The following is a 112,086-nucleotide window of genomic DNA, read 5'->3' as shown; positions in this document are numbered from 1 at the left end:
ATTCTGAGGTATTCAGAGCCATACTGTGTGCTCAGATCCAGCCAAATGCAGCCAAACTGATTGGTCGTCACTTCATACTGCAGATGGACAATGACCCTAAACATAAAGCCAAAGCAACCCAGGAGTTTATTAAAGCAAAGGAGCAGAATATTCTTGAATGGCCAAGTCAGTCACCTGATCTCAACCCAATTGAGCATGCATTTCACTTGTTAAAGACTAAACTTCAGACAGAAAAGCCCACAAACAAACAGCAACTGAAAACCGCCGCAGTAAAGGCCTGGCAGAGCATTAAAAAGGAGGAAACACAGCGTCTGGTGATGTCCATGAGTTCAAGACTTGAGGCAGTCATTGCCAACAAAGGGTTTTCAACCAAGTACTAGAAATGAACATTTTATTTACAATTATTTAATCTGTCCAATTACGTTTGAGCCTCTGAAATGAAAGGATTGTGTTTAAAAGATGCTTTAGTTCCTCACATTTTTATGCAATCATTTTGTTTAAAATCCATTGTGGTAATGTCTAGAATCAAAATTAGAAAAAATTTGTCTCTGTCCAAATATATACAGACCTAACTGTATCTACACTGATGGGCGTGGTGTTCTGGAAATGAGGTGTGTTCAGGTACATTTCTGGAGTTTTGCTTGTTTATCTTGGTAACAGAAAACACAGGAGCTCCACTGACTGAATACAACCTAGACAGACGCCAACAGTCAGATGTTCATCGCTATCTTCGCATCAACAATGAACAGAATAGTAAATAAAATAACATTGCTGTTCCCGTAAATGAGCTGCTGGAGCTCTTTCACAGCGTCAACCAGCAGCTCAGTTTCCTCTGCTGAGAAGCGTTTTTTGGACACGTCCAGGTAGCTGCACCGTTACAATAGCAATCCACCAAAGTCAGAGCTCATCTGATCTACTCTTAAAGAGAATGTTGAGCAAGAGACACTCTGATTGGTTTATTACACGTCACGCCCAAAATTAACCAAACCCATGATTAATTAAGAGAATTAGTAACTTTTATTAATTTTTGCATTGCGTTTCAGGGCTGCACAAGGTGTACTTTTCCTGTCGTTATGATAGCAAAGACACACTGAGGCCCTAAATCAAGCTGCATGGTGCACGATTGACGGCTCGCCTATAGATAAATAAAATAGAGCCCTTAGTCTTCATTACAGGAACTTTAAGAACCCAACCGTGATGTTGCAGCTCTATAAGGTCTCTAATAAAGACATGCTAGAACCTGGCCACCCACAGGCTAGTATATTGCTAACAGTTACAGCACTGCTATTCTTCTCTTCTATTGTTATTATCTGATCGACTTCAGAGAGGAAATAGTCCCTCCATCCTCTACGTGTTTTCTGGGTGATGTTGAAGGTAATCAGACTGACGCTTGATCACATGGAATTGCATCAGTCTGAGGTTCAAAAAGACGTGTTTTAGAAAGCTCTGCATAATTAATCATGTCTGAAAACCTTGAGAAGACCTAAAAAAAAGCCCAAATACAGCCAGAACATCTAAATTCTGATTTTCTGCTAATATATAGTACCAGCGACAATGCAGAATAGCCCATATACAGCTATAAAAAAAAAAAATAATAATAATAATAATAATAATAAGAGACTAGTTAAAAATGGATGATAACAAGCCATCAAACCAAGCTGAAGTAAAGCAGCATAAAGTTATCCAAAAGCAGTGTGTAAGACTGGTGGAGGAGAACATGATGCCAAGATGCATAAAAACAAAACTGTGATTAAAAAACAGGGTTATTCCACCAAATATTGATTTCTGAACTCTTAAAACTTTATGAATATGAACTTGTTTTCTTTACATTATTTGAGGTCTGAAAGCTCTGCATCTTTTTTGTTATTTCAGTCATTTCTCATTTTCTGTAAATAAATGCTCTAAATGAGAATATTTTTTTGGAATTTGGGAGAAATGTTGTTTGTAGTTTATAGAATAAAACAACAATGTTCATTTTACTCAGACATAAACCTATAAACAGGTCATGAGGGGAAATTGCGCCATCTACTGTACACACCCAGAGAGAGCAAGACTAATTGTGCTCTCTCGGGGCTCCGGCAGCTGATGGCAAGCTGCATAACCGTGATTCGATCCAGCGAATTAGAACCTCTTGCTTAGATGAAAGTTTTACACATCTCTGCTGAATTTTCTCAGTCAGCTTTATGAGGTAGAGTCACGTGGAATTCAGGCTTTCAGTTAACAGCTGTGCTGAACTCATCAAGAGTTAATTACTTGAATTTCTTGTCTCTTAATAAAGTGTTTGAGAGCATCAGTTAAAGTAAAGTAGTGAAGAGGTAGAGTTACAGGTATACAGTGAATAGTGAATATTTGAGTAATGTTCTAATCCATATCATCCCACAGATCCCACTGATCGGCTGAGAGTTGTTCTATGAGTGAGTGCTGTTATCAGCAGGTAATGCACTGTAACCGAAGCTCTCCATGTACTACTCAGCCCACATACAGGCTACCTAGCAACGATGCAGCGCTTACAAGCCAAACAGAGCAGCAATAGAACTATAACTTTTTTTTTTTGTAACGTATTAAACGTAAAAAAAAGTTATCCAAAAGCAGTGTGTAAGACTGGTGGAGGAGAACATGATGCCAAGATGCATACAAAAAAAACTGTGATTAAAAACCAACCAGGGTTATTCCACCAAATATTTTTTTATTTCTTTGCGTTATTTGAGGTCTGAAATTCTGCATCTTTTTCTTTTGTTATTTCAGCCATTTTTTCTTATTTCTGCAAATAAATGCAGCCGCAAAAATAATTAAACACTTAAAATGACAAAATAAAATCTCCTAGGGTTCTAAACATGATCAATGTAAATGTAATAAATAAATAAATATGATTCCTTATGTGTTTCTTCATAGTCTGGATGACTGTATGTGTGTGTACAGTCAGCGTTTTTAATACGTGGCCCGTTTGGCTGCAGTATAAAGGGAGATAATCTGATTATGGGGTGTGGTGATTCTGCACTGTGGGTTTTTGTTGTGTAAATAAGGCCTGAGGCATCTGGGCAGCTAATTAATAACTATCAGAGGACACTTAATCCTTCACGCTCTTTCATCTGGTAAAAACAGGCCAGACTGTGAGGAGATAAGGGAGGATGGGGCGTCGTATCAGTGCAGCGTGGGCACAGAACCCACCGAACACCACAATAAAATCACTAGCGCTAAATTATACCCTGCAGTACAGCGTCCAGCTCAACGGGGAAAGCAACATTTAGCTGATTTAAATGCAGATTGTTCCTTTGTTAAAGCAGCGTTTGTGTAAATTACAGCCTTGTGTCTGTTTGGATGTAGTAGCGCTATACCAACTTACAGAGGCTGGACAATAAAACTGAAACAGCTGGTTTTAGAGCACAATAATGTATTGTGGTGACGGACAGTTCTGGTGGAAACAGGAGAGTTGAGGTGCACATTGAATTCTGCATGATTTGATCAGCCGTGGTTTTATGTTTTTTGGATACAATCCGGGTTAGCACCCGAACATCCCTTTCAGACAGCTTAATCTTACAGCGTCCACAGTTAATCCTGTTGGATGTGGTTGGTCCTTCTTGGTGGTATGCTGACATTACCCTGGATACAGTGGCTCTTGATGCATCACAAAGACTTGCTGTCTTGGTCACAGATGCTCCAGCAAGACGTGCACCAACAATTTGTCCTCTTTTGAACTCTGGTATGTCCCCCATAATGTTGTGTGCATTGTAATATTTAGAGCAGAACTGTGCTCTTACCCTGCTAACTGAGCCTTCACACTCTGCTCTTACTGGTGCAATGTGCAATTAATGAAGATTGAAGTAAAGTAACTTTCCAATGATATTAATTTTGTTTTGAGATGCACCAGCAGGTTGTAGGCCAATCCAACAAGCCACCCCTATCGACACACTAATCCGCAGTGTGTGTGTTTGTTTGTGGTTGGATTTGTCAGATGTTGGCATTTATTAAATGGTTTTTATTGGGACTGCAGTTTAAAAGACCCCTGCCATTTAGCGTTAATACCAATTTCCCTCAGTCGCCCCTCATTCAGAACCTCCCCTCCCTCTGTTCTGATTAACGGCCCATTGGCTCGGCGACACGTAAACACAAAGTGACTCCCGTAATTTCAGATTCAGATCAAATCAGCACTACATGAAGGGCATCGCCGTAATGAAAACAATCCCGCAGCCGGAGAAAAGCCTCAGTTGATTAGCTCCTCGCGGGAGGCAGGGAGGGAGGAGTGGCGGCGGAGGACGAGCGCAAATTCATCACATTAAGAGCAAAAAAAAAACCCTAATAAATGCAAAATAAATCAATAATGGCCAGGGCACCTTCAAAAATAAACACGAAATTAACCGAATTATCATCTCTCAACAATCGACTGGGGCTAGCTAACACTGCTAACACAAGACTCATGTCTCTGTCAGGCAGATACAGCTCTTAAAATGATGAGTTTCTTTGATTTTACCAAATTGAAAACCTCTGGAATATAATCAAGAGGAAGATGGATGATCACAAACCATCAAACCACCAAACTGAACTGCTTGAATTTTTGCACCAGGAGTAAAGCAGCATAAAGTTATCCAAAAGCAGTGTGTAAGACTGGTGGAGGAGGAGAACATGATGCCAAGATGCATGAAAAAAACTGTGATTAAAAACCACCAGGGTTATTCCACCAAATATTGATTTCTGAACTCTTAAAACTTTATGAATATGAACTTGTTGTTTTCTTTGCATTATTTGAGGTCTGAAAGCTCTGCATCTTTTTTTTGTTATTTCAGTCATTTCTCATTTTCTGTAAATAAATGCTCTAAATGAGAATATTTTTATTTGGAATTTAGGAGAAATGTTGTCTGTAGTTTATAGAATAAAACAACAATGTTCATTTTACTCAAACATAAACCTATAAATAGCAAAATCAGAGAAACTGATTCAGAAACTGATTTAGAAACTGAAGTGCTCTCTTCATTTTTTTTTTTTCCAGAGCTGTATGTGAATGATTACAGGTGTGGTCTGTCTCATATAATGGCTCTCAGAGGCAGCTCAGCTTCTGGGTACTGCACAGTGGCTTGCAAAAGTATTCATACCCCTTGAACTTTTTTTTTTTTTTTTTTTTTTTTACATTGTTTTATCCTACGACCACAAACTTAAATGTATTTTATTGAGATTTAATTTTTTTTTTCGAAATTTTAAGTATTCAGCTCCCCTATATCATTACTAAGTAGCATTTAAGGTGGAACAAACTAGCATGAATGCGAGAATATATCGGTACCATTTAAGGTGGAACTAACTAGCGTGGTTACGAGAATATATCGGTACCATTTAAGGTGGAACTAACTAGCATAATTACGAGAATATATCAGTAGCATTTAAGGTGGAACTAACTAGCGTGAATGCGAGAATATATCGGTAGCATTTAAGGTGGAACAAACTAGCGTGAATGCGAGAATATATCGGTAGCATTTAAGGTGGAACTAACTAGCGTGATTACGAGAATATATTGGTAGCATTTAAGGTGGAACTATCTAGCGTGATTACGAGAATATATTGGTAGCATTTAAGGTGGAACTAACTAGCTTGATAACGAGAATATAGCAGCAGCATTTAAGGTGGAACTAACTAGCGTGATTGCGAGAATATAGCAGCAGCATTTAAGGTGGAATTAGAGTAATTCAAGGTGGAACAGACACTTGAAAAAATTCAACTTGGTATAGGAAGTAACTAAATACTTCACTTTTTAAGGTGGAATTAAATATAAAGGAACTTTAAGGGTGGATAGGTGTATTTGGGATAGTTTGAAAGAGTGCAACCTTCGAGTGTAGAGCTACAGGATCTACAGGTTCAGCTGTAGCAACATCTGTGAACATGTGAACAGAACCTACTGTAGAACCTCCATATAAAGATTATTGTATGGTAATTTTTGATGCACGCCACTTGTATCGGGAGTGAGTGCAGTAAGTAAAGTGGGGCCACCCTAAAAAAACTAAATCATCTCTTTCCTGCACGGCAAATAAGATTACTGAAACAAAAAAAAAAAACAAATTTCACAGCCACCCTGTTTCACACACCATTTATTGACATTTTAAATCGACAATTTAAACCTAAACATTTGTTCAACCACCTTAATCCTGCAGTGAAATCAGGCCTTACAGTACAGCAATCTGACAGAGCAGCAGATTTAACCCCAACCAGATCCAGAAATCTACAGGAAAATATAATAAACATCAACAAAAAGGCAAAAAATAATCCTAATCTACACTAAACAACACAAACAAACACAAAATACACCCTTTAACCACTCCATTATTACAGTAACAGAAACCCTATCTGAGATAAAAACGGACAAATCGAGATTAACACGAGAATATATCAATATACTCATCTGATATATTAATCTGTATGTCTGTAGAATATCTGTTCTTCTATAATGTACTGAAATGCAATGTGAATACAGGTCATTCAAGTTCATTCACATTAATATAGAAATATATATTACACATACAATACCGGTCAAAAGTTTTAGAACACCCCCTATTGTTTAGAAACTGAGACTCAGTCTCATTAAATCATGTTAATCTGAGCTAAAGGCTAAAGCTGTTGTTTCCATGTGGGTCAGCCAGACGTCTTCCTGCAGCAGTTTTTTTATCCAGATTAGGAAACTCACCGCTCTCTGACTTCATCTGTAATTTCTCTAAAGAAAAGAAATACTTCTACTTTTAATAGTTACTTTTAATAGTTCTCTGTGTTTCTGTGTCTTTTTTCTAGTTATTATGATGATGAAAGTGTGAATTTACACAGTAATTCAGTTGAAAATGTGAAACTCATATATTATATAGATGTATTAAACACATAGTGATCTATTTTAAGTGTTTATATATTTTATTGTTGATGATTATGAAGCTTACAGCCAATGAAAACCCCCCAAACAAATCAATGTCTCAGATAATTAGAATATTATATAAGACCAATAGGTAATTTTGTCAGTGTGGGCAGTGTGCCAAGTCCTGCTGGAAAATGAAATCCGCATCTCCATAAAAGTAATCACACTGCAGTGTGAAGTTTTCACCAATCAGTGATGTGGATTTCATTTTCCAGCAGGACTTGGCACACTGCCCACACTGCAAGTACCAATTAGTCTTATTTAGTATTCTAATTTTCTGAGACACTGATTTTTTTTTTTTTTTTTTGGGGGGGGGGGGGGGGGGGGGGGGTTCATTGGCTGTGAGCTTCATAATCATCAACAATAAAAGAAATAAAACACTTTAAATAGATCACTCTGTGTTTAATACATCTATATAATATATGAGTTTCACACTTTTAACAGAATTACTGAAATAAATGAACTTTTCAATGAATATTAAAATTACTGCAGAATTTTGTACAATGGATTTTGAACTATTATTGGACTGAACTCTAAAGAGCTTAAATGGCCAAAATAAAGAGAAAATAGAAAAAATGGGGGTGTTTTAAAGCCTTTGACCAGTAGTATGTATCTATATATATATATATATATGTATATCATGGCTGTCCAATGAAAAACAACAATCTTCATTGTTTTTTTTGTTTTTTTTTTTCAAATTTTAGTTTACTACATAATTTAAACAAACAAACTGTTCCTAACACTGGTTGATATTTTTTTTTTGATGAACAAACCAATAGAAATGTTTTAAAATGACCAAAATTAAATAAACTCTTTTTTTAGATTGACTTCCATTGAAAGTTTTGAAGGTTGCTGTTTGAGATACTTGTTTTTCACTGGACAGAGACGATATACACACTAACTATAACTGTCTCAAAAAGCTCATAATATCTCCATTATTTTTTTTATTTTTCTTTGATTCTGGCTGTTTTTTTTTATCAGAATTTCACGATAAATGGACCAACAAAAATGCCAATCGCAAATCACTTAAAAATCCTGATAAAAAAAATCTATAATTCTTTTCTTTTGTAGATACAATGATTTTTTTGCACTTTTATTAGAGTTAATCTTCTTTTTTCTGTGATTTTTTTCAGGTGAACCAATTTTAAGGACTGAGTTTACACCACGTTCACTATACAGTTATAATACCGTGACGGATTGGGTAGTAGTGTGTTATTAAATCACTACAGCTGAGAAATAAGAGAGAAATATAAGAAATTATGAGATATTATGAAATATTACAGCACAGACTATGATGCTCAGATACTTTACTCTATAATTTAAAGGCACGAAAAGGGTGACCTCTAGTGGTGAAGATTTCAAGGAACAGATTTAAACCCTCAGCTGTGCTTTCTCTCTCTGATCCATAGAATAAAACAAACAAATAAAAATCACAAAAAGAAAAAAAAAGTGAATGGAATTACTATGAAAAACACAATGCATAGGAATTCTTCTATCTTCTTCTCACACGTGTGCAACTATAGTGTTCTTCATTCATTCATTTATGTATTCTTTCGTTCTTTCGTTTCAGTCACATTCACAGACTCTTCTTTCTTTGAACTGATCCCAATCCAACATAAAAATCCACTTTCCTTTATTCTCTTCTTATTATCTGCTGTTTGGACTCATCTTCTAATAAATAAATACATTATAAATGAATAATTAAGTGATCCAGACTATGAAGCCCCGCCCACATTAGATCCCACTGTTCTGATTGGACGAAAAACACTTATTTTTATTTTATATATTAAATATAAATGTTTTCCATACTATTTGTGTTTTCTATACTCATTATTGAAAATGTGACTTTTTATTATTATTTCTTTCATTATTTCAATTATATTTTGATAGTTTTGTATTATTTGTTTTGTTTCATTATTATTATTATTATTATTAATTTGCTTACTGTGATATGTAGGTTTAAATTTTACTGTATTTGTTTATTAATCTCTTATCTAATTTATTTTATTTTATTTTCTAACCAATTAAACCTTACATTTTATTTTAATCTATTAAAATCTTTTATTCACTATTATTTTTATAAATTAATAGTTAAGTGATCCAGACTAGGAACCCCCGTCCATGTTAGATCCCACTGTTCTGATTGGACAAAAAAAACACTCATTTTTATTTTATTCAGATTTGTATATGAATATGTTCTATATTATTTTCTGTTTTTATACTCATTATTATATGTGGCTCGAAAAGTTTAACATTTAGTTTAATTTTTCAGTTTTTATTTTTTATCCATTTTCTTTTTTTTTTTGTTTTTTTTTATCAATTGAACCTCATATTTTATTTTTATCTTTTACTCATCATTTTTAATTTTATAATTTTATATTAATTCAAAAAATGATTAAAGGTAAATCTATACAACTCTGGAAAAAAATAAAGAGAGCACTTCATATTCTGAATCAGTTTATCTGATGTTGCTATTTATAGGTTTATATTTGAGTAAAATGAACATTGTTGTTTTATTCTATAAACTACAGACAACATTTCTCCCAAATTACAAATAAAAATATTCTCATTTAGAGCATTTATTTACAGAAAATGAGAAATTGCTGAAATAACAAAGAATATGCGTCATAAAGTTTTAAAAGTTCAGAAATCAATATTTGGTGGAATAACCCTGGTTGGTTTTTAATCACAGTTTTTTTCATGCATCTTGGCATCATGTTCTCCTCCACCAGTCTTACACACTGCTTTTGGATAACTTTATGCTGCTTGTGATCATCTATCTTCCTCTTGATTATATTCCAGAGGTTTTCAATTTGGTAAAATCAAAGAAACTCATCATTTTTAAGTGCTCTCTTATTTTTATTTTTCCAGAGCTGTAGATCCCCTTTTATTGCAATATATTGGTACGTATCGTATCGACGAGCTGCAGATCTAATACAGTATTAACCGAATAGATAATGAATTGTTTTTACTACAGAAGAAGAAGAGAATACAGGTGGAGTTTATTATTTGGGACAGTACCGGGTCCGGGTCCGGGTCCATTCTCTCTCTCTCTCTTTCTCCGGGTTCAGAACCGGGGGGGAGGGGGGCGGGTCACTTCTCGTACAGGTCCAGGGGGTAGTGCTCCTTGTACTGCTGGACGTGTCTCCACATGGCCTCCTTCTGCTTCTCCAGGCCGGGGGTCATCTGGTCGTAGACGTCGGTGAACATCAGGTCCGGGTGGGGCTTGAGGCGGCGCTCCGCCCGCTCGAACGCCTCCATCACCAGCTTGCGGGACTGCTTCCTCCAGGCCCGCTCCTCGTCCTCGCCCCACCAGTCCCGCGCAGTCATGTAGTGCCTCAGGCGGGAGATGGGGTGGTCCTGCTTGTCCCAGTAGTTCACCTCGTCCACCGAGCGGTACGCCGAGCTGTCGTCACTGGTGCTGTGGTGACCGATCCTGTAAAATTGGTGTTATTTATTTATTAGCCTTTATTTAACCAAGGAAGTCACATTGACAGCAGCACAAAAACACAAACCAACTAATCTACCAGAGAAGTAATACACATACAGCCATATGAAAAAGTTTGGGCACTCCTATTAATCTTAATCATTTGTAGTTGTAAATATTTGGGTGTTTGCAACAGACATTTCAGTTTGATATATCTAATAACTGATGGACACAGTAATATTTCAGGATTGAAATGAGGTTTATTGTACTAACAGAAAATGTGCAATATGCATTAAACCAAAAGTATGGGCACCCTTATCATTTTATTGATGTGAATACTCCTAACTACTTTTTACTGACTTACTGAAGCACAAAATTGGTTTGTTATCCTCATTGAGCTTTGAACTTCATAGCCAGGTGTATCCAATCATGAGAAAAGGTATTTAAGGTGGCCAATTGCAAGTTGTTCTCCTATTTGAATCTCCTCTGAAGAGTGGCATCATGGGCTCATCAAAACAACTCTCAAATGATCTAAAAACAAAGATTGTTCAACATAGTTGTTCAGGGGAAGGATACAAAAAGTTGTCTCAGAGATTTAACCTGTCAGTTTCCACTGTGAGGAACATAGTAAGGAAATGGAAGAGCACAGGGACAGTTCTTGTTAAGCCCAGAAGTGGCAGGCCAAGAAAAATATCAGAAAGGCAGAGAAGAAGAATGGTGAGAACAGTCAAGGACAATCCACAGACCACCTCCAAAGAGCTGCAGCATCATCTTGCTGCAGATGGAGTCACTGTGCATCGCTCAACAATACAGCGCACTTTACACAAGGAGAAACTGTATGGGAGAGTGATGAGAAAGAAGCCATTTCTGCAAGCCCGCCACAAACAGAGTCGCCTGAGGTACGCAAAAGCGCAAATGCACACCTCAGGCGACTCTGTTTGTGGCGTGCTTGCACAATAGTTAGGAGTATTCAAATCAATAAAATGATAAGGATGGCCATACTTTTGCACCGGTCAAATTTTGGTTTAGTGTCCATCAGTTATTAGATATATAAAACTGAAATGGCTGTTGCAAACACCCACATATTTAGAACTAAAAATGATTAAGATTAATAGGAGTGCCCAAACTTTTTCATATGACTGTATATAACATTGTGCAAAAGTTTTAGGCACCTGTGGGAATTTTTAGTAAAGAAAAAGCTTCTTATCTGTGCAGTAAGTGTTTATTATCTCAGTAAAACACATCACAGCATTACAATAAATACAAACTCAAGCAATTTTACAAAAAGCAAAACTTTTCCTTAAAACAACATCTCCTTATCTCTCCTCCTCATCTAATAGAGTTTAATAGAGTTTATATTTCTAGTTCTCATCATATTAATCAACACCTGATTTGGTAAATTCAAGAGGTAAAGTACTGGTCAATCAGGTGAGCTGCTGACGGAACTGAACATAATAATATACACATGCTGGCTGAGGAGGAGCATCCAGGAGAAATCTGGAATCTCTACACTTTGTTCTTCAGCTCGGCTCACAGGATATATAAACATACTTATAGTTAAAAGTAGAATTCCTTCTTACATTTTTCTGTATTTATGTTTATTTGCATCTGTTTAAATATGTAATATATATGGTGCTTTTTTTCCAGGTAAAGACAAACACTAATATCGCTGGGATAATTAGATAAAAAAACATAAAAATGTATAAATATATGTGACAGGTGATTTAATTTCCTTCAGTGAAATATATATATATATTGTAATTATTCAACCAAACACACTATCAGACAATCGAATACTAGATAGACGGAACAGAAATACATCATGATTCACTGTGTTACTGTTACTGTTTATATATCAGCTTACAGAAAACAGAAAAACTGGTTTCATCATTATACAGACGTGCAGAACACAGAGCGAGGAACTGCGTGATCGCTTAAAGAACCACCTGAAGAAACTTTCTTTGGAAAAGTGTACCATATTTTTCGCACTATATAAGGCACAACAGATTAAAAACGCGCATTTTAATTACACTAGTAAGGAACATGGGTGCCGCCATGTTTTTTTTTTTCTTCTAATAAAGCTAAGCTAAGCTAAGCAAACAAAACTGTAATTCTTAAAAAAGTATTTTCTTTCAAAGTCAAACGAGAGCTGGATGTTAATCTACACAAATTTCTCTCCTGAAAGCTGTTTATTTGGGTGAATAAAGCTCTCCCGTTTAATTACAGTAAGCTTAGACTTCCAGATTTAAACTAAGGCTGGGTTCAGCAGCCGCCCAACAGCACTACACTGGGGAACCCTAAGGGTTAAGCTGTTAGCTAGCGGTTCGTCACATGTAGCTTATTTTAACACAGTAAACACACTAAAGACTACAGTCTTATATACTCACATCTGAACGGCGAAAGGGCTAGCTAGAACTAGGCAGCTAATGCTAATGCTGCTCTAGCAGTGCTAGCCGTGGTTAGCGGCAGGCTACAGGCCTATTGCACTTTGTATTACAGATTTTGGCCAATGTAGTGTTAGAAATTTTGCTCAAGAACTCCTATTGGTCAATCACAGTTTAGTCACCCAGGCCTGGAATTGAACCCAAATTCTATTATATTAATACCATTTAATTTGCAGACAGATTACTCATTTGTTAGCAGTGCTTAGCGCTAGTAAATGACGCCTGACAGCGCTACACTGAGTGTTCCGGTTACATGTAGCTTACTTTAACACGTTAAATGTGCAGTATACAGTCCAATATCCTATGAACGGTGAAAGAGCTAGTGCTTAGGGTGCTTAGCAGCTAATGCTAACACTGCTCCAGCCTTAGTGCTGGAGAAACTTCACTGAAACTCCTGTATAACGCTGTACTTCAGTCTGTATTCAGACTGATAGAATCCATACATAAGGATCACCAGATTATAAGGAGCTCTGATGATTTTTGGTGGAATTAAATGAAAGGATTTTAATAGGATTTTATAGTGCGAAAATTACAGTAATTAGGTTGTCATGTGTTATGAACATTCAGATAGTAAAATTACAACAGCATAAGTGACATAAGTACTGTTTCGTCGCTGCATAAATGTGTAAAATCTGTATTTCTTTGATCTCCCACTGATGCTGTATAATAAGTGATGTAAGGAGTATGATGTAATGGAGGTGTGTTACCTGTAGGTCATGGCCTCGATGAGGAAGGGCTGGTTCTCGGCGACGGCTCTGCGCCGGGCTTCCTTCGTAGCGTTATACACCGCAAACACGTCGTTACCGTCCACACGGATAGAGAGCATCCCGTAACCTGGACCTCTCGCAGCTAAATATAGGAGACGAGAGGCAAAAACAGGGTTAAATAACAAATACATTTCCATGAAGCATACATTTTCATGACCATATGATTTTTAAAACATCCGTGCAGACATGGGCAATAAAACCAAAAATCAACTAAAACTACAATCAAAATTTATTACATTAAGCCTAAAATGAATCTGACACACAATCCTCAATAATAAAATGTGTGTCAGAACCTGGGAGCTCCATTGTGTCGAGGCTAAATTACTGAATTAACTCTGAGCTGATGTTTTTATTAACTCAAAAATGTATTAACTCCGTCGACAAATAGAAACACAAAGATTTGGAGCCCAAATTTCCATGACTTTATCAAAACTTTCTGGGTATTTTTATTTTTCCAAAACTTATTCAGGCCTGAAAATATATATATTTTTAAATTCCATGATTTTTCCAGGTTTTTCATGACCGTATGAATCCTGAACAATATACAATACCTATACTATTAATAATAATAATAATAATAATAATAATAATAATAATAATAATAATAAATATCGCCACAAGCGGCAACAAGCGGGTTGCAAGCACGTGTCATCCTGAGATTCTCTCATGCATTTGGACTCCAATAGGCCTATTAATCACAATGCATGGTGTTTTCTTTATCTTTTTTTTAATCATTTTTAACGTTTAAATATTATAGATGTAGACATAAAATATTTGAATCTCATGATAATTCTTGAGGAGCATGCTCTGCCCTTTAAATAATAATATTTTGTATTTAGATATTAAAATATAATTTAATTATTTTGATTAATTATTGAAAAATGCTAGAACTACTTCACAAATTAGTAAAAAATTATGGGGGCTGATATACTGTCCTAATAATAATTGGAATAAACTATATTATAAGTACCTATAACATTCTTAGAAATTATAGTACACTAAATATATAATATTTCATTATTGTAATTAACAATACAAACAAAATTAATACTCATTTTAAACAAAGTCAACATTTCAGCTCATTGATATTAATGGGATCTTATAGGTAAGCAGGTAAAAATGCTAGAACTAATTCACAAATTAGTAAAAAATTAATTGGGTTGGGGCAGAGCATAATGGTCCAAATAGCAAAGTTGCTTATAGGAATTATAGTTACCCATTAAATCAGGCACAAAAATAATTTTGTCACTAGCTACTTTACTTTAGGAGTAATTTAATAACAGTAATTTGGAATTAGCTACATGCCCTTTATTCTTGAAGCATAATAATAATAATAATAATAATAGTAATAATAATAATAATAATAATATTTGAAAGCATGTAAAAGTAAAAATAAAAACGTAGACTAAAAGAAAGGTTACTGACCGATGCCGTCGCCCCTGTACTGCTCGTTGGTGGGGGTGGAGATGGCGTAGCCGTTATTGCGGCAGAAAAAGATAAGTGGGCACTCCAAAGTGGCGGAGAAGTTAAAACCGGCGTGAGCATCGCCTTCGCTCGCAGCTCCCTCTCCGAAATAACAGATTACAGCCCGGTTCGCATTCTCACGCTTCACTGCGTACGCTGCTCCCGCCGCTACAGGAAACACGGACAAGAACACGCTTAAATAAAGTAAAAACTAAAGCCTGAGTAGACTGATAAATCACTGTACTGATCAGTTATTTATCCTATAGTTACTGAACTCTACTAAAGCATGAGTAGACTGATAAATCACTGTACTGATCAGTTATTTATCCTATAGTTACTGAACTCTACTAAAGCCTGAGTAGACTGATAAATCACTGTACTGATCAGTTATTTATCCCATAGTTACTGAACTCTACTAAAGCATGAGTAGACTGATAAATCACTGTACTGATCAGTTATTTATCCTATAGTTACTAAACTCTACTAAAGCCTGAGTAGACTGATAAATCACTGTACTGATCAGTTATTTATCCTATAGTTACTAAACTCTACTAAAGCATGAGTAGACTGATAAATCACTGCACTGATCAGTTATTTATCCTATAGTTACTGAACTCTACTAAAGCATGAGTAGACTGATAAATCACTGTACTGATCAGTTATTTATCCTATAGTTACTGAACTCTACTAAAGCATGAGTAGACTGATAAATCACTGTACTGATCAGTTATTTATCCTATAGTTACTAAACTCTACTAAAGCATGAGTAGACTGATAAATCACTGCACTGAAATGATCATTTACCCTGGGGAATCTGAGTGGCCAGGGGTGAAGAGATGGTCACAAAATTGAGATCTTTGCAGCCGTAGTGGACGGGCATCTGCCGACCTTTGCCAAGATCATCAGCGTTAGCATAGCACTGAGCCATAAACAGATCCAGCGGGAAACCTCGATACATCAGCACTCCTGAAGCATAGAGAGAAAATACCAGAGCCACAATGCATTAAACATTTTTCTGGCTGATATACTGTTCTAATAATCACTGGAATAAACTATATGTACCAATAACATACTGAATATATAATGTTTCACTGTAATTAACAATACAAATACAAGTAATACTCATTTTAAACAAAATCACCATATCAGCTCATTGATATTAAAGGGCTCTTACATGTAGCCTGCTGCTAACCCTGGCTAGCACAGCTGGAGCAGCATTAGCATTACCCGAAAACCAGGCTAAGCGCTAGCTCTTTCGCAGTTCAGGTGAGTATATTGGACTGTAGCACTAGCAGTTAGCTGCTAATGCTGCTGCACCCAGCCTTAATGGAAATCTAAGCTTACTGTAAATAAGAAGGACTTTACTCATCCAAAAAAAAAAAAAAAACCTGTTTTCAGGAGAGAAATCTGTGTAGATTAACATATGCACACGTCTGACTGGAAATTGTTTAGTTAAATTGAGTTACAGTTTTGTTTACTTAGCTTAGCTTTACAGGTCTCGCCTGTAATTAGAAAGAAAACATGGCGACACCCCTGTTCCTTACTAGTGTTGCATAATGCCCCTCATAATCCGGTGCACTTTATACTGTAAAAAATACCGTACAGTAAAAACATTAAAAACTCAAGATTTTCACAGAAGAGAATTTTCCTTTTTTGACGAGTTTTCTTACAGTCATATTAAATAAGTACAATTTTATTTGCTATTTATAGCACATTATAAATGACTATAAAGCTATAAATATTCACAGCCAGGTGTGATAATGCAGGTATCAGTAGATGGAGTTCACCTGCTTCTCGGTACTGCCCGAACACCAGGTCAGTCGGGTCCAGAGCCGCCGCACTGCCCACGTGTGTTCCCTCCTCACCGTAATTCGTCATGTAGAACGAGATACGGCCCTTTAATCCACAAGCATAAATCAATGTATCATTAAATCAATACATCAATATATCAATCAACCTGTACCTTAATCAATACCAGAGCCCAGACTCTCACCTGTCTCTGAGACTCGTACAGAATCCGGTCCATCGTGTTCAGCAGCGTCATCTTCTGATAGAAGTTCAATACTGTCTCCTTCGAAAGCTGAGGAGCATCAGAAGACAATTACAATTACATCATACAATTACAAGAGTACCGGATATAGTACTGCAGAGAGTATCCTAGAGAGTACAGCAGAGAGTACCTGAGAGAGTACTGCAGAAGTACCCAAGAGAGTATTACAGACAGTCCTATTATAGAAATCTAAATAGTTTCTGAAGATAGTACTTCAGTGCTGCAGAGAGTACCGGACATAGTACTGCCAAGAGTATCCTAGAAAGTACTGCAGAAAGTACCCGAGAGAGTACTGCAGACAGTACCCATTACAGAAATCTAAATAGTTTCTGAAGATAGTACTTCAGTGCTGCAGAGAGTACCGGACATAGTACTGCACAGTGTATCCTAGAGAGTACAGCAGAGAGTACCTGAGAGAGTACTGCAGAAGTACCCAAGAGAGTATTGCAGACAGTCCTATTATAGAAATCTAAATAGTTTCTGAAGATAGTACTTCAGTGCTGCAGAGAGTACCGGACATAGTACTGCCAAGAGTATCCTAGAAAGTACTGCAGAGAGTACCTGAGAGAGTACTGCAGAAGTACCCAAGAGAGTATTGCAGACAGTCCTATTATAGAAATCTAAATAGTTTCTGAAGATAGTACTTCAGTGCTGCAGAGAGTACCGGACATAGTACTGCACAGTGTATCCTAGAGAGTACAGCAGAGAGTACCTGAGAGAGTACTGCAGAAGTACCCAAGAGAGTATTGCAGACAGTCCTATTATAGAAATCTAAATAGTTTCTGAAGATAGTACTTCAGTGCTGCAGAGAGTACCGGACACAGTACTGCCGAGAGTATCCTAGAGAGTACTGCAGAAAGTACTTGAGAGTACTGCAGACAGTACCTATTACAGAAATCTAAAAAGTTTCTAAAGATAGTAAGTACCTCAGTGCTGCAGAGAATACAGGACACAGTATTGCCGAGAGTACCCTAGAGAGTACTGCAGACAGTACCTATTATAATAATCGAAATAGTTTCTAAAGATAGTATCACAGCGCTGCAGACAGTACTCAAGAGAGTACTGCAGAGAGTACTGCAGAGAGTACCCAAGGAAGTACTGCAGACAGACAGTACCCAAGAGAGAACTGCAGACAGACAGTACCCAAAAGCGTACTGCAAACAGACAGTACTTAAGAGAGTACTGCAGAGAGTACCTAATGTAATAATCTAAATAGCTTCTAAAGATACCGCAGTGCTGCGCAGAGTACCTGAGACAGTACTGCAGGTTCTACCTAAGTGACCTGAGTACTGAGTTAATTATTAAAAAGCTGATATGATAAAAAGTATGATCAGGCTGGATCTCCTTACGTTTGGATCTTCTGAGGGGTTGATGATCTGTCCCTGTCGGTCCATCACTCTGTAGATGGGGATTCCTGAGATCACGTTGGGCTGAATAAACTCCAGATGATCCACGAACTCTGCAGAAGCTCCCGGAAACTGCGGCTTCTCCGCCGACGAATCAAACGGCTGCTGGAACAGAGCCCCCTGCAACCAGCCAATCAGAAAAACAGGAATAATGACAAAAAATTATATTTTAGTGATTGAGTTTTCTACTGCAAATTCATCCAATTAATCAAGTAATCGGAAAAAACATAATTTTGATTGTTTAAAAAGCACTTAAATATACTCAAAAGAAAATAAGACATTTCACTAAATAATAAACGACCAACTGGTTTCCTGCTTTAGGGCTTTTTCACACCAGAATTATAACGACTTGATCGTATCTCAAAATAACAAACTTACTCTCAAAATAATTATTTACTATATTAAAATAACAACTTACTATCTCATAATAATGACTTACTATCTCAAATAAATTACCTACTATCTTAAGACAAAGAGATAGTATCTCAAAATAACAAATTTACTATGTTAAAATATAAACCTACTGTTTAAAAATAACTTGCTATCTCAAAATAACGACGTACTTTCTTAAAATAATGAGAAAGTATCTAAAAATAACTCTCAAAATGACGTACTATCTCAAAATAATTACCTACTATCTCAAAATAACGAGACATTATCTCAAAATAACGACTTAATATCCTAAAATAATGACTTACTATATCTCAAAATAATTATTTACTATGCCTTACTTACTATCCCAAAATAATTATTTATTTCAAAATAATGATTTATCTCAAAATAATGACTTACTGTCTCAAAATGACTTACTATATTACTATATACAGGTGCTGGTCAACGAATTAGAATAATTTGAAATAGTGCAATCATGAAATTCTTTGAATGCATTTTTTGTGCAGAAAGCAAATCAGGTGTTCACTGCACCTGTCCTACTCGCTAGACTAATCACAGAACTCGTTACCTGGAAAAAAATTTGCTCAGCTGAGCTTTCCAAAAGGCCCATTTAGGCCATTTAACTGTGACACTGTTGTTTTATTGAATTAGAATAATGGAGAAACCGTTTCATTGAATTAGAATAATTTTTATTATAATTACAATCATCACTTTCTCAGTATTTTGTGGCTGCCCCCTTGGCTTGTATGACTGCCTGAAGTCTCCGCGGCATCGATTTGACCAGCTTGTCGCAAGTTTCCGCACTCACAGCTTCCCAGGCAGTGGCGATGTTCTGCTTCAGTTGGTCCAGCGTAGTAGGCTTTCTGTCGCGAATTTTCCGCTTGACGATGGCCCAAAGGTTTTCAATGACATTGAGGTCAGGCGAGTTGGCCGGCCATGCCAAAACTTCAAGCTGTTTTTTAGTGAACCAATCTTTGGTCGACTTTGCCGCATGAGCCGGTGCAAGATCCTGTTGAAATATGAAGTCTTCTTCGCCGAACTGTTCCTCAACAGTCGGAATCAGGAACGTTTCCAGAACATCTTGATATACGGCAGCATTGACAGTCTTCTTGAGGAAGCAGAGTTTCCCTACACCTCGAGCGGACATGCATCCCCAGACCATAACGCTCTGGGGAAACTTGACGGATCTTTTCACGCACTCGTGGTTGTAGGTTTTGCCACCACGACGCCAGACACGAGGACCTTGGTCACCGAAGGAGATGCAGAAGCGTGATTCGTCACTGAAGACCACTTTCTGCCAGTCTTCAGCAGTCCACTCGCCGTGTTCTTTGGCCCACTTCAGCTGTTTCTCCATTTGTTTCTTGTTCAGCATCGGTTTTACTGCTGGAACGCGAGATTTGAAGCCGAGTTCGCGCAGACGACGGTAAGTGGTTGATCTGGAGACGTCAGCGCCGGTCTGCTTGTTCCACAAGTCGGTGAGCTCGGAAGTGGACTTGAACCGGTTGCTGACTGCGATCTTTCTCAGCTGCTTGTTGTCGAGAGCAGAAGTTTTTCGGACGCCGGAACAGTTGGTGCGCTTGCTGCAGTTTTTCTTGAGAGCTTTGCAGACGGAAGACTGGCTGATGCCGAGCTGCTCAGCAATTTTAGTTTGGGTCAAGCCTTGTTGGCGAAGGGCTTGAATTTGAGCCACTATTCCGGTTGAGAGGTCGCGCTGCTTACCCATGATTGATTTTACAACTTAGAAATTCTACTCAACCCTGACTTTATACTGCACAGTGAACACTCTTCACAGAAAACAAAAATTCGAGCATTTATTCTAATTCAATGAAACGGTTTCTCCATTATTCTAATTCAATAAAACAACAGTGTCACAGTTAAATGGCCTAAATGGGCCTTTTGGAAAGCTCAGCTGAGCAATTTTTTTTCCAGGTAACGAGTTCTGTGATTAGTCTAACGAGTAGGACAGGTGCGGTGAACACCTGATTTGCTTTCTGCACAAAAAATGCATTCAAAGAATTTCATGATTGCACTATTTCAAATTATTCTAATTCGTTGACCAGCACCTGTATACCATATATATATAGTATACCAAAAAATACTTACTCTCAAAATAATAACTAACAATTTAAAAATAATAATATAGAAGTTAGACAGAAAAAAAAATCAAATAATATATATATATATATATATATATATATATATGTATATATATATACATATATATATATATATATATATATATATATACATATATATATATATATATATATATATATATGTATATATATATATACATATATATATACATATATATCCCGCCTTGAAGCGTGTTATATTCCACACCCCCGGAGCGGACCAATCAGAGCGAAGGAAACGGCGCAGCGCCGTGAAGGTTATGCGCATGCGCGGTGGCTAGGTTCTCGCAGCCAAAACAAATAGACCGGTTTCAGTAAAAAAATATATAATATAATATAATAACTTCATATTAACCTCAAAATCAGCAGCATAAACCAGTTATTAATAACTAAACTTATTAACAACAGCTGAATATGCGGTTTATTAACGCTTCACACAACCATACACACTATTAAATATATAAGTTACATTAAAACATATATATTAAATATTAAAATAAAGTTATATAGAACCACAGCGTTACAGAGTCTGTGGACAGCTGTATTTATCTATCTATACTGTAGCTTATATGCTTGTATTATATGTGTGTTTTAAACAATATAAGCCAGTGTTGTTTTTTTAGTCCAGGTGAGCAGCTGGTTTACCTGTATCAGATTCACCTGTATAATAATATTGCATCTGATAATAACCCCTCACGTGCTGCTATATATCTTTATTACAGTATAAAGCTCTAGCTGAGGGTTATATATTAAATATATATCTGCAGGTGGGCATTACATGCTACTGTTTAAGCTGCAGCTCAGATCAGACCCACAGGAACACCTGTACAGGTGAGCAGCGCGCGCTGTGCGGGTGAGCAGGTGAGGTTACCTGGGTGCGGAAGGCTCTCCGCTGCAGGGCTCTGACCGAGTTTAATGCTGAATTTTGGCGAAACGCGTGAAAACCGAGTCCGACCCATTTCTGCAGCCTCCGCACCGCCGCCATGTTTCAGCCTTACTGTCCTCCCGCACCGCGCTCACAGCGCCTCCTGCTGCAGCGGCGGAGACACCGCACTGTATATACACTATGAATATAACTGAGAAATTACTGATTATATATACACACAATTACAAAATCAGCATTTTAATACAACTAATATTTCACTTTCAATATTTCTTCACATCTCTTATAAATTCATTAATTCCCTAAGAAATAACACACTTAAAAAACAACAAAAAAGAATATATATATAGTAAATTATGTAGCTAAATTAAAAAAAGATAAAATTGCTAATTAATAATTAAAATGAGAAAACAATATTGTTTATGATAATAATGTAACTAATGTTTCATTTATTAATAATAATAATAATAATAATAATAATAATAATAATAATAATCATCATCATCATAATCATAATAATAATCATAATCATAATCATAATAATTGTTATTATTATTATTGTTATTATTATTATTATTAATTATTATAATTAAAAAACAACAACAAAATGCAAGAAAAATGTGTAATAGCGGAAGCATGTAAAAAGTTATATGTGACGGTGTATAAATAACTAAACAGTTTCTATTAAAACTTTTATTATTAAACTATTATTATTATTATTATTATTATTATTATTATTTATTTATTTATAATAAAGGTTAAAGCTGCAAATAAAAAAATGACATCAGCATATAATAAAATAAATTAGGAAACATGGGAAAACCAAATACAAGAAAAATGTATAACAGAGGAAGCATGTACATAAGATTGTAAAAAAAACGGTGTCCTTTAATTAAATTAAGAATTATTTTAAATTACTTTATTAATAAAATATAAATAGCATGGTTAAATAATGAATAAATGACCGCCTTCTGTTTTATTTAACTTACATTTATATATTTGTTCCTTGGAAAAATACTATATTAGAGTATTATAGTATTTTTAAGAAAATAATTCAATTACAAAACACTATTGCAAATCAAATCAATCCTCTTTCTTATTTAAACGAAAATTCGTTGTAAATAAAATGCCTAATAAAATACAGAATATTTTAGCTTAACTAGTGTAAACTGATTTACTGTTTTTACCGGTAGATTAAGGACTTTTATCTTATTAAAGCGTCATCAGAGTGCGCGGTAAACAGTGACGCTGTGAGCGGGCGACGGGCCGGCGTGCTGCAGTATCGCGGGGTGCAGGGTTCGGCAGTGATGGATCAGATAGAGACGGGTTCGGGTTCGGTTCTGAGGGAATACGGGAGCGAACAGAACCTGCTGTCCAAACCGGACGGATCAGCGACCTTCCTACAGGGTATTTATCTATATACTGTCTCTGTTCTATTGGGTTCTATGGGGTTCTAAATGGGTTCCTCTGGGTTGTGCACTTGTTTACAAGACTCTATATTGACTATATAGGGCTCCACAGAACTCTACCCTGTTCTGTAGGTATCTACAGAGTTTCTATATGGCTATATAGGGTTATATAGTGCTCCAAAGGACTCTAGTGTTCTATAGGCCTGCACATGACTCTACAGTGTTCTGCACGATTTCTATAGGGCACTGCCGAGCTCTACGAGTTCTATAGGGTCCACATGACAATATATCAATTAGTCATTTAGGCAATCAACCGTTATTTTCACTCAGAAGTACATTAAGGGCAACCCTCATTTTCAATGTAGCATTCACAAATACAGGGATTAACATGATGATAAATTAAATAATAACTACATTTAATAATCTTAAAATAACAGTTAATAAAAGAGAGGGTTTCTGTAGGGCACTACAGAGCTCTATAGGGTTTCTATAGGCCTCCACAGGACTCTACAGTGTTTTGAACGTCTCTACAGAACTTGGGTCTATATGGCACTGCAGAGTTCTATATTGGTTAAATACGGCTCTACAAAGCTCTATATGGTTTTTATAGACAACCACAGAGCTCTACAGGGGTTCCATATGAATCTACAGGGTTTCTATAGGGCACTACAAAGCTCTATTTGGTTTCTATAGGGCACTACAGAACTCTACAGGGCATCCATAGGGATTTAGAAGGTTTCTATTGGACATTACAGAACTCTATAAGGGGCTCTACTCTGCAGGTTTCTGGAGGATTTTTCTGGGTTCTGTATTGATCTTGTGTTTGTGTGTGTGTGTGTGTGTGTGTTTCTGTAATGGTATATGTGTTTACAGGGGACACCAGTGTGTTGGCAGGAGTTTATGGACCTGCTGAAGTGAAAGTGAATAAGGAGATCTATGACAGAGCGACTCTGGAGGTGGTTGTCCAGCCTAAAGTGGGCATGTCAAGTAAGTAGCTCTGTGTTCAGAGATACTAAATAAAAAAATAATTTATTAATTAATAATACACTATATTGCCAAAATGCACAACATAATTGTACTCACAACTAGTTATTTATTTGATGTAAAATGGACCTTCTAAAATGTTCTGTGCATTATATAATATTTAGTCAATGCGCAGAGCCGTCATCATTAAGCATTAAAAAATGGAATAGTTATAATATAATATATAATATAATAAACTTTGCTTGTATATCATCAAAAAAAAACGCAGCTCAAAATGCTTCAATAAAATTAAGTAAAACAGAAAACTGTAAAACGTAAAAAATTTAATAAACAGTTTTTGTCATTTTAGTTCACATTAATATATTGTGCACACTCCTGTTTTGGAATTTTATTGTATAACTAAGTGCAAAACATACCTGATGTCTGAAAAACTGAGCACAATAATGCAGCATGAGTCTACTAGTAGGTTAAAGTAATATTTATTGTTAGAGCCCTATTTAATTAATGTAATTCTCATTACAATACAGTGAACATATTAATTTATTTATAACACTAATCATGCTTTAATATTCCTCTAGATTAAAAGCCTGTTGTTGGTTGCGTTACCCCCTCTCACCACAGGGTGGTAGTCATGTAATAGTGAAAATCTGTGCGTGTGATGAACGTTCACTAATCCGGTTCTGTAACCCGGTTCTGTAGGTGTGCGGGAGCGTGCGAGGGAGCAGTGTGTGAGGGAAACGTGTGAGGCTGTCCTGCTGTCCACTCTTCATCCTCGGTCCTCCCTCGCACTCATCCTCCAGGTGGTGCACGACGACGGCTCTGTATCCTTTATAAATCCACACCTGTTTATAACTAGTAACGAGTCTTTCTCATCTCTGGAGGAATTTAGTTCCACTCTTCTTTACAGAATTACAGTTTTAATTCAGACACATTGGAGGATTTTCCAGCATAAACGTCTAAAACTGTTTAAGATCATCCACAGCATCTCAATCAGACTTTAACTAGACCCTCCTAAACCTTCATTTAGTTTTTATTTATTTTTAATCCATTCAGAGGTGAACTTTTTGTTTGTGTGCTTTGGGTCATTGTCCTGCTGCAGAACCCAAGTACTCCTGAGCTTGAGGTCAGTAAGGAACAGATGGACGGATTCTGATTCTCCTTCAGGATTTTCTGGTAAAAACAGCAGAACTCCTGCTTCCATCTATTACAGCAAGTTAAAGTCCGGCAGCTCCAGACCATCATAACGCACACACTACCACCACCATGTTTTACATTTTACGTTCAGTGAGAGCAATGTTCTTTTATTGCTGAAATTATGTGTTTATTATAGTTTTATGCCAGATGTAACGGGACACACACCTTCCAAAAAGTTCCACTTTTGTCTCTTCAGTCAAAATATAATATTTACCCATAATTTTAAAAAGGAAAAAACAATTTTTCCTAAAGAGCATCATGATGTTAATTGATAAATGTTGTTCTGGGTTCTTTTGGGATCTCATGGATGAGTTGTTCATGCCCTTTTGGAGTAATTTTGTTCGGTCGGCCGGTCACTCCTGGGAAGGTTCACCAGTTTTCCATGTTTTTTCTAGGGGTGTGACGAGATCTCGTCAAGCTTAAACCTGTCTCGCAGGGGGAAAAAAACAGTAGTTTAAAAGCTCCGCGGTACAGTTAAAAAGCTCAGTTAAAAAGCTCAGCTCAGTTTAAAAAAGCTCCGCGGTACAGTTAAAAAGCTCCGCAGTACAGTTAAAAAGCTCAGTTAAAAAGCTCAGCTCAGTTTAAAAAAGCTCCGCGGTACAGTTAAAAAGCTCCGCAGTACAGTTAAAAAGCTCCGCGGTACAGTTTAAAAAGCTCAGTGGTACAGTTTAAAAAGCTCAGTGGTACAGTTTAAAAGCTCCGCGGTACAGGTAAAAAGCTCCGCGGTACAGGTAAAAAGCTCCGCGGTACAGGTAAAAAGCTCCGCGGTACAGGTAAAAAGCTCCGCGGTACAGTTTAAAAGCTCCGCGGTACAGTTTAAAAGCTCCGCGGTACAGTTTAAAAGCTCCGCGGTACAGTTTAAAAGCTCCGCAGTACAGTTAAAAAGCTCCGCGGTACAGGTAAAAAGCTCCGCGGTACAGGTAAAAAGCTCCGCGGTACAGTTTAAAAGCTCCGTGGTACAGTTTAAAAAGCTCCGCGGTACAGTTTAAAAAGCTCCGCGGTACAGTTTAAAAAGCTCCGCGGTACAGTTTAAAAGCTCCGTGGTACAGTTTAAAAAGCTCCGCGGTACAGTTTAAAAGCTCCGCGGTACAGTTTAAAAGCTCCGCGGTACAGTTTAAAAAGCTCCGCGGTACAGGTAAAAAGCTCCGCGGTACAGTTAAAAAAGCTCCGCGGTACAGTTTAAAAAGCTCCGCGGTACAGTTTAAAAGCTCCGCGGTACAGTTTAAAAAGCTCCGCGGTACAGTTTAAAAGCTCCGCGGTACAGTTTAAAAGCTCCGCGGTACAGGTAAAAAGCTCCGCGGTACAGTTTAAAAAGCTCCGCGGTACAGTTTAAAAAGCTCCGCGGTACAGTTTAAAAAGCTCCGCGGTACAGGTAAAAAGCTCCGCGGTACAGTTTAAAAAGCTCCGCGGTACAGGTAAAAAGCTCCGCGGTACAGTTTAAAAAGCTCCGCGGTACAGTTTAAAAAGCTCCGCGGTACAGTTTAAAAAGCTCCGCGGTACAGTTTAAAAAGCTCCGCGGTACAGTTTAAAAGCTCCGCGGTACAGGTAAAAAGCTCCGCGGTACAGTTTAAAAGCTCCGCGGTACAGGTAAAAAGCTCCGCGGTACAGTTTAAAAAGCTCCGCGGTACAGGTAAAAAGCTCCGCGGTACAGTTTAAAAGCTCCGCGGTACAGTTTAAAAGCTCCGCGGTACAGTTTAAAAAGCTCCGCGGTACAGTTTAAAAGCTCCGCGGTACAGTTTAAAAAGCTCCGCGGTACAGTTTAAAAAGCTCCGCGGAACAGGTAAAAAGCTCCGCGGTACAGTTTAAAAGCTCCGCGGTACAGGTAAAAAGCCCCGCGGTACAGGTAAAAAGCTCCGCGGTACAGTTTAAAAAGCTCTTTCTCCATTAGTGAATAATAGTGAATCACTGTGGTTGCTTTAGAAATGATTTTATAACCTTTTCCAGACTGATAGGGATGAGCAGATCTGTTGTTGAATTTCTTCAGGTCAGGGTTTAATGTGCTTATCAGGTTCTATGTAAGTGATTTCTTGATTCTGCAGGTCTGTCAGTAATCAGGTCTGGTTGTGGTTTAGTAGTGAGTAGTTTACGCCTCTGTATGTAGTGTGTTGGTGTGTGATTTGGGACACAGCCCACTTTTTAGACCTATTTCTGTAATATATGATGTCAGTTATGTTGACCAGCCCTAGATATGATATTACATTTAATAATTTATTATCAGTCATGCTGCTGTGCCTGCTGACCTGTGTGGATGTGTAGCAGGTAGGGGGTGTGTTTGAGAGTGTGTGTGTGTGTATATTTTATATTTTATCTCATGGGGCGAGTCCTTATCGTGCTCTCAGCTGCTGTCGTGCTGTCTGAACGCCGCCTGCATGGCGCTGATGGACGCCGGGCTGCCGATGGGTCGGCTGTTCTGCGGCGTGACCTGCGCCATCGACTCCGACAGTCAGATCATCACAGACCCCACGGCGCAGCAGGAGAGGGTACGTCCAGATCTGCACCCCGCCGAGAATCGCCGCCCTCGTTTCACATCCTGCAGCACACGCACAACTTCCTCTCTCACTGTTTATACACGTGTAGACTGAACTGAGTCCTGCGGAAACACATTCCCACCAGTTGGAAAAAAAAAGTCATAATTCTGAAATAATACCCCCAAAATTTAGTATTTCATAATTATGACCTAGAATCTCGTAATTAGGATGTAGAATCTCAGAATTATGACTTACCGTCTTGTAATAATGACTTAGCATCTCGTACAAATGACTTAGAATCTAGTATTAATGACATAAAATCTCATAATTATGGCTTACTATGGTTATAATTATGACTTAGCATTTCATAATTATGGCTTATTATCTCATAATTATGGCTTATAATCTCATAGTTATGACTCAGCATCTTATATAAATAACTTAACTTCTCATAATTATGACAGGCTCTTGTAATTTGACTTAGCATCTCAAAGTTATGCATTAGCCTCTCATAGTTATGACTTAGGCTCTCGTAATTATGATTTAGACTCTCATAACTAGGACTTAGACTCGTAACTAGGACTTAGACTCTCGTAATTAGGGCTTAGACTCTCGTAATTAGGGCTTAGACTCTCGTAATTATGATTTAGACTCTCATAACTAGGACTTAGACTCGTAACTAGGACTTAGACTCTCGTAATTAGGGCTTAGACTCTCGTAATTATGATTTAGACTCTCATAATTAGGACTGAGACTCGTAATTAGGACTGAGACTCGTAATTAGGACTTATGCTCTCGTAATTATGATTTAGACTCTCGTAATTAGGACTTAGACTCGTAACTAGGACTTAGACTCTCGTAATTAGGGCTTAGACTCTCGTAATTAGGACTTAGACTCTCGTAATTAGGACTTTGAGTTAACATCTTGTAATTATGTTTTAGCGTATTATAATTGTCTTGGTATCTCCTAATTATGACTTATGGTGTTTTGTAATAATGCATCTTGTAATTATGACCTAGTTTCTCATAATTATCAATTTGCATCTATTATAAATGACTTAGCATCTCATAATTATGACCTAGTTTCTTATAATTATCAATTTGTCAATACAACATAACCTTGTAATTACGACTTGTATGATTTTTTTTTTTTTTTTGCCTTTATTTCAGGAAAGTCGAGCTCTGATGACTTTTGCTATCGACAGTAAAGAGCGTAATGTCCTGATGTCCTCCACTAAAGGTTCTTTCTCAGTTAAAGAGGTAAGATTGGGTGTTTTTACACACCTGAAAGTTAAGCTTTTTGTTTGTTACATTTATTCTGTTCTGCGTTTAGTTCTTTACTTTATTGTCTAACTGTAACACTAGAGCATGAACAATCAGCAGGTTATAAATGTAAATAACTGATGGTAATCACAGCAGCCCTGTAACAGATCATGAGCAAAAAACACCCCCATTTCCCCCACTGTGCTCCGCTCTTTGACTTTATTCCTGTGATATTCTAACTTTAATCTAGTAATATTATGACTTTGATCTCGTAATATAACTAATTTGTATTTTTAAAATTACCTTTTTTTTTAAAGAGTGGCCCTAAAACGCTGTTGTAAATTCTTTGTTTTTAATTTTTCTTTTTTTTTTCCCCGCCCCACAGCTGCAGCAGTGTATAGCCCTCAGCCAGAAGGCATCTGAGAAGATATTCCAGTTTTATAGAGATTCTGTAAAGCGGAGATACTCAAAAATTCTGTAACAGTATTTTCTTCTGTTTTTTATTATATTTGTATAATAAATGCTTTTTCCTACAATTCAGAATCGTGCCTCCTTATTTACCTCACATAACAGGTTAAACATATTCTGAACTTTTGCCTGTAATGCAGTTTAAAGGGGCATTAAACCCTCTGATTTTATCTGACTCCACCCTCAGCTCGAATTTGAAAAAGGAAGGATGGGAGGGGTAGTTTGGGAGGGACACTGAGTGATGTATGGGTTTAGGGGAGGGGCAGGAGGGGAAGCTAATTGGGCTGAGCAGTGTGCCTCTGATGGCTGTAGTGAGACGCAGATGGTTGGACATCACAGAGCGGGGAATGCGGATTTCATTTTCCAGCAGGACTTGGCGCACTGCCCACACTGCCAAAAGTACCAATTGGTCTTATATAATATTCAAATTTTCTAAGACACTGATCTTAGGGTTTTTAATTGGATGTGAACCATAATAATCAACAATAAAATGAATAAACTCATAAAATAGATCACTGTGTGTTTAATACATCTATATAATTTTAACTTTTTGAGATGTACTAATAAAGGCAGTTCTGTTTTTTTTTTTTTTTTTTTTTTTTTTTTTTTACAATAACGAAAAAACACTCAGACCCACTAAAAAAGCAGTTTACAGTTAAATCAAGTGCATTTATTGATTCAGATCCAGAATTATTGATTATATACATCAACATTTACATTAGTTTTGGAAAGCTAGACCAAGCCAATGAGCTGGAAGGGGGCGTGGCTTATCACTCGCAGGCTTCTGACCCACCGGGACCAATAACCGGAGCTTCAGACCGGACGATTGCGTGATGCTGATGCTGGATGCGTGGTGATATGTAGTAAATGTGATGACGGTACGCTGTGTTATCTCTCTGTTTAAACATGTGATGGGTCCTGTAGCTCATCACCGACCCGCTGTGATCTGACCCGGTTCCTCTCTGCTGCGGTTCTGAAAGCACCTGCCGGGTCAGGGGTTTGTTTACGGCTGTTTTATGGCTTTATTCTGTTTTAACAGCTGATATTTAACATTTATAACAGTAATTTACGATTTGTGGCTGTTTGCTATTGTGTTTCTATTCGGTCGTAGGTGGTTGCTAAGTGGTTGCTAAGGCATTGCTATGGTATCTGTGGTGGTGTCAATGAGTGTATTCCAACAGTATTTCTTATTAGTGTGATTGCAGTAGGCAGTAAATAGTTTTAACTCGGGCCTTGTTAATACAAACACATTACCTAGCAACAACCTAAGAACACCTTAGCAACATCATAGCAACCTCTACAGAAACAATAGGAACACCTAAGCAAACACCTAGCAACCTTTTACCCAACACTTAGCAACACAGTAGCAACCACCCCAGATACCACAGCAACACATTAGCAAAATTATTCAGCCCCCTTGAACTTTTCAACCTTTTGCCACAATTTAGCCTTCAAACAGAAAGATATGAAGTTGTAATTATATTTATATTAGCGGTGTTAATCAAAATACTAGTATATATTTGCACGTTTGAGGGGAGATAAAGTCGTAACGTGTGGCGCTGGAATAAAGAATGCATGATAAATTAAAAAGATTTATCAAAAAGAATTTTTTTAATGAACTTTATCATAAACATCTCAGCTTAGTTGTAAGGATTTCTGAATTAGATCTTAATTATCTGAGTATAAAAGAGTGTTTTCACACCTTTAGTTAAAGTGAAAGTTTCTATGGTCCGGATCAGTTGATGAGTTTATTTATTTGAAGCGTTTCTCCCTTTGTTTGGTTTGTTTTCACACAGGCATAAAAAACCTAAACGCACCCAAATGCGCATCAATAAACCACGCGAGCACATCAGAGTCTCCTCTGATTGGTCAAAGCTGTCTGGGGCGGGAGTAAGAAAGTAAATATAGTGAGAAGATTCTGTGTTACAGTGTGTATGTCTGTATATCTGTATCTATAGCAGTGTGAAGCAGCTTTAACACAGAACACTGAAAATTTGCCGCTTTTTTTTTAAACACCGTGTTTTTAATGGGAGGAGCAGTGAACGCTGCTCATACCACTCTTACTCTCTTGTGTAAACAGCATGGAGCAGCAGCAGAGATGGCGTATGTTCATAGCAGTATATTATCTGAATAATATATCAGATTAAACTGGGTGTGATTGATGTGATTGATGATCTGAGGAGCGTCTCATACGATAGTCAGACACTCCTAGTAGTGATACGAGGAACACTAGCGGCTCAGTGATACGTACAGGTGTTCCAACTTCTTTCTATGTTACTGTTTTTGTCTTAGTAATGCTATTATTCTCATATCTTTAACCGTAGCCATGTGATCTTCTCTAGAAACGTAGCTCGGCTCTCTGAGGACACGAGGACAAGACACAAGGACACCAAATCAATGCTAAACATGTTAACCTAATAAGATGTCCTGCACTGATACCACACGCCACAATATAAAAGGTCTTCTAGGTAAGATATCTGAATGTGTGTCCCAACTCTGAAGCTCCTGTCTCCTAAATTACTCCTTAGTTTGAGACCATTTAAACTGATAGTGCAGCACAAGCAACCAAACAACCCACAAATTTGAGTATTTTCCCTGCTAAAAATGACGATAATCACTATATTACCATAGTTTATTGTGTATTTTCTTCATAAGAAATGTAAAAAAAATGCCAGTAGTTTGTCTCAGCTAGCTGGATAACTTTCCCGTTCAACCTTAAATTGTTTTACAGACAGCAGAGGATGCATCATTTAAGGTGGAATGGAAAAATAAAATAAAAAAAAAAGTTAATAAAAGCTAAATTTCAGCTCCCCATCACAGAGGAATTAGGAAAAAAAATGGAATTGCTGCTTCGCCTGCCCCCTTTCTGAAGACATTCGGTAAAATACACCCTAAAGTTGGTTGGTTTCTTGGTGGTTGCTAAGGTGTTGCTATGGTGCACATGGTTGTTGCTATGTTGTTTCTTAGTGGTTGCTAGGTGGAGGCTAAGGTATTGCAATCGTATCAATATTAATTGCTTTGTTGTTTCTAGGTGGTTGCTAAGGTGTTGCTGTACTGTCCGCTTTAATTGCTTTGTTGTTTCTAAGTGGTTGCTTGGTGGTGGCAAAGGTTTTGATAGGTGGTTGCTACGGTGTTGCTATAGTGTCTGCTTTAATTGCTTTGTTGTTTCTAAGTGGTTGCTTGGTGATGGCTAAGGTTTTGATAGGTGGTTGCTAAGGTGCTGCTATAGTGGCTGTGTTAATTGCATTGTCATTTCCAAGTGTTGGCTTGTTGATGGATAAGGTTTTGCTACATGGTTGCTAAGGTGTTGCTATGGTGCCGATGGTGGTTGTTACTGTGTTTATAAGGTGTTGCTATAGTATCTGTGGGGCTTGCTAAGTAATGAATTTGCATAAATCAGAATAAAACTTGTGTGTAATTAACAGTATGTTTTATTGATCTGTTGGTGTGTTAGTATGGATACTCATCGGACTTATTAGTGCCAGTTTCAGCAGTGTTCGATGAGTGATCGCAATAAGACAAAACTTCAGCAGCTCCAGAATCTCCAGATGTCTTTTTGTGGTCCATCAATTCTTTAAATGATCTCCTTTAATGCAGAATGTCCATGCAAATAGATGCTACGTGAGGATATTAGCATGTAGTGTAAAGTCTCTTACTGCAGATTATGACTATAAAGCAGGGACGGATTAATAATTCATGAGCCTCCTGGGCATGAACCAATGCAGGGTCCTTTTCCAGTCACATGATCCAACATATCCAACCTGTCCCTCATTCTGATTGGTCCTGTTTAATCTTAATTTCTAAATCTATTCAAAACACAGACAATGCATTCATTGTTTTATTTTAATTATTATTATTATTTTACCCTGGCATTATTTGTTTGCATTTTTGCATGCATTTTCATTTCGCTTTACCATCAATGTGTAGTCCTTCCAATATGCATTGAGTTAATTATTAGTTTGTTATAGTTGGCTGTCTGGTTTCATTGTTGTTGGCTGTAAGAGCAGGTGGTGCTAGGTGGTTGCTAAGGTGTTGCTAGGGTACCCTTAGTGTTTGCTATGTTGTTTCTAAGTGGTTTAAGATGTTGCTTTGAAGGAACATTTCAGGACATTGACACTGTCTTTGAGCTGAATCTCAGGAGAACATGGGCCATGTGCACAAGAGGTTCTACCTTGCTGTGGTATCTTTGCTATGTTGTTTCTAAGCAGTTGCTAGGGTGTTGCTATGGTATCCGTGGTTGTTGCTATGGTGTTTCTAAGTGGTTGCTAGGTGGTGGCTAAGGTTTTGCTAGGTGGTTGCTAAGGTGTTGCTATGGTATCCGTGGTGGTTGCTATGGTGTTACTATGGCATCTGTGTTGGTTGCTATGTCGTTTCTAAGTGGTTGCTGAAGTGTTGCTCATGTTCCTATGGTGGTTGCTATGTTGTTTCTAAGTGATTGCTAAGTGGTGGCTATGAAGGAAAATGTCAGGACATTGATGCGGTCTGTGAGCTGAATCTCAGGAGAACGTGGGCCATGCAGAAGGACGATGACCCTAAGCGCACAAAAGGTTCTAATAAAGAACTGTTAAAGAAAAATAATATTAATGTTAATTATTGTTATTATTAGTATATGTAACTTAGTTAGTAGTAGTTTCATCATTAATGAAACAACAAATTTTAAAATATTCCAGATTATTCTGGAAATGTACACTGTCTGTGAGCTTAATCTCAGGAGGACGTGGGCCATGCAGCAGGACAATGACCCCAATGACCCGGATGACTCTTAGGTAATATTTACTTGAAATATCAAATCAAACAAAGTGCAATTTATTGAGAAGATTTCATGTTTTTTTTTCACAGTGTGTCTAGGTGTGCGTTAACTAAAGCAAATCTGATGTCACCATTGATGCCAATCAATACACATTGAACAATGAAAATCAATGCTTGCTGAGCGCCCCCTGTTGGCCTGGATGTCCAGTAGGCCTGGTTGCTAATCCGTCCCTGATATAAGGTTCATTTCCAGGAATTAATAAATTCCCTTTTTCACGACTTTCCCAGATTTCGTAATCTCGGTGCACGGCTTCAATCCAACAGATGCAGCTCACGCTCAACAGCCACCAGTGCAGGATGCAGGACAGTCAGCAGGACAGTTTTCATCACATACGTGTTGGTGTTATTAGATGAAAGGGAAAGTGGAGTGCTATATTTATCAGTAGAGACGTCTCTTAATGGCGTGACTCACACTGGAAATATTTAAGATTGTATTCAGTCATATTTCAGACGTTTTATTACATATTTAATGTTCTTATGCAGAAACAGTTCCGTCTGTACCTGTGGAACACACTGTTTTCCAGATTTTCTACATCCTTTTCCATTATTATATCCGTTATCTCCGTGTGATTGGTCGAGCCCTTCAAAGAAACCGTCACTCTGAGCCTTGCTCCACATCCAGTCATGTAGGAAGACTAACGTGCGTACTCTTCTGATCTTTAATGATGTCTGTAGGTGTTTATACAGTAGCTGCTCTGTGAATATTTCAACCAGAACTGAGAATAACGAGGTGTAGCTTCAACCCTGCGTTCACACTGAAGAGCGACAGGCCAAAATACGCTGCACAGCTTGGACAGTTAGCACGCTGGCTGATCTAGCAGGTGAATATTTGAATCCACCAGAACCACCAGCAGTAACTTCTACTTTCTTTTATGCTTCATTTGTCTTCAAATTGCCACAAAAATGCATCATTTTAAACAGGACAATAAGAACTGCACTGCTGAAAACAATAGAATCAAAACTCTCGTAGGAACCAAACTTTTGGACAATTGGCCTGAAAAATGAATTGGGCCAAAAATCCAAACCCTATCAAGTTAAATCATCTTAAATCTAGTTTAAATAAGTTACATTTTCATTTTTGCATTGTTATTAGAATTGAATATGAATATTCTACTTATTTCCAATGTATTTTCCTTTTTTTAGGTGTTTTATTTCATTGGCAAATTTGTTTTTAGCTAGTTTTAAGCAATCAATAAACCCATCCTGACATCACATGACATCACAATAAGGAAACCTGCATAGAACCACCCTGGCTCCACCCCTCACCCATCAAAGCCCACCAGAGCCCCACCCACTAGATCTTCAGTTGAAGAAACCTTTTAATTTCAATCTGCTGGTTGAGAACCTCAGACAGTACAGGGCAGGATTAGCCAGCAGACTTCTTCTGAGGGAGGAATCTGTACCTACTGTCCACAGCAAGAAATGTACGAGATGGACTTTCAAATAAGTAGGCACTTTCAAATAAGGAGCATAAACTAGCTTGTTCGTGTTTTGTCATGTAGCACAACCTAAAACCAATGTGTGACAAACATAGGACATGGCCAGCAAAAGCTTATTTGCATAAAAGTGACAGAGCCCTTAAACGGCTCATTCTAAAAGGGACTGAAACTGGCAAGAATAGAGCTGAGAAGCCCATATAGCTATTTAAACGTGTAAAAAGAGGTATAATATGTATTTTTTTAAGTAAAATTATCTGCCAATACAATAAGACACTTTAAGTAGAATAAATGAAGGGTTCTCAAATTAAATTACGGCATTGGAGTGACTCGGAAATACAGCTCTGGAAAAAAATAAGAGAGCACTTAAAAATGATGAGTTTCTTTGATTTTACCAAATTGAAAACCTCTGGAATATATATATTTTTTCCTTGATAGGGTGGAAATTCACTCACAAATCAATGAAAATAACTAAAAATTTGATAAAATGTATTATAATAGTTGTTTAATATCTTCAAAATGGGATATATATATATATATATATATATACACATTTAGACTGCATTTAAGAGGATTTTACTTGCTAAGATGTCATTTTTTGCTGTGTTTAAGGTTTAAGGATAAAATATCACAATATCATGGTGTGTTGGGCCATTTGGCTTTAGGATATCGTGTTATTTGTTGTTTTGTCTCTCTATTGGTTAGCATTTGTTGCTAAATCACGGCTACAAATCTCGTTCTCTTATAGGAAACTACTGTCCGCCTGACGCTCTGTCGCCCCCTAGTATGCTAAGTATTTAAGGGAATTAAACCTCTATAAGATGGTAAAATTAGTCCTGAGATCGTCCCCAGCAGTTTTAGCATCGTGTCCTCGTTTTTTTGCGTCCCTCACAGTCTCACGTCCAGCGATCCTCTACAGATCCTCAGATCCTCAGAAGCTCTGGATCCTCGGTGGAAAAGTGCAGCCAGTCGTTACGTTAGAAGGTGTCGATTCGTGTCATTGAGAGTAAATGAGCAGAATTATTAGTGTCTTCAGAAGGCGGGGACCTTGCGCAGTCAAAGGGGCGGGGTTTGCAGAGTGGGCGGGGCCTTATTAAGGTGGTTTCCCGGACAGGTAGGAGATGAGGGCGGCGATGGCGCAGATGTAGGTGATGATGCCGAAGATGATGGAGAGGATGGAGAGCCACAGGGCCTGGCGAGACGCCGTGCTGGCGCCCTGGAAATCACCCTGCGCCGACGCCTTATTGGTCTGGAGAAGACGAAAGGATGAAAGGAGAGCAGAAAAGAGAAGAAAAGAAAAGAGGAGAAAAGAGGAGAGAAAAGGTCAATAAAAGTACTAAATCAAGATTTCCTACAAGTACTTACAATTACAGTAACAATATTAAGTACTAAGTACATCATAAAAACGAATAGTGACGTGATTAAGACTATGAATGAGTGCCTTCCTGATGAGTGCCAGTTTCATCATCATAATATTGAAGATACATTTCTTTACTTGAGTTGAGTAGTTGTTGCTTCTTCTCATAATCTGGATTAGAACATTACTCAAATATTCACTATTCACTGTATACCTGTAACTCTACCTCTTCACTACTTTACTTTAACTGATGCTCTCAAACACTTTATTAAGAGACAAGAAATTCAAGTAATTAACTCTTGATGAGTTCAGCACAGCTGTTAACTGAAAGCCTGAATTCCAGGTGACTAAGAACAAAACTCCAGCAGATGACATGTCTCTCCAGTAAATCAGTAAATTTCACATTTCATTTAAAGTAAATCAAGGGAGCAGAGTCTGGAGGAAGAGTCGAGAGACACACAGTCCAAACTGCTCGAGGTCTAGTGTGAAGATTCCACCAATCAGTGATTGTTTGGAGAGTCATGTCTGTCATCTGCTGCTGTTGATCCACTGTGATTTATTATCAAGTCTAAAGTCAGTGCAGTTTTGTTTTCCCACAAAATCTTACAGCACTTTATATCTTACAGCTTCACTCTGCTGAAAACAGCTTTTATGGAGATGCGGATTTCATTTTCCAGCAGGACTTGGCACACTGCATACCAAAAGTACCAATTGGTCTTATATAATATTCTAATTTTCTGAGACACTGATTTTTGGGTTTTCATTGGCTGTAAGCTTCATAATCATCAACAATAGAAGAAATAAACACTTAAAATAGATCACTCTGTGTTTAATACATCTATAATGTATATATATACAGCTCTAGAAAAAAATAAGAGAGCACTTAAAAATGATGAGTTTCCTTGATTTTAGAAAATTGAAAACCTCTGGAATATAATCAAGAGGAAGATGGATGATCACAAGCCATCAAACCACCAAACTGAACTGCTTGAATTTTTGCACCAGGAGTAAAGCAGCATAAAGTTATCCAAAAGCAGTGTGTAAGACTGGTGGAGGAGAACATGATGCCAAGATGCATGAAAAAAATGTGATTAAAAATCAGAGTTATTCCACCAAATATTGATTTCTGAACTTCTCATTTCTCATTTTCTGTAAATAAATGCTCTAAATGAGAATATTTGTATTTGGAATTTGGGAGAATGATGACCATGAAAACGATTAATTAAATAAAATCAATATTGCAATACTTCGATATATCAAAACTGCAGGTGTATGCTGGTGATGTTTGTTTTGTGCATTGTTCATTAAGGTCATTATCTTCTCTGCTTAACCCTCGTATCTCCAACAAAAGCCTTCATTTGCACTCCAGCTCACGCTCTGTGGTAAATCCATGCCCTCAGGCGGCTCATCATGACTTTAATTAAAACCTTTACAGATTCTATTGACCGGAACAGCGTCCGCGGCCACGCCGTCACTCAGAGACACGAGAGGACAGTAATAGAAAATTCAGCTCAGGCTGGACGAGTTCCCAGACAGCCGAACACAGCAAACACAGAGACACAGCTCCAGACCCGCCGTCCCGTTAGTTCTGGCCTTTAATTCTGAAATGAGCTGAACCGAGAAAAGCAGACATGATGAAAACGACAAATTCAGCTTGAAATGGGAATGATGCTTAACCAGTGCAGCCAATCCGCGGTGATTTAGAGTGTTTAGAGGAGCGGAATAGCAAAAATGCTTCTCCACCCCTTATAAAAAAAGATGTTTATTTAAGTGTAATGTTAGTATACTTCTTTTAAACTAAAATTAAAAGAAGTAGAGTGGAGAAAAAAATAAAAATTGTGTTTAATTCTTTTAATTCCTGCTCTCGTTACAATGGTAATCACATATTTCCTTTTTTTAATTCAGACTGTTGTCCATGAGAATAGAGCATGATCCAAGCCAATGAAACAGTAGCTTAGCCCCGCCCACTTTACTGGTGGCAACACCCTAAAGCCAAAGAGGCATAAAGACATAAAATCACATTTAATCCTGTTTATTTTATTGTGTAAAAAAGGTTTGGTGACATAAAAAGGTCAATATCAAATATAAAATAAAAAGGTTAAAAACACATGCTTCCAATATAATGGACATTAAAAAAATAATAATAATTTAGTTAATTGGACTTAACCAGACTTTATATTAGAGGAAAATTAGATTGTCTTTGTGTGTTGATTATAGGCATAAAACAGTATTTTTATATATATTTTTTTTCATCACTGAAATATATAACTCAATTCTGAAAGGGTGTATAGTACCAGTGTGCTGAAACCACCATCCCTGCTAAGCCTGCTAATATATTCATTCTAAAAACTGGGGTGTCGGTCACTTTTTGCGTGAGTTCTTCTTCTTCTGGTCATGTCACGCGTCTTTACGTACTTTAAACGTCACACGTACAGCCTCTAAAAGAGGATCCGGCTCAGTTTTACTGAACGCGAGCGGCTGGTGGAGCAATGGAGACTTCAGAAGAGGAAACTCAGAGCTCAGTAGCTCATTCACTCATAGTAAAACCAAAGAAACGAAGGAGTGAAGTCTCTGACTGAGATCTCTCTCTCTCTCTCTCTCTTTCTGACTGAACATAACCTGGAATCGGATTAATCCACTCTGAAAGAAGACCGCATCACACCCACCCAGTTTAAAACGATTCTTCTGCATGCTCGAATGCTATGCTATGCTGTAAATCTAATAACACATATTTAACTATTCAAAACCTGTACTGGTCAAACTCAGTCAGCTTTAGTTCATTTTTTACAACTTTTCAAATCTGTAGCTGGCTAAAAATGTTCCTTCAGAGAACAGCTGTATTAATACTGAGACTATATTACACACAGATGGATTAGCGCTGTTAACGAATTAAGTTATATCTGAATTCACTGAATAGTTTGCACTGGATTTTACTTAGGGGTTTTTAGAGTAAAGGGGCTGAATACTTTTGCACGTCACGCTTTTCAGACTTTTATTTATTAGAATAAAGAAAAAAGTTTCATTATGTACTACTTTGTGTTGGTCTATCAATTAAAGTCTCAATAAAATACAAAAAATAAATAAATAAAAGTTTGTGGATGTAAGGGCGACAAAATGTGAAAAGGTCCAAGGGGTCCGAATACTTTTGCAAGCCAGTGTAATAAAGCTTACTGACACATTGTGCTGTTTCTAAATTGGACTACTCACAAACACACACTGCTGACAGACTGTCCTCACTGATAATAATCTGAATAAATGCTGAATCAATTAATGCTGATGTTGATTTTAATGATTTTAATCGCTGTTTTAAATTTTCATTGAATTTTAAACTGAACCGGAGTAATCGCTGCGCCATCCCGGATTAGTTTCTGGTTTTAATGATTTACTGGTTAAAATAAAATAAAAAAACAGGTAATACGTGGAGCTTTTCAGTTGGAGTTGAACAGATTGATTCTGATGAAGTAAAACTAGTATATTAGTGTATAGTATATGCAGAAGCACTGCTGCTATTTAAATGAGGCAGGTAAAAGATATATAGAGTATATATATATATATGTAGGGTGTTTAACTGAGTTATTAACATATTTAAGAAAGAGCAATATCCTTATACACTGATTATAATGCAACTGTAAACCATTAATGCTTCTATTTATGTGTATATTGAACAAACTAGAAGCTCAGTTCAATATAAAATACCGATTAAGAAATACAGTATGTACTCAGAGTTTACGAGACCCTGCAGCAGTCGTCCTGCAGCACAGTCAGAGCGCAGAGTGGTGTGGTTTTATTCAGCAGTCTGCTACGCTGATTCTCTGGTGGTATAATCCTGAAAATCTGGGGGTAATCCTGTGTAAACCTGCAGGTATAATTCTGTGATGTCCAAACTCTCTGCACTCGTCCATCAAACATCACCTGCTGCCCAGAGCCTCACTGCAAACAACCTCCAACTGCCCCTCACAGATCCTGCAGAGCTCATTATATATATATATATATATATATATATATATATATAATATATATAGGAACCCTTTGGGATTATACTTGAATTTCTGCATGAATTGGTGATTAAATGTGTGATTAAAAGTCACAATAGACAAACACAGTCTGCTTAAACTAAAACCACACAAAAAATTATATGTTTGCATTGTTTTATTGAACACAAAATGTTAACATTTACAGTTACATTTACAGAGGGGAGAAAAATAGTATGTGCACCCCTAAACTAATGACTTTTCTAAGAGCTAATGCGCTAATTGGAGGCAGGGTGTGATGATTAAAGCTGCCCTGCCCTATAAAAACATGAAAACACCAGTTTTGAGTTTTTAGCTGTTCTTAAGAAGCTTAATTGCTTGATGTGATTCACGCCTCACACAAAAGATCAATCTCTCAGAAGACCTACGTTTAAGAATTGTTGACTTGCATGAAGCTGGAAAGGGTTACAAAAAAAGTATCTCTAAAAGTCTTGATGGTTATGTGTCCACGGTAAAACAGATGCTCTACAAATGGAGAAAGTTCAGCACTGTTGCTGCTACTCTCTCTAGGCGTGGTAAGGTCCTGTAAAGGTGACTGTAAGAGCACAGCACATGCAGAATGTTCAATGAGGTGAGGAAGAATCCTAGAGTGTCAGCTGAAGACTTAAAGGCATAAACCTAAACGCACCAAATTTGCACCAATAAAACTTGCGAGCACATCGTCTGCTCTGATTGGTCAGAGCTGTCTGGTGCGGGAGTAAGGAAGTAAATATAGTGAGAAGATGTGTTACAGCATGTATATCTGTGCAGTGTGAAGCTGATTTAACACAGAAGGCTAAAAATTAGCCACTGCGCTTTTAAACACAGTGTTTTTAATGGGATGTGCAGCGCAGATGTGAGCAGTGATTGCAGCACATACTGCGCTCTTATTGTGTAAACAGCATGGAGCAGCAGAGACAGCGGTTCATAGCTGCGGTTATTTGGCTAATATATCAGATTAAACTGCACCAAGCACAGCTGCTAGATAATACCAGCAGTTTTGGAATTATTTTAATGATTTAAATTATGTCAAAGATTATTGTCAGTAATTCTATTGCTCGAAATTAAAATTACCCTAGACGTGTGTCATTGAGTATTATCATCTGTCTAGGTTGTATTTAGTCATTTGCCAACGTAAATATATCCAGAAGCACTGTTGCTCTTTAAACAATGCAGGAGTGAAAATAGACAGGTAGGGTGTAAGATAGCAATAAGCATTAAACCACATCCATATATAAAAGACTCTTAAAACATTTGCAGGTTTTTGGTTGATATTATTGGAACATTGATGATATTAGCATTCACTGTAGCAACTAAACAGAGCGAAACTCTGATATCAGCACCTATAATCTAAAATATGGCCTTTTTAACATTAATATACATTAATTTTCCAGGTTATTAATTTTTTCAGAAAACTGTTAGGCTGATTGATGAAGAATGCAACAGTAACTGTTGATTTATAGCTTCAGCTCCGTTTTGCCTCTCATTGCTTATTCGACATTTCACTCTCATTCCTCTTGTCTGCCAACCTCTCGTTCTTTTAATATTTCAGGAGGAACAGAAGCACACCAGTTTTAATGTCCTGATGATTCAGAGCAGCAGGCAGGCGGTGGAAAGGTTGTACTCACAGGTACTCCAGCCTCCCGTCCACAACAGCAGCATGCTGGAGGAAAATCCACTCCATAAATGGCTTTTTTTTAAATATGCCATCACTAACTGCAGAGATTGCTATACATAGAAGCACTTAATATGAAGAGTTTCTTTGATTTTACCAAATTATAAACCTCTGGAATATAATCAAGAGGAAGATGGATGATCACAAACCATCAAACCACCAAACTGAACTGCTTGAATTTCTGCACCAGGTGTAAAGCAGCATAACGTTATCCAAAAGCAGTGTGTAAGACTGGAGGAGGAGAACATGATGCCAAGATGCAGGGAAAAAAAATGTGAGTAAAAACCAAAAAGGGTTATTCCACCAAATATTGATTTCTGAACTCTTAAAACTTTATGAATATGAACTTGTTGTTTTCTTTGCATTATTTGAGGTCTGAAAGCTCTGCATCTTTTTTTGTTATTTTTCAGACATTTCTCATTTTCTGTAAATAAATGCTCTAAATAACTATAATATTTTTATTTGGAATTTGGGAGAAATGTTGTCTGTAGTTTACAGAATAAAACAACAATGTTCATTTTACTCAAACATAAACCTATAAATAGCAAAATCAGAGAAACTGATTCAGAAACTGAAGTGCTCTCTTTTTTTTCAAAACTATATACACTGTATTAAAAACTATATATATAGCAACATGTGATGCTACGGTGTTCCTGCTCCCCCAGTTACTGATTGTTTTCACCTGGTCTGTCTAGTATAAATACCCCTCAGTTTGCTCTGAATCTGAATCTAGTGAATCTAGTTATCTAGCTCTTTTACAAAGTGTTTCCTTTGTGTTTTGCCTTTCTCTCTATTTTTTATTTATATCTATTTCTTTTGCATTTGCACTTTCTCTGCTGGATTTGCAGTGTACGACCCTGTTTTGCCTGATTACTTCCTAGTATGTTGATTATATTTGTGTTGCCATACAGTTATTAACCCTTTTTTACAGTTTTTAGTTAGGCTCTGGCAGTTTGTACACTGAATTTTGAACAATTGTAGGGTTTTGACTCTACCTGAAGAGCTTAAATGGCAAAAATAAAGTGAAAAAAATGTGTGTGTTCTAAACTTTTGACAGCACAGTAGTGTATATGTGTGTAGGAAAGGTCAGGTACCTTCTGAGACAGGTAGAAGGCGGCGATGCCTAAAGGCCAGAAGCAGCAGAGCATGGAGAAGAAGGCCAGGCCCAGGTAGTCCTGCGGGATCATCAGCGGGAAGTTGCTCTCGCTGTCCGTATCACTGAAATCATCGCTGGAGGAATCCTGCGGGACAGAGATCATCAGGGTCAGCTCGTACCACATGAGAACGCGGGGCATGCAAAAGTTTGGGCATCCCTGATTAATATGTCAGTAAATGGGAAAAATGAAAGAGTAGAAGAGTACAACAATTTTCTTTTTGTACAATTTTAGAGTGAAAAAGGGGCACCAAATCATGTTAGGGTTATGGCTCATTCACAATCTTTGTTAAAAAATAAAATAAAATTTCTCTGGAGAGCTTTTGTTTACATCCCTCCCCTGTCTCTCTCTCTGTCGCGCTCGGCGTGAGTTTAGTTTCCGCCCGTTCTCATTTTTCTGCCCAATCTCGAGTTCCCTATCTCATTATAAGTTTCTCGGCCGCAAAGCCGATTAAATAAGGGTTAACTTCACTCAGTGCTGTATCTGTATAACTAAGACTGTATCTCTGAAAGCATTTTGTACTCTGAGTTTTAGGGAAGGCGGCTAGGCGTTCTCTGCTGCAGTGCTGTTAGCCAATCAGAGGCGATCTATTTGTATGTAGGAATATACATGAGCAGCAGCTACAACCTGTCTTTCTGCAGACACCCTTTAATTTAATGATCTAATGCAGGACTTTTTCACAAAAAACACAGCTCACACAGCATTTATTCATACTACAAACACAACTCACAACTAGACATTTTAAAATGATGGAATGAGACCTTTAAGTAATGCAAGCGCATAAATAATTATGTCCTAGATAGTGATAGATATCTAACTAAGATCTTATTGATAGCAAGCAAAAAAGTAATAACACGAAATTGGTATAAGACTGATCCCCCTAAATCTATGTACTAGAAAAAATGACTTTCAAGCTCCGATTAAGGGGAAAAGCATTTGTTAAGAACTGGAAAATGCAAAATGTACGACACCACAGAGTTAAATAAGAATTAATAGATCTAAGCGCAAGAACACTGAATATCCATACTCACTATCTTAATTTTTTTCTTTTTTTCCAATTATTATTATTTATTTATTTGATTCATTTTTTTCTTTTCCGTTTTCTGGATTTTGTACTGTGGATATCACTAAAATCACCATTATTGTGAGTCCTATTAGTAGTATGTAACATTCTTATACATATGTTTGCATCCAGAAGTATATTGGATTCAAGGATTCAAGGATTTAAGGATTCAAGGAGATTTTATTGTCATTCGCATCACATGTGGTACATGAGGTGGAACGAAATTGTGATCTCACGATCCAGTTTTACACCCAAAGAGCTGTTATTAATAGATATATAGATAAAAAAAAGAATACAATAAAAACAGAATATACAAAATAGATAGATAAATACCCCAAAAGAATAAAAAAGATAAATAGAGAGTAGAAAGGTTTCAGCAACATGAAGTCCAGAGTGCAAGTGTGCTATAGCAGCATGATATGGAATTAGAGCAGTATTGTTAAATATTGTGGAAAAGCACTAAATAAACATTTAAATTTAAGAAAAAAAATAAAGAAATGCAAGCGCAACAAGGTTACGTTCCCCTTCTCTGTTTGGTAAATGGGTGAAGTAGCATGGCCCCTGGTTGAGTTTGGTGTTTTGTCCTCTGACTCCGGCTGGAACAGGCCTGTGTGAGTATTGTTTTAGTATTTTTGAGGAGGCATCTGCCGGAACGATGAGTGAACTCGGGCTGGTGCTCTGAGGTAATGTGACTGAATGAGGTTATGGTAAACGCGCACTAGCGGAGCCGGCTCGCCGCCGGGCGAATGGTGACTCATGTTCTTTTTTAAAAAGAGCTGCGTTTTCAGTCTGTCTCTTCCCCTCTGACCTCGCCCCAGCGCTCCTCCGGCTCCTCGCTCCAGAAACAAACCTTCATTTCCTGCAGATGTGCTTCACGCGCCGCCGATCCGCTGATTGCGTCTCTCTGAATGCGTAATAGAGGCTATTAGCTTCAGCAGAGATGAAGAAGAAGAGGAAGAGGAAGAGGAAGTGGAAGTGAATGGATGCGTTGCTTTAAACTCTCTGCAGTAAACCTCGGGTCGGGTCGGGCTTTGTTTTTAATGGTATTTTTATTTTATATAAAAAAAAAATATGGTGTGATAATCATAATATAGTAAAGTAACAAATAAAAATTATTTTTTTTTTCCTCCCCCCATTTTCTCCTAATTTGGCTGTCCAATTGTTCCACCCCTTTGTTCCTCCCCGTCACCAGTGGCGTCTTATTTAAAATAAGGGACGTCCATGTCCACCACAGGCTCGAAACCTGTAAGACGGTGCACCCGTCATGCTGGCGCCTGCGCAATCTCTCACTTTCCCGGTTAACGCCCCACGAGAAGCCGATCAGGAAGTGACACGATTGGCCTCACCTGGCTCCGTTGAAATCAGCGGGATGGCTTGGTCCAGTTATATTATAGTATATATACTATAATATATTATTTTGAGATCTCTCTTTGCTTCTTTTTGAGATCTCTTTGCTTTCTATTACGATGTCATTGTTTTTTAGATCTTTTTGCTTTATCTTAAGATCTTTGCTTTCTTTTGAGAAATCTTTGCTTTCTAATAAGTTCTCTTCGCGTCTTTTTTGTCTCGTCTCGTCTCGTCTTGTCTCGTCTCGTCTCGTCTCTCTTCAGCCTCAGCATACCTTACCAGTCACCCCTCTACAAAGGTGTGGCAGGGTGTGCTGCTTGCCACGGTCTTATATACCTGTGCTAACAGGTGTGTCTGGTTTGCACTGATCACCTCTTGGAATTCTGGGATTTGGAGTTCCTTTGTGTGAAAATGACAAATCCTGCTGGAAAATGAAATCTATATGTCCATAAACTATCACACTAGACCTCAAGCAGCTTGGACTGTGTTTCTCTCCACTCTTCCTCCAGACTCTTCAATGATATTCTAATATTTTGAGATGCACTAGTATATATAGCAAATATTTTGTAATATATAAGTGCATATATGACCAATCTCAATCAGTTGTAGCCTCCTGTTGGGAATCAGTGTTTGCGCTGGTAATGAAGTGTAAACAGTGGTGGGAGGACAAGCCCAGCTATTCCACAGGGAACTGATTTCCATGACAATCGTGTTTTATTTCACATGAACGAGTTTCTGCTGTGTGTGTTTCAACTGAAACGCTGTGAGATGATGTGTATAGTGAGCATAGTTCAAATATCAGCAGAGCTTCTGAATATATCTACACTGATGGGCGTGGTATTCTGGAAATGAGTTCAGGTACATTTCTGGAGTTTTGCTAACGTGGCAACAGAAAACACATGAACACAATTAACAGAATACTAAATAAAATAACATTTCTATTCCCGTAAATGAGCTGCTGGTGCACCTTGAGGTCAGGTTCCTCTGCTGTGAAGAGTTTGTTGGACACATCCAGGTAGCTGCACCTTTAAAATAGCAATCCGCCAAAGTCAGAGCTCACCTGGTTCTTAAAGGGACACTGTGTTTGAATTGATTTAATATACTTAATTTATGTATGTTATTTTGGAACCACTAATTTTTACTTAATTACTACTTGTACTACTTGTTTGTAATTAAAGTTTAAAAAATTAAAATTATTTGCATCAGTTAAAGTCCTTTTACCTACAATAAACTAACTAAAGTAAACTTTTTTTTAAGTATAATTTTTTACATAAGATCATCACAGTTTTAATTTATCAACACAAAATTAATGTTTTGGTAGCAAATTTCATTGAACTACACTACAGTACAAAATTAGCACAGCCAAATAAAGTATACGTTTTTAAAATAAACTGAAAAACAGATTAAGCAGGTAAAAGTGTAAGTATAAGTAGAAAAAGTATACTTTAATTATTTCACATGTAGTTCAAGTACACTTTTGTTATTTTTAAATACTCAACTGTTTCACAAGGGTTTTTCTTTCACAAGGGGTTTTGAGCAACGCAATGCATAATGCATACTTTTCCCATCGTTACAATAGCAAAGACACCCTGACACGCCCTAAATCAAGCTGCATGGTGCCGAGCGGTTGACAGCTTGTCTATACATCACTAAAATAGGGTGAGGTGTTCAAAAACTCCAGCAGCTCAGCTGCTGTATCTGATCTACTCACTGTACTACCAGAACAACACACACTAACACCTCATACACCACCACCATGCTAATCACTGCTAATCACTGCTGTACTGAGGATAACATACTGAGAATTGAAGAACAGGGTGAAAATAAGGAGCATAATAATAAATTATGTAGAGAAACAGAGTGTTCCTAAGCTTACCCCTCCTTTTGCAGTTCATGCATTTTGATTTTTCAATTTAGAAAAGCTCACCCGCCGCCACCCCTCCACCCCGCCCATCCCGGGCATTATTCACAACGCCAGGCTTAGCTGGCACATGTCTTTTTTTAGCGGAGAGTAAACTGAAAGCGTACACCTAGAAGACTTACTGAGCGACCTCGCTTTACCTCCAGCTTTACCTCAGTCACAATAACTCAACAGGGAAACAGCAGCGCAGGACAAGGGAAATTTACTCAGCTGGTGTCCAGCTAGCGCATGCTAGCGTGATGTTGACATATATAATTAAGCTTAGCTCTGTTAGCATTTCGTTGTTGGGTCTGGTAGGGGAGATAACTGTGAGCCCACTGGTGCTGTACTAGTGTCTACATCAGTGCTGAACTGTAAAACCTTCAGGATAATGTAAAGATAATGCTAATTCCTGATAGTTTCACCTATTTAGCCTTTTATGGGATCCTAGCTAGCATTGTTTGGTGGGTAGAATGTTTTTAGAATTTACTAGCATCCAGGGAACTTCATATTCATAGAGATATTCAAGTTTTTCCATTTACCATTTATACAGGCAATTACCCAACCCACTCGTTAGGACTCCCCCCATCACTAGTGATGCCCCCCACCACAAGGAGGGTGAAGGCTAGCACACGCCTCCTCCAATACATGTGAAGTCAGACTCCTCCTCTTTTTGAACCTTTTTGCCGAGTAGCATCACAGCTCTAACGCTCGGAGGAAAGCAGCGCAGCGACTTGGTTCTGATACATCAGCTCACAGATGCAGCCTTGTGCTGATCCACATCACCCTAGGAGTGATGAGGGGAAAGAGAGAGCGCCATCTACTGTACTGTACCCACCCAGAGAGAGCAAGACCAACTGTGCTGAGCTGATGGCAAGCTGCAAGACTGGGATTCGAACCAGTGATTTCCCGAAAACAGTGGCAATGCCGAGGACCACTTGGCGTCCTGCAAATGTTACTTTTAACGTCTTCATAATGTTAATATTTGTCTAGCTGAGAACGTGTAAGAAATGTTCTAATAAGGTTGTGATGCAAATCATTATTATGTCACTTATCTTCAAAACATTTCTGAAACATTATTTCTGTAATATTGCAGGCTAACCTTCCTGGAACTTGTTCAGACTTTTGCCAAATATTCTTATAATGTTCTATGTGATATTCACTAATGGAGAAAACGTGGAACACTGGTGAACCTTCGAAAACCCTCCAAAAAGGTATGAAGAACTCATCCATGAGATCCCAAAAGAACCCAGAACAACATTTAAAGAACTGCAGGTACTTAGATGTTTTGTGGACAGACAAAGCAAAAGTGGAATATTTTGAAAGGTGTGTGAGCTGTTTTTGGCGGCCCATCAGATTGAAACATAATGTAAAAAAAAAAAAAAAAAACACAATTTTTGATTAGCAGAACATTTTCTGAACATTACAGTTAGAATTCTTAGAAAGTTCAGTCTATCAACTTCTCTGGAATTTAGTATTCTTAGAAAGTGTTTATTTAATGTATTAAAATGTTCTCATAACATCGCTCCAAAGTCATTTGTGTCAGTATTTAAATGTTTTTAAAAGTTTGTGAATGTTACATGATGTTAGCATTCGTTTAGCTGGGAACATTTTGTAAGAAATGTTCTAAAATAAATGTCTTAGAAATGTCTTTTTCTAGCTGTAACAGCACTTTTATTCTTATTAATTCTGTTAATTTTCCTTCTTTTAAATATATTGTTTGAATCATGTTTTATTCATGCTTTATTCTTATTTTATTTTCATTTACAAGACAAAAGTGGAACTTTTTGAAAGTTGATATTTTCTTTTGTAAAGGTTTGGGAATTTAAAAGGTGCTTTTTATTCTGTATTTACTCAGGTTATCTTTATTTTAGTTTCTTTGATAATCAGAAATAGGTAACTATAGTAAAAAGCAAAGCAAAACCTAAATCTGAAGGTGGGTAAAATACTTTTTTCACAGCACTGTACAAAAAAGCAATCAGTGACCGAACTGGAAGTCTTACCTCGAAGTCCGGCAGCAGGTCGTCCTCGTCCTCGATGCTGTAGGACACGCTGTGGATGTCTCTGCTTTCCGCCAGGATCTTACGTTCCAGAGGAGACCCCGGCCCAATGTCCACGAACGTGGTCTCCAGGTACTCTTTGGTGTGGAGACCCAGCGAGTCCACCGGTGCCCAGACTGGCGGCGGCGGGTACAGGGACTCCAGGGTACTGGGTAGGGAACACGGGTCCAACAGCTGCTGATGCTGCTGATGCTGCTGGACGTCGGTGGACGAACAGTAGTTCCCCCAGACGAGTGGCGGTACCTTCTTGTCCTCTTCATATCTCACCAAGGTGCCCTTAAAGTGCCCGTCCACCTCGCTGGAGTTCTTGGGGCTGCTGGGAAGAAGCGGGTGCTCCAGTTCGTCCAGATTTTCCATGGCGCATTCAAGAAGCCGAGCTGTGAACGTCCGAGCGGCGAAAGTCCGATTGCATAAACCGAAAACCTTGGGCCGATGGTTCAGGCAGACTCCCTCGAGTGCAGTCCGGCTTTATTCGGCAGCGCTGGCCTCAGTGGAGCAACGGTAATCCATCTTTAATCCATTTTTTAAAAAATATATATTTGCTTTATTGAATCTCTTGTTCTTAGACCGCAGATCACGAACCATGGCAGGGATTGGGGGAGTGAAGGCCCTGACCTACCTCCCTCCCTTCCTCTCTTCCTCCCTTTTTCCCCTCGCTCTCTTTTCCTCCCTTGCTCTCCTTTTCTTCTTCTGTTTGGCCTGTTTTTTATTTTTTAAGCTCCTCAAGCTGTGTTGCGGGTTTTATTTTCTTTTTGTAAACAGCTATAAACTGTTTGTTTTGGGCCAAAATGGCAAAATACAGGGCTTGGGCAGCACATTTTTACATGATGTGATATTAATTTTGTTTAACTTGAAGTTCAACTTATATAGCGCCTTTCTAGAAACCCAAGGACGCTTTACAATTTACACGTTTTTACGTACAACCATTTTTACTCAGCACTCATCCACACACCGGTGAGAAGAGACAGCCAATAGTGCACAATGTACTCTCAACCAGAAACAACCGTCCACCTGGAGAACTGCATCGGGCACTAAAGCTGGCTCTCTTAAAAGGGAACAGTGATCAAAGGTCAGATAATTATAAGGAATATTTATTTACCTTTTTCATTGTAGTTTATTTCTACCAGTTATTTTCTGTATAATCTTACATTATAGTCTTATATTATTTGTATGTGTTATTTTGTATCCTTCTAATCATTTATATTTTTTAATATATTTGACTGCTTTAAATTTTAGCCTGTCCACTTTTTTTCCTTTTATTTTTATTTTTTTATTCTCATTTCTTCTTAATTTTATTTTGTTTGTCTGTTTGTTTTTTTCTAATGCATTTGCCTTTAATTGATTTTTTTTTTTGGTTTATAAAGTTCCTTATTTTAGCTTATCCTGATTAAACACTTGATATTAATATAAATGTTAATGTTTTAATCCTTTTAAGTTGTAAATGTTTGCACAATGTATCCTCAGTTTATTCCTGAATGAAAATAAAAGTTGATTGGTTAATTGATTGATTGCTTAATTGATTATTGGAAGATCATAGTATTTTGTTGCAACAAAAATACTATAAAATATAATTTAGTTATTCAATATTACAACACGAATTATACTTTTCTCCCCATCTCAGACTTGTCTAACTAATAATATTAGTAACTAATGATTTTTAAATATAGTAGAGTTTTATCTTACAGGACCTTCCTCTTTCTGTAGTATATTTACTAGTATATTTTCTGTGTTTATTCAGTATAATTATCTCTGTTTATGTATCTGTATACGTAATATGGATATTTTCAGTTCTATTTCATATATTTCAATTGTATTTTCTATGTTTATATATTATATATAGTTATGTATAGTCTTAAAATCAATAATAGGCTGTTTAAAGATTTGCAAAGAAAAAAGCAAAAAAGTTTTTTTTGTTGCTTTAAAATAAAGTTTTTAGTGTTTTTTTGGACTTTTAGAGCGTCCTGCAGTGATAAGAGTCCTCAGGTCAGTCTGTCTTTCTGCTGTCCCCTCAGTTTAAAGCAGGACAGGACGAGGTGATGAAGAAATGATGGACTGGTGATCCTAATTAATGGCTGTTTTTGAGTCTCTCCGGTTGGATATATATATATATATATATTTAATGTCCTGTGCTCTCCTGGTCAGAGCTTCAGATCTTCAGAAAAATGGCGAGACGCTGTCCTGAACCCGTCCAGCGGTTGATGTCTCTCTCTCTCTCTCTCTCGTCCTGTCCTCCTACTGCTTCAAAATCCCGTAACGTCCTACAGAAAAAGAGAAAATAAGGTTACCCTAGTGCATCTCAAAATATTAGATTATCATTGAAAAGTTATTTTATTTCAGTTATTAAGTTAAAAATGTCAAACTCATATATTATATAGATGTATTAAACACAGAATAATCTATTTAAGCGTTTATTTATTTTATTGTTGATGATTATGGATTACAGCCAATGTCAAATCCCAAAAATCAGTGTCTCAGAAAATTTGAATATTATATACTGTTAGACCAATTGGTACTTTTAGCAGTGTGGGCAGTGTGCCAAGTCCTGCTGGAAAATGAAATCTGGAATGGAATGGAATTAAAAAATAAATACATTAAAAAAGATCAATATGTGTGAATACCTACTGAAATTACTAGGGGTGGACAATATGGACATAAATCAAAATGTCTATAATATTGTTGGATTTCCCAATATCGATATAAATGCAATGTTTATTTATCAATGTGTTTATTGTGAAAACTCATATCACGATAACTAGCTAATGCTAGCTAACTGGAGTAATGGTGACTCAACTCTGTGGAACCAAATGCTTATCCCGCTCCATCCTGCCTGTAGAAACTTGAGAACAGCACTTTATCTGAGGAGCTCCTGCTGCTGTTTTTCACTGTATGAGTGTATTTATTCACTCAGAAAAGAGACAAACGAAATTATGCAATCGGTCCACAACCTGGAAAAAGTTCCTCTCCTTCTCCAGACGAGACCAGAATCAGTCCTTTGTACTAAATCATTTATTCAGCACAAGTGATAAAACTCCATAAAACTCTGGATACGAGGTGCAAAAAAAAACTTCAAGAGCAGTAACTTGAGCCGTTTTAAGTATATATATATATAAAAAAAATAGCACATTCTAAAGAGACCATAAAAATAGACACTGATAAAAAAGTAGAGAATTTATAAAATATAAAATAAGGAAACAGATAATAATAGTAAAAATAAAGTGAAATGATAAGAATGATATGAAATGATGAAATAAATTTTAATAAACTAAGAACATAGGATTTAAAATAAAAGCATAGTTATAAAAAAAACTATTTAGATAAATAAAAATAATAAAAAATAAATAAAAATAATTAAAAAATACATTAATAAGAAAAAACTAATTTAATAAAATCAGAAACAGGCTCTCTGATGGTGCCCAGAAATCAAATATAAATATAATTATAAACACGAATCTTACAGCCCTAGCCGTTGCACTAATAAAGCACAAACGTTTATTTTTATCAGTGTGTAATCTGGGTCCCCGCCGGCCTCCTGCAGGGGACGTGGTCTATTCTGGGCACGTGGTGAACTGGAAAAGCGAGACGCGGCAGCGAGAAGTGAAAGGTCAAACTGCTGAAGAGATGGAGGCTGAAGTGTGAGGGCATCGCTCTGTAAAAGGGCTGGATCTGTTTCAAACCAGGGAAACGGCACAGAAACTAAACTCTGAACTGATTATTAATTCCCCTCCCCGGCTCGGTTCTGCTGGCCCGGCTCGCTGTTGGCTGGAGATGAGCTTTCTGTCATCCAGAACCCCTCAGAACTCCTCCTCGCTCTGGTCTCCGAGGCGCTCACCTAAAAACACCAGAGGAGCTGGAGCTGAGCCCGGATCACAGGCTGGCAGGGACTGAGAGAGAGAGCCGGCGAGGGAGCATCCCCAGAACCCGGTACTGATCAGGACCGGAGCCTCGAGCTCACAAACTCCTGAATAAAGTATATAATCAGCATAAACTCCTGAATAAAGTATATAATCAGCATTAACTCCTGAATAAAGTATATAATCAGCATAAACTCATGAATAAAGTATATAATCAGCATAAACCCCTGAATAAAGTATATAATCAGCATAAACTCCTGAATAAAGTATATAGTCAGCATAAACTCCTGAAAAAAATAAATAATCAGCATAAACTCCTGAATAAAGTATATAATCAGCATAAACTCCTGAATAAAGTATATAATCAGCATAAACTCCTGAATAAAGTATATAATCAGCATTAACTCCTGAATAAAGTATATAATCAGCATTAACTCCTGAATAAAGTATATAATCAGCATAAACTCCTGAATAAAGTATATAATCAGCATTAACTCCTGAATAAAGTATATAATCAGCATAAACTCCTGAATAAAGTATATAATCAGCATTAACTCCTGAATAAAGTATATAATCAGCATAAACTCCTGAATAAAGTATATAATCAGCATTAACTCCTGAATAAAGTATATAATCAGCATAAACTCCTGAATAAAGTATATAATCAGCATTAACTCCTGAATAAAGTATATAATCAGCATAAACTCCTGAATAAAGTATATAATCAGCATAAACTCCTGAATAAAGTATATAATCAGCATTAACTCCTGAATAAAGTATATAATCAGCATAAACTCCTGAAAAAAATAAATAATCAGCATTAACTCCTGAATAAAGTATATAATCAGCATTAACTCCTGAATAAAGTATATAATCAGCATAAACTCCTGAATAAAGTATATAATCAGCATTAACTCCTGAATAAAGTATATAATCACCATACACTCCTGAATAAAGTATATAATCACCATACACTCCTGAATAAAGTATATAATCACCATACACTCCTGAATAAAGTATATAATCAGCATAAACTCCTGAATAAAATATATAATCAGCATACACTCCTGAATAAAGTATATAATCAGCATAAACTCCTGAAAAAAATATATAGTCAGCATAAACTCCTGAATAAAGTATATAATCAGCATAAACTCCTGAATAAAGTATATAATCAGCATAAACTCCTGAATAAAATATATAATCAGCATACACTCCTGAATAAAGTATATAATCAGCATAAACTCCTGAAAAAAATATATAATCAGCATGAACTCCTGAATAAAATATATAATCAGCATACACTCCTGAATAAAGTATATAATCAGCATAAACTCCTGAATAAAGTATATAATCAGCATACACTCCTGAATAAAGTATATAATCAGCATAAACTCCTGAAAAAAAAATATAATCAGCATAAACTCCTGAAAAAAAAATATAATCAGCATAAACTCCTGAATAAAGTATATAATCAGCATAAACTCCTGAATAAAGTATATAATCAGCATAAACTCCTGAATAAAATATATAATCAGCATACACTCCTGAATAAAGTATATAATCAGCATAAACTCCTGAATAAAAAATATAATCAGCATAAACTCCTGAAAAAAAAATATAATCAGCATACACTCCTGAATAAAGTATATAATCAGCATAAACTCCTGAATAAAGTATATAATCAGCATAAACTCCTGAAAAAAATAAATAATCAGCATAAACTCCTGAATAAAGTATATAATCAGCATAAACTCCTGAATAAAGTATATAATCAGCATAAACTCCTGAATAAAGTATATAATCAGCATAAACTCCTGAAAAAAATAAATAATCAGCATAAACTCCTGAATAAAGTATATAATCAGCATAAACTCCTGAATAAAATATATAATCAGCATACACTCCTGAATAAAGTATATAATCAGCATAAACTCCTGAATAAAGTATATAATCAGCATAAACTCCTGAATAAAGTATATAATCAGCATAAACTGCTGAATAAAGTATATAATCAGCATAAACTCCTGAATAAAGTATATAATCAGCATAAACTCCTGAATAAAGTATATAATCAGCATAAACTCCTGAAAAAAATAAATAATCAGCATAAACTCCTGAATAAAGTATATAATCAGCATAAATTCCTGAATAAAGTATATAATCAGCATAAACTCCTGAATAAAGTATATAATCAGCATAAACTCCTGAATAAAGTATATAATCAGCATAAACTCCTGAATAAAGTATATAATCAGCATAAACTCCTGAATAAAGTATATAATCAGCATTAACTCCTGAATAAAGTATATAATCAGCATAAACTCCTGAATAAAGTATATAATCAGCATTAACTCCTGAATAAAGTATATAATCAGCATAAACTCCTGAATAAAGTATATAATCAGCATTAACTCCTGAATAAAGTATATAATCAGCATTAACTCCTGAATAAAGTATATAATCAGCATAAACTCCTGAATAAAGTATATAATCAGCATTAACTCCTGAATAAAGTATATAATCAGCATAAACTCCTGAAAAAAATAAATAATCAGCATTAACTCCTGAATAAAGTATATAATCAGCATTAACTCCTGAATAAAGTATATAATCAGCATAAACTCCTGAATAAAGTATATAATCAGCATTAACTCCTGAATAAAGTATATAATCACCATACACTCCTGAATAAAGTATATAATCACCATACACTCCTGAATAAAGTATATAATCACCATACACTCCTGAATAAAGTATATAATCAGCATAAACTCCTGAATAAAATATATAATCAGCATACACTCCTGAATAAAGTATATAATCAGCATAAACTCCTGAAAAAAATATATAGTCAGCATAAACTCCTGAATAAAGTATATAATCAGCATAAACTCCTGAATAAAGTATATAATCAGCATAAACTCCTGAATAAAATATATAATCAGCATACACTCCTGAATAAAGTATATAATCAGCATAAACTCCTGAAAAAAATATATAGTCAGCATAAACTCCTGAATAAAGTATATAATCAGCATAAACTCCTGAATAAAGTATATAATCAGCATACACTCCTGAATAAAGTATATAATCAGCATAAACTCCTGAAAAAAAAATATAATCAGCATGAACTCCTGAATAAAATATATAATCAGCATACACTCCTGAATAAAGTATATAATCAGCATAAACTCCTGAATAAAGTATATAATCAGCATACACTCCTGAATAAAGTATATAATCAGCATAAACTCCTGAATAAAGTATATAATCAGCATAAACTCCTGAAAAAAAAATATAATCAGCATAAACTCCTGAAAAAAAATATAATCAGCATAAACTCCTGAATAAAGTATATAATCAGCATAAACTCCTGAATAAAGTATATAATCAGCATAAACTCCTGAATAAAATATATAATCAGCATACACTCCTGAATAAAGTATATAATCAGCATAAACTCCTGAATAAAAAATATAATCAGCATAAACTCCTGAAAAAAAATATAATCAGCATACACTCCTGAATAAAGTATATAATCAGCATAAACTCCTGAATAAAGTATATAATCAGCATAAACTCCTGAAAAAAATAAATAATCAGCATAAACTCCTGAATAAAGTATATAATCAGCATAAACTCCTGAATAAAGTATATAATCAGCATAAACTCCTGAATAAAGTATATAATCAGCATAAACTCCTGAAAAAAATAAATAATCAGCATAAACTCCTGAATAAAGTATATAATCAGCATAAACTCCTGAATAAAGTATATAATCAGCATAAACTCCTGAATAAAGTATATAATCAGCATAAACTCCTGAAAAAAATAAATAATCAGCATAAACTCCTGAATAAAGTATATAATCAGCATAAATTCCTGAATAAAGTATATAATCAGCATAAACTCCTGAATAAAGTATATAATCAGCATAAACTCCTGAATAAAGTATATAATCAGCATAAACTCCTGAATAAATTATATAATCAGCATAAACTCCTGAAAAAAATAAATAATCAGCATAAACTCCTGAATAAAGTATATAATCAGCATAAACTCCTGAAAAAAATAAATAATCAGCATAAACTCCTGAATAAAGTATATAATCAGCAAAAACTCCTGAATAAAGTATATAATCAGCATAAACTTCTGAATAAAGTATATAATCAGCATAAACTCCTGAATAAAGTATATAATCAGCAAAAACTCCTGAATAAAGTATATAATCAGCATAAACTCCTGAATAAAGTATATAATCAGCATAAACTCCTGAATAAAGTATATAATCAGCATAAACTCCTGAATAAAGTATATAATCAGCATAAACTCCTGAATAAAGTATATAATCAGCATAAACTCCTGAATAAAGTATATAATCAGCATAAACTCCTGAATAAAGTATATAATCAGCATAAACTCCTGAATAAAGTATATAATCAGCATAAACTCCTGAATAAAGTATATAATCAGCATAAACTCCTGAATAAAGTATATAATCAGCATAATCTCCTGAATAAAGTATATAATCAGCATAAACTCCTGAATAAAGTATATAATCAGCATAAACTCCTGAATCAAGTATATAATCAGCATAAACTCCTGAAAAAAGTATATAATCAGCATTAACTCCTGAATAAAGTATATAATCAGCATAAACTCCTGAAAAAAATAAATAATCAGCATAAACACCTGAATAAAGTATATAATCAGCATAAACTCCTGAAAAAAATAAATATTCAGCATAAACACCTGAATAAAGTATATAATCAGCATAAACTCCTGAATAAAGTATATAATCAGCATAAACTCCTGAATAAAGTATATAATCAGCATAAACTCCTGAATAAAGTATATAATCAGCATAAACTCCTGAAAAAAGTATATAATCAGCATTAACTCCTGAATAAAGTATATAATCAGCATAAACTCCTGAATAAAGTATATAATCAGCATAAACTCCTGAATAAAGTATATAATCAGCATAAACTCCTGAATAAAGTATATAATCAGCATAAACTCCTGAAAAAAGTATATAATCAGCATTAACTCCTGAATAAAGTATATAATCAGCATAAACTCCTGAATAAAGTATATAATCAGCATTAACTCCTGAATAAAGTATATAATCAGCATAAACTCATGAATAAAGTATATAATCAGCATAAACTCCTGAATAAAGTATATAATCAGCATAAACTCCTGAATAAAGTATATAATCAGCATAAACTCCTGAATAAAGTATATAATCAGCATTAACTCCTGAATAAAGTATATAATCAGCATAAACTCATGAATAAAGTATATAATCAGCATAAACTCCTGAATAAAGTATATAATCAGCATAAACTCCTGAATAAAGTATATAATCAGCATAAACTCCTGAATAAAGTATATAATCAGCATAAACTCCTGAATAAAGTATATAATCAGCATAAACTCCTGAATAAAGTATATAATCAGCATAAACTCCTGAATCAAGTATATAATCAGCATAAACTCCTGAAAAAAGTATATAATCAGCATTAACTCCTGAATAAAGTATATAATCAGCATAAACTCCTGAAAAAAATTAATAATCAGCATTAACTCCTGAATAAAGTATATAATCAGCATAAACTCCTGAAAAAAATAAATAATCAGCATAAACACCTGAATAAAGTATATAATCAGCATAAACTCCTGAAAAAAATAAATAATCAGCATAAACACCTGAATAAAGTATATAATCAGCATAAACTCCTGAATAAAGTATATAATCAGCATAAACTCCTGAATAAAGTATATAATCAGCATAAACTCCTGAATAAAGTATATAATCAGCATAAACTCCTGAAAAAAATTAATAATCAGCATTAACTCCTGAATAAAGTATATAATCAGCATAAACTCCTGAAAAAAATTAATAATCAGCATTAACTCCTGAATAAAGTATATAATCAGCATAAACTCATGAATAAAGTATATAATCAGCATAAACTGCTGAATAAAGTATATAATCAGCATAAACTCCTGAATAAAGTATATAATCAGCATAAACTCCTGAATAAAGTATATAATCAGCATAAACTCCTGAAAAAAATAAATAATCAGCATAAACTCCTGAATAAAGTATATAATCAGCATAAACTCCTGAAAAAAAAATATAATCAGCATAAACTCCTGAATAAAGTATATAATCAGCATAAACTCCTGAATAAAGTATATAATCAGCATAAACTCCTGAATAAAGTATATAATCAGCATAAACTCCTGAATAAAGTATATAATCAGCAAAAACTCCTGAATAAAGTATATAATCAGCATAAACTCCTGAATAAAGTATATAATCAGCATAAACTCCTGAAAAAAAATATAATCAGCATAAACTCCTGAAAAAAAATATAATCAGCATAAACTCCTGAATAAAGTATATAATCAGCATAAACTCCTGAATAAAGTATATAATCAGCATTAACTCCTGAATAAAGTATATAATCAGCATAAATTCCTGAATAAAGTATATAATCAGCATAAACTCCTGAATAAAGTATATAATCAGCATTAACTCCTGAATAAAGTATATAATCAGCATAAACTCCTGAATAAAGTATATAATCAGCATAAACTCCTGATTTAACGTCTGCTTATATAAGAAGAGACACTTCAGTTTCTGAATCAGTTTCTCTGATTTTGCTATTTATACGTATATGTTTAAGTAAAATGAACATTGTTGAGAAAAAAGAAAAAGAGAGAAAACAAAGAGAAAACAAAAAAGATGCAGAGCTTTTAGACCTCAAAGAAATGCGAAGAAAACAAGTTCATATTCATAAAGTAGTTTTTAAGAGTTCAGAAATAATCAATATTTGGTGGAATAACCCTGGTTGGTTTTTAATCACAGTTTTTTTATGCATCTTGGCATCATGTTCTCCTCCACCAGTCTTACACACTGCTTTTGGAGAACTTTATGCAACATATGGAATTATTTAGTGAACAAAAAGTGGTAAATGCTTATTTTACTCATATACCTATAAATATACCTATAAATAGAACAATCAGGAAAAAAGTGGTTCAGAAACTGGAGTGCTCTCTTCATTGTTCCAGAGCTGTACTTGTGGGGGTTAGAGAACTCTGCTTTTACCAATAAAGTTTGTATCAGTATCCTATAAACATTAACTTAAATTTAACACATCTGGATATAATAATGTATTAAAATCATAAATTGTATTTAATGCAGTTGACAGACCAGAACCCGATGGTCCACATCCTGCTGAGGGGCGTAAAGACCGGGTCCAGCAGTTTGATGCTCTAAGCCTTTATCATTCTAACAGACTACAGCAGATGGAGCTGTTATGCTAACGAGCTGCTGAGTGTGATTAGCGTGAGGTTGGTAACAGCCGCTGGTTGAAGCGTCTGCTGCTCTGGATCAGTCTGTGCTGCACAGGTGTGTCAGTGGTTCTGGCAGGAGGGTCCCGGGGGGCTCTGAGGTAAAGCAGCCCGGTCCGGCCCGAATCTCCTCGAGGAGAGCCGTCTCTCTGCCCATCAGTCAGAACAGACGATCCGAGACGACAGCGCAGACAGACAGACACCTGCAGCGAGGGGAGACATCTGTCGCTCATCTCTAACCTTTACCTGCGCACCTGTCTGACTGCCTCTGCACTCGGCTGAACTTTTTACAGAGTTCTGCATAATGGTTTGGGATTGTTGGTTTGATCAAAAGAGATGGTCTCGGTCCGGATCAGCTGAGCCATGGTCTGGTTCAGTTTATTTGGTTTATACCTGTGCGAGCGCCCTATGCAGCTGCCTGTGTTAATACTTCTGTGTCGAGTCTACACATTGCCTATGGTGTAGCCTGTGCGAGCGTCCTACGCAGCAGCCTGCATTTATACTGTTGTGGTAATGTGTGTGTGATTCTGTGTCACTCTGTAGTTTAAGATATGAATCTGATACGCACCTACGGTGTAGGCTCTGGCATAGGGTATGCACCTACATTGTAGGGTATAGTGTAAGGTTATTGCATAGGGTTATTGCATAGGGATATTGCATAGGGTACACACCTACGCTGTAGGGTAAAGTGTAGGGTATACAGAATCTGCATAGGGTATGCAGCTATGGTGTATGGTACGCATCTATGGTGTAGGGCATGGCATAGGGTTCACACCAACAGTGTAGGCTATGGTGTAGAGCATGAACCTATGGTGTAGGCTGTGGCATAGTGTACACGGCTATGGCATATGGCATGGTGTAGAGTACACATCTACGGTGTAGGTAATTGGCGTAGAGTTGCACCTATGGTGTAGGTCATTGTCGTAGAGTTGCACCTATGGTGTAGGTAATTGGTGTAGAGTTGCACCTATGGTGTACGCAATTGGTATAGAGTTGCACCTATAGTGTACGTAATTGGCATAGGGTATGCACCTATGGTGTAGGCTATGGCGTAGTGCATGCAACGGTATAGGCTATGGTGATTGGTATGCAGCTATGATGTAGGGTCTGCAGCTATTGTGTAGGCTATGGTGTAGAGCATGCACCTATGGTGTAGAGCATGCAGCTATGGTGTAGGCTATGGTGTAGAGCATGCACCTATGGTGTAGAGCATGCAGCTATGGTGTAGAGCATGCAGCTATTGTGTAAGCTATGGTGTAGAGCATGCACCTATGGTGTATGCTATGGTGTAGAGCATGCACCTATGGTGTAGAGCATGCACCTATGGTGTATGCTATGGTGTAGAGCATGCACCTATGGTGTAGAGCATGCACCTATGGTGTATGCTATGGTGTAGAGCATGCACCTATGCTGTAGAGCCTGCACCTATGGTGTATGCTATGGTGTAGAGCATGCACCTATGCTGTAGAACATGCACCTATGGTGTATGCTATGGTGTAGAGCATGCACCTATGGTGTAGAGCATGCACCTATGGTGTATGCTATGGTGTAGAGCATGCACTTATGGTGTAGAGCATGCACCTATGTTGTGTAGGCTATGGTGTAGAGCATGCACGTAAACCTCTGTTAATGATAGTAAACTCATCGCTCGCCCTGGGCCATGTACCCAAAGCCTTTAAAACTGCTGTAATTAAACCTCTGATCAAGAAACCAAATCTTGATCCTAGTGTACTGTCTAACTATAGACCTATTTCAAACTTACCCTTTATTTCTAAGATTTTAGAAAAAGCTGTAGCCCAACAACTTTGCTCTTACCTGCAAAGAAACCAGATCTATGAAAAATTTCAATCTGGATTTAGGCCTTATCATAGCACTGAGACAGCTTTAGTTAGAATAACAAACGATCTACTTATAGCCGCCGACCAAGGCTGTGTTTCCTTACTCGTACTTCTCGATCTGAGCGCAGCCTTTGATACAATAGATCATACTATCCTTTTAGAAAGACTAGAGAACATGGTCGGTGTAACCGGAACTGCCTTAGCATGGTTTAAATCGTACTTAACCGATCGCTATCAGTTTGTGAGGATAAATGATATGTCTTCCAGTTATACCAAGGTAAGATATGGAATTCCACAAGGCTCTATATTAGGACCGTTATTATTTACATTATATATGCTCCCACTGGGCAAAGTTATTAGAAAACACAATGTGAATTTTCATTGTTATGCGGATGACACGCAGCTCTTCATATCAGCCAAACCTGATGACAGAGTGAGATTAAAGAAAATCGAGGATTGTGTAGAAGATATAAAATCATGGATGTCGCACAACTTCCTCCTATTAAATAGTGATAAAACAGAAGTTCTCCTATTAGGCCCCAAAGCTGCTAGAAATAAATTATCAGACTTAATGCTAAATCTGGCTGACTTCTCAGCCACCCCTGGTTCAGCAGCTAAAAACCTTGGAGTTATCATAGATTCAGATCTAGCATTCGATAAACACATATCTAATGTTACTAGAACAGCTTTTCTACACCTCCGTAATATTGCCAAGCTAAGAAATGCCCCATCACTGCATGACGCAGAAAAATTAGTACATGCCTTTATTACCTCAAGGCTAGATTATTGTAATGCGCTACTGTCTGGATGTTCCGGCAGTAACTTAAATAAACTTCAGCTAGTTCAAAATGCTGCAGCCAGGGTCCTTACTAAAACTAGAAAATTTGACCATATTAGTCCAGTACTATCAGCACTGCACTGGCTTCCAGTCAAATTCCGCATAGACTATAAAATTCTCCTGTTAACGTATAAAGCCCTACACGGACTCGCTCCTGAGTATTTACAAGACCTCATCTCCTGTTATGAACCACCGCGATTACTCAGATCTCAGGGTGCTGGTTTATTAGTAGTGCCTAAAATTCAGAGGAGCTCTGCAGGAGGAAGAGCTTTCTCTTATAAAGCGCCTCAACTCTGGAATAATCTCCCTGAATATGTTCGGGACTCAGACACAGTCTCAATCTTTAAGTCTAGACTGAAAACTTACTTGTTTAGTTTAGCTTTTGGTAATTAATGTTTTTCCCTTTAGATAAGGCTGCAGATTCAGGGGTTCATGGACAGAGGGAATTGTGGGTAAACTGAGATGCTGGTGCTGCTGTTCTCCCACTGCACACGGTCACTCAGGTTTGTGGACGGTGGAGTGGGTGGATGCCGGTGTTTCAGGGAGCCTCCATGTCTATGTTACCTTCTGGCTCTCTGCCTTTAGTTAGGCTGTTTTATTCAGTTCTGCCGGAGTCATTTGCCACACTCTGATAATGTTTTAATATTCTCAGTTTTGCATAAATCCAGTAAAAACTAATTCCATCTCTCTGCTTTCCTCCGAGTTACTGACTGCCCACCTGTCTGACCCGATACCAAGGGATGTTGGACCCTCAGGCTCTCGCGTCTCCTGTCCGGCCAGACTGATGGAAGTTTCTGAAGTCAGCTCTTCTCCACCACCACCACAGATCAGCTGCTCATCGACCATATTATTCTCCACTACAGATTACATCCAAGCCATTAGTGGCGCTATTACACTCCTGAGTACATAAAACCTATATGGATGTATAAAAGACTTTTTAAATTTTAATTTAAAAGCCGTTTGACCAGTGGTAGGATGGTCCCCCCTTTAATGTGAGTCTTGGTCCTCCCAAGGTTTCTTCCTCCTCCTGCAGCTCTGAGGGAGTTTTTCACTGGGGGTTCTGTATCATGTATATTCTATGTTTAATGTTTTGCCTGATTCTTTGTCCTGTAATCATGTTTCTGTAAAGCTGCTTTGTGCCAACACCTGTTGTAAAAAGCGCTATACAAATAAATTTGATTTGATTTGATTTGTGTATGCTATGGTGTAGAGCATGCACTTATGGTGTATGCTATGGTGTAGAGCATGCACCTATGATGTAGGCTATGGTGTAGAGCATGCAGCTACGGTGTAGAGCATGCACATATGGTGTAGGCTATGGTGTAGAGTACCCACCTATGGTGTAGGCTATGGCGTAAAGTAAGAACATATGGTGTAGGCTATGGCGTAGGGTATGCACCAACAACATAGGCAATTGGCGTAGAGTACGCTACTATTTATCTTCTAAAAACTCTCCTCAGTGCTGCCGGTTGGAGAGTAATGATTAGTAATGAACAAAGCATTGATAACACCAGACAACGCTCTGAACACTGTGGAGCTCGGAGACTCTGAGCTGGATTGGGATTAAAGTTAAAGTGTGCCGGGACTGAATGGGGATATCCCTGTGTACTAACTTTATGCAGTGTGTGTGTGTGTGTGTGTGTGTGTGTGTGAACATCGTTTCAGGTGTCACAGTTGACAGCAGAAATGCATCTTTTGCTGACAGAAGCTTCAGTCCTGCTTTTGTCGTTTTCTTTTTTCCTCAAATCCTTTGATTGAGGCGTACGACTCGGCAGGCAGGCCGGCAGAACCACGGGTACAGCTGCTTTTAAAGAGCTTTTGTAAAAGTGTGTGTGTGTGTGTGTGTTTTATTGCTGTGCACGCTTAAAAAGATGCACGAATAAGAGATAACGTTCCTATTTTGTCTATTTTGAGACAAAAGACTTTATAAGTTAAACATTTTGCTAGCTTGGAACATTTCTCACATTTTACAGTTAAAGTACACTACTGGGATATATATTTCTGTTTAAATAGCTGCTGGTACAATATTCACATTCACACACTCACTTGTGCTCCACTCAATCATAGTTTTAGCTGCCCTTATATAGGGCCTGAGCAAAATTGAGGCATGCTCAGTGGGCCCATCTTGGGCCATACCATTTTGAGGGGAGTTCTTTGGGGTTTAAAAGATTTGAATTATTCTTTCCTTTTCTTATGTTCATGTTTATTTTATGGGGGCTGGTTTGGGTAGACCAGAGGTGGCCTATTTAAGGCCTCATTTCCATGTTTGTTGAGGTATGGTTGAGGTATGCTATGGTTGGTTGACGTACGAACCAATGTTACACATTTAAGGAAAAGGTTGATTCATTGTGTAATTTTTTGTAAACAAAAACATACAAGTATATACTAGCATTTTGATTTACATCACTAATATAAATCTAATTACAAAACTTGCTTCTTAAAAGGAAAAAGTGCAATTAATCACAGTTAATCACAGAATATTGTTGTAATTAATTTAACTACATTTTTAAATTGCTTGACACCACTAATATATACCTTATATATATATATATATATATATATATATATATATATATTGGATATAATGTAGTTGCATGCTTTGTGCCCTACCAGGTTCTGCGTTTGCGGGTTCAGTAGAAGTTCTGTCACTCCGCTGAAATTATGTGAACATCTTGTTGCGTGCTGTTGGTTTTTTTTTTCCTCCGTGTGATCAAATGGAGCTTGGCACTCTGGTGAATTGACGTGCACTCTGTTGACTGAGCACACAGTGTGCTGAGCGTCTCATTTCGGATTCCGAGCTGCTGGGTTCCTGCGGGCGTTCCTGCAGATCCTGCAGCTGCTGCGTTACGCTAGCGTCTACATTTCCGTGGGAGGGAAGGGCTGATGTATATTTCACAGAGCTGCAGGATATCTAACGGCCTCTATTAGCGGAGTGCTCAGTGAGGGATCGGCAGAGCCGAGGGGGCTGAGTAATTGCTGGCTGGACTCGTGACGGGCCGTGCTGAAGCTTGCACTATTCGCACGGCTGATTCCTTCCCTGGCCTTTTTCTACTCGCCTACATCACTTTCATTAATGCACCCTGTAGTGGCCTGTGCGTCAGCGGGGGTGGAGGTGCTGACCTGTATTAGATGGACTGTAGTAAAGAGAAGTGATGTATTAAAACGATTCAGTCGTGTACAATTCCTCTATACATAAAATTATTCTTTGTACTGATATTTTTTTTAAATTATCAAACAAAATAAACTATCCAAACCATTTTAGCCCTGTGTGAAAATCTGTTTGCCCCTTAAATCTAATAATCTGCAATTAAGCTTTACTGATAACTGGCAAAGAGTCTTTCACATCTCTGCGGAGGAATTTTATTCCACTCTTATTTAACTACGCCACTACAAAACCCATATTTAGTTTATTTAATCCATTCAGAGGTGGACTTTGATGTTTGAGAGCTTCAAGTCATTGTCCTGCTGCAAAACCCAAGTACTTAGAATTTTCCCATGGAGACCATTTTGCCCCAGTCTCTTTATTCTTATTATTGAATCATTAACACTGATCTTAACTGAGGCTTTAGTGAAACTTGCAGTTGTTCTAAATGTTGTTCTGGGTTCTTTTGGGATCTCCTGGATGAGTTCTTCATGCCCTTTTGGAGTAATTTTGTTCGGTCGGCCGGTCACTCCTGGGAAGGTTCACCAGTGTTCCATGTTTTTTTTTTCATTAGAAAGACTCTAGATAAAAATTGTGTCATTGGCAGTTCAGATATTTGAGGCTTGACTTGTGTCTAGACCAAAACCAGACTTAGACTCACTCTGTAGTGACTTGAATTAAGCTTTTGTGAGGATCTTTGGCTCTGACAAAGGAAATCACAGGTAAAGAGGAGTCAAACTCTCAAATACCCACATTGTCTTGCTTTGCCAGCACTAATTCCTCAGTTGGCAAATAAAAGGAATTCTGCAGGCAGCAGAGAGTTGCCTGGAGAAGACTTTAACTGTGAATAATGACTCAAATAGAGGCAAACGTAGACAAGCAAATAAAACAAGTACAAGGACACAAACTCCCTGCAAAATTAAGTTACACAGAACCGAAGAGGAACATTATTTTTTTAGCAAGCATCTATCTTTTTAACAACTGAAGCTCCATAGGGCCCTAAACTAGAACTCTATTATCTTTACTGATGAATCCATTGGTCTTTTTCAGCAGGATAATGCTCATCCACACACAACAAGGGTTTCCAAGGTTACAGGAACATCTCCACCATATTGCAACACTTTCTTGTTCTGCCTGGTTAAATTGTCTATCAACAAATATACTGTATTTTTTGGACTATAAAGCACACTGGATTATAAAATGCACTGGATTATACGGCACATTATGCGACACTAGTCAGGAACAGTGGTGTCGCTATTGTTTCACTTCTATGGTAGAGGGGTAGGTTAACAAAGTTAAGTAAAGCTAAGTTAAGTAAACAAAACTGTAATTCTTAAAACACACTTTCTTTTAAGTCAAACAAGCGCTGGATGTTAATCTACACAAATTTCTCTCCTGACAACTGTTTATTTGCATGAGTAAAGCGCTTCCGTTTATTAAAAGTAAGATTAGATTCCCAAATTTCTCCAGCACTAAGGCTGGATCATTAGCATTAGCCTCTAAATGCTAGCGGTTAGTGGGTAATATTACTAATGCTAATACTGCTCAAACTGTAAAGACTGGGTGACTGGTAGAATTCATACATAAGGTGCACCAGATTATAAGGGGCTTTGATGATTTTTGGAGAAAATTAAAGGATTTTAAGTGCGCTTTATAATGCTGAAAATACGTAAGTTTATACACTATTATATAGTTTTTTTCCTGCACTATTTTTGCTTTGTACTATTATTTTCTCAACTAGCCATTTTTCACTATTTCTGTAAAATATACAAAGTGCATCACACACTCACCCACACCTCACTGCCTCTCGCCACCCCCCCGTCGGCTGAGGTCCAGGACACGGCACTCAGCTTTATTGCACCCCCCAGCCCCGCCCCTCAGCCAACAGCCCCGCCCCCTGAGGAAAAGCCTGCTGTCAGCTGCATTATGCCCCCGCCCCCTTCTGATTATTGCTTCCCCTTAAAGCACCGCCCATAAAACACTGCCAGGACCCGAGAGACCTGCAAGGACACGCCTCAAATCACCCCCGACACTTTCATACTCCCCCACTCCATCCATCCCTCTCTCTCTCTCTCTCTCTCTCTCACTACATCCATCCCTCTCTCTCTCTCTCTCCATCCATCCATCCCTCTCTCTCTCTCTCACTACATCCATTGCTCTCTCTCTCTCTCTCTCTCACTCCATCCATGCATTCCTCTCTCTCACTCCATCCATCCATCCCTCTCTCTCTCTCACTACATCCATTGCTCTCTCTCTCTCTCACTCCATCCATCCCTCTCTCTCTCTCTCTCTCACTACATCCATTGCTCTCTCTCTCTCTCTCTCTCTCTCTCACTCCATCCATCCCTCTCTCTCTCTCACTCCATCCATCCCTCTCTCTCTCTCTCACTCCATCCATCCATCCCTCTCTCTATCTCTCTCTCTCTCTCACTCCATCCATCCCTCTCTCTCACTCCATCCATCCCTCTCTCTCTCTCACTCCATCCATCCCTCTCTCTCTTTCTCTCTCTCTCTCTGAGACACTCTTACTTTCTGTATCCCTCTCTATCTCTCTCTCACTCCATCCAATCCTCTCTATCTCCTCTCACTCTCTCCTGCACTCTCTCTCATCTCTCTCTATACCCCTCTCACAAACTCTTTCTTTCTGTACCTCTCTTTCTTTCCATTCCTCTTTCTCTTCTCTCTTTATTCATCCATCCCTCTATCTCTTTCTCTCTCTCTCACTACATCCCTCTCTCTCACACTCTTTCTCTCCATTTGTCTCTTTACCTTTCTCACTCACTCCATCCATCCCTCTATCTCTCGCTGTCTCTCCTCTCACTGTTTCTCTCACAATCTCTCTCTCCCTCTCTCACCTCTAACCATACTTTTTTCTTTCTCTGTCCATTCCTCTCTCTCCCTCTCTCATCATCTCATCATACCTTTCTCTATCTGTCCCTCTCCCTCCTTTCCTCTCACTCCATCCATCCATCCTTATATCTCTGTCTCTCTTCGCAATCTTTCTCCCTCTCTCATCTCTAACCATACCTCTTTCTTTCTGTCTCTCTCTCCATTCCTCTCTCTCACTCTTACTATACCTCTTTCTTTCTGTCTCTCTCTCCATTCCTCTCTCTCACTCTTACTATACCTCTCTCTATCTGTCTCTCTCTCTCACACACTTTTTCGTTCTGTATCCCTCTCTATCTTTCTCTCACTCCAACCATTCCTCTCTACCTCCTTTCACTCTCTCCCGCACTCTCTTTCTTTATCCCCCTCTATCTTTTACTCCATCATCCCTTTCTCTCTTACTCTTACCTCTCACTATACCTCTCTCTATCTCTCTCTCTCTCTCACTCCATCCATCCCTCTCTCTCACTCCATCCATCCCTCTCTCTCTCTCTCACTCCATCCATCCCTCTCTCTCACTCCATCCATCCCTCTCTCTCTCTCACTCCATCCATCCCTCTCTATCTCTCTCTCTCTCCATCCTCTCTCTCATCTCTCCCTATACCTCTCACACACTTTCTTTCTGTACCTCTCTTTCTTTCCATTCCTCTTTCTCTTCTCTCTTACTTCATCCATCCCTCTCTCTCTTTCTCTCTCTCTCTCTCAGAGACACTCTTACTTTCTGTATCCCTCTCTATCTCTCTCTCACTCCATCCAATCCTCTCTATCTCCTCTCACTCTCTCCTGCACTCTCTCTCATCTCTCTCTATACCCCTCTCACAAACTCTTTCTTTCTGTACCTCTCTTTCTTTCCATTCCTCTTTCTCTTCTCTCTTACTTCATCCATCCCTCTATCTCTTTCTCTCTCTCTCACTACATCCCTCTCTCTCACACTCTTTCTCTCCATTTGTCTCTTTACCTTTCTCACTCACTCCATCCATCCCTCTATCTCTCGCTGTCTCTCCTCTCACTGTTTCTCTCACAATCTCTCTCTCCCTCTCTCACCTCTGACCATACTTTTTTCTTTCTCTGTCCGTTCCTCTCTCTCCCTCTCTCATCATCTCATCATACCTTTCTCTATCTGTCCCTCTCCCTCCTTTCCTCTCACTCCATCCATCCATCCTTATATCTCTGTCTCTCTTCGCAATCTTTCTCCCTCTCTCATCTCTAACCATACCTCTTTCTTTCTGTCTCTCTCTCTCCATTCCTCTCTCTCACTCTTACTATACCTCTCTCTATCTGTCTCTCTCTCTCCATTCCTCTCTCTCACTCTTACTATACCTCTTTCTTTCTGTCTCTCTCTCCATTCCTCTCTCTCACTCTTACTATACCTCTCTCTATCTGTCTCTCTCTCTCACACACTTTTTCATTCTGTATCCCTCTCTATCTTTCTCTCACTCCAACCATTCCTCTCTACCTCCTTTCACTCTCTCCCGCACTCTCTTTCTTTATCCCCCTCTATCTTTTACTCCATCCATCCCTTTCTCTCTTACTCTTACCTCTCACTATACCTCTCTCTATCTGTCTCTCTCTTTCTCCCTCTCTCTCACACACACTCTCTTTCTATATCTTTCTCCATCTGTTTCTCTCTGTCTCACTCCATCCATCCTTCTCTTTCACTCTCTCTTTTTCTCTCCATCCCTCTCTCTCTTTTCCACTCTTTCTTTTTCCCTCACCATACATATCACTCTCTCTTTCTCTCTAATCTCTAACCATACCTTTCTTTTTCTCTCTCACACTCAAACACTCTCACTCTCTTTTACTTACTCCATCTCTCTCTCACTCCCTCTCTTTCTTTCTCAACTGAATGCACCTCTTTTATTTTCTCTCTCTCCAGCCCTCTTTCTCTCTCACACACACATCCCTCTTTCCTACTGTAAAATTCCTTCAGTTAATTTTTTTTCTCCCACTCCAATTTTTCTATTTTTCTTTTGTTTTCTCTCTTTCAAACTCCACATCCCTCTCTCACATTCTCTCTCCCACTATTCACTATTACTCCATCTTTTATATTCTCTCTCTCTATTCTCTCTACCTTTGTTTCTCTTCCAAACTCTACCATTCACTCTCTCTCTTCCACCTTCTACACATCCCTCTTTTCTTTGTCCTTTGTCTGTCTTCCCACATTCACCATTTCTTTCTTTTTCAAACTGGAACATCCCCCACTCTCTCTCTCTCTCTCTCTCTCTCTCTTACACACATACATACACACACACCTTTTCACAATTCCTCTCTCGTTCATCTGTTTTTCTCCACACCCCTCCCCCTCTTTCCATCCCTCTATCCTCCCCATCTCTCTCTCTCCCGCTCCCCTCATCATACACTCATGATGCAGGTGTCCTTCTACATGTTTTCTTTGTGTGTGTGTGTGTGTGTGTGTGTGTGTGTGTGTGTGTGTGTGTAAGTTTATGTGTGTGTAAGTGTGTGTGTGTCCTCGGTTGTGTTAAGCTCCTCCCCCATTTCTTGTCTCTGTTTGTCCTTCTTTTTGTACTGAAACGGTCGGGTCTGTTATAATAGCACTGACATTGTGTGTGTGTGTGTGTGTGTGTGTGTGTGTGTCTCATCTATCACTATATTTAATGCATCTTACTTTGAAAAATAAAAGTCTGAAAAGCATGGTTTATTACATTATTATGAACATTTTAATCATATTATCTTTAAGCATATTAATAATATTATTAATAATAGTATGAACTAATCATTTTTATAGTTATATAACTAAAGAAGTGTAATTTCAAAGTCTTAGTCAAAGATTAAGGACAATGGGTTGAAAGATGGCGATGTTTAAAGCGTTAATAAATAGATATCACAATGATTTTGGGAATAAATTTTAAAAGACATATAGTGTGTAATATATGTTGTAATATATTGTAATATATTGTGTAATATTATATTGTATCTCCATTTCTATCAGTGGTAACCAGTTATAAGGTTTGTTTATGTAGATACCTAAAATACCTAAAACATATAGTGCCCTACGTTACACCCCATGCAAGTTGTGATGCTCATTGCTATCTTACACCCCACCAACAGTCTATTTTCACTTCTTCCTCCTGCCTGGTTTAAACAGCAGCAGATCTTCTGAATATATCTACACTGATGGGCGTGGTGTTCTGGAAATGAGGTGTGTTCAGGTACATTTCTGGAGTTTTGCTTGTTTATCTTGGTAACAAAAAACACAGGAGCTCCACTGACTGAATACAACCTAGACAGACGCCAACAGTCAGATGCTCATCGCTATCTTGGTAACACAGGTGCACCAAAACTCACACCCATGATTAATTAAAAGAAGAAGAAGAATTAGTGCATGCCTTTCCCGAGGTACAAAAATGTGTACTTTTCCTGTCGTTACGATAAAAAGACATCTTGAAATGCCCTAAATCAAGCTTAGTGTCTGAGCAGACCACAGACATTTATTTTTTTGTAAATGCTTTTTTTCTGGTAAACTGAATAAATGTATCTCTTATAAATGGAAGTTTTTGTAGTCTTTGCAAATGGCCTGAGGATGACACCCACCATTCCTAATCATCGTTATGGAAAATGCCCACAGCTCTGTCATCTTAATTTCCTCTGCTGAGAAGCGTTTGTTGAAAATGTCCAGGTAGCTGCAGCGTTAAATTAGCAATGCACCAAAGTCAGAACTCACCTGGTTCTACTCTTAAAGAGAATGATGAGCACTCTGATTGGTTTATTTCACATTACGCCCAAAATTAACCACACCCATGATTAATTAAGAGAGCTAGTACATGACTTTTGCATGTTTTAGCAGTGCAAAGTGTACTTTTCCTGCCTTAAATCAATTCTATTTTATTAATCGTATTAATTCTATTAAGATTTGTATATTGTAGTGTCTGATAATGTTAAAAATCAGGTAAATTCAGTAGATTTGTGCTCTAGGTCTCCTGTTTATCAGTGTACAGAATAAGCGGTGTGAGAGCAGTACGGTGAAGCCGCTCTGAATGCCGGTGCTGAGTGTGATGTATAACACTGATAGCAGGTTGTGTTGGGAGGCGGAGCTGAGCCGAATAGCAATAGGGTAACCTCATTTACTGCGTCCTGACCGAGTGCGTCCCCACCGCGTCCCCAGCACACAGTCAGAACACAGCCGGACCGGGACCCCATCATTACACAGTAACGTGTTCTGAGTTCTGTATCAGACCCGTGATCCCGGACCTCCTCAGATTAATGGAGCGCAGCCTGATCGGCCGGTTCTGCGCTCCAGTGATCTGCTCCCATTGCATCAGCTGTCGAGGGCAATTCCACAATTCCAGCACACTAATGCCTCAAACCCTGGAGCTGCCACATTACGGCCCGGTGCTGCCATATTACACCCTTGTTCTGCTACAATACGCCCTTGTGCTGCCACATTACAACCCAGCGCTGCCACATTACACCCTGGTACTACCACATTACGGACCGGTGCTGCCATATTATGTCCTGGTGCTACCACATTACAACCCAGCACTGCTACATTGCAGACCAGTGCTGTAACATTACACCTAGGTGCTGCCACATTAAACTCCGCCGCTGCCACATTAAGGGCCGGTGCTGTCATATAACACCCCGGTGCTGCCACATTATGACCTGGCTCTGCCATTTTATGCCCCGGTGCTGCAACATTATGGACTGGTGCTGCCACATTACACTCTGGTACTGCTACATTAGACCCTGCCTCTACCACATTACACTTTGGTACTGCCAAATTAGTCCCTGGCACTGCCACATTACGCCTCAGTGCTGCAATATTACAGACCAGCCCTGCCACATTACGCCCCTTTTTTCCACATTACACCCAAACACTACCACATTACACCCCATGCTACGGCATTATGCCCTGACCACATCACGGCATGGCCCTGCCACATTATGGGCAGACACTGCCACAATATGGTCTGGTGCTGCCACATTATACACCAGCGCTGCCACATTACACACCGGCGCTGCCACATTATACACCGGCGCTGCCACATTATACACCGGCGCTGCCACATTCTGGACCAACACTGGCATATGACCCAACACAGCCACCTTACATCTTGGTGCTGCCACATTACTGCCTGGCCTGGCCAAATTACGCCCCTGCCACATTATGGTCCGGTGCTGCTACATTACACTCTGGCACTACCATATGACACCCCAGCACTGGCACATTACAGCCCTGTGCTGCCACATTATGACCCAACATAGCCACATTACAGCCTGGTGCTGCCAGATTACAGCCTGGTGCTGCCACATTACTCCACTGCGCTACAACATTATGCCCTGGCACTGCAACAGTACACCCTCACGCTGCCACATTACAATCCAGCGCTACTACATTACATACTGATGCTGCCATATTACACCCCGGTGCTTGCCACATTACGGCAGCCCCTGTGATGCCGCATTAAGGCCCGATGCTGCCATGTTACGCCTTGGCACTGCCACATTACATACCTCCACTGCCACATTACACTCTTGCACTGCCACATTACATCCCGGCTGCCACACTACGGCCCGGCGCTGTCACCTTACAGCCCAGTGCTGCCACTTTACAACCCAGCGCTGCCACATTACACCCTGGCGCTGCCACATAACGACAGAGCCCTGCCATTTTACACCCCGGCACTGCCACGTTACGCCCTGGTGCTGCCACATTAAGGCCCGGCTGGAAGACGTATCATTCTGAGTAAATGACATTATAATGGAGAAATGAATTTAGAGAGAGAAATGGGGGATTTTTAAAAACCTGGCGAGTGTTTGCAAATGAGCTCATTAATCAGCTCAACCCTCAACTTCACATGTTATATAGCCCTCACACACACACACATTACACACACACACACACTGTATACACACACTATATACACACATTCGCTCTTTCTGCTGTGGGCTAACATATGTAGAGTAGCTGTTTATGCATATCTTAAACTGGCTGTTTTCCCTCATCCCTCAGGCATCACATGTTCCCTATATATATATATATATATATATATATATATATATATATATATATAGAGAGAGAGAGAGAGAGAGAGAGAGGTATACAGTGGTGTGAAAAAGTATTGACCCCTTGATTTCTTTTGTTTTTGCTTTATTATAATAATAACTTTAATACCAGACAAAGAAAATCTAAATAAATATAAAAAGCATTTTTTTTAATAATTCAATTTCACTACTAACCACAACCAGGCCTATTTACTGCCAGACCTGAAATCACTTAAATAGAACCTGTCTGACAACATAAAGCAGATAAAAGATCTAAAAAACAACACATTATTATACCCCCATCTGAAGAAACTCAGCAACTGATTTGCACTCGACCCCTTTCTTTCATAGTGCATCAATTCAGTGCACTTCTGCAGCTCAAACACAGGGAATACAGCTCTGGAAAAAAAAGTAAGAGTCCACTTCAGTTTCTGAATCAGTTTATCTGATTTTGCTATTTATAGGTTTATGTTTGAGCAAAACTAAAATAGTTTTTTTTATTCTATAAACTACAGATAACATGTCTCCCAAATTCCAAATAAAAATATTGTCATTGAGAGCATTTCATTGCAGAAAATGAGAAATGGATTAAATAATGCAAAAAAAACAAGTTCATATTCATAAAGTTTCATATTCATAAAGTTTAAAGAGTTCAGAAATCAATATTTGCTGAAATAATGTTCTCCTCCACCAGTCTTACACACTGCTTTTGGATAACATTATGCTGCTTTACTCCTGGTGCAAAAATTCAAGCAGTTCAGTTTGGTGGTTTGATGGCTTGTGATCATCCATCTTCCTCTTGATTATATTCCAGAGTTTTTCAATTTGGTAAAATCAAATTACTCTAGTACATACTGAGGGAAGTTTGCAGGTGTTAAAAGGTGTTTACATGTGTGCTAATGAGCCAGTAAACAAAAGAAAGCCAGGTGTTTCTAATAAAATGGCCAGAAGGATTATGTATATTTGTTCATCCCTAACAATAGCCGATATTTACTGAGCGTTCCAAATCAGGTCTCCTTTTCTTTTCCTGTAAGTTGATTCAGTAAAGCGATGGTTGTTAGTGAATGTACTCTGATGTGATTATGACGGATCGCTTATTCACAGGCGCAGCTGTTCATACACCCCGGCGAACTCCAGAACAGCAGATCAGCCCGAGATAGAGGTTAGATCGGGCCCAAAAATTCCGAACCGACCCAGCCCGAGCCCGTGCACGTTCTGCCCGAGCCCGACCCGACCCGCCCCATAAACTGGCTGTTTTCGGGCTGTTTGAATGAGCGAAATATGATCAGAATTATGTTAATTTACACTGTAACATAGAAGCATAGAACTATTATTTAATTAAAATGATTTTTAAGAACAGCTAAACACAGTTCTGCAAGTCAAACGTGGAGGAGTTTACGTGCGAGAGAGAGAGAGAGAGAGACACAGAGAGAGAGAGAGAGAGAGAGAGAGAGAAAAAGAAAGAGAGAGAGAGAGAGAGAGAGAAAGAGAAAGAGAGATTTGCTTGTTCTGGTGTGAGCTACTCACAGGTAAAGGTTCTCGTTTAGTCCCACACATAAGTCTGCAGCTCCCTCTGTGTTTCTGTCGTATTTTGCGGCTAGCGCGAGCGCTTACAACTAACACCGCGGACCGCGAGGTTCCACCGCGCTTGTGCCGAATCCGACTCTCTGCTGAATCCGACTCCCGCTTCGCGGACAGAATCGACACAACACCCCCCGCTGTAGAACTGCGGGAGTGAAAACAGCGCTTATAAATGAATTAGTTTAGTTTCACTTTCAGTTTTCGTTATTTTATTAAAAAATATAATTAAAAAACAGACGCCTACATCTAAGACTCGGCCCGAGGAATGTGGTGAGAAATCTCGGCCCGGACCGACCCGATTTCGGGTCGGGCATCGGGTCAGGTTGGGTTCGGGCAGAGAATCTAAGCAACCGGAGGTTTAACAGGGAAAGCGGCGGCACTGCGTGAGCAGAAACACATGCTGGAGGTTAGATACGGGCCTGTAAGTGATGGAGCGTCCTCGGGCCGGGTTCTGCATCGGGGCGAAAAACTGCAAAATCTGCTTATACTGCAAATCCAGCCTCCGCAGCAGTTTCTGAGCAGCTTCCCCAGAAATCTACACTTTATACACTTACAAAAGCTTAGAAAAATAGAAAGTGATATCATATCACGAGCCTGTAAAATGAAAATGACATAGCTGCAGGCATTTTCCAGAATTAATGATTAGGAATGTTGGGTATTACTCTCACTCTCAGGCCATTTGCAATGATAGAGGAGAAACATTTATCCATTTAACCAGAAAAAAAAGCACTGTGCAGCTTGATTTAGGGCATGTCAGTGTGTCTTTGCTATTGTAACTACAGGAAAAGTTAACCTTGCATGGCTCGAAACACAAAGAAAAATGCATGTACTAATTCTCTTAATTAATCATGGGTGTGGTTAATTTTGGGTGTAATGTGAAATTAACCAATAAGCATGCAGAGTCACTTGCCATTCCCTTTAAGAGTAAGTTCCCAGGTGAGCTCTGACTTTGGTGGATTGCTATTTTAATGGTGCAGCTACCTGGACGTGTCCAACAAACGTTTCTTAGCAGAGGAAACTGAGCTGCTGGTTGACGCTGTGAAGGAGCTCCAGCAGCATATTTGCACTTGTGTGATGCGTGCTTATATACAGCTTTTTGATTGGACGTATGATTTTCGTAAAAAACTTCCTTAATATTCGTTTTTTTGCCCATTAAAAATGAATGGGGAGAAATTTGCACGCTTATGATCAAGTACAGATTTGGAAGGCCTATAGAACTTATCACGTTCTAAAAACCACTACAGATGCCATAGCAACACCTTAGCAACCACCAAAAACACTATAGGAACACTATAGCAACCTCCTTACAACCACTACAGATAGCAACACATTACCAAGCACCTAGCAAGCACTACAGACACCAAAGCAACACCTAAGCGATGACTTATCAACACCATAGCAACCACCGTATGAAACGGTAGGAGCCAATTTAGCTGAACAATTATCCTGCGTTTCCTTCAGGAAATGCATTTTTCTAGTTTTATTTAGTATTCTGTTTATTGTTGATGTAAATGTACATCTGGCTGTTGACGTCTGTTTAGGTTTTAGATTAGATTTTAAAGGAGAACCCTTCAGACTGGGTGATATGGGGCATAATTTACCCTGATAAATCACTTTTTACACCGTTATCCAGCTCAAAGTAGCTCCACACCTCCTTACAAGAATCCGGAGAGAACCTGACATTTAAAACGAGGCATTAATAACTTAAAATAACTAAAAGATAATGGCAGATATATATATATATATATATATATATATATATCCTATAACACTAGCTTCACCTCTGAGCGCCACCATCACTGTACTGATATCAGTACAGTGATGGTGGCGCTCAGAGGTGAGGCTAGTGTTATAGGATGCAAACAGTGGTTTTTATTGAGCTTCTTCTGCACTTTTTTAAAGTTATTAATGCCTCGTTTTAAATGTCAGGGCTCTCCGGATTTCAGCAAGCAATAACAGTGGTTAAAAAAGTGATTTATCGCGATTTGTCGCCCAGAATGGAGGTGTGCTACTCATCAAAGGTAAGAACTTTTTATCGTGTTTTACTACATTAAAAGTCTATTTTACACCAGAGATCTCCTTCAAAAGCCTGAAAAGAACCAGTTCCACAACCTGGAATGGTTCTACTGTGATATCACTCAAAGATCTCCTTCTAGAACCTTTATTTTCAAAGGTACAGATGCGTCTGAATAGATACAATGTTGCAACATCATCACATCATCTTCATTATCTCTGCAGTCGCACGCGCGACATGATAGAGTGCTAATTGCTTATCACCCACGCTAAATATCCTGCTATCTCACGCAGCGCGAGCACACACTCACACACACACTCTTACACTGCGTGTCCGTCCTCTGCTCGGTTCCTATCAGTAATATAACAGAGTTTCAGGCGAACAGAGAGGAAATGAGGGCTGAACACACGCAATAACATAATCCCTCCTCGCTGTAATCTGAAAATATGGTTTTGTCTGAGAGATTTCGCTCAAATGATCCATACATACCAGCTTACACTGCGAGAGAGAGTGTGTAGGAGTGTGTGTGTGGGAACAGTGTATTGCTGTGGGCTATTATGGGCTGTTCTTTTATTAAAGGCTATAATATGGTGCATACTGTAGGTTCCATAGTGTGTTTAAATCTACTATATAGAATAAATATGCTGTATATGTACATATATACAGTATTAATACACTTATACAGTGTTTATACAGCTCACAGAAGCCACTCCACTCCACTCGTTATTGTGCTGCACAGCTGGAGTTAGCGATTAGCTTAGCGTAAGTAACACAGGGAACAGCTGAGGTTAATAAGAAAGAGAGAGAGAGAGAGAGAGAGAAAGCACCGAGCGCGAGAGTTTCTGAATAAATGCAGCATCGCCTTCCTGCCAACACCACCAGCAGCATCATCACTACTGCAGAACAACAATAGCCACAGTGCAGCACGGAGAGCACAACGACTGCCAGCCCAGCGCACTACTGTACACTAGTGTAATAGTGCACGAGTGTACCTGACTTACAGTGTGTTCCGAATACAGTAAATTAAACATTGAATATCATTGAAAAGTCACTTTATTTCAGTAATTCAGTTGTAAAAAATGCAAAACTCGCATATTATATAGATGTATTAAACACAGAGGGTGATCAATTTTAATAAGCGTTTATTGATTTTATTGTTGATGATTATGGATTAGAGCCTATGAAAACCCAAAAATCAGTGTCTCAGACAATTAGAATATTATATAATAAGACCAATTAGTACTCTTGGCAGTGTGGGCAGTGTGCCAAGTCCTGCTGGAAAATGAAATCCGCAATGAAGTGCTGTGAGATTTCGCGAGAAAACGCTGCACTGACTCCTTAGTGTGTTTTTTGTTTAAATAATGTAAAAAAAGAAAAAATAACCTACTGTAAAACTACTATTTATGTCAGGTAGGAGCAGGAAGGAGTCGTGGAGAGCGGACGCAGATGCGAGTATTGAAACTTGAATAAAAAACAAACAAAGAAACAAAAACTAGGACAAAAAAAGAAAACAGAGAACATTAAATATAACACATAACCTGACTGACGGTGGACGTACAACAACGGACAGTGGAAACACCTGAGACAGAGGATACAGACAGGGTACAAGCATAGGGTAAATAAACACAGGGACAGAAGAAAGAGATGCAAAACCGGAAGAGAACATGATCATTTAAAAATGTTTTTTAAATGCCATTTTTTATTTTTAAAAAAGTTTGGTTACCAAATACTCAGTATACAGACACACATACTTTACAGTAGAAGGAAAAAATCACCTGTATATAGATGTCAATGTATATAGATTTGGTCCAACTTTATGATAAGTGTTTCTAATAATTGTGGTATTACACATAACTAATCATGTAATAACCGTGTAATACTGTAAATAAAGTAAATACTGGCAACATTTATCATAAAGTGGGACCAATTATTTTTTTCCAAATAAAGCTGGAACGTTTCTAAAGGTGCATTTGTCATCATCATACTCACAATCAGCATCCTCATTATCCTCACAATTTTCATCCTCATAATCATCCTCACAATCAGCATCCTCATCATTATCCTCAGTCATTTCCTCATCCTCATAATCCTCATCCTCACAATCAGCATCCTCATAATTATCATGCTCATATTTATCATCCTCATCATCACAATCATCATCCTTATTCTCATCCTCAAAATCATCATCCTTGCAATCATTCTCTGTATCAATATCCTCACAATCATCATCCTCATAATCACAGTCATCATCCTTATCCTCATAATTATCATCCTCATAATCAACAACCTCATCCTCAAAATTATCATCCTCATAATCACAATCATCATCCTCATAATCACAATCATCATCCTTATCCTCACAATTATCATCCTCATAATCACAATCATCATCCTCATAATCACAATCATCATCCTTATCCTCACAATTATCATCCTCATAATCAACAACCTCATCCTCAAAATTATCATCCTCATAATCAACAACCTCATCCTCAAAATTATCATCCTCATAATCACAATCATCATCCTTATCCTCATAATCATCATCCTCATAATCACAATCATCATCCTTATCCTCATAATTATCATCCTCATAATCACAATCATCATCCTCATAATCACAATCATCCTTATCCTCAAAATTATCATCCTCATAATCAACAACCTCATCCTCAAAATTATCATCCTCAAAATTATCATCATCTTCATAACCATCATTCTCATCCTCACAATGATCATCCTTAAAATCATCATCCTCACTTTCCTGTATTTTTGTCATACTGTCATACAACCTTCATATTACACAACTTGCAATGTCAACAAAGCCAAATTAAATCAAACACAGCATGAAAAATCACCCTGTTCTCATTTCTCATCACATATCTACCAAATATAGATTATTATCTTTATATTATAGTGCATTACTAATATATATTTTTTATGTGGAATCACTGACATCCTGTGACTTCTGGTTAAATCTTTTACTATAACAGCATTGCATAAATAAATATATATATATATATATACATATACTGAAATGTCAGCATTTAAACCTACAGTATACACACACACACACACACACATATATATATATATATATATATATATATATATATATATATATATATATATATATACATATACATTGCATATTAAAATGGTCTGGAAATTCTCTGAAACATCAACTTTAAAGCAGAAGGAAAAACATCTTCAATCTTCTTACAGGTACAATAAAAGTTTTTTTTTCTTTAAAAAAAATCTAAAAAATATTAATATAGCCAACAATAAATGGTAAATATATGGTAATATCTTATTTACTCATTTTACATCGTAGCATAGTGTTGTTGTGAAGGTATAGGGCAGAGTTTGAGGTATATAAAATGCATTTCTTTCATAACAGCCATACAGTTTTCAGCACGGCAATAAAAAATAAATTAAATTAAAATATACTAGTTTAGTTCAGAACTATATATTGCACCTTTCATTTTGAATGACCAATGTATCGGTCTATGTATTATAAAAAAATATACTGTATCTTTTTTATGAAACTGGTGTGTGTGTGTGTGTGTGCATGCATCTGCAAAAAAAAAACATATGTGCAATCCTATGCTAAATATATAAATATATATAAAATATATATAATGCAAGCATATTTTTCTTATAGGATACTATAGATGCTGTACAGACAGAGTTTTATTAGACTGTAGATCAGACTTACCTGCCCGTGTGTTCAGTCCATTGCTACGGCCAGTGGCGGGTCCGGTCAGTGGCGGGTCCGGTCAGTGGCGGGTCCGGTCAGTGGCGGGTCCGATGCTACTCTGGCAGCTGTCCAGTAGCTGCTGCTGCTCTGAGAGTGTGTGAAAGTGTGTATAAGAGTGTGTAACAGAGAGAGAGAGACTTGGGTAGAGTTCAAATAAGGCTGTGTGTGTGTGTGTGTGTGTGTATCACACCAGGCTCCTGTCAGAGTGTGTGTAGGTGTGTGTGTATGTGTGTGTGTGTTGTCACACACTCTTCCTCCACTGGATCCTTCCTTTCCTTGATGCTCTCTTTCACACACCCTCTCTCTCTCTCTCTCTCTCTCTCTATCTCTCCACACACACACACACACACACACACACTTGCTTTCTCTCTCTTTCTTTCCCTCCCTCTCTCTCTCTCTCTCTCTTTAATCCAGTTAAATCCTGGTATTTTTACACCGGTGTCGTTTTAAGTCGCTTCTCTAAGACTTTCAAACTACAGCATCAGCTCTCACACCTCTCTTTCTCTCTCTACTCTCCTCAGTCCTCCCTCTCTCTCTTCTCTCCCTCTCTTACACACACACACACACTCTCTCTACACCTTTCTCGCTCCCTTATGTCTCTGTATTCCTCTCTCTCTCTTTCTATCTCTATTCGTCTACATCTTTTTCTCTCTCTCTACATCTCTCTCTATCTTTTACACACACACTCGCTCTATCTCTCACTGTACATCTCTCTCTCTCCCTCTCGCTCTCCCTCTCTCTCTTTACACTCCTCCCTCCCTCTCTCTCTCTCTCTCTCTGTGTATCTCTCTCTTCCTCTACACTTCCATCTCTCTATCTGTATTCCCCTCTCTCTCTCTCTCTCTCTCTGTCACTCTACCCCCCTCTTCTTGTCCTTGCTGTTCCACTATAACAGTGTTTTTCAGGGTCCTAGTGCCTGTCACACGCACACACACACACACACGCACGCACGCACGCACGCACGCACGCACACACACACACACACACACACACACACAAACAGTGTGTTTGTGTGTGGTCTATCCCTGCCATAGCAAATCCATTATTATGCTCATTCTCTCTCTCTCTCTCTCTATTCTAACAATAAGACTGTACTAATACTATGCTATACTATACTATACTATACTATACTATACTAGCAAATAGTATATAGCAGTAATAATAATAGTAGTAGTTAGTTGTTAACAAAATAGAGACATGCAAAAAGAAGTGTGGGATTTAGACTGATATGGGTTATATATGTATTGAGCTACCTGTACAGAAGTAATGTGTAATGCATGTGTAATACATGTGCAATGCCTGTATAATACATGTGTAATGCCTGTGTAAAGCCTGTGTAATACATGTGCAACGCCTGTGTAAAGCATGTGCAATGCATGTGTAATGGATGTCTAACGCATGTGTAGTGCCTGTGTAATGCATGTGTAATACATGTGTAATGCATGTCTAACGCATGTGTAATGCCTGTGTAATGCATGTGTAATGGATGTCTAACGCATGCGTAGTGCCTGTGTAATGCATGTGTAATACATGTGTAATGCATGTATAATGCATGTGTAATGCCTGTGTAATGCATGTGCAATGCCTGTGTAATGCATGCGTAATGCATGTGTAATGCATGTGTAATGAATGTATGATGCATGCGTAATGCATACGTAATGCATGTCTAACGCATGTGTAATGCCTGTGTAATGCATGTATAATGCATGTGTAATGGATGTCTAACGCATGTGTAATGCCTGTGTAATGCATGTATAATGCATTTGTAATACATTTGTAATGCCTGTGTAATACATGTGTAATGCCTGTGTAATGCATGTGTAATGCATGTGTAATACATGTGTAATGCCTGTGTAATGCCTGTGTAATACATGTGTAATGCCTGTGTAATACATGTGTAATGCCTGTGTAATACATGTGTAATGCATGTGTAATGCATGTGTAATACATGTGTAATGCTTGTGTAATGCCTGTGTAATACATGTGTAATGCCTGTGTAATGCATGTGTAATGCATGTGTAAAGCATATGTAATGCTGCACCATGCCAGACATCTCCACATAGGTGTCCTTGGGTTCTGCAGCAGGACAATGACCCTAATCAAAGTCTTGTTAAGATGTTGAGGCATGCACCATCATGCCCAAAACCCCCACCACTGTGACTAAATTAAACTCTAAAATTCTTTAAAGAAGAGACCATGTGTATCGCATGCACGTCTCAGCATGTAGTTACAGAGCGTCCAATAGCATCCTGCACATTTTCTATAATCAGGGATAGATCTGGAGATCTGGAGCAGCTGGATATGGTACAGTATTTTTGACAGTCTTGAAGACCCAACGCTCTCGAGACGCAGCAGCGGTGTGTGGACGAGTATTGTCCTGCTGGAGGAATAGAGTTTATTGACTGGTTGCTAAAAATAAGAAAGGAGAATGTCTGGAATGTCTTATTTGCTTATTTGTAATCACTAGAATGTGCTTAGTGTCCTCATGCTATTAGCATGTTACACAAAACATAAAGGGTAACTGGAGTGAGTTCCAGTAACAGGAGTGATTTTTTTCGTCATAAATATCAATTATTTGAAGATGCAGTCAATCATTTCTTCAAAATAAAGACTTTCTTGAGAGAAAATCAAAGAAATGAGTGGACTAGATTCAGTGTTGAAAATATATCAAAAATTAGTTTAATTTATTTATTTTTCATTTTATGTAACTCATTCGGTGGAATGGCCCATTTTTATATATAGTCTCAGGACTGACCACACTTCAGATGACCTCTCTGTGTCCCAGTATTATAGGAAAGGAGAGAGAGAGAGAGAGAGAGAGAGAGAGAGAGAGAATGGGCGAGAGAGCTTTGTATCATATGTGTGTATTTGACAGACTAACCCCCAGCATCTGTGAGTCCATCAGCTTTTCATTTCATTTTTCTGACCCACTTCTTCTCCCCTCTGACCACTGTGTGTGTGTGTGTGTGTTGTGTGTGTGTGTGGTATTAAAGATTCATGTTATAAAATAGATAATAAAGACGACGGCAGGAGAAAAACAGTCTGTCCTGTCCCGGATTTCCTGATGCTGCGGGACCTCAGGGGACCGCCGGGGATCAGGCCAGCGCAGCATGAACACCAGTAATCAATACAAATCCTACAGGCTTAACTGGACCATTTCATACAGCCCACCAACCCCGCCCCCCCTCCAAAAAAAAAATCCCCACCCACACACATATATTCCTTAATCGCTTTCTTTCCCCCATTTTGTCTTTTTCCTTTCAAACCTTTTTAGTACTTTACAATAAAAGAGAGATAAGAACATCAGATAACACAAAGCAGAATTAGCCAGCAGACTTCTTCTGAAGAAGGAATCTGTAGCAATCGCAGTTAAGAATAAACTTGCTTGTTTGTGTTTTCAGAATGTTCCTGAAACATTATTTTTGTAACGTTACAATCTTTTTTGAACACTGAAAAAATTTTACACCCATTAGATCAGTAGAAGAAACACAATTTCAGTCATTTCAGTCTACTGGTTAAGAATCTTAGACAGTACACAGCAGAATTAGCCAGTAGACTTCGTCTGAGGGAGGGATCTGTACCTACTCTCTGTGGCAAGTCAGCAGGTGAGGGAAATGTAAGAGTGTAAGTTTCGTGCTACTTTCGCAGTTAAGCATAAACTAGCTTGTTCGTGTTTTGCCATTTAGCACAAGCTAACACTAACATCTGGTTAATGCTCAGCTTAAACATAGGGCGTGTTCAGCAAGAGCTCATTTGCATAAAAGTGACAGAGCTCTTAAACGGCTCATTCTGAAAGGAACTGAAAACAGCATGGTCAGCTCAAGCTAGTTAAGCTAGTTGATTATCCTAGATTTTGAGCAGTATTGGATATTTTTACTTTAATTTTGTACACTATCCCTGCTGTAAATTGTTGGATGGTAGAATATTTTACGAATGTTACAATTAACACTTTCTGGATCTTTTTAGATTGTTGTGATTCAACGTTTTAAAAATTCTGTTAAAATTTTTGTTATTGTTTGAAGTTTTAGTTTCCATAATGTTGGTATTTGTTTAGTTGGGAATATTGTGCTAGAAACATTCAAATAACTGTCACATCCTGGTCTCGTCTCGTGTCTCTGTGTGTCTTCCCCACGTGACCTATGCTCCCCTGTGTCTCCCGTCTCAGTACCTTTCCACCACTTGTCTCATTTGTAGCTCCGCCCCTTCCCCAGGTGTTTCCAATTATAGTGCGTTTCCTGTTTCTTTAAATAGCCCTCCTCTGCCACTTTGTCTCCGTCGGTCTTTGCACCTTCCCCTGTTGTTTTGTCTCTCTGTGTTTCTCTGCGTTTCATAGCCCTAGTTCTTGCTCCGTGTTTATTTCTTGTTTAGTTTTCTAGTTTCTTGTTTCTTCCTCGTTTGTTTCTTTGTTTATTTACTCCCTGTTTGTTTATCATTAGTACTTCTTGTTTTGCTTACTGCTTAGTTTATGTTCTCTAGTCTTACTGGTTTGTTTTGGTTATTGGTTATTTGTTTATCTAGTTTCATTTATTTTGTTCACTCCCTTGTTCCTTGTATATATCTCCCTGTTCCGTATTTAAGTGTTTACTTGTTTCTTGTTTCTTTGTTACTTGTTATTTATTTATTAAATTATTATTTAATAACCTTCCTTTAACCTTTTTAAAAAAATTTCATTAAATGTCTGTAAAATGTTCTCAGCTAGCTTACTAGTCTTTGTGTCTTTAAGGTCAATACATTTCTCTCTCTCTCTTTCTCATTTTGTATGCTGGTTGAAAATTGTAGACAGTATACCGCAGAAATAGCCAGTAGACTTTGTCTGAGGGAGGAATCTGTAGCTACTTCTAACACAGTTAGAACTAGCTTGAACCTTTTAAAAATGTGACTTAATGTCCTTAAAAAGACTAGCTCACTAGTCTTTGTGTCTCAATCTCAGTTCAATACAATTATATCCCTCTCTTTCTCTTGTTTTCATTTTGTCTGCTGGCAATGGTTATTGTTGGAATGGTTTTCTGGACATTTATGTGCCATTTCAGTCATTTCGATTGGCTGGTTGAGAACCTCAGACAGTATACAACAGAGCTAGCCAGCAGACTTCTTCTGAGGGAGGCATCTATAGCTACTTCTATGACTACTTCGCAGTTAGGCATTCGAACTAGCTTGTTCGTGTTTTGCCATTTAGCACAAGCTAACACTAACAACTGGTAAACGCTCAGATTAAACATAGGGCGTGGCCAGCAACATCTAATTTGCATAAAAATAACATTGATGATGCATCATTATCACAATCATTATGTTTCATGTTTTCAAAACGTTCCTGGAACATTATTTCCGTAACGTTACACTCAAACCTTCCTTCATTCTGACTGTTGCAAATGGTCATTGTTGAAATGGTTTGCTGGTGTGTGTGTGTGTGTGTGTGTGTGTGTGTGTGTGTGTGTGTGTGTGTGACGTGTGGCTTGTCTTGTTCTGAATGGTGGCAGCTGCTTGGAGGTTTGTGGATCTATAGTCCATCCATAACGTCCTCATCTCGTATCCACGGTTACACACAGTTCAGCCACAGCAACGAGCCAACACACCACAACACTGAGAAACCATATATGTCTGAATCTAAATACCCTATTTTACACCTATTGTACTCTATTGTAGACCTTGCACTTCTCGAAACATGCAGAAGGCATTATCTAATTCTCTTAAAGGAGAACTCTGGTGTAAAATGGGCTTTTACTGTAGTAAAACATGATAAAAAGTTCTTAACTTTGATGAGCAGCTCACCTCCGTTCTCCCACAGCGTTCAGAGATCCAGAAATTTTAACAGTTTGTCCAAACACCCTTCAGACTTTTTACACCGTTATCCAGCTCAAAGTAGCTCCACACCTCCTTACTAGAATACAGCAGAATTAGCTAGCACACTTTGTTGGAGGGAGGGATCTATACCTACTGTCCATGGCAAGTCAGCAGATGAGGGAGATGTAAGAACTTTTAAATTATTTTTATGCTGTTTCATAAATAAACGTCATTTCAGTCATTAAAAACTGCTGTTTGAGAACCTCAGACAGTATATAGCAAAATTAGCCAGCAGACTTCTTCTGAGGGAGGGATCTGTACCTACTGTATCTAATATCTTTGAAGCTCCAGCTCATCGCAAATCACCAACTCATTTGATCAGGTTTAGATCAGTTTTTTTTACTGTTTACTATATAATTCCATATGTGTCTCTTAATCGGTTTAACGTAGTTAGTATTAATCTACAATGAGATGAATGAGAAGGTGACTCTAAATTTTTGACTGGTTCTGTATAAGACACAGGTAGGACACATCGTAGAACCTAAGAGTGATGCATTTATCTGATGCTGCTACAGATCAGAGCTGTAAGATTATGTGACCTGAAACAGCAGTTGTGTGAGAGAGAGCTGTAATAGTACCATCTGGTGTGACTCACTGGAGTAAAGCGTCAAAGCCTGCCTCCTGATTTACACTGCTGTACACACACACACACACACACACACACTCCACACACACAGACATACACACACACACCACACACACACTCTACACACACACACTCCATACACATATACCTATAAATAGCAAAATCAGAGAAGCTGATTCAGAAACTTTTTTCCAGAGCTATATGTATATATATATTATACCCTAGGCGAGGAGTGTCACAATGCTCATTGCTATCTTACACCTCACCAACAGTCTATTTTTTTTACACCTTTCACCTGCGTCGTTTAAATAACAGAGCAACAGTGCTTCTGAATATATCTACACTGATGAGTGTGGTGTTCACACACATAAACCCTAGCTTGTTACTAATAGATGGACACTGTGCTGTTAAAAGTCTCATTCTTTATTTTTTTTATTCATTTTAAAATGTCTAGTTGTGTCTCTAGTAATGTCCTGGTGATCCGGTATAACACTGCTTTAGTCCGGTGGAGGAGTGAAGGGCAGGGAGAAACGATAGGATTTCGGATCTTGGTCATGAATATTCATACATATTGCCTCTGATTGGCTAACAGCACTGCGACACCAGGAGACACCGAGATGGACAACAGTTAGAAATGTTTTAAAATAAATACATTTTTACACTAATAACAGTCTTTACAATGTTATATGTTACTTTACAGCATGTGTAATAATGCCCTGCTAAGTGCAGTTCAGCCACTGGGCTAGTCTTAAAGTCTCTCAGAGTAAAACGCAAAATCCACCGGAGATCCTATTTAAACCTATAGTTACTTACACATAGTGGTGGGTAGAGTCCAGGTCCAGAATGTCAGAAAGTGAAAATCCACCCCGGGTTTTTGTGGGTGAGGTGTATTCTATACTATGGATGTGTGTCCCTTCTTGTTTGTGAGGCCTTTAGCCCAGATGGTTCATGTGTCCAGCAGAACTATTTCTGAGAAGACCATTTCTATACATGATTGGAATGTCACATGTGGTTTCAGGTAAACAACGTGCCGCTTCTCAAAAGGTCATATTTACATATATGGTAAAGCTATAAATAGGGTGGTTGGAATTCTTTAGGTATGAGAGCTATAGGAGTGACTGTGAGGGACTATTTAAACGGTTTAGACCACAAGACTGGGAGAGAGAGAAAACCTGGGACACCGAGAATTGACAAGCTCTCTCCCACACTTTGCTTCTGATTGAAATAAATATTTTATTCCAGTTAAGAGGGCAGTGTGCACTGAATTTTCTTTCAAGAAAAGCAGCCTTCCAAGAACACCCAAAGAGGAGTCCACAAGAGACAAGAAGACACAACATGGGCTAGACTAATTCTAACCATTTGTTTCTCAGCTCTGAATTACTGGGTAAAGTATATAAACACTGATGTGTTATTCACACAAATAACACAGGAATGAACTGCATGTTGTTCCTAGTGCTGTTAGTTATCTCCTATCTGACGAGACGGCATCACTGCCCGGCTTCGGCTCTGCCTGTGAGTGGTCCCGAGCCGAGGTGGGCGGGGCCATGGATATTAATTCTAATTCACAGGTTGATGTAGACACGATATTTTCTTTTACCAGCTGCTGCAGACAATGAGGAAGAGTTTCATGTGGTAAAGGACCTTCGTCTCCTTCTTCATGTTTTATAATGTTACATCAGACTGACCTTTATCCACAACCTCAAGGCAACATCTGTAGAGCTCTCGTCCATCCGTCCCTCTGATTACAGCCAGCACACTGTCCCCCCCGGACACTGACCTTTACATATACACCCCCATAATAAAGGAGGAGGAGACGCAGATACCATTATAATTGACCTCACACTTACTGCACACACACACACACACACACACACACACAGGCTGTGTTTAGTGAGCCGTGCATGCATACACTGTATGAGTGTGTATGATTGTACTGCAGGGCAACATAAATGAAGCACGAAGGGCATCAAGCGTGAAATCATCACACATGACAGCAGCTCACACACCTGACAACACACACATATTAACACACACACACACACACACACACACACACACATGCCAACAGGCAACATGCTCACACACACATACAGTAGGACTCATAGAAAAATGTATGCAGTATTTAAAGAAATGCAAAGAATGCGAAAATAAGAAGCTCCATCCTTTCTATATTTTGCGTTGTATTTTGAGATGGCAGCATCTAATTCAATTCATATGCAACTGAAACAGAACCTTTTTTAGAATTTAAGGATTATCTACTACAAAAAAAGCAAAGTATATTAGCATTTAGCTACAGTATATTGGCTCATTCAATCCTGCCTTTGGCACTGTGGCTTAGGGGTTAGCATGTTCACCTCTTAGCGCTGGGGTCTTGGGTTCAAGTTCCTACCTGGGTAGAGTTTCCATGTTCTTATAGTATCTGCATGGGTTTCCTTCCTAAATGTAATACTCTAAACTGCCCTGATGTGTTCATCGAGTTCCTAAACTAATCCAAATAAAAAAGGTTCCTAGGGTTCTAAACATGATCAAGCTCTGTGTATCTCTAATGATCCTAAACTACAAACTAGCTTTGGATATTTGAAGTAACTGATGTAAATGTTTATGACTGCATGCCCTGATATGACGGTGGTTTCTGGTTGAGAGTATGCTGAGTACGATTGGCTGATGCTTCTTATTGGTGTGAGTGGGTTGAGTGCTGAGTGTAAACGGTTGTTTGAAGAATGTGATTGTAAAGCATCCTGGGCTGTCTAGAAAATAACTAAATAAGTGTAACTTCATTCTTTCATTTATTTATTCAAGCTACATTAGGGAAAGTCTGAGTTTGGAGTGTTCATAGTGACAGTTGAGACCCAAGTGGAAATAAAAACATGCATAAAAAAAAGTAATTTTTAGTTGTTTATGATGCTGCACATGAAACTCTTCATTAGCTTCCATTGTCTGCAGCAGTTAGTAAAAGAAATTATTCAGATAAACGATTCGATCAGGAAAAGCACCGTGTCTACATCAACCCGTGAATTAGTATTCATGACCGCGTCCACCTCGGCTCAGGACCGCCCACAGGCAGAGCTAAAGCCGGGCAGCGACGCCGTTTTGTCAGATAGGAGATAACTAACAGCACTAGAAACAGCATGCAGTTCATTCCTGTGTTATTTGTGTGAATAACACATCAGTGTTTATATACTTTACCCAGTAATTCAGAGCTAAGAAACAAATGGTTAGAATTAGTCTATGGAGGAAAACCACCACCAGCCAAGTACAATTGAGATAGATAGGTGTAAAAACAGTTTAGAATAGTTCTGTTTACACTAGTTAAAAGTACTTTTAAGTAGCGACTTTCTGGACCTGGATTACCCACGTCTGTGTGTAAGTATCTATAGGTTTAAATAGGATCTCCGGTAGATTTGGTGTTTTATAGAGACTCTAAGACTGGGTCTGTGGCTGAACTGCACTTAGCAGGGCATTATTACACATGTTGTAAAGTAACATATGACATTGCAAAGACTAATAAAGTTATTAGTGTAAAAATGTTTTTATTTTAGAATGTTTCTAACTGTTGTTCGTCTCGCTGCCTCCTGGTGTCGCAGTGCTGTTGGCCCATCAGAGACGATATGATGTTTGCATATATGAATATTCATGAGCAAGAAGAGCAGAAATCCTATCGTTTCTGCCCGCCCACTCCTCCACCGGACTAAAGCAGCGTTACACTGGATCACCGGAGCACTTTTTTTTCACAATAACCAGCTCACGTCATTCATTCAGTCATACTAGAGACACAACTAGACATTTTAAATAAAATGTTTTTTTTTTTACTTAATTCTGGACCCAAGAATCAGACGTTTTCTTCTCATTTTGAGTTTAAATTCCTTAAAATAAGGTGAAAATTCTCAGTATGACTTTAAGAGTTTAAGTGAAGAGGATGAGCTGAGCTTTATTAACCACGCTTCTGCTGCCACACGGCCGCTGCTGACTCACGCCTTATGGGATACATAGCCTTCCAATAGTCCTCTCTACGGCTTTAAGGAGCTGCTTCAGAACACACACACACACACACACAAGAGTATTCGAGAGTATTGCTATTTTGGTTTTCCACTGAGTTTCACTTCAGTTGCTGATCAGACATTAATACTGAAGACTAGATCAAAGCTATACAGGAACACATGCAGAATTATGCAATGAACATATGTCAAGATAGCGATGAACGTCTGACTGTTGGCGTCTGTCTAGGTTGTATTCAGTCAGTGGAGCTCCTGTGTTTTCTGTTACCAAGATAAACAAGCAAAACTCAAAGAAACTCATCATTTCTAAGTGGGGAGTTATTAGTGAATTATGAATGTAATATATGTATTAAAATATAAGTAATATAAGAGTGAGTACAGTATAGTAAGAGCTCGGTGCAGTAATAGTGCAGAGCAGCAGTTGTGACAGTGTTGTTCTGCTGGAGCTGCAGCAGTGTGGTGTTGTATTGTATTGTATTGTGTGAAGAGCTGCTGAAGTGTTTGAAGAATAGTGGTGAGTTGGCACAGCGGGCAGAGCTGGCAGGGCGGGCGCGGAGTGTGCCAGCTCTTTCTGCTGAATGTAAATACGGAGGGTTAGATCTGTCCTCAGAGCAGAATCAGACCCAGACTGCAGAAAACTCCCCTTCCTCAGTAAATACTGTATAAATCCATCCTCTTCACAGAACAGAAACAAAGCATTTCCTGAAGGAAACACAGGACGGTTGTGTAGCTAAAATCGCTTCCACCGCTTGCTATGGTGGTTGCTAAGGTGTTACTAAACGATTGCTAGTGATTGCTTAGGTGTTGCTATAGTGTCCGTTGTGGTTGCTAAGGTGTTGCTAAACGATTGCTAAGTGCTTGCTAAGATGTTACTATGGTGTCTGTGGTGGTTGCTAAGATGTTGCTGAGCAATTGCTAAGGTGTTGCTGAGTGGTTTCTAAGGTTTTTGCCAGGGAATCCATGGTGGTTGCAATGTTGTTGCTAGGCAGTTACTAAGGTTGCTAGGGTGTCTGTGGTGGTTGCTAAGGTGTTGCTATGGTGTCCGTGATGGTTGTAAAGTGTTGCTGAGTGGTTGCTAAGGTTTTTGCCAGGGAATCCATGGTGGTTGCAATGTTTTTGCTAGGCAGTTACTAAGGTTGCTAGGGTGTCTGTGGTGATTGCTAAGGTGTTGCTAGGCAGTTACTAATGTGTTGCTAGGCTGTCCGTGGTGGTTGCTAAGGTGTTGCTAAACAGTTGCTAGGTGCTTGCTACGGTGATGCTATGGTGTCTATGGTAGTTGCTATGTTGTTGCTAAGGTGTTGCTAGGTGGCTGCTAAAATGTTTCTATGAGGTCTGTGGTGGTTGCTAAGGTGTTGCCATGGTGTATGTGGTGGTTGCTAAGGTGTTGCTAGGGTATCCATGGTAGTTGCTATGTCGTTGCAAAAGGGTTGCTATGGTGTCTGTGGTGGTTGTCAAGGTGTTGCTAAATGGTTGCCAAGGAGTCCATGGTGGTTGCTAAGGTGTTGCTAAGTGGTTGTTAACATGCTAGGTGCTTGCTAAGTTGTTCCTAGGGTATCCATGGTAGTTGCATTTGTTGTTGCTAAGGCATTGCTATGGTGTCTGTGGTGGTTGCCAAGGTGTTGCTAAGGTGTTGCTAGGTGGTTGCAAAGCTGCTACAATGGTGTCTGTGGTGGTTGCAAAGGTGTTGCTGAGTGGTTGCTAGGGTGTTGCTAGGTAATTGCTAAGGTGTTGGTAGGGTATCCATGGTGGCTGCTATGTTGTTGCAAAGGTGTTGCTAAGTGGTTGCTAAGATGTTGCTAGGGTATTCATCTATCCATCCATCCAGTCTAGTCTAGTCTGTCAGACCTAAACCACAATGCGCTATTATTACTGCCCCCTCACAATAATACATATGCATAATAATTAACAACATAATTATTTATCATATCACCACTCATATAAATATAATTTAATTTCACCACTCTAATGCCGATATTCCTTAAAAAAGAACTTTTAAAAGACAAAATGCATCCAGTAATATTCTTAAGGAAAATATTTGTAGTTTGAGCTAAAGTTAAAGTAAAGCTGTTGTTTTTGTTCTTAATAAAACACCACAAATAATCATGCTCGTTATTTTTATTTTAAATGGAATCCAAAATTATGGTGACTATGGTCGCTTTTTGATTTTTTTGAAAAAGTACAGAAAAAAGTATCGTTTGAGTATCGGTATCAGTATTGGATTTAAAGTATCGAACCACTACTGGTATTTTTTTTTGTTCACAGACGACCACAGTGTTGGATGATCACATCCTCTGTAGAACATGAGGAACTGCTGTACCTGACAAAATATACACCTTTTCTAAACACATGAACACTGTGTCTCTCTGTCTTTATATCCTCTGCTATTGTACACACACACACACACTGAAACACACACACACACACACACACACACTGTCTTCTTCCATGCAATGTTCCAGCTCTGTTCTGTTGAGGAACGCTGAATTATTTATCTGACGCAGAGGAAGAGCAGGAGAAACTGGTTAAAAGGACAATCAGAACAGAGAGACCGAAGAAAAAAAACTAAATTAATTTTTTTAAGTTTCTCTGATTTTGCTATTTATAGGTTTATGTTTGAGTAAAATGAACATTGTTGTTTTATTCTGTAAACTACAGACAACATTTCTCCCAAATTACAAATAGAAATATTGTCATTTAGAGCATTTATTTACAGAAAATGAGAAATGGCTGAAATAACAAAAAAAAGATGCAGAGCTTTCAGACCTCAAATAATGCAAAGAAAACAAGTTCATATTCATAAAGATTTAAGAGTTCAGAAATAATCAATATTTGGTGGAATAACCCTGATGGTTTTTAATCACAGTTGTTTATATGCATCTTGGCATCATGTTCTCCTCCACCAGTCTTACACACTGCTTTTGGATAACTTTATGCTGCTTTACTCCTGGTGTAAAAATTCAAGCAGTTCATCTTATAATATATAATCTGGATTAGAACATTACTCAAATATTCACTATTCACTGTATACCTGTAACTCTACCTCTTCACTACTTTACTTTAACTGATGCTCTCAAACACTTTATTAAGAGACAAGAAATTCAAGTAATTAACTCTTGATGAGTTCAGCACAGCTGTTAACTGAAAGCCTGAATTCCAGGTGACTCTACCTCATAAAGCTGACTAAGAAAATCCAGCCAAAAGGAGCAACTTTGACAAATGTAAAATGTTTTTCTTTATAGTTTGGATGACTTAAGTATTAATCTACAATGCATGCCATTTTAGGGTGTGTCCAAACTTTTGACTGGTAGTGTGTATCTAGTAATATTTTATTTTGTTTGCTGTCATGTTGCCAAATTTTAACCCTCAATGTCTGATTTGACTTTTTACATTGTTTCAACTTTAAATTCAAGTTTAAAATTCAGATAGCTTCTTAACATGAGTTACAGTATATTCACTTGTTCCAGATCCCTCCCTCAGAAGAAGTCTGCTGGCTATTTCTGCTGTGTACTGTCTGAAGTTCTCAACCAGCAGACCCAAAAGGAGTTTCTTCTTCAACTGATCTAGTGGGTAGGGCTCTGGTGGAGGTTGATGGGTGAGGGGTGAAGTCAGAGTCATGATGTCAGAGTATGGGAGGAGCCAAACGTCTTATAGAAGCATCTGATTCCTGACACCAAACTCTTTCAGCTGATTCACAGAAAACAGATTTTTTTTTATTTAAATCCACTGTGGTTCTTTTAGAACGTACAAAATTAATTTTGTGCATTAAATATTTATCACTAACCTACAATTTCAAACCATTTTGAGAAAACCTGCAAATATGGCAACCTCAGACAAGCTAAAATAATCTTAAACTACTGAGTCATTATTCCAGCAATGTCTCAATCATGCTCAATCACATTACCATCCCATTTATTAACTGTATCACCCGTGAAATTTCCAATCCTGCATGCCAATCTATCTCTCACACGCTCAGTATCTGAATGGACCTTAATAAAAATTTCAGTTTCTCTGATTTTGCTATTTATAGGTTTATGTTTGAGTAAAATGAACATTGTTGTTTTATTCTATAAACTACAGACAACATTTCTCCCAAATTCCAAATAAAAATATTCTCATTTAGAGCATTTATTTACAGAAAATGAGAAATGGCCTTAAATAATAAAAAAAAGATGCAGAGCTTTCAGACCTCAAATAATGTAAAGAAAACAAGTTTATATTCATAAAGTTTTAAGAGTTCAGAAATAATCAATATTTGGTGGAATAATCCTCGTTTTTAATCACAGTTTTTTTTTCATGCATCTTGGCATCATGTTCTCCTCCTCCACCAGTCTTACACACTGCTTTTGGATAACTTTATGCTGCTTTGCTCCTGGTGCAAAAATTTAAGCAGTTCAGTTTGGTGGTTTGATGGTTTGTGATCATCCATCTTCCTCTTGATTATATTCCAGAGGTTTTCAATTTGGTAAAATCAAAGAAACTCATCATTTTTAAGAGCTCTCTTATTTTATTTACAAAGCTGTAGAGACATAAGGAATCATGTAGTTACTTAAAAGTATTTATTAAACTAAAATACTCTGTGAAGCATTTAGATGCTCTTATCTTGTGGTTTCTGAGGCTGGTAACTCTGATGAACTTATCCTGTACAACAGAGGAAACTCTCGCTCTTCCTTTCCTGGAGCGGCCCTGATGAGTGCCAGTTTCATCATCATAAAGTTTTTGATGGTCTTTTTTGTGGTAACTGACCTTCATTTTTTAATTAATTAAAGTTATTTTGTACTGTTCTTTATTTAGTTAAGTAGTTCTTGTTTCTCATAATCTGGATTCGAACATTACTCACATATTCACTATTCACTGTATACCTGTAACTCTACCTCTTCACTACTTTACTTTAACTGATGCTTTCAAACACTTTATTAAGATACAAGAAATTCAAGCAATTAACTTAAAATGCCAATGCAAGCAGGACGTCATCATAGTTTGGATGAGTTTGGTATTAATTTACAATGCAGAACATTTTAAAATAATGAAAAAACACCAAATTTAAGGTGCATGTCCAAGGTATGTATGGTCATACAAACATATAGTACATAAAACTACATACAGATATTATTTTTAGACAGAAGTAAAGAGGAAAAGAGAGCTGGAGGTAAACCTGCAGGCAGTAAGAGTATAAAAGTGTTCCCTCAGGGGAGATTAATGTGGAGGCAAACTGATTCTACAGTAACCTGTGAGAAGACTACGAACAAGAAACAGAAAAAGATCAAAAACGGACCTGAAAAAGAATTTATTTCCTCTGCAGGATGTGTTAACTGACATTTCTCATAGCAATTTATATTCTACCTACTCAGCTACTCTACTATATTTCCAGTGCAAGAGCCTTAAAACTGATTGCACTCACTCCTGTTGCAAGTGGCGTGCATGCAAGAAAAAAAGGTATTTATTCAAGTTGCTTTATTTCAGTAATTCATTTGAAAATATGAAACTCATTTATTGTATAGATATATTAAACACAGAGTGATCTAAGCATTTATTTATTTTATTGTTGATGATTATGAAGCTTACAGCCAATAAAAACCCAAAAATCATTGTCTCAGAAAATTAGAATATTATATATTAAGACCAATTGGTACATTTGTCAGAGTGGGCAGTGTGCCAAGTCCTGCTGGAAAATGAAATCCGCATCTAAAATCTAAAATGTAGTACAGTATATTAAAATATATATTGTTATACGGAACAAAGTATACACTAGAAGTGTGCTACTTACAAAATACAGGGACAAGAAGCATGTATATTTGTACTCTAATGTAAATATAGATCACATTTATTTTTAACATCAGTTCTTAGTACATTTCTAATCTAATATACCTGGTGTATAATACATAATACATATAATACAGTTGTAATACTCATAATTGAATGTATTACAATTTTACTGTAAGCATATTTAAAATATTTATATGGGGTTACATACATGAAGTAGTTTAAATGTTTAAATGTTACTTAAGTATATTTAAAATGGTTTCATTTTAGTAGAGTTAAGTGAACTTAGCACAATTTAAGTAGGACTTTTGTACTATTTATTTCTATACAGTTAAAGTATAAAAAGTACAAAAAAAGTTTAGTTAAATATACTGATTAATAATAATGTGATTACAAGAACACTTTAGTGCACTATAGCATAATAATGCTTAGTAGTATACTTTAATCTACTTTTTTTCAGTAGGGTGTGTATAAAATAATGGTGAAGAATGCTGAAAAAAAATTGTGATTTTTGATACTAAAGTAAATAGACTATAGAATCAGGAACTTCTGTTATTGATAAAGTAACAGCTTTATCTAATATATAAGCTTGGCTTTTTCAGTGCAATAGTCTAAATACAGTATGATTTACATGCGTCTGTGCACTGTGTATAGCATCCGTATTGTTTATTATTACTACAGCAATCCCAGAATGCCGTGCGAGCTGTTAGAGCTGGTTAAGTTGAATAAATAGGATGAAATGAGCCGGGCTCTTTTCTCATCTTATGAACAGCGATGAGTTCTTGCACAGCGGCGGCTCTGATTACCCGAGATCCCAGAACTACTGCTGTTCTTAAAGATAAAAAAATGAGGAATATCAAAGCGACACGCTGCTGCATCGCCCGCTGCATCGCCTCTCCGGCCTAATTATCCCCCCTCCACCGCTTTTTTCCTCCCCTCATTAATTAGGCCCCGGCGCCGGCCCTCTGATCGGACCCGAGCCGAGCTCCGACTCGGATCACGGTGGGAAGCCCAATTTACCGTCTAAAGAAAAGTTGTGGAGAACAGGAGGATAAAGAGGCGATCGTGACCCGGTTCAGTCCCGTCCCTGAACCCGGCGTTATTTATTCTGATGAAGGAACTGAGGATGATTTAATTATAGAGACTGAGAACCGAAGCGCTGTAATAATTGGGCTGGAGTTTGAGATAAGAGCAGAAATTATTTTTAGCTCCAGATTAATTTGTTGCTTCTTTGAATTTAACGCATCGCTGCCTGTTTAAACATGATCATTGATTTTCATTAGACTGAGTTTTAGTGTTGAAATTGTTACATCACATCCTGCAAAACCTCAACCAACCCTTTACTATAGACAGTACGTCACACCTAACTTGAATAACTTGAATTTACTTAAAATATTTGAGGAAACCGGTTGCCTTAAAAAGGTTAAGTAAGTTTAGCATAACTTAGAATATCAAGTTATTACAGCTAAAGGGGAAGTTGATTTAACTTTTTTTATTTTTGTTAAACTTATTAAAGACCGGATAAGTTGAGTTTACTCAAATTTTTTAAGTAATGGGGAATGAAAATCTTTCTTTTAGAGAAAGATTCTAAAACTGAATGTAATAGTGAACTCAACATTATTACTACACAAATATGACCCCCCCCCCCCAAAACACATTTTACTAAAAGCTATAATGAGTATAATGTTAAAATATTAAAATGTTAATGTTGATAGTATAATTTGGGAATTTGCACTAGGCTGTTCCCTAGTGTTTCAGCTGCATATATGCTGATTGTAAATGAATGTATTTTCGTAGAATGTAAATATATTAAAGAAGCTTAGTTGGACTCTGGGGGGCTTGGCGGTGGGCATGTGCAGGTGTGATGGATCACAGTATAAACCAATAGGGAGTCAGAATGGTATATGTTTATACTTCTCTACATCCAATCACAATCAGATTCACTCCATCTGGATGGAGGAGAGATTTGTATATTATTTAATGGTGATGAATTCAGGTTGGAGTGGTAGATTGTGAATTTTTGTTCTGGAGCAATGAGAGAAAGAGAGAGAGAGAGAGAGGTATGATAAATAAATCGACTCTACTTTAATTTGGGCTGGAGCTCCAGAGACAAGTAAAACCACTCACAGCTCCATCCCTGGAGTACACAACCTTACCGCTCTCATCCACTCTCTCTCTCTCTCTCACTCTCTCTCTCTCTCTCTCTCTCTCTTTCTATCTCTCTGTTATTGGTTGTTTTTCTCATCTCTTTTGTCGTTCTCTCTCCTGCCTGTACTCCTCTAGCTTCAGTCAAAATGATTAGTATCTGACATTGCATCCGTTAAGGCGTTTCAGTGTGTCTTTGCTATCGTAACAACGGGAAAAGTACACCTTGTGCGTCTCGAAAAACAAAGCAAAATCATGGGTGTGGTTAATTTTGGGCGTAATGTGAAATAAACCAATCAGAGAGTGTCTTGCTCATCATTTACTTAAAGTAGTCAGGTGAGCTCTGTCTTTGGTGGATTGCTATTGTAACGGTGCAGCTACCTGGACGTGTTCAACAAACTCTTCTCAGCAGAGGAAACTGAGCTGCTGGTTGACGCTGTGAAGGAGCTCCAGCAGCTCATTTACGGGAACAGCAATATTATTTTATTTACTATTCTGTTTATTGTTGATGTAAAAGTTGCACTTCTTTCTTCTTTTATTGTTTAATATACACCTTTTAACTTCCTTTAATTGTTTTTTACATAAACGTCATTGAGACTTTTGGGAAACCAAAGGGTGTTTGACTGCAGCATCTTGTGTTTTAATGAAGTAAATTCATTTTACATTCATTCCAGCACAGTAAAATTCAATTAGCTGACTGTAGTCTATAACAGCGCATAGAGCAGAATGGCCTGCGGGCGTCTGAATTAGCATAACGTCATTTACGCTAATGAGTTCAGGAAATGTGTTCCTTAAAGCACTCGACTAAACTCAACTAATGAACGGGCTGGTCTACACACACACACACACATATTCATACACACACATATTCATACACACACACTCATACAGATACACAACTGTTGGCAGCGAATCGATCACACACTGAGTTTCTCACGCTGAGAATTTCATAATAACACTACACTACACTACACACCACACTGAATCAAATGCTGCCAGTTGAACTTTCTTCCCACTAAACAAAGAGATGTTGAAACAACATCTTTTCTAGTTATTTTTTGCATGTCCAATTTTGGTCTCCTGAAGGTGCAGACTGTGATGCCAGTCAAACAAAGCAACAGGAAGGTTTACTGGGACACAAAACAGCTTTTCCACCTTCTGGTACTGGTTAAGCATGTTTGTTACACACCATGTTTTACAATAAATTCCATTTCAATCCCCCTCATTTTTTCTAAAACACTTCAATCTGCCAATGACCACTAAAAGTAATGGATAAATTACATTAATTACCCCTATCATACCACTGTGTTGATTTTAAATAGACTCCTCTGTTGTGTAAAAAGAAATATATATATATTAAAACAGCACATTTTAACTGGAGTTTGGGTTATGATGACCTGCGGTCTCAGCAAATCAGAGTGCCGCTGTCTGGCTGAAATCAACCTAAAAATGTTCCACACAAATTGCATTTCCAAAAAAAAAAAAAAAAACTAAATATAAATAATACCTAAATTTGTTAATTAATTAAATAGATACAAAAATATAATGTAATTAGTAATAAACAATGCTTAATAATAAATAATATATATATATATATATATATATATATATATATATATATATATATATTCATATTGATCAATGATATTGATGACAACAAGGTTAATAAATTAATAAAAAAATAATTAATAGGTTCTTTAACAATGTACGTCCCCAGGAAGTCCAAAAAACCAATTGACATCCAATTAGGGTCAAAGTTAGATGTCCAAATAGCGGATCTCGTTTGCATGGTGTGTAGAAGTGCAGAATTGGTATTGGACCGACGGATGCAATATATAGACATGACCTGCACGTCTATAAGACGTCTAATGTTTAGTGGGTAAATACACTGATTTAAAGCGTCACTGGTGATCTGATCACAAATGATCACCAAAACTCAAAGAGCCCTATCTTACACCCCGCCAACAGTCTGTTTGCACACTCTCCACCTGCTTCATTTAAACAGCATCAGTGCTTCTGAATATATTGTTATTGTTATTTTTGTTAACATTATTATGATGTTTTCTTTACTAGTATTATTATTGCTGTTATTATAGATTATATTGTGTTCTAGGACTATAAATTCAAGGGGGATGGGGAGGGGGAGAGTGTGTGAGTGTAATGTAAGTAAGTGAGTGTGATTTTTTTCAGATATACTGTAGCTATTGATGTAGCTGTAATTCCCTGATCGACAGGAAGTGTGGTGGTTCTTGATGGAGGTGGGCATTTTCGGGGTTGATTTTTACTGTAAAACCTGTTCTTATAATTTGATATTTGTTATTCTTTTTGTGAAAATAGTGAAAATCTCACTAGCTTCATAGGGAGCTCCTTTTTTACATTATTGAAATGTTAAACAAAAATTGTTTGTATACTTTGTTTAAATATATGTGAATAAATGATGATGATGATGATGATGGTGATGGTGATTGGTTTATTTCACGTTACATCCAAAACACCCCATGATTAATTAGGAGCATTTCGAGATGAGCGGGGTGTACTTTTCTCATGGTTATGATTGCTGACATTGCTTATGAAAGCATTGACTGAGACTTGGCCATGTGTAATTGGGCAGAATGTGGTTTATACTCTGCAGCCGGGGCGCAGGCCCAAGCAGCTTTGGGCAATTCCCATATTATACTCAGTAACCAGGGTGTTGCGACATGTGACTCGAACTGACGGACTTATTATAACATTGGGTTTGGTAAAAAAATCAGATTTGGGCGACTTTTACAAGCTTTGTTAATGTAGAGTTAGAACAGTAACTCGGTGGCATTTTGAGGAACAGTAATAGCAGACGTAGAGCAGCACATACAGACAACAACAAGAACAACATGAATAAACAGACAGATGGTCTACCAGTGGCATAATGACATCAGCAGGTAAAACACAAGGACATCAGTACAGGGCAAAAATGATGTCATTTACCGCTAGCATCTCTCTCTCTCTCTCTCTCTCTCTCTCTCTCTTTTTCGTTGCTCTCTCCATCCTGTTTTCCCTGAGTGCAGCAGTTTTGCTCTCTGTCTTTTTGTTCATTAACCTCAGAGTGAACTGAAATAGCACCTCATTAGGAACAAGGAGAGAGAGAGAGAGAGAGAGAGAGAGAGAGAAATAGAGGAAAAGAGAGAGACTGATAGAGAGACTGATAGATAGAGAGAGAAAGAGAGAGGAAGAGAGACCACACACAGTGATTAATCGCACCAGACATTCTGCACAAGAAAGGCCAAACGCTATCTTTCTATCTCACACACACACACACACACACACACACACACACACACACACACACACACACACTAAAGACAAACACACACACACACACATTCACATCCCTTGTACATCTAAACCATCTACACCAATGACTGTAGAAAGTAAACACACAGATCTAGCACCTCTGCTGGCTGGTTGCAGTACTGTAGGATATGTAGCTCCGCCCATCCCCATATGTTTCAATGACAAAAAAAAAACAGCCCCACCCATTTTCCACATCATTTTTTGTTGGCTCTAAACTACAGGTGCATCTTAAAAAAAAATTATAATATATTTAAAAAGCTAAACTTAATTTCAGTAATTCAGTACAAAATGTGAAACTCATATATTATATAGATGTATTAAACACAGATTTATCTATTATCTATTATATAAGACCAATTGGTACTTTTGGCAGTGTGGGCAGTGTGCCAAGTCCTGCTGGAAAATGAAATCTGCATCTCCATAAAAGTTGTCACAACAATCCTAACAGTATTATTCATTATCTTTATCAAATAAAGGGAGCAGTCTCACTGTTCCACTACTTTTGGAGGGAAATGTACACTCACTGGCCACTTTATTAGATACACCTGTCCAACATTATTAATGCAAATGTTGAATCAGCCAATCACATGGCAGCAACTCAGTGCATATATGCATGTAGACACGGCAACAAGACGATCTGCTGCAGTTCAAACCATCAAACCGAGCATCAGAATGGGGAAAAAAGGTGATTTAAGTGATTTTGAGCGTGACCTGGTTGGTTGTTGGTCTAGGTATTTCAGAAACTGCTGCTGATCTACTGGGATTTTCACAATTTTCACACACAACCATCTCTAGAGTTTACAGAGAACGATCTGAAAAAAATCAGAGAAAATATCCAGTGAGCTGCAGATATCAGTTCAGTTCTGTGGGAGGAAATGTCTTGTTGATTCCAGAGATCAAAGGAGAACGACCAGACTGGTTCCAGCTAATAGAACCTCAACAGTAACTCAAATAACCACTCGTTACAACCGAGGTCTGCAGAAGAAGAGCATCTCTGAAAATCAGCACAACACGACGTCCAGCCTTGAGGAGGATGATGATCTACAGCAGCAGAAGACCAAGACCACACCCAGTGCAGCTCCTGCAGCTTAGAACAGGAAACTGAGGCTACAATTCATACAGAATCACCAAAATCAGACTATAGAAGATTGTAGAGTAAAAACCTGGTTACCTGATCTGATAACGTGAGTCTCTGATGATTTCTGCTGCTGCATTCGGTCAGATGGTTGGGTCAGAATTTGGCTTCAACAACATTAAAGCATGGATTTATCCCATCCTGCCTTGTATCAATAGCTGGTTCAGGCTGGTGGTGATGCTGTAATGGTGTGGTGGATAAAGTATTTTCCTGCCAGACTTTGGTATTTGGTCCATTAGTACCAATTGAGCATCATGTCTCAAACGCCACAGCTCTACCTAGTAGAGTATTGTTGCTGATCATGTTCTCCATCTCTTTATGATCACAGTGTACCTGTATCTTCTGATAGCTGGATACTTCCAGCAGGATAATGCTCCATGTTATAAAGCACGAGAGAATCATCTCAGACTGGTTTCTTAAATTCTGAGATACTTAAATTTGTCCTCCACATTTGTCTCCAGATCTCAATCCAGTAGAGCAGCTTTGGGATGTGGTGGAGATTCTCATCATGGATGTTCAGCTGATAAATCTGTATCAGTAACTGCGTGATGCTCTTATCTCAATATGGATCAGAATTTCTGAGGAATGATGTTTCCAGTACCTTGTTAAATCTTTGCCATGAATAATTAAGGCAGTTTTAAAAGTAAAAAGGGGGTCCAACCCGGTACACTTTATTTTAAGGAACACAAATAAGGTGCTTATTCATGTCTTATTATTTGTCTGTGATTAATTAAATATTTATTCAGTTCTTTTTAGTCTCTAATTGTTGATGAACAGAATCTAACTTTAGAATATGGTGCACATCTTGGTGTTTTAGTGACTAATAACATGTAGAATTAGCTAATAGTTAATGCTTAATAAGCTAATCTGCTTAACAGGGTGCTGACATAACTGTTTATTGTGCACTATAAAAAAACTAATACAGCCATTATTAATCATTTCCACATAACAGACCCCTAATTAAGCACTAATAATACCTAATAACACAAAATAAAGCCTAATAATAAGTAGTGAATAAATCATTTACAAATGTCTAATTAAGGCTTTATTAAGCAAATAATGAGATTAATAAACACCTAATTTGTGTTCCTTAAAATAAAGGGTACCACTTTAAAATAAGACTACATTTATAAAGGGTTTATAAATGGTTTACAATTTGTTTATTAATGTTACTAATTAGGTTGTAAATGCCTTAAAAATCATTAATAATCAGTTATAACACATACGTACAAAGGGCAACAATGACCTGTTGTTTGCCAAATAGTGAACCCACAGCCATCTATATCATTGCCCTTTCTATGTATGTGTTATAACTGATTATTAATGATTTCTAAGGCATTTACAACCTAATTAGTAACCATTAATAAACGAATTGTAAACCGTTTATAAACCCTTTATAAAGGTAGTCTTATTTTAAAGTTGTACCAAATAAAGTGTTACCAAAAAAGTACCTTTTAGTGAAAGTTTGTACCCATGTTTTTTTTTGTGCCAGTAAATATTCTTATAAATACTATAAACATTATCATCAACTGAATATGGCTCAAAAACATGATCATCCAATATTGTCTGGCTTTCAAATAAAAAATGTGCAATTAAAATATTGTTTATTAGTACAGTGATACAGAAAACAAAAGTACCTTTTGGCTGCATGTTAAATTGTACAAATCTCTACTTATTGCTGGTAGAAATGACTTTGTACTTCAGAGGGAACAAATCTGATCCTGTGAAGACCAATATTGTACCATTGGGGGTAGAATTATGAAGAGTGTACCTTTGAGTACAAAAAAGTACTTCGTATACTACAGTATATCGTACCTCTGTTTTTTAGAGTGTATAGTAAGGTGTTACTAATAAAGTGGCTGGTGAGTGTATATCACTATATCGTATATCTATATACCTTCATGCATACTAATGCAATAAATATATATATATATATATACACAGGCTTTGGGATTGTGTGTAGCCCGTTGGGATTTTGATGACGGTGAAGAAGACAGGAAATAACGAAATAATCGCTGAAGTGGCTGAAGTGGCCAGTTAAGAGGATTAGAGACAGAAAGAGAACGGAGAGGTGTTCCTGAACCCCGCAGCTTACAGAGAGAGGGAGAGGAAAAGAGAGAGAGAGAGAGAAAGATGTGAGAAGGGGTCTCAGGCTTTTTGGCAATTAAAGTGATTAATACTGTGAGCTGAGAAACGGAAGAAAGCTCTTAATGGAGGCAGATTAAGAGTAATTGGTGCAGAGCGCATGCATTTCGAGCGAAAGAGAGAGAAAAAGAGAGAGAGAGAGTGGGGGATAGAGGGCAGAGGTGATTATACTGTATTTACATACATTGCATCACTGTTGCTGTCACTTATAAACCATGCATCTTCATAAAGGGCTACTTTACTTTACAGAAGAGGAAAAAACACAGACTGTGTTCTAACGAGCCTCGTTGCAAATCAAGGACAGGCAAACCAAGCAATTGCCTGGGGCCCCTAAGCTGGCCTGGGGCCCCCACACGATGACTGGGTATGAATTGAATGCAACAAGAAACTGTGAGAGGCAGAACCCCCCTCAAGGGGGAACCTTCCACTAGTTACTGACAGTAGCATATAACCAGACTGGCACATGTTCAGCAGTATCTATGCACTCCAGCTTTAACATCACTGTCTTTAACAATAGAACGGATAAAGCTATCCTTTATATTTAACTTTAAATTTTGATTAACATTACTTTACTTTATTGATGTCCTTACTTATCTTAAGTTTGAACTGAACTGAGTTTTATATGGTTCAATTTATAAAAAAAAAAAGAGAGAGAAAGAGACTTGCTATTTGCCTCAGCCTTGGTCAAAAAACAACATTTAGTATAAATATATTCAGTAAAGGTGGTGGTTATAGTGTGTTTTATGCCATTGCTTTGCTATTTATAAGCAAATGCTTGATCCAACATTATTTATTAGAATTTTATTACCAGTTTTTAATGTAAAAATGTGGGAGTCTGGGATGGGTGATGAATGGTATGTGGCGGGATCCATCAATTGACCATATACTAGACAATATACTAATATTAAAAGTGCAGGTTTGACATGTTATTAGACTATATGTGACTATATGTTTTCTAGCGATCTATAGTCGTGATTTAGGGTGAGTAAGTGTGTCTTTGCTATCGTAACGGCGGGAAAAGTACACCTTGCGCAGCTCAAAATGCACAAAAAGGCATGTACTAATTCTTGTACTAATTCTCGTAATAATTAATCATGGGTGTGTTTAATTTTGAGCGTAATGTGAAATAAACCAATCAGAGTGTCTCTTGCTCATCATTCCCTTTAAGAGTCAGGTGAGCTCTGACTTTGGTGGATTGCTATTTTAACGGTGCAGCTACATGGACGTGTCCAACAAACGCTTCTCTTAAAGCAGAGGAAACTGAGCAGCTCATATTTAGCATTTAGTATTATTGTTGGTGTAAAAGTTGGGTTTGTGCACTGCTATGTTGCCAAGATAGCGATGAACGTCTGACTGCTGGCATCTGTCTAGGTTGTATTCAGTCAGTAGAGCACCTGTGTTTTCTGTTATCAAGATAGAGATAGAAATACAACAGAAATTTACCTGAACAGGTCGAAGGTGTACAAATAGACTGTTGGTGGGGTGTAAGATAGGGCCCTAAATATTGTTTAATTTACATTTAAATGTTAAATTAATATTATTAAATGCTTAAAAAGAAGCAGAAGTTTTATTATTTGCAATTAATCAAGATATAATGCTTTTGCATTGCAATAATAATGACCCATGGCTTATTTATAGTTATGACCTATACTTTTATTTTTATCCAGCGCACATTTTTTACTGGCAATGCTGGTTTTCTCCAGAGCTTGTTGAACACAGTATACAGTATATAGACGCAGCGCGGTCATGCTTTTATAAAGCCCCTGATTCAGTGCTGTTTTTAACATGCCCTCTCCAACTTTGACTCATCAGTCTGAAGTGCGTCATGCCCACCTTACACAAGTACCGCTCGCAGCAGAACAAGAGAATCGGACGCTAAAAAAGCATCTAAAAGAGTTTCTGTTTGAGTGCTCTCGCCATTGGCTACGTTACCCTCAGTATGCTAATTAGCTGGACCATGCAAACATGTAGTGCTTTACTTTAAAACTGTGGTGTATCACCTGTACCTAACTGTGTAGTGTAGCCTTTAGCTACGATATTAACTAACCTTAGTTATAAACTAACCTTTTTAACCTGGAACCTTTTCTAAATGTTGATTAAACGTTCTAATAATGTTCTCTGTTAGCTGGGAAAGGAAGCACACAAAACATGATACCATTTCAGCGTTTCAGAATAGGATAAAGAAGAAAAGAAGGAGAAGAAAAAGGGCTTAAAGTGCTTTTTTAAAGTGCTTCTTTCTCTTTTATTATCTCTCCGTCTCTCTTATTCTCTTTCTCGTCTTTCTAATTCTTTCTTTGTTTCTTTCTTTTTTCTTATTCTTTCTCTTATTCTATCTCTTTCTTCCTTTCTTACTTTCTTTCTCCTTCTCTCTCTTTCTCTCTTATACTCTCTCTCTCTCTCTTATTCCCCCTTTCTGTTTCCCTCTCTCTTATTATCTCTCTTTCTCTCTCATTATTTCTTTATTTTTTTCATTCTTTCTTTCTGTTTCCCTCTGTTTTATTCTCTCTCTCTTTCTCTCTTTTTTCTTTCTTTCTTTTTTCTTTCTTATAATCTATTTTATACTTTTTCTCTTATTTTCTCTATCTGTCTCTTTCTATCTCCCTCTTTCTTTTATGATTTCTCCTATTCTCTCTCCTTCTCTTTCTTTTTTCTTCTTCTTATTTGATCTCTTTCTCTATTATTTTCTCTTTCATTCTTTCTCTCTCTCTTATTCTCTTTCTCTCTTAATTTCTTTCTTTTATTCTTTCTCTTATTTTATCTCTCTGTCCCTGTCACATCCTGGTCTCGTCTCGTGTCTCTGTGTGTCTTCCCCACGTGACCTATGCTCCCCTGTGTCTCCCGTCTCAGTACCTTTCCACCACTTGTCTCATTTGTAGCTCCGCCCCTTCCCCAGGTGTTTCCAATTATAGTGTGTTTCCTGTTTCTTTAAATAGCCCTCCTCTGCCACTTTGTCTCCGTCGGTCTTTGCACCTTCCCCTGTTGTTTTATCTCTCTGTGTTTCTCTGCGTTTCATAGCCCTAGTTCTTGCTCCGTGTTTATTTCTTGTTTAGTTTTCTAGTTTCTTGTTTCTTCCTCGTTTGTTTCTTTGTTTATTTACTCCCTGTTTGTTTATCATTAGTACTTCTTGTTTTGCTTAGTTTATTTATTATTGTCTAGCCTAGTTTTTCCCTGTCTAGTATTAGCTTCTTGTTTGTTTTCCCTTGTAAATATATATCCCTGCCCTGTTTAGTTTTGTTTATCTTCTTGGTTATTCTTGGTAGTTTCTTGTTTCTTTGTGTTCTTACCTCGTTTGTTTCTTTGTTTATTTACTCCCTGTTTGTTTATCATTAGTACTTCTTGTTTTGCTTAGTTTATGTTCTCTAGTCTTACTGGTTTGCTTTGGTTATTGGTTATTTGTTTATCTAGTTTCATTTATTTGGTTC

General features: G+C 37.7%; 3 protein-coding genes and 1 long non-coding RNA gene across 8 annotated transcripts; 2 read left to right on the top strand and 2 right to left on the bottom strand.

Annotated features, from left to right (window-relative positions):
• Positions 1 to 7,717: 7,717 nt before the first annotated feature.
• Positions 7,718 to 21,993, bottom strand: bckdha (branched chain keto acid dehydrogenase E1 subunit alpha). The gene is made up of 8 exons (XM_022664944.2): positions 21,838 to 21,993; positions 18,382 to 18,558; positions 16,976 to 17,062; positions 16,770 to 16,878; positions 15,787 to 15,948; positions 14,944 to 15,150; positions 13,459 to 13,600; positions 7,718 to 10,316 (listed from the first exon to the last, which is right to left on the bottom strand). Exons 1-8 carry the CDS (start codon positions 21,949 to 21,951, stop codon positions 9,974 to 9,976), a joined length of 1,341 nt encoding a protein of 446 aa, XP_022520665.1. The 5' UTR covers positions 21,952 to 21,993; the 3' UTR covers positions 7,718 to 9,973.
• Positions 21,994 to 23,076: 1,083 nt separating this feature from the next.
• On the top strand, positions 23,077 to 29,703 carry exosc5 (exosome component 5). The gene is made up of 6 exons (XM_007231287.3): positions 23,077 to 23,256; positions 24,132 to 24,245; positions 24,942 to 25,063; positions 27,776 to 27,916; positions 29,075 to 29,164; positions 29,553 to 29,703. The coding sequence occupies exons 1-6, from the start codon at positions 23,157 to 23,159 to the stop codon at positions 29,646 to 29,648; spliced, it is 663 nt and encodes a 220-aa protein (XP_007231349.3). The 5' UTR covers positions 23,077 to 23,156; the 3' UTR covers positions 29,649 to 29,703.
• On the top strand, positions 26,055 to 27,116 carry LOC125804566 (uncharacterized). 5 transcript variants are annotated; one of them, XR_007440680.1, is made up of 3 exons: positions 26,055 to 26,271; positions 26,486 to 26,571; positions 26,615 to 27,116. It is a non-coding gene; the product is annotated as an uncharacterized LOC125804566 (long non-coding RNA). The 5 variants fall into 5 exon arrangements; XR_007440683.1 differs by having other exon boundaries at positions 26,055 to 26,292; positions 26,486 to 26,527; positions 26,658 to 27,116; XR_007440682.1 differs by having other exon boundaries at positions 26,055 to 26,292; positions 26,486 to 26,548; positions 26,658 to 27,116.
• Positions 29,704 to 30,283: 580 nt separating the features above from the next.
• tmem91 (transmembrane protein 91) lies at positions 30,284 to 84,230 on the bottom strand. Its single transcript, XM_007231283.3, has 4 exons — positions 83,686 to 84,230; positions 50,390 to 52,704; positions 44,017 to 44,163; positions 30,284 to 37,129 (listed from the first exon to the last, which is right to left on the bottom strand). The coding sequence occupies exons 2-4, from the start codon at positions 50,801 to 50,803 to the stop codon at positions 36,974 to 36,976; spliced, it is 717 nt and encodes a 238-aa protein (XP_007231345.1). The 5' UTR covers positions 50,804 to 52,704; positions 83,686 to 84,230; the 3' UTR covers positions 30,284 to 36,973.
• Positions 84,231 to 112,086: the final 27,856 nt, after the last annotated feature.

This window comes from Astyanax mexicanus, chromosome 9 (genome assembly GCF_023375975.1).
Source record: "Astyanax mexicanus isolate ESR-SI-001 chromosome 9, AstMex3_surface, whole genome shotgun sequence".
Taxonomy (NCBI): Eukaryota; Metazoa; Chordata; class Actinopteri; order Characiformes; family Acestrorhamphidae; genus Astyanax; species Astyanax mexicanus.
This window is presented reverse-complemented; position numbering and strand designations above follow the sequence as displayed.

Coding starts and splice junctions, on each gene's coding strand:
- bckdha (XM_022664944.2), bottom strand. CDS start 21,951: ATGGCGGCGGTGCGGAGGCTGCAGAAATGGGTCGGACTCGGTTTTCAC. Junction 18,559..21,837: donor GGAGAGCCTTCCGCACCCAG/GTAACCTCACCT, acceptor GGCTGGTTGCAG/GGGGCTCTGTTCCAGCAGCC. Junction 15,949..16,769: donor CGGGCAGTACCGAGAAGCAG/GTGAACTCCATC, acceptor TCTATGCTTCAG/GAGTGCTGATGTATCGAGGT.
- exosc5 (XM_007231287.3), top strand. CDS start 23,157: ATGGATCAGATAGAGACGGGTTCGGGTTCGGTTCTGAGGGAATACGGG. Junction 23,257..24,131: donor ATCAGCGACCTTCCTACAGG/GTATTTATCTAT, acceptor ATGTGTTTACAG/GGGACACCAGTGTGTTGGCA. Junction 27,917..29,074: donor CCACGGCGCAGCAGGAGAGG/GTACGTCCAGAT, acceptor CCTTTATTTCAG/GAAAGTCGAGCTCTGATGAC.
- tmem91 (XM_007231283.3), bottom strand. CDS start 50,803: ATGGAAAATCTGGACGAACTGGAGCACCCGCTTCTTCCCAGCAGCCCC. Junction 44,164..50,389: donor ACCTGCTGCCGGACTTCGAG/GTAAGACTTCCA, acceptor TCTGTCCCGCAG/GATTCCTCCAGCGATGATTT. Junction 37,130..44,016: donor CCTTCTACCTGTCTCAGAAG/GTACCTGACCTT, acceptor CGTCTTCTCCAG/ACCAATAAGGCGTCGGCGCA.